The sequence below is a fragment of the Lemur catta genome, chromosome 3, assembly GCF_020740605.2.
Source record: "Lemur catta isolate mLemCat1 chromosome 3, mLemCat1.pri, whole genome shotgun sequence".
NCBI classification, from domain to species: Eukaryota; Metazoa; Chordata; class Mammalia; order Primates; family Lemuridae; genus Lemur; species Lemur catta.
The window spans coordinates 55,810,006-55,940,259 of record NC_059130.1 but is presented as its reverse complement, the minus strand read 5'-3'; the positions used below and the strand labels follow the sequence as shown (position 1 = coordinate 55,940,259).

The 130,254-nt window shown below is 39.1% G+C and overlaps 2 protein-coding genes and 1 long non-coding RNA gene across 3 annotated transcripts in view; 1 reads left to right on the top strand and 2 right to left on the bottom strand.

Moving 5' to 3' along the window:
• The window catches only part of LOC123635422 (gamma-adducin-like), a 2,825-nt gene extending 196 nt beyond the window's left edge, over positions 1 to 2,629 (bottom strand). Inside the window, exon 1 of the mRNA XM_045547569.1 lies at positions 1 to 2,629. This exon is cut by the window's left edge and continues 196 nt beyond it. Coding sequence (XP_045403525.1) covers positions 1,242 to 2,222 — 981 coding nt within the window. The 5' untranslated portion in view covers positions 2,223 to 2,629 and the 3' untranslated portion in view covers positions 1 to 1,241.
• Positions 2,630 to 8,610: 5,981 nt separating this feature from the next.
• On the bottom strand, positions 8,611 to 14,311 carry LOC123635421. Its single transcript, XR_006734122.1, has 5 exons — positions 14,000 to 14,311; positions 13,673 to 13,759; positions 13,350 to 13,545; positions 10,483 to 12,594; positions 8,611 to 10,362 (listed from the first exon to the last, which is right to left on the bottom strand). It is a non-coding gene; the product is annotated as an uncharacterized LOC123635421 (long non-coding RNA).
• A 112-nt stretch (positions 14,312 to 14,423) lies between these two features.
• LRRC8C (leucine rich repeat containing 8 VRAC subunit C) lies at positions 14,424 to 91,472 on the top strand. The gene is made up of 3 exons (XM_045547568.1): positions 14,424 to 14,645; positions 60,263 to 60,404; positions 89,008 to 91,472. The coding sequence occupies exons 2-3, from the start codon at positions 60,267 to 60,269 to the stop codon at positions 91,279 to 91,281; spliced, it is 2,412 nt and encodes an 803-aa protein (XP_045403524.1). The 5' UTR covers positions 14,424 to 14,645; positions 60,263 to 60,266; the 3' UTR covers positions 91,282 to 91,472.
• Positions 91,473 to 130,254: the final 38,782 nt, after the last annotated feature.

Below are 130,254 nucleotides of genomic sequence, written 5' to 3'. Positions count from 1 at the left end.
AGAAGTTGTGGAAAAGCATATTTCAAAGGTTACTGTTTCTATATACGTTGTAATACAACATAAATGATGTCAACCATTAAAAAAATCCTCAAATACAGAGTTAAGCAACAGAAAGTTTCCATTAAGAGATTAAAACACTGACTCTAGTAGTTAGTTTGAGATCTAGAACGACATTTCCAGGCTCTGTTTCAAATTTGCATCATCATACACATAGTCAAACAGAACCAGCCCCAGAACACACTGTAATCAATATAATTTTTTGCATGCCAACTCACCCTCTATAAACACTTTGGATTATTTTTACCCATGGGTCATTTTGGATGATTGATTTTACATTGATTTAGGACATCACTTGGGTGAAGGGGGAAAAGCCTATATTATGCCTAGGTTTGAATTTGTATTTACATTAGAAAGAAAATTAACTAAAAAGATTTTTTGAAAATCTATAAAAATGAAGAAGTGGTAGTTTTCCCATTGGTACATACTAATTTCTTCTATTGCTGCCCTCTAAAGATATATAAGTTGGAAGGAAATGACCCTTTTAAAATTCAAATATCAACCAAAAAAGTGATGATTCGGGCAGAGAAACAGAATTTTAGAAATCTGGGACATGTTTCGAATAAACCACACTTTATATCCTATTATGAATATGAGTTATTATCAAACTAGAATTCTTCTTTTCACATTCCACCTTTTGTTCTCTTTTCATTTTCTCTGTCATTCTTTTTCATTTGGTTACCTTATAATATTTTCTTTACTTATTAGCGATGCAAACAGAAAAATAAAGTATAAGATTTAAATATGAATCTAGATGTACCTTTATATGCTTTAATCCCCTTTTGATATCAAGTCCCTGGATTCTTGAATTATATTTAATTATACCCAGTACCAAGCAGCCTTAAATATGCTGTACTGTTAAGAGATTGGCTAACACGCTTAGGACACTTTTATACTCAATGGTATACAAACATCTTAACATACAAAAATTGTTTTTTACCAGAGTTAAACTAAATAACTCATGTTATATGTACAAAATCCCCTTTGTTTAATAATAAGGGGCTTTCTAAACCAATAAAAAAGGAAGTTTTCAAAAATTACAGTTTACTAAAACTCCTTTTTTGGCAAACAAGGTTATTTCAGGTGAGGAAATTTTATACTGTGAATAAAATTCCAAATGAATCTTTTCTTAAAACTTAAAAAAAAATATGCACCAGTGTATACTAATGCTATAGCTTCTTGTCTTAGAAGCTTTTGAAGCATTCGGTTAATGCCCATTGAAACAATGGGGACCCAAAAGTACAGTCAAAAATTATGATAAAAATTATGGGTGAAACAGGTGTCAGAGAAATAAAAATTCTCACTTGTTCACTGGCAATTTCTTTCCAACAGATATTACAGAGAACACCTGAGTGATGCAGACAGATATGTTTGTGGCGACATCTCCCAGGATAAGGGACTCTTGAGAAAGTGGAAGGATCCTGCACTTCATGGAGGACACAGCTGCTGTTGCAAGGGTATGGATGTGTACCACACTTAACATCAGCATGTGCTGAATAGATTGCAGCATGAGGACTGAATCCTGTGTGGTCAATTTCCAAGTTAGTAGTACTTCCTTGGTCAACCACATCTTCTATTGTATTGACTTTCACCAAATTGGAGGCTGTGGATTCAGAAAAAGACAGGCCTCCAGGAATTATAATAATGTGGTCTTGCTCCTTACTTATTCTTACTGAGATATGTGTATGTGCCAGGTGTGCCCACCCAAACAAGTCTGCAAGTCTGTAAAGGCTGGAAAGTTTACGGCTGGTAAGTGTTTCTCCCTTCATATATGAGGGTGTATCTGCACCAAGAAGGTCATTGATAGGTGTGATCATGCCAAGACTGAAGGGAGGTGAAGAAAAGCCTGAGAAACAATTGACCATGATGTAATCTGTAATCTGCCGTAATGCTAGTAATTGAGCTAGGCTGTGGCCTTGCTTCATCTGTTCTTGAATAAGGCATTTCAGGTCTTCCTGAAAGGCAGGACTTTGCAGGATCTGAGTAACTCGCTTCCTCTGCTCCATCATATTGAAGTCTTGTCGAAGATCAGGAAACATATTCCTCTCTCTAATGTGTTCTGGGTCATTTTTATTGATACAGTCAAAATATCTTTCTTTGTGAGGCATGCTGGGAGGAGGAGGAGGAGGAGTGGTAGTCACATCTTGGCTGGCATCTGAACTCATGTTTCCAGTCTGTGGATTACCCTCGTTATCTTGCAGTGTGCAGCTGGCTGTGTGTTTCCCTCCCTCCTTCTCTGCAGCCAACGATTGCCACTGCCACTGCCTCTTAAGTGCCTAGGTTTCAACATATGAATTTTGAGGGGACACAAACATTCAGACCGTAGGAAAGAGTGTACAGAAAAGAAAGGGCTAGAAAAACTTTATGGAGATACGATCTGAAGTAGACGTTTGATGGAATTTGGAGAGGAAAAGAGTGTACAGGAGAGGAAAAGGAGGAAAAGGAGAAATTAGAAGGTGGTATAAAGACATGTACAAAATCAAGGAGCTAGTAAAGAACTATAAACCCACCAAAGCCAGGTGCACATTTCTCAGAGTAAACAATTGGAAAGTTTAGGAAGGCAATTTTGCCAAAAAACATTGAGTCTATAGGAATTCAGGCATCATATATAAGTTATAAAAACATGCCAGTGCAGGTTAACACCCAGATAAACCCAAATATTTTCAGTTATGAAATTTCAATACTTCCTTTCAGCTTCTTGAGTTCTCACAAAGAGCAGAAGAGAGATTCATACTTACTTCTCTTAAGCCTCTCGGTTCACTCTAGATTAGAGAAACAGAAAGACAGACTATTCTACTCAGCTCTGTTTTTCAAGGTCTTAACAGAAAGAAAAAAAAAAATATCCCCCAATCTCCACAAAGGTTGTTCAGCAAAGACGATGATGACTCCTTCATTTTCTTGGGAAAATGGTGGCAGGGGAGGCTAGAAGTGCATCTTGCTTTTGGATCTGAAATTCGTACCGTACTATTTGTCTTCGGCAGCCAGAACACTGAATAGATCTAACATTTCAGAGAATTTTGCATGAAATCTTCCTATCACTAGTTTTTAGAAATCACTTTGGAGTTTCAGAGGCTGGGCAGCAATCTATAAATGCCATATATTAAATGATTTTTTTCACATCTTAAGAAATCGTCATCTAAGATTTTAAAAATTCCTTTCCCCTTAAAGCACTTAGAAGTCCCCCACTCTTCCCCACCTCACCCTCTTTGGGAAACTGGATGGGCTGAGCTGCCAGTCTGATCTGAGCAAAAGCATTGTGATGTGACTGCTAGTCTAGGCTGCGTCACAATGTGCCCATTTGGGGACTGTAGAAATTTGGGCAATTTGGGAGCTGGCAGCAACATCATTCCTAATCATGAAAAATGGAAACCTGCCCAGGTAAAGAATTAGTAACTTTAAAAACATTGTTGCTTATTCCTCTCTCTCCAGATGTAGACTAAAAGACACTGAACATCTATTGTACATTCATTGTAGGTTATTAAAAGATTTTTCAAATGCATCTTACGTTTCGAGTGTGGAATATATCAAAACCTCATGGAACACTTCAAGGTTGCTTAACTACAATGACAGCCCACTCAAAATGGGCTATGTAATACTTCTTTCTTCATCAACATGGACTGATGTTGGACACTAATTCACCTTTAATGGCCCTAAGATATATTTATTACAGAGAAATGAAGAGCAAAATGTTATATCTGGGAAGATAATAATCCAGGTCTAAGACTCCAGAAAAGCTAGATAATTTATATTTATTTCTCTTTAGCATTCTAGAAAAAAATGACATTTTCCAGCAGTTTAAAATATTCTGATGTTAAAAGGCAGAAGGGATGTGATAAGAGCTTGGGCTTTAGAGTCTGTCTGGGTTCCACTCCTGGCTCTGTCACTTACTGGCAGCATGACCTTGGGCAAGTGACACTACCTATCTGTGCCCCAGGCTCCCTATCTGTGAAATGGGGTTATTAATACTACCTCTGTCATTGTGTTGTTACATGGATGAAATTATATTTTACGTATAAAATTTTTAAGACCAGTCCTCAACAAATGTTAATTGGTCACCCTGTTTGTGTCATCCAAATCACCTCAGCAAGTTGTCAGTCTAACTCTTATAAATTTCCAGGCCCAGTTGCTCTCAAACCAATTATTGTTGTATCTTAAAGTTCCTGAAAATGTTTCAGTCAGAAAATATTTGTTTCAAAACAAGTGATCAAAAACATTATTATAGAAAGCACAATTTTGAGTTCTGGTTTAATGAAATTAACAGTTAATATGAAATGATATCAAATCAGATGTAAATAGCAATTGTTTGCAGCATTTCACAAGCTGAAAATATTGAAGACTGAAGACATTTTAAGAGATCAGGGATGTTTTCAGTCTCCTTAAGAGACTACAATCTGTTTCCATGCTGTGGTAAAATGCTCCTCCCTTTGGTCATAGGAAGCAGTTCATTTTATCTGAACTCTAGTCTTTTACTCTTTTTATATTTCTTTTGGAAGCAATCAGTGTAATTAACTCAGAAGCACACATATACACACAAACACACACACACATCCATTCTTAACATGGTTCTTCCTTTTCACTGAGGATTAATTTTTAAACCATTTTAAAAAACAAAATAGAATATAAAATATTTTATAATCATTTTAATGAAATGTTATCTTGCTGGACATAAATTCATGGTGCCTTTTCTTTGAAATCCCATAATCAGAGTGCATCACTTCTAGTAGCCCTCTATTGACTCTTCCTCAGAAACAAGGATGGAGAACTATAAATGCTATAACTATAAGGCCTAGAAGAACATTCATAGGAGAGAATATTCATAAGACCAAGAATGATTCAGGGAGGGAGAACACATAAGGATATCAAGTTATCTTACTGATGTTCAAGTAAAAGAAGGGAAAAAGCTATTTATTGTTAGAAATGTGAAGGGTCTAAGATATATTACTCTTAGAAACTAAACTATTAGGCCAGGCACAGTGGTTCATGCCTGTAATCCTAGCACTCTGGGAGGCCGAGGCGGGCGGATCGCTCGAGGTCAGGAGTTTGTGACCAGTGTGAGCAAAAGCGAGATCCCCATCTCTACTAAAAATAGAAAGAAATGATCTGGACAACTAAAAATATATATAGAAAAAGAAAATTAGCCAGGCATGGTGGCGCATGCCTGTAGTCCCAGCTACTCGGGAAGCTGAGGCAGAAGGATTGCTTGGACCCAGGAGTTTGAGGTTGCTGTGAGCTAGGCTGTCGCCACGGCACTCTAGTCCAGGCAACAGAGTGAGACTCTGTCTCAAAAAAAAAAAAAAAAAAAAAGAAAAGAAAAAAGAAAGAAAGAATAGCCTACCACACACTTGGATGCTGGTAGAAGGCATGAGCCTCCTGGATCAGAGACAAAATACAGTTTACCACTCACATCACTAGCTATATCCAAAGTATCAGCATTTTTTGTATCAGTTCCTAGAGTCCAGATTCCCACATGGAGATGCAAAGAGGGCCAGAAAGCATATTCACACAGAGTGGGCTCTGTTATAGGAGAAAAACCCTGACCTTAGGGAATGTGAACCTTTTATAATGAATAGTAAGTATGCCCCTTCTTTGCTCTGGAGAGAAACATTATCTTTACTGCACTGGACAGTAAACGTGCCTGACTTTTGCTGCAGAGAGAGTCATTATCTCTATCTTTCAAGGCTATACACTATAGAAACATCCTGTCTGGAAGAAAGAGTTGTGACTGCCGGGCTCCCAAGATGTACAGAAGCACTACAGACCCATGGAGAATTGTCTGCTAACAGTCATCAATAAATAAGCTATTCTATGCTATCCCTTTTTGTGCTCAGAATATGTGTTTGCCCTATACCAGTTTCAACTAGGTCTAAAAGGATGCCAGAGAAACAAGAGACTAACAAGAATATGTAAAAGCCAAGGAACTATTCCTCAGTGCAGAGAAACCAGGCTACACTATTATCAATGAGAATGGGTGCTTTTGTCCTATTAAAAATTACAGAAACTCTATTATAGCTGATGTTTGTAAGGAAAATAGTTGAAGAAAACATCTACCAAGAGGGCTTATCTTAATAGAGATTCATTATATGAGTTATAGAGCCTATAATTCCCCTCTCTTTCCAAAAATAAAAGTCTTATGAAGGCTCTGCAGTCTTTAACTCTAAAATAACAACATATTCTATCTGGAGCAATTTTGTTCTTCTAGGAATGTTGATAGGTGTGATAAAGGAAATAGTTCCATGGCCAAATGAAGTTAAAGAAATGCTAGGTTCAGCAAAGTTAAATATGAATTTTAATGCAGGACTTCTCAGAAACCTAAGCATATTAATATGCATTATGAATCTCCAAGAAGGATATAGTATTTCCCAAATGAATTTGACCACAGGCCCCTATTTCTCAGGATATCTCAAGGGGTAGAGTTCTACAGACAGCTGCTTAGAAATGCCTCACTAGAGGAATGGCTCTTTCTCTCTCTCTCTCTGGCAATGGGTGGTAGAGAACAAAGGTGCTATGGGAAGATATTGGCTGACTGGTGTGGCCTACCTCTAGACAGATTTCCCATATATAAGCAGCTAGCAGCTGCTTCTTTGACTAAATGCTGGTGATGATATCAACTACTGACTGAAATCTAAGGAGGATTAATACATATAATTTAAAGATCTATGTGTAAAACTTTAGCATAGAATAAGCCCTAAGAAATCATCTATCCCAGCCCCTACTTTTTCGGATGGGGACTGAGGATACAAAAATATAGAGATTTGTCCTAAGTCACAAAGTTAGTCAATGAAAGAGCCATGACTAGAATCCAGACCTTATTAATCCCAGTTTATGCCCTTTTCACTAACAGTAATAAAACTGATCATTAATAATCACCATCACTGATACTGAGCAGGCAAACCAGGCTTTCTTATTGTTGTTGTTGTTGGTGGTGGTGTTTTTTCCTAAAGAGACAATAAACATGAGTGAATTCAGGAAATTAAGAAATAAATTCCAAAAAGGCTCACAAAACGCACTGTATGTCAGTGTGGGCTTTAATGGAGAGAACATCTGGGAACGGCTACAGTATTTTCTAAACATACAAAGCACCATCCACGATAATGTTGCAAACAAAGAATCATGTTTATGTGAGTCACAAGAGCATCTTCAATTTCACTACTTGGATAAGGTTTCTTTGGCCATTGCTCTTCATGCCTCAGAGAGAGAGAGAGCAGCTTCCTGGTCAAAAGAAAGAAAGAATTTTTTGGTCTTAAAATTAGGTGCTTTGTCAGGGCTGATGCCACTGAAATTTGAAGCAATTCAGTGTTAAGCTGTAATTTGAGAAGTTCTGTCATACGTTGTATGTGCATAATAAGATACGGCATTAGGAAACAACTGAAAATTTTCAGTCCTGGGAAAAATGAATTACCTTCTTTAGGAGGTATTTATAATGTTTTTTTTTTTTTTTTTTTTTTTTTGATACAGAGTCTCGCTCTGTTGCCCGGGCTAGAGTGAGTGCCGTGGCGTCCTCCTAGCTCACAGCAACCTCAGACTCCTGGGCTTAAGCGATCCTTCTGCCTCAGCCTCCCGAGTAGCTGGGACTACAGGCATGTGCCACTATGCCCGGTGAATTTTTTCTATATATTTTTAGTTGTTCATATAATTTCTTTCTATTTTTAGTAGAGACAGGGTCTCGCTCTTGCTCAGGCTGGTCTCAAACTCCTGAGCTGAAAGGATCCGCCAGCCTCGGCCTCCCAAGTGCTAGGATTACAGGCGTGAGCCACCGCGCCCGGCCCTATAATGTACTTTTTTAATAAATAAGAAAGTTCTAAACCCTTTAAGACTACTTCATTGTTTTTCAAATAATTCATTTCATGGATAGAACCAATCATTTGTGGATTTAATTAATGAGTTAATACATGCAAAGTTCTTAGAACAGTGGCCGTAGGTGCTTAATAAATAACAGCAAGCAACTATTACTTAGTAATGTAGTTATATCGGTGATATTTAGGTGAAAAAAAGTCACTCCTGAGAATGTCAAACTGATTTTTTACTTTAAACTTATACTACATATGTACATACGAAAAAACAACTGTTTTCTCTCTACTAGTCACACCAACACTTCTAGCTAGTGGGTTTATGCTTATAATTATTCAATTTTCCAGCAGACATCAACTGGGTGTCCTATAATTTAACTCAATTCTGACACTATCTACCCGAAGATAGCATTAGACCCCTTAGGTTAAGGGCCCAATCCCATAGGACTACTCCCACCCCTCAACTTCAGACACCAATCACAGGTGGTGGGCCTTAGGTTACCTAGTATTTCTGTCTGACTTGGCTATAAATTAGAGGTTCCCATGATCCCACCCCACCAAGTCCAATCATTTGCTAGAAAAGCTCAAGAAAACAGTTTATTTTCTAGATCACTGTTTTATTACAAAGGACATATTAAAGAATACAAATGAAGAGCCAGATGAAGAGATGCATAGGGCGAGATCCAGAAGGGTCCTGAGTACAGAAACTTCTGTCCTCGTGGAGTTTTGGGGTACACCACCCTCACAGCGAGTGGCTGTATTCTTGTTCACCAACCTGTAAACTCTCTGAACTCCATCCTTTTAGGTTTCTATGGAGGAACCATTACACAGGCATGATGGATTGAATCATTAGCACTGGTAATTAAGTCAGTCTCCAGTCCCTCACTCCTTTCTCCCCTCCCCTAAGGTCAGGGATAGGGCTGAAAGTTAAAACTCTCTAATCACATGATCAGTTTCTGTGGCAACCAGCCCCCATCCTGTGGTTGGCTAGGAGCTTTCCAAACATTATGTCATTGACATAAACCCAGGTGTGGTTGAAAGAGGTGTCTTAGGAGTAATTAAAGCCACTTCTTTCACCTTTATAGCTCTGGAACTGATGTCAAAATCCAAATATTATAACAAAAGATGCTCCTATAGCTCTAATCACTTAGAAAATTACAAGAGTTTTAGGAGCTGTGAGCCAAGAACCATAGGCAAAAACCAAAAAATGCATATTTTTATCATATCACAGTGTAACAATATTCCTCATGTGAAAGTTACTTGTCTATCATTGGCCCATCTGAACAATGATTCTAAATATAAGACCTCTGCCTGGTATATATCATATTGCCTTAACTCAGAGCCACAGACACTTTATGATCTTTCATTAAGACATTTAGTTTCAGTCATAAAGTGCCTTTCAATTAAAGAGCAAATTGTAAAACCACCTCATGAAGGCACACTTGGGATGTAAATATGCTATTAGAAAAAGCACAAATGAATGCAATTTCAAAAACTACTGAAAAAGTACATCATTAACCTTACTTAATATACTTGATGATCAACTTAAAAATAAATTTCCTTTCCCACAGGATTAAGTAGTGGTTAAGCATGAGAACTCTGAAATTAGAATTGCCTAGGTCCAAATCCCAACTCTTCCACTCATTGGTCATGTGACCTTTGGCTAGCTGCTTGATTATAATGGGCCTCAGTTTTCTCCTCTGTCAGTAAGAGGAAATATACTGCCCATATAATGCATAGATATGGTGATTAAATGAGACAATGCATACAAAACTACTACAAGATGAACATCCCAAATCCAAAATGCTTCAAAATCTGAAACTTTTTGAGCAGTGACATGACACTTACAGGAAATTCTCATTGGAGCATTCTAGATTTTGGATTTTTGGATTTGGGATGCTCAGCTGGCAAAGTATAGTGCAAATATTCCAAAATCCAAATACTTCTGGTTCCAAGCATTTTGGATTACAGATATTCAACCTGTACTTAGTACACAGTATGTACCTCATAAATGCTTATCCATTATTTCCAAAGAAAATTCCACAAGTTAATGGGAACAAAAAATTCTGTCTTAGGGGAGTAAAATATACAAAACTGATTTTTAGAAGAATTTTATCTAAGGTTTTATAGTAAACTATTTTTAGGTCCTTGGAACTGTGGGGGCAGAAAGGGGATGATCCCTTTCCTCCCTATCCCAAGGGTCATGGCTGACTGATACCCCATAAAAAAGCAGATTAGCAAGAGAAAAGCATAACAAATTCATTTGATCATAGTTTTAGGTGACATAGGAACCTTCCAGGGAAAACTGTCCATTTTGATACTTAGGTTTAGTGAAGTATGGACAGCCATGTAGAAATACGATTGGACAAAAAGGGTGTGATTTAATGCTAATTGAGTGGGGAAACTAGGCAAGACGTGTCTGCTCAGATTTTTCTTGGGCTCTCAGTGCAACATTCCTTCCTCCTGGGTATGGGGTAGGACCTCTCTGGAACGAAGGTCTTAATTTCCTTATGGCCAGCTGTTGCACAGAAAGGCGGAGAGAGGGGCGGTGGAGGGGGGGGAAGGAGAAGATTAGAGTAACATATTTAGGCTTTATGGCTGGCTTTGGGAAAAACGGGTTCTGGTTTCTATGACTCACCTTGGGGAAGAGGAGATTCTAGTTTCTGCGGCTTGCCTTCGGTGAGAATAAGGGATGAGAGAAAGGAGACCAGGAGGCCAGAAAGAGACTTTGTTTGTGAGGCTGCTTCTTAGGCCTTTACTTGGGGGTATCATTTCCTGGGCCCCAACAGCACCGCCATCTCCTCTGGGACAAATTTAACTTCCATTTTAGGGTCAACATCACATTTGACCACATTACTTCTCAGGCAACTTCCTGCTCAAAGGACATTTTCTGGGGAAGGTTTTATTCTTCCTGTCTTAGCATTTTTAATGTCATAGAGTCAAGGATTTCAAAACTGTTGTTAAAGGTGCATTTATCTTGCAGATGTTAATTCAGAAAGTGCTAATGGTTGCAACAGTGTAATCAGCTGAAACTTAAAACAACAATGTTTTTTGTTAGTTCAATTCCTTCCCACAAAGCTCACAAATGGTCTGGGGAGCAGATGTGCACAGGGTGGATAGAGAATGCAGGGTAAAATCCTGCTGGTGGTTTGGGTTTAGAATTTAGATTTTACTTTCACTATTACCAGGCAGCATCAACTGATATCAAATATCAAACAAAACAAGAATAGCAGGTTACTCTTAAAGAACAATCCCAGCATTGAAAAATCAAGCAGATATATACATAATGCATAATTTTAGAATAAATTCTTTATGAGCTAAAGGGTTCAGGTTTTAGAGCCTGTAGTATAATATGAGTTACACTGAAAGTCAGAATGAGTACAAGAAATTGAAAGATTTTAAAACTCATTCTTTCAACATTTAATACCAGGTCCTGTGCTAGGTGCTGATGATGGACGTAGAGATGAGTAAAGATATAGTCCCTGCCCTGGAGAGGTTCCCAGACTCAGTAGCAAAGCAGGCATGTAAAGAGATAAATGGAAGAATACCATGCCTAAGTGCTGAATAGATAGATGTTCAATCTAAGTACTGTGGGAGCACAAGAAAGGGAAAATTACGTTTGCCTGGAACCTGCAACAGCTTCACAGAGGTGACTTCTGAATTATGCCTTTAAAGAATGATATAGCCCAGCCTGAGTTTTCTTGTGGCTAACAACAAAACAGCAATGTAACATAATTACCGTTTCCATACAACCTACTAGATGGGTTACAGAATTCTAAGTCTTACCACAACCTTAAAAAGTAGCTATGTTTCGACATGTAACAAAAGTGAAGTTCAAAGACTAAGAAGCTAAGAGTCACATAGCTAGCTAGTGAAGAAGGATGCGAATTTAGACCTGTATTGTTCCAAATCCCTTAACAGCCCTGCACTGCTCAGAAATATCTATTTCGGCTCCCTACTGCCAACCTGTACATGGTTAGCTTGTAACTATGTGGAGTCCCAGTATGGGGACACACTCTGGAAGCTCATATAGAATGTCAAACTTTGGCCTAAAGAATTAGGTATAAAGTGCAAGGTCAAGATGGAGACCGTATACATATACCAGTTCACCTAGCTCACAGTGCCCTCGCCTTTCTCTGAACTTCAACCACATTTAGTTCAAAGTGGTTTATTCTGGTTCATGTGTACACCAGATCCCCATTGCCATGAACTGTGAGCATTCACCTTGAAGTCAGGGAATAAGCATTACACGTCTTTGAGACCCTCAGGGCCCAGCATTCACACAAGGTGCCCTTGATTGCTAATTCACCCAGTGCTTTACAGAGTATGGATGTTGATTTGCGTTAGGTTGACTGAGGTGAGATCACTTAGAATTAAGGTTTAAATACTACATAAAATAAGAAAAAAGTGAACTAAGCAGTATAGCATAGTGGCTTTTAGACTAGTAACTCTCAAACTTTAGTGTGCATATGAGTCGCTTGCCTACACGTGTAAAACTGCCCAGTTCACCCTATTAGAAGGCAGGCACGGCACTGCAATAAAGCAACTCAGGGGGAGACTCGACTTGCAGGGGATACATGTACCATATTTCCAAACCTTGTTGCTGTTCCTGGCTCTTCTGCTTTCAGGGCAATGAAAAGCAGTAAGGACAATAGTAGCTATCATTTATCGAGCATTCATAAAGTGCTTAGCATGGCTCTGGTGCTTCAAGCATGTTTTCTGACTCTCACAGCATCTCATAGTACTATACCTGTACGTATTGATGATGGGAGGAGAATAAAACGGAGCAGTAACTTCCCTAAGTTTAAACAGGATAAGCAAAGATTTAATCACGGTTCACCTGAGTCCAAAGCCTAGGGTTCAATGGTTCCTTGACAGAAATGCCTAAACTTGTGGTCAGGATGCCAATGGTACAAGGAGAATGGAAAGCAGAAGTGCACTCAGAAAGCTCTTGGAGAATAAGGCCCTCCACAGGAGGTTTGTGCTTTTAGTACTTGCCTCACTGAGTGTTGAAATCCAGGTAAGGTATTTAAAGAGCTGAAGCTACCTCAGAGTATTTCAATATCTACCTGGTGGCTTACAAGGGATTTGAATTTTTCAGCACATTGCTAAAATCAGCCTTTGCCTTTTTCCCAGAGACCCTCTAGGAATTTTTCCACCTGCTGTCTAGGAGGAAAGCCCCAACATAAATTTTTTCTTGATCTAAGTTCATTAAGGCTGGTGTCAGGGTCATCTCCTAAGGTCTAAGAAGGTTTAAGGTTGTCTTCTGGGAAAGACGCCCACCACCACCACTGGAATTAGAAAAAGTGTAGTATTTTGCTGGATGAGCAGGGGGAAAGCAGTTAAAAGCCAAAGAGGACAACTTTTGGACAAATTTTCTTTTCATTTCGGCTTAGGAGTGGAAACACGGTGAAGGGAGGTGACGGCTTTCTGAAGGCTTGCTGTGTAAGAACAGACCCACTGGCAAATGACTACTAACTAGTCATCTACCAATAATTCACATACATCTATCTGTCTTGTCCAGACTCCCAACACGGAGCAATGGTTTAACTCTTGATGCTCTTAGAATGGCCAGTACTGATTAGGCATTCCCAGAAGATACCATGTGACTGAGTAATCTTGTCTGTACATTTTTTCACTGGGCTGATATTCCATACAGAGAGCTGCCAGCATTCAAGAATTCAGAGTTTGCTTTTTCATCCTGAAATTGGGTGGAGGAATAGGGAGAAGAAAAGCACGGTTCAGATCAACCAATGAGGGAAAACCCTTGCCCCATACTCTTTAAACAACAGGTGGTTTTGCCGTGCACTGTCAACTCCTTTACACACTTCAGGAAATTGCAGGCGGAGGCTTCAAACCGAGTCTCTCTGGAACCTGGCTTAGCACGTCTGGCAGTGTCGGGCAGTTGGGGATTCCTGCCAGAGAGGAGACGTGGTTGTCAAGGGGTGCAAGGTCTTCACGACCCAGGGATATTGGGTTTCATCGTTTTCCATCTCCGATCCCTCCGTCAACGCATCCCACAATGCCCTTCCCACCCTTCTGTTCTTATGAGGCCCTTGGGTTCCCCTGTGGAGGGGTTATCTCATTCTGACCCCGGCCTTTGGAGGACTTCCCCAAACGGCTATCTTAAGCGTGGCTGCCGCCTTCGAACTTACCCGGGGGAGGAGCCGCGGTAGCCGAGCAGGCGCTGGGCGCACGGAAGCCTCGGGTTTTCCGCGCTTTGTTAGGGATGAGGGTGGAGGCGGTATTAGACGCAGCCGATTCCCCGCGCACAGCCCTCCAGGTGGGCGTCTTAGAGGCGACAGGGAGTGGCCCTGTCGCCAAGCGGAGGGGGGACTTCTTTCCTCGTCCCGCAGCAAGCCTTCAGCGGCCGGCCGCGGCCCTCGCTGGCGGGTCCCGGGCGCGCGGTCGTCTCCGCAGGGGAGGAAGTTCCCGGACACCGCGGCCTGCGTCACAGCGGGGTGGCACCGCTGAGTCGGCTCGGCGGGCGGCGGCGGCGACCCCGGGGCCGGGCGCTGGGCGGCGCTGGCTGCCGCTGGCCCGGGGCGCGCGGGGCGGCGCTGGAGGCGGAGGGGAGGAGGGCTGCGGGGCTGGGGCGTTAGCTGCGTCCCGGCTCGGAGCCCGCGAAGAGGACAAGGAGGAAGGCGCCTCTGTGGCCGCGGCCGCAGTGCTCCGGGCGCGACGAGCGATGAGCAGCCGCCCCGCGGGCGACCCCGCCGTCGCTGGCCGCCGCTGAGCGCGACCCGGAGACAGCCCGCCGCTCCCCAGCACCCTCTCCGGCCGGCACCCTCGCGCCCAGAGGTAAGGGCGCGGGATCCGCGCGGGGATGGAGACGGGCAGCCCGCAGAGGGCCACCCGGCTCGGTCCGCTAGGCTCGCTGGAGCCAGGACTCGCCCCGCCTCGCTCGCGTCCCTGCCTCTTCCCCGCTCTCCGACAGGCAGAATGTGGTCGCCTGCCCAGCGTGGGGTGCCTCGAACCATCCGCTTCTACGGCGCGGGGACCCGCCAAACCCTACCCCACCCATCCCACGCCAGCCCGGGCGACCGCGCGAGGGAACCAGCCTGGCGCCGAGCGCCGCGCTCCCTGCAGGTTCTGGGGTGGGCGGGGGCGGGAGGGCACGCGGGGAGAAAGGGCGGGCGCGGCCGGCGACGATCGTCGTTCTTTCCTGCCTTGAGAATCCCCGAGACCCCGGGGCCTGCCCTTTCTAGTCTGTTCCCCCCGTGCCACCTCCGAAACCCTGAAGTTGGCGCTTGGGGGAGGGAAAGGAATTTGGAGGTCTCTGAAAGAAACGAGAGCGCACGGTCTGCTCACCTGCTGGACCAGAGGGGAAAGGAGGGTTTGGCCGATCGGGCGGGCCGCGGAGAGCCGGGTGTCTAGGCCGGCGGCCGAGGCCAGGACCGCTGCCTTCATCCCAAACCCGAAGCTCGCTCATCTTTTCCTTTCCCGCTGGTTCTCAGCAACCAGGTGGTTAGGGATGGAGTTAGGCGCTCAGGAACCTCAGGATGTGCCCTGTAGACGCTAATGCCTTTCTTTTCTCCCTCTGCCAGTTATTCCCTCTCCCCCCCGCCAACCCCCACGCTTGCCGGTGTACATCGGCTTCCAAACAGTTTCTCCAAATCCTCGCACTGCCCCCAGCTTTGCAACAGCCACCTAGCCCGCATTCTGATGCGGATGTTTCCGAGTGTTAGGGCCAAACTTCTCTTGGTGTCAAATTCCTTAAGCATTTTAAACTCCCAGCAAACCAACCAGCTAGGAAACACTTTTAGGAGTTTCCCATCCTCCTTAAAGTAAAAAATAAGAACGAATCAATCTTTGTGGGAGTGCCGGCGCTTGGCCGAGGGAGGCTTGAATTACCCTATTTAACACAGCCTTTGGAGAGACGAATAGGTAGAGGAAATCGCAGTCCTATTTTAGTCACATAATTCTTTCGAGACCGCGGTCGTGTGAAAAATGTAGCCTTAACTAACGGTCACATTTTCGGACAGGTATGTAGTGGTTTCCCAAAGCCTGGATGGGGCTTCAGCGTGGGCAGGTCATTACGATGCCGTCCAGATGAGGGAGGAGTAAAAGTGATGGTGATCCTCTCTGTTGGCACAACCCTGCAAAATCGCCAGAGCCAATCCATTGTATACATGTAGAAATCCTCCTTACTTTTTTAACAATTTGTGGAAAACTTGTGAACCCAAAACGTAATCTGAACTTCACAAAACTGGCTCAGGTTCATAAACAATGTGTTGGATGTGTGGACAAAGAAAACAGATTAGATTTATACAACTGTATTCTATTTTGAATTTCTTCTGACTTGCTTGTGAAGGCAGGGGTGTAACCCTGATTTGCTATACTTTGGAGTGATTAACTTAAATTCCATTTTGGAGTTTGTTTATTTCCTTTGAGAGAGATGTAGGGACAGTTTTGCAAAGGTAGATATTGTCCATGATTCATGTAATAGACTGATCACAGATAGGGCCCACCAACCCAATGACTGTATTAGCAAGCATATTTAACAATTTTCTTGTTAAAAAATTATCAAATCCTTTGTTAAAAATACTAATCTCTTTTTTCTCAGATTGACTAAGCACTTAATGAAATGCATTTTAAAAAGGAATGCTTTTTGTGAAAAATATGCATTAGGAGCTATAAGAGAAATGAATGAAAATTTTTCACTTATATGAAGTTTATCTTTTAAAAACATTACAAAATTAGAAATACTTTTAACTCCTAAGGTGTCCAAATCTTACCAAATTGTTGTTATGATCTTTTAATAGTCTGTAATAATTTTGTTATAATCATAATAGAGTCCAAGTTTAAAAAGAAATGAAGTGGAAACTATACTTATTTGCAAATAATTGTGTTAATGATTTAATGTGGTTCATTACTATAATATAGTCTAGCTGTGATAGGTAGTTAATACACATTATCTCAGATTCTTACAAAGTATCCCTAAGGTAGATGGTACCATCCACGTTTACAGAAGAAAGAAGCTCAGAGTTTGTGCCTTGCCAAAGACCATATAGCTAAGTTAATGACTGAATAAGGCCAAGCCTCTTTAGTCTTACTGATATACTTTTTTCTGTTATCCAAAACTGCTATGCTTTTTTTCTACATAAATTTATCGTTAACTTACTGTAATGACTGTATGGGAATACAGAGGTTGTAAAATCACCGGTCCAAGGTTTTTCATGTAGCTAGTATATAGAATTTGAATTTTGAGCCATATGTTTCCAAAACCTATATTCTTGCCATTGATTATATTAATTGACTGATTCAGAGCTCAATCTTATGGACAATTCACTCCTGCCCACCAATTTTTCTCATCTACATGTAGCTGATGGTTGTCAAGGGCTGCAACATACTGTGAAGATTTTATATTCCATTCCTGGATCACTCATGAAAGCATATTACATCTAATGAGCATTACATTGGTATGGAGGTATCCTTGAATCCACTTAATTTCTTTTGAAATATAAATCATTCTAGTTTGGCATGGAGTAAAGAGCATGGCCTCAAGATAGGAAAAGCTAATATCAAATTCAGACTCAACTGCACAGCAGGAGTGCAAATGAGCTCACATTATTCAACTTCTCTGAACTCTAGTTTCCTCGTATGTGATGAGGTTAATAAAGCCTATCTAGCTGGATCATTGTGCAGATTAAATGTAACAATGCATGTAAAGGACAGCTCCTGTCACCTAGTGGGTGCTCAGTAAGGATAAACACCAGTGTACCTAGCACTAATTGAAATTTCTGCTGTATTTCTTTATGTACATTTTGCATGCATGTAATAATTAGTCACTGCTATCAATGATTCACTCTTCACACAGCTATACAGAGGTCTAATCTGGTTTTTAGTACCTTTAACTTTTGAATTGCATCATTTTTTTGTAGTCTTGAGTTAGAAACATGCACTCGCCTTTTGTAGTTTTTCGTTTACTCTGCATTTTTGAGAACTTTATTAGCGATATTTCAACGGATTGGAATTTGTATTTTTTGGCAAGCACATTTTCCTGTTTTCTGCCTCTCCTGATCTCTTAGCCTTGCTTATCATACAGGGTATCATGACAATGCTAGTACCTCCCTACCACATACCTCACTCTTGACCAAGCCTCTACCAGCTGAAATTCTGCATCTCCTTCCAGGCCCAGCATAAAAGCCACCTCCTTCCTGAGCCTGTATGCCTCCCTCTGAATCTGTTGTCAGCTCAGTTATATAATAATTCAGACAACATGTACCCTAATGCTTTTTAAAATTTTTAAAAAACTTTTAGTTATTTTCCCAGGTAATATACTATGAAAGACTGTAAACTCTTTGAGGTCAGGGATAATTTTTTAAGTTTATTTATATTCTTTGCTTGGGATAACACATAGATGGTTTCTATTTCCTGAATGAAAGACACATCAGATATTCTAAGAACCTTACAATAATTAGGAAGGACACCCAAGTTATTTGTCTCTATTACATGATTGTTGGTGGCAACACCTTCCTTGTTATCTTGAGACTTGTTCATCCCAGTCTTCTCCACTAATATAACTAGTGATTACCTTTACCGGAAGGCCATTGTTCTTAAATAAAGCCTTGGCCATTAGGTACTATGTTAGATAGCTATGTTTGACTGATAAATTGCTCCCGTGTTGATATAATAACCTCATTAGGTTGCAAATATATTGAGCACATTGGTAGTTGAGATAGGGTAATGGCCCAGATGGATTTCTTTAATTAAGAATAGGATTTACCTGAGAGAAAGGAACACCTGCCTCAGAGAGAAGGTTGAGAGATAGTGAGCAAGGAGGATTTCAAACCACTTGGAAATAGGACTAATCATGGCTCAGTGCAAAGGTTACAACCAAAAGTGACCTTCATGAGAAAATTAACACAGGCAAAAGACCCAGACAGTCTCACCACAAATATAAAGGGTAGAAAAACAAAAAGGAAGAGGTAAAAGAAATTAAGTATGCCTACAATGCTGTGTGACTGGGGCCTGCTAGACATTGGTCATTCCTGGACTATAAAAATAGGAAAGAGACTGCGGGGTCAAGAGGGGCAAGAGAGGAGAGAAACCAGTGTAGCCTTGCATCTAGCACATCAATATACTCCCACTTGCCGTGGGGCCAGCACAGAGGTAAGAGAGTAATTTTACAGCTTTGTTTAAAGCAGAAAATTTGGCAGGAATATATTGAAAATTTCCCAGTCATTACAAAGTTGAGAATGATTAAGCTGTTTTTCAATATCAGGCATTAAACAACAACACAGAACCTGGAATATCTACTTACAAGTGTAACACTGTTGCAAGTTTTGGTAGTGAATTTAGGATCATTTTCTGGTGTTTGATGGGTGTCCTTGTAGAATATGATTCTATAGTCTATGGTATATCTAACCAAATGGCAGTTGATGGAGGAATGGTAATATGGGCTTAGAAAGTAAATACGGTTCAGAAAAGAAAATGAAGAATTGGCAAAATTAAAAAATCAATTTTAAGAAATGTTTTAAAGCTTAGGGAAGTAACTGAAAATGTTCCAGATAACCAAAGTATTTTGAGTCAAGGGAGTCCAGAGGAGCTATATGTTCTTTAAGCAGCGGTCCCCAACCTTTTTGGCACCAGGGACTGGTTTCACGGAAGACAGTTTTTCCATGGATGGGGGCTGGTGGTGGGGGTGGGGGGGATGGTTTTGGACAAGTTCTCATAAGGAGTGTGCCACCTATATCCCTCGGATGCGGTTTACAGTAGGGTTCACGCTCCTAGGAGAATCTAACGCTGCTGATGACCTGACAGGAGGCGGAGCTCAGGCAGTGATGCAAGGGATGGGAATGGCTATAAATACAGATCAAGATTCCCTTGCTCACCTGCCGCTCACCTCCTGCTGTGTGGCCCAGTTCCCAACAGGCCACAGACCAGTACCAGTCTGAGGCCCAGGCATTGGGGACCGCAGCTTTAAAGAACCTTTCAAAGGACTCAGAAATGTAAAAGTTACTCCCATACCAGAAAAGGTTGTAAAGGTAGAGCAAGAAGGAAAGTTGGTTTGTCTAAACCAGAAAACTACCCAACGGCTCAAAAAATACCAGGGAGAACATAATGGAACTCATAGAGAAATGCTTTTCAACCTTTTTTGCATTATCACTCTCAGCCTGCGAGATTTTTAAAAATAAATCATAATACCACAGATTCACTGTTTATCTGTTTATGAACTGTGACCCTTTGGTGGATCACAAACCATTATTTAAGATTTTTTTACCTCACCTTCCCTCCCCAACCCATTTTTGCCAGGGGCAAGATTGTCCTCATTGAGAACACATGGTGTAACATGATTCTATATTATATTTGAAAATCACAAAAGAGCTATATGAAATTTAAAGACATGAAGAATAATCAATACATCAATATAGTTTGTATGACTGTAGATGATACCTTAATTTATAAATCCTCTGGAATTAAATTGCTTTTATTTTGCCTCTATTTTTAAAAAGCACAATTTTTTGGCTTCTAAATAGAAATTTATATGTAAAAAATGTAAGACTCCTAGTCCCAATTTTAATTGGCAAAATTATTAAATTCATAAAGTTACTTCCCAAAGTCCCCTTTACCTGCAAACTTCCCCCACAACCCCACCAACTTCAAACATTAAACATCCTTTATTTCTGTTATGCTGAAAATGCTCTGATAATAGCCATTCATTCTTGTGACTAGTCAGTTATGTTTGGGTATAAATTAGTTTGTCTCTACTAGAGATTTTGTATTTTAAACTATTTATTTATAATTATGAAACCCTCTGCTCTATATCTGAGAAATTCAGTTGGCAACAAGTAGATTTTGGGGGAAGGGAGAACCCCTGAAGTCATTTTGGCTTTTTCATGTTCAGTTCCTTGCTCAGGTTCTGTAAGGAGTGTGAGCATGGGCTTCTGATGTCTTGAACTCCTGGCCTCAAGTGATCCTCCTATCTCGGCCTCCCAAAGTGCTGGGATTATAGGCATGAGCCACCATGCCCGGCCCTGATGTCTAGTCTCAGGAGCTGCTAGGACTAGAGGAGCTTGTCTTCTTTATGTATTGGCTGCTTTCAGCATCTGGAGCCTGTCATGCCCTGACATGCTCCCTTCCCCCAGAACAACTCATCCTTCATGTCCTCCAACTTTTATTTTAACCATATTTTTCTTTTCCCTTTCCTTTTCCCTCAAATCTCAAGAAATATATTTGCTTTTCAACATCTTTTTTCTCTGTTTTATTTGTGGAGCTACACTGAAACCTCCACGGGTGTGGAGGTCATATCTGTCTTGTTCACTGCTGTATCCACAGCATTTGCAAAGTGCCTGGGACATAGCTGCTCAAGCAATAGTCATGTTGTAGGTATTTGATGATATATTTTACAGTAACAGTTCTTACCTACTATTTGGAGTATATCCGTTTCCTTTTCTATTATTTTAGATCCTGGTAACAAAATTTGATGGTACCATTAATTAAAAGTCATCCCTTCCTCATAGGAACATTAAGAGATATGTGATTGAAAAATAAGGGGAAAGCATATAAATAATTATAAATTTGGAGCAAGCATATAAAAACATAAGGTTAGGACATAAAAGTAAATCCTAGGTAAAAATCACTTAATAAGCTAAAAATATGAAAACTCATAGGTAAGAACCTGTCAAAATCAATAAAAATTACTATCTAGTCTTTCTCAAATATCTTCCAAATTTCTCTCTCTCTTTTTTTTTTTTTTTGTAAATAGGAAAGATATAACCTATAAATCTAACTTCTGGGAAAATACCATAGAAAATTATTTAGTTAATAACACCTCAAATTTTTAAATAACTATAAGAATGAGTTCTTTAGAAAACATTGTCAGGCTAATTTATATTATCTCCCTTGACATTAGCAAAGTCCAGGCAATGTGTTTATCAGTAAAGTTAGGAAATACCATGCAGCAGACAAAACTTTCTAGCTAAGGCACAGTTATGTGGATCATTGTAACCAGAAAGTGATTATCAACTGAAGAGATAGCAGCTGGAAGTGTGTCCTGGATTTGGATCTGAGTTGGGTGTTTCAGCAATTTAAGGATCCGGATGGCATAATAGAAAATTTATACCTGATATTTATGTAAGTGACCCCATGGTGGACAGAGTGTTTTAGTGTTGAAGCAAGGATTTGAAATGAGTTTGGCAAACTAAAATAAAATAAATAAAAGTGAAAGGAAATAGTCAAAACCAAGCAATTAAATTTATTTAAGGAAAGTACAGGTTGGTACCTTGAAGAAAAATAAACAAACAAACCATACAGATGTACTAAAGTTTTGGTTTTTTTGGTTACATTTGTTGCTGTATCACAAGTATTTAGAAGAGTATACAACATGAAGCAAGGGATTAATAAATATTTGCTGATTGAATAAATGAATGAAATGCAAGATGAAGAAAGACTGTGTGCCATTAGGGCAAACGTAAAATTATTCCTAAGGGAATGGTGACAAGTAACTAGTAAACTGTTAGAAAAAAACTTTTTAGACAAATAATTTATGAGTTTTATCTCAGTTTTATATATAAAAGGTTTCTGGTAGGTTGTTTCAGAAATTCATTCTTAGGGACATTTGATTTAAAAAAGGGAATAGTTAGCTATTGTTAGACTAGATAAAAAAATGTGGATTCAAGGTCAATAGAATCTTGACTGACAGCTGACAATTAACTGGATGGCTAGGTAGCTGGTTTCCAAGAACAAGTCTTTCCCCATTAAAGTTAATCAGAAAATTCCTTAAGCATTTTATCAGGAATATTAATTTCTTCACAAAAGGAGATTGTGAATTCTACTTTGCAAGTAGGTTCTGTTCCAAATCAAGTTTGAAACATTTACAAAAAATAGTTGCTCAATTTAGACGATCTTTGCATATCCATCTTCATCAAGGAAAGGTCTATCCATCTCATTACATTTTTGTATTAAAGTCATTGCTCATTCACTATACGTCCACAGTCAAGATTACCAGCAATATTTGTACAAACACTGATAATACTTTGATTGTTTTCTACATCAGAGAAGTTTTTCAAAGCGTAACTAACACTATTTCAGTCTTATCTATTTTATATAGTTTATGGACTGAGCTTCCATATTTTGTATGTTCTGTTTAGCATGTTTTGTTTAAAAAGGTATAGCAAGAGGTATTTTTTTCTTTCTTTCTTTTTATTTATTTATTTTTTTTTTGAGACAAAGTCTTGCTCCGTTGCCTTGACTAGAGTGCCGTGGCATCAGCCTAGCTCACAGCAACCTGAAACTCCAGGGTTCAAGTGATCCTCCTGCCTCAGCCTCCCAAGTAGCTGGGACTACAGGCGCGCATCACCACACTCAGCTAATTTTTTCTATTTTTAGTAGAGACAGGGTCTCGCCTTTGCTCAGGCTGATCTTGAACTGCTGACCTCAAGTGATCCTCTTGCCTCGACCTCCCAAAGTGCTAGGATTACAGGCGTGAGCCACCATGCCTGGCCTAGCAAGTGGTATTTATTAACCCATTTAAACTATCCTGTTATGTGATCAGAAAGTTCATTGCCATATGATATTGGACAACCACTAAGGCTAAGAAGTTAACTTCTTTGTGGAGGCTTGGCAAAATCCTTAAAGTTATATTTTTTATTGCTTTGTTCACACTAGAGACACTTTTTACAGTACTGCCCTCTCAGCCTATTCCAAGGCTAGAATTCAAGAAGTATCTATCTTCATCCACTTTTGCCTGTAGGAATTATAACTGTGATCCTTATTTTCTTGAGGACTCTCTTTTCCCTCCTAAGATTCTTGTCCTGCTAGAAAGTTATATTCTTTATTGTTTGAAAAGTTGAAATTCTGTAGGCCATGGAGTAGGTACCAGACTAGAATCCAGGGAGAACATTGTAGGCATTGCTACCATTTATAAAGTGTATCATTAGTACCTTAGTAGTGGGATTGTCATAGCAAGCTAAATCTGTCTCTAAATGTGATACTTTGGGCAAGCATCTTACAAATTAGACTTATTTACTTATATACCAGTAGGAAGAAGGACACATTCTTAACCTATGCAAATAGCTACATTACCAGGAGAAGCAAAGTTCTCAGTGTGTACAGTAATGACTGCCATTTTGCATAGTTTTGTGGACTAGGCAAATTTATCTTTACCTGTGTCACATTTTCTAGAGCATCGTAGATTCCATAATAGTGGAGTTATCCACAAATAAATTTTTTATTGCTTTTAGGTGTGGTTAGAATAAAGTTAATTTAATTGATCTTTAATAAAAACTAGTGTTTTCCTAAGTTTACCTCTTTAAAGTCTAATTATTAAAAGGATTTTTATGTTCTCCTGGGTATTTACTAGTTTATAGTCACAGCTTTTCCTATTATCATTTCATACAGTATGTTTTCCTTTATGGTGAGAGAATACTGGAGATTTTACAAGTTCCAGAATTCTGAAGAGTATCCTTGTGTAGTTTTCTGAGGAATGTAGTCCCTCACCCCCTAAAACTTGGTTTCTGACGTATACAGTATTATTTGATAATATACCAGTCAAACAGGTTTGAATTTTGATATAGCTGCAAGCATAACCAATAATCAGACATGTTTAAGTTAGAAGTCTTTTGATTTTAGAGTTTTTTAAGAAGATACCCTACAAATGCTCTGAAATAACCTGTTAAACAAAGGGTTAGAGATAATCTAAGAGGAAAAATAGGGGCTTTACCAAATACCTTTCAAAAAATAAAACATCAGTGTCAGTATAGCTTTGTATCAATTTACTATTGAGCACATAACAATTATAAACTCTGAACAAAATATAAAACCCAACTATTTGAAGGCATGGGAGAGCAACCAAGAACAAGCAGGAACTGGAGGGCAGCTAATCATTGAGACAAGCAGCACTGGGTGAGATTTAAATTATGGATTTTCTCCTGCAACTATTACCCAGTCCATGTGGTGCACATCTTAGAACTCTCAAACCCAACATTGTAGTCACACTGACTTGAAAAGTCAGAAGGTTGAATTTGAGCCTTCGACAGTAGCTGGGAAGTGAAGGGGAAGTCCTAGGAAAAAAGATGTCCCATAAAAGGGAGAGCCCCAAAATCTGCATATAAACTCTTTCCAAATCTTTGCCTGACCCCAAGAATGCTCGTGGGAGGTGAGAGCCTAACTGAGGACAGCTGAAAGGCTACAGCACCTGAACTGATACTTTAGCTGCTGCCCACCTTAGGGAAGACAGAGTTTAGAGTTTGAGCATAACCAAGTTAATGGCCTGCTAAAACCAAAATCAGTACTTTTCAGAAGATAGCAGACTTCAGAGCTTCTTAACATATGAAATATCCAATATAGTGCTTGATGTGCTTATATTAGAAAAGAAACATTTAATATCAATGATCTTAGTTTCACCACAAGAAGTTATATTAAATTCCAAAAAATGTAGAAGGGAATACTAGATTTATCAGCAGAATAAATGAAATGGAAAACAGATGAATGATAGAAAAAAATTAAAGAAACCAAAACTCCATACTTTGAAAAGAGAAATGAATCTAGCAAAACCTATAAAGAGGTGGGGAGTTGGGGGAAGGGGAGAAAGAGAACCCAAATTACCAATGTCAGAAGTGAAAAAGGGGTGTCACTACAGACCCTACTGACATTAAAGGATAGCAAGGAAATACTGTGAAAACTATGAGCCAATACATTTAACAACTTAAATTAAATGGGAAGAAAATTCCTTGAAGAGCACAAATTTCAAAGCCTGACAAATTTATTTATAACCAAAAACTTTCCCATAAGGAAAACGTCAAAGGAGGTTTAATCACAAGAATGCAAGATTGGTTTAACATTCAAAAACCTATCACTATAATTCACCATGTTAAAAAATCATATGGTTTTCCTCTTTTACTAGCTCAATAAATGCATTCAACATTTTCAACATCTATTCATGCTAAAATTCTCAAAGATTATCTGTAAATCTCATAAAGATCTTTTACTTTAAAATAACCTATAGCTAACATCATACTTAATGGTGAAGTTTTGAATGCTTTCCCCCTAAAATAAAGAATTAAGCAATGACATCTGCTCTCATCAATTCCATTCAACATTATCCAAGAGGCTAGCCAGTGCAATAAGGATGAAAAAATATTAAAGATTGGAAAGAAAGAAGTAAAACTATGTCTCCTTACACACTTTGTGGTTAGAAATTAGGATTGTATATCCTAAGGAATATACAAAGCAATAACTAAAAATAAGTGCCACACTAATTTTTAATTGACATGCAGATATTTAAAATTTACAAAAGGAATACAAGTAGAACTGTTGACAATCACTGTGTCAGTCAGCCCTTGGATGTGACTATGACAGCCCTTGGATGTGAATATGATTTTACTTATCCTGAAAGGGTATCTAATAACAAAATCACATTACTAGTATTTTGCCTATTATTTTTTTTTTTAACTTAACAGCTTTCCACATAATGTGAGTGCAATAAAAAGTGCTGCCTACTGTTGACCAAATTAAGGAGCAAATCAATTAAAACTAATTATTTCCAGCATCCCTTTAACTTGTGAGTGCCACATCCTGGATTATAGGAGAGGGAACAAACCTTTGGTGCTACCTAGGTGTTTTCTAGTGTGTATCAAGCATGTTTTGGGTATAAAAGCATCAGCTCCTTTTTTTATTGCTCCAAATTTAGAACATGAGCTTAAAGTAAAGCAACATTTTAAAATGTTGTCAGATAAGAGTACAGATACCAAGGATAATTGAAATCCATAGTGTTGGCTAGCTTATTAACTAGTAACAACTACATCAAAAAGTATATAAGATATGTTAGAATTTTAATTTCTCTAGAGGCCAGAAATGGTTAGTATTCTGCTTGTTTAGGTGATTGGTATTTTGAAATATCAAAAAGCAGCACAAAAGCATGAAAGCTAATTGTCCCTTTGTAAGAAAACATTTGGGTCGGGTGAGGAAAAATATCACTTTTGCTATCTGGGTACAGTATACAGTAAGTAAATAAATTTACAGACACATATTGAGAAAAGAACATCTCAAAAATAATTTTTCTTTTTGAGTGACCAGTTATCTATTCTACTTAGCTACTTGAAAACATAATTTTATCTCATATTTATCTTAAAAATGTTATTTTTCATATCCTATAGGCCAAAAAATGGTGGATGACAGTTTTTAAAGTGTTCAACTTTAGTTTTTAAAATGAAATTAATTTTATAAAGCATAAGACAATTAATATAATCTTACTTGAATGTTGTAAAGAAGAAAATATGTTCCTGTATAAATATGATACATAGGTTGAAACTATTGTATAAGTTTATTGCTAAAGATTATTCATTACCTAATTTGAATATTATCCCCCAGTCTTAAAATGAATTATTTTGAATTACAGTTTACACTACCATTTAAAAATAACACAATCACTGTTCATATTAAGAACTTATCAGAGAAATGTGAATTTTCATGATTTCACATTATTGCACATTATTGCCTAAAGTTTACAACCATTAAAGAAACAGACATTAGTTATAATTCAATGTTGTTGAGCACATATAGCCTTAAATTTTTATTGTAATTAATGATTAGATGTCTGACCAATGAGACAAATATAAGGAAGTCAGTACCTAACAGTTAAATAGGCATCCTGTCAGAAAACGGATAGGATGAACCAAAATACATGAACCAACTGCATGAACTAAAGTACATTTTTAACAGCTGTGTTGAGATATAATTTATATACTGTGCATTTGTTTACAGTATACAATTCAGTAGTTTTTAATATAATTACAGAATTGTGTAACCATCATCATAATTTAATTTTAAAACATTTTCATCACCCCCAAAAGAAACCTCTACCCATTGGCTGTCACTCTCCACTCCCGACCACATCCACCACTTTTCCCAAGCTCTAACCAGCCACTAATCTATTTCTCTCTCAGTGGATTTGTGCCTGTTCTGGACATTTCATGTAAATGGTATCATACAATATGTGGTTTTCTTGTGACTAGCTTCTTTCACTTAGCATGCATTTGAGGTTCATCTATGTTGTAGCATGTATCAGTACTCCATTTCTTTTTATCGTCAAATAATATTCCATAGTATGGGGACATACCACATTTTGTTTATCTAGTCATCAGTTAATGGGCATTTGGGTTATTTTTACCTTTTAGCTACAGTAGATAGTCCTTATATGAACATAGGTATTTGAGTATTTTTTTTCAATTCTTTTTGGATATGTACCTAGGAGTAGAATTTCTGTGTAATATGGTAATTCTATGTTTGACATTTTGATATATAGTAAATGAGGTACAATTTTTACATCATATCCCAAACTAGACTAAAATCAGCGCTAAGGCATTTAACTGTCTTTTTAATGAAGTTTAATAAAATAGTTTAATTTATACACGTGGTCATCATTATCAGGAATATCAACTGAATTTCAAATTTTATATAATTCACTCACAGTTGTTAGCAAAGTATAGCTCTTTACATTTTGGGTTAAAAGTTCTGATTAAGAAATACAAAAAGGGCTGCTGAAAGCTGGCCGGATATCTATTTGTGTATTTTTTGTTCCTCATCCTTAGTGACCTGTACACCATCATATAACCCCAAACTTCCCTTTTGTGCATTTTTTTTCTTTTTTTGTTGTACGTCTGGGGAGAGGGAATTTTCCAGATTCCCTTTTTTATTTATTTATTTATTTATTTATTTATTTATTTATTTATTTATTTATTTATTTTGAGAAAAGATCTCCCTCTGTCACCCAGGCTAGAGTGCAGTGGGATGATTATAGCTCACTGCAGTCTCAAACTCCTGGTCTCAAGCAATCCTCCTGCCTTAGGCTCCCAGGTGGCTAGAACTATAGGCCCACACCACCATACCTGGCTCAGATTCCCTTATTCTAGATTTATAAAAGTGCTTTTAGCATCTGTCTAGAAAATGTGAACTGCATTTATTTGAATGACTTTACCGTCTTGTCAATTTCTCTCTGGAAGGTGGTAAAGGAGCTTTTGAAAAGTAAAGCAGCTTTCCTTGAAACAGTTTTTCAGGCCCTACTCTTTTACCTGGGATGATGGTGAAGGAAGTGTCTTCATAGGTTGTAGATTGTATCTGTTTGGGTCTATTTAGAGCTATTCTTTTAATTCACTGTTAGCCACAGACCTGGCAGAAATTTCCTTTAACCCTTTCTCTTCACACCCTTGTAAAGATACTCAGGAAGATTTCCTCTTTTCTCTTCATTCAAAGGCAATCCACTAGTTTAATGAGTTTTTCTCCTACAGCACAGGACTAATTCCTGTGACTACTAAACCTTCATTCCTAGAGGTGTTCTATACAAGTGAGAAGTTATAGGTTCTAGTACACAACTCAATGACTCACTGACCGAAATGACAGAACACTATAAATAACCACTTACCGACACAGGAAAATGTACAGAAAACCTCTAAACCAATTTTTATAGTATAGTTAGTTTTAACTTAGACAAGTGCAAATACAGACACAGGTGTATACACAAATAAACCCACTGCAGGCAAAACACAAAAGAACATGAGACTTCTGTGAATGTTGTCAAAGGATAATTTTTTAAAAGTTAAACATGACTCTTAAACAAATATAGAATGTACATGCCAAAGATTTATTTAACTCATAAATGAAGGAGCCAGCAGGACTGGTTCTAAGAGTATTCAAGGAATTATTTTTAAAAAGAATATTAGAATAATATAGCTAGGTTAGATATAAAACTAGGTAATATCCTTCAGGGAAATAAAAACCATAATGTTTTGAGTTTTCTTTTCTACAGGGCAAAAATGTACAAGTCTGGAATTTAATCAGTAGGAATTAGCAAGTCAAAAAAAGGTATATTCTAAATAATCCTTGGGTGAGGCAGTTAAAAAATTCCTGAATATTACATTGAAAGGATATACTGCTCTCTTTTTGCCTCGTTTGCAAGTTTTGTATACTTTTTTAAACAATGCATGCTTATTCGTCCTAAGCTTTCTTTTTAAGGGCTTTGTTGTTCCTTAGTAATAGAATAGATGTTTAACCATAGGATGTGTCAAATATGAAACACTGGCCATGGAAGTCCTCAAACTTAAAACATAGGACAGAAACTTTGGGTTCTACACTTCTGCATTTGCATCCCTCAGATATCAAAATACTGCTATAATTTCATCCTGGGAGAGGAGTCCTGTTTTAACTCCAACCCCAAGTTCAACCCATTCTTAGGGTCCAAATAGCTCTCCAAGCTTTCGACTTAGATGCCAAATCATCTTAAGCCCAGTAAACTGGTGTCCTTTCAAATATCCATTAGACTTTGACATTCAAGTGCTCAAATTGCCACATTGCAGCAATCAGGAAGAGACGCACAACGGATCTCAATAGCATACTTGCCATGAAGTGCTTTGATCCAGAAGCTGCCAACGGTTCTGCTTCTCTTGAGGTGAACAAGTCTCCTTGGGACTTCCAGGAACTATTACAATGGGACAAGCCGTGGCCCATGTAGTTGGGTCTGCAACCCATTTTTTGTATGGCCCACTTGCTGAGACTGGTTTTTACATTTCTAAAAGGTTGTTTCAATTTTTTTAAAGAATATGCAAAATAGAATTTATATGACCCATAAAGCCTAAGTATTTACAATCTCTCCCTTTGTAGGAAAGGTTAACTGATCCTGCATTAAAAAACAAATTGACAAACAACTTGTTAGTATGTACAAAAATTTTATAACAAATTTGCTGTAAGGAAAAAGCTCTCTAGTAGACAAATTCAAGGATTTGCTGTTGGTAGGGACATTTTATAGCAAAAGAGAATGGATAGAAAATCATTAGATTTGACATCAAAAGAAAATATTTGGTTAAAGGACACTAAACTCTTGATTGACAGCTGGTCACCTGAGTGGGGGTAACTCATTTCCGAGAAAAAGTCTTAGTGTCATTACAGTTCACAAGAATCAATGACTTAAGCATTTTATCAGGAACAGTAATTTCTTTCTGGGAAGAGGTTATAAGTAACATCACACAAACAGGTTTGGGGCAGTTTTCTTTTTCAAGGAATGTAGTAGTATATTTTAAAAGCATATATTGGGATGTAGTAAAAGAGGAGAAGACAGTAGGAATGTTTTGATGCCACCCTAACTTATAACTTGTTAAAGTTTGAGCTGCACAACTAAACAGGAAAATAAAACACTTGGAAAAGAATCAGACGACTGTCACAAAGTGGATTAAAACATTGAAAAATAGAATCTATGTGGAAAAGATGAATTCACATGTTTCAGCTAAGATGAGGAGGTCAAAGAAAAAGTTAATTACTTCCAGGGGTATGGAGGGATCTCTAACTGAATATGAAGGGCAGTTGTACATCTCTTCTGAAAAGACAGAAACATGCAGCAAGGATTTGGGTGGTTAAAAAGAACTTTCAGACATCAAGTAATCAGCCTTTTCACAAATTTTCACAGAGGCTGGGTCTTTGGGATATCCTACAAACAGAACAGAGTTGGGGCTTTCTGCCATGGGTCTTGCCTGAAGCTTTAGCCAAATAACCCCTTAAGATCAGCCTTGTGTTAATAATTTTAAGACCACGCCAGGTGCAAACCACCAGATCTGCTAGCCTTGAGGGGCTTAAAAACAGCCACTGTCTCTGAGAATTTAGTCTGTGACAGAGAGGGTAGGGTGAATAAATATACAAATAGGAAATATAGGGGGTAGCATTATTATGGGAGAACAGGGAAATATTTGCAAGTATTAAATAGCTGGAAAGGGACACAATTAAAAATATAGCTCATAAGGCAAAGACCCAGGGTCGGAGAGCAATTTATCAGGAACAGTAATTTCTTTCTGGAAGGAGGTTATAAGTAACATCACACAAACAGGTTTGGGGCAGTTTTCTGGCATGATGGAGGAACAGCAAGAAGGCCACTGTGGGTGGAGGGCACTGAGTGATGGGGAGAGTAGTAGTTAAGAGAGCGTGTCATAGGCTCTTGAAGTGTCTAACTCTGAGTGAGATAAGGAGCCATTAGAAATTTCTGAGCAAATGAGAGTCTTCTTGTGACTTGAGTTTTAAAAGGATCACCCTGGCTGAAGTATACAGCAAATGGCTTGGCTGACTTTTTGGTCTCAGGGCCTTTGTACTCTTAAGAAATTATTGAAGACCACAAAGAGCTTTATGTGGTCTGTATCTATAGATATTTACCATGTTCAAAATTTTAAACCGATAAATATAATTTATTTTAAAATAGCGAAAATAATGTTGCTACACATTAACACAAATAACATATTTTAATGAAAATGTATTTTCCAAAGCAAATAAAAAGAATGAAAAGATAGCAGTGTTTTAAGTTTTAGCAAATGTCTTTAATGTCTGGCATTTAGTCTATTCGTTATCCTATGTCATGTAGTCTCCAGAAAACTTCATTGTGCACTCACCAGAAAAATGAGTTTAAAATACAAATGTTTAGTATTCTTATGAAAATAGTTTCGGCCTCACTGATTCCCTAAAAAGGCACACTTTGAGACACAATGGCAGAGAAGAGAGTAGACTGTAAGAGATAAGGATAGAACTAAATGAGACATGCAGTGCCTTGGATTATAGCAGTAGAGGAGGGAGAACTGGTTAGATTCTGGGTATATTTTAAATGTTGACCCATCAGGATTTGTGGACAGAGTAGACATAGATGTGAGAGAAAGAAGTCGAAATGGACTATACGATTTTGAACTAAAGGAACTGCAAGGATGGATTTCCTATTTACTGAAATGTGGAAGATTGTGAGGATACCAGATTTGGGGGCAAAACAAAGAATTATTTAGGACTTGTTAATCTTGAAATGTCTATTAAACATCCATTGGGAAATGTCAAGTCAGCAGCTGGATATTTAAGCCTGAAATTCAGGGGAGGGACTTTTTATTGGTTTTACATCTCTCAGTACTTTTTAAGGAAAGAATGCATAAAAGTAAATTTTCTATATCCCTTTTTAATGTCTTAACTACATTATTTATTCTACTCTCAAATTTGAAAGTTAGTTTGGTTGGGTATTGAACTCTAAATTGATAACTACTGTCACTAGGATCTTAGGGCTTTTTACCACTATCTCCTAGCATGTAGTGTTGTTGTTGAAAAGTCTAATGCTGATCTCATTTTTGTTTCTTTTTATGTTCCCTTTTACTCTCTCTATTCACTGACACCCCCACCCCACCAATAAGCTCTTGGGATCTTCTCTTTATTCCTCATGTTCTGAAACTTCATAATAAAGATATGGGTCTTTATTCATTCATTGTGCTGAACACTTTAGCCAGCCTTTTTTAAATATTGAGTACAGTTTTCTTGCACTCTTTTCTTGATAATTTTTCTACCCATCTTCCCCTTTATGAAATTTCTATTTTTCAGATACTGGATCTGGAGTCTATATATTAATTTTTCCCCATTTGCCTTTTTGTTCTACTTTAAGATGAATTTTATCCACATTATAATCTAACCTTATGTTAATCTTTCTTGTTAATCTTTTTAATTTATAAGTTTTTCCTCATGTGTTTATTTTATAAACATAATATCTTCTACTAGCTCTCTGAGAATATTAATTATAGTTTGGAGATTTTAAAATGTGAACTCCTGCTCTCTGCTTTGTAGGTTTCCCCTGCCTTCAGTTCTTCTGTGTGTTCCTTTGTTCCTTTGCTTGTGTATTTGTCTTATTTGTAAGTGTTTCAGGTTGGAGACATTCCCCAGATGGATGGCGATCTACAACTGTGCCTTCATGTCTTAGTCCATTTTGTGCTGCTATAACAGAATACCACAGACTGGGCAAATTATAATGAACAGAAATGTTTTGGCTCAGAGTTCTGGAGGCTGGGAAGTCCAACATCAAGGTGCTGGCATCTGCTGAGGGCCTTCTGACTGTCGTCACATGGCAGAAAGCATTGCACCGTGGAAGGACAAAGAGAGGGCTAGAGAAAGTGAGAGCAAGAGGGGGGTGAACCCACTTCTGAGATAATGACGTTAATCTATGCATGAGATCAGAGCCTTCATGACCTAAATACCTCCTAAAGATCTCACCCCTTAATACTATCACAATGACAATTAAATTTCAACATGCATTTTGGAGGGGACAAACACTCAAACCATAGCATCATGTTTAGTAATGAAGCATAGAAATCTGTTTGGAGTTCTATGTGAACTGTGGAACTTGTGACTGAAGAGTTAGGTGATGAGTTCAAATGCCATTAGAGAGACATTCTACCTCCTCTCTACACATGCTCCCTCATACAATAGTGACTTAAACAAGAAAGGACATTATTTCTTTCGCTCACATAATAGTCTTTACATAATCATGTGGGGCTATGATGTCGAGGACTTGGCCTCCTTATGTCTTGATGTCCTACCACTGCTAATATGTATTGCCTGCTTGTCTGACTGAAGATGATTAGTACTAAGCCTACCTCCCATCTCAGAAATGGGGACCAGGTTATGTGGATAGCAAGCTCCTTTTCTTTAAGGGCATGACTCAGAGTGGAATACGTATTTTCTATTTGTATCCATTGGCTAGGATTAAGTCCCATGGCCACAGCTGCCTGCAAGGGGGCTGGAACATGTACTTATCTATTGTTATGCAAAAAGGAGAGGCTGGATATTGGGAAACAACAAGCTGTCTCTCTCACTGAGATGCTGCCCTCTTACAGCTAGGGCACAAAGAGCCCAGGGGCATCGTAGCAGCTAACAACAAAGATTCAACATGAGGGCCCTTTCAGTAACTACTCCTGAAGGTGGCTGACTGAGCTTACAGAAAATCTCCCTTAAGGGGCCATGTTGGTCCCACACATTGCTGCTGGTTTCCTCAGCCACAGCTGCTGACCGTCCTGGGGACCCCAGAAGGGCAGCTATGTTTCTGGATGGCAGTGGTCAGAGGAACAGTGTTTCCATAAGCCGGTGATTGTCCCTTCAGCAGCTGTAACCACGTGTAAGGTGTGGGGTAGGGATGAGCCCTTGCTCTTAAGGACCTGTTCATTGACTATCGTTATTGGTCTTAGCTATTGAGGCTTCCTTAAAACTTTGGGTCATGTTCCAGAAATACTAGGTGCTGAATAAGCTCCAAGAGTCACATAGTCTGTGAGGAATTTAGTAGAACTGCACATCTGGGATCTCTGGATTTCCAGGTATCTAAGTCAAGAATTGGGTTTGGTATTTCATGGAATTTTATTTCCATATATCCATGCAACAAGGGTAGGTAGCACGTGGAGTTAGAGATGGTTGATTTGGAGAAACTGGGCTATCTTGAGCCAATGGGAAAATGACCAAATGAAATGTTTTAAAGAGGACACCACGATTTGGGGGTACGTTAGGCACTTTCTATGAATAGCAGATATAGAGGAACATACAATAAATTGGATTTTGCAGAACCCAGAAGATTCCCAAGAGAGAAGCCTAGCTATTATTTTCTTAGTTAAATAATGAGGTTGATAGTCATCACATTTACTGCCAAGAACTTTTCCAAGTGTGCCTAATTTAAAGACCTTAAATAGCCTGCCCAAGGTCACCAGCTAGTAGCTACAGGGCTAGTTTCAAACCTAGGTTTTTCTGACTAAAAACTTGCATTGTAATCACTTTGTAATATTATACAAAATGGTGAGGAAAGATGACTTGCTTTTATTTTTACTTTTTAGATTAATGTGGCTGCTATGACTAAGAGTTCTGGGAATGCAGATGTTCAGTGATGTTTATATATATGTGTGTGTGTGGTAATAAGAGGAGTTTTTTATTAGTTTTACTGTTGACATATATTATTTTGGACTAAAGACTTCATATCACCCAAATGGACAAAATAACTGTAATCAGTTCATAGAAAAAAGAATTTGCACAAATTACCTTTAAATTTTGTATTAAAATGCTATTAATGTTGGTATCCTAAGTAGGAACGTATCCTGTCTTTATGACTGGTTTGCCTAACTGTGGTAGTCTGCCCTCCTCGTAAGTCATGGCCATTGTGGTTTAGAAGATGCTTGATATGCTGATAGTCTGTTTCTGCAACATTTTCAGAAGACCTATTCTTCATAGAAGGGAAAAAATTTTAGACCCAAACTGGGGCCATGCACAAAGGACCATACCATATTAGAATATTTTATAAGCAAAAAGAAAAATATTTTAGGTGAGGTAATAAGGTATGTTATTAACGTAAAGCAGCATATATATTTTCAGAGAATCTCAGGAGTGTAAGTGTATGACTATCTTTACATTTACTCAGCTGCACTGAGATTCTTTTTAATGGAAATATACCATGCTTGCAAAAAGCCCCCTTGTACCGCATCCAAATAAGAACAGAATAGATCCCTTATATGAGGAAACCACAAAATCTTGCAAACAGTGGTTTTCCTTGATGTTCTTTGGCCATAATACTGTTTGGTTTAATGAGCATTTCTGGCAATGGAGTTGCTTCAGTCTCAGAATTAGTTTGCTTAGAATTTTTATATTTCTGCCAGACCTCTTCCTGTTGACATATTCAGACTGAATCAAAATTATTTGTGTGACATCATAAGCAGTGTTAAGTATAGCACTTGAAAACAGTAAGGCTTTGATATATCAATTAATCTGTTTGCATGTGTTTGCTTGGGAGCCTAGATTGAAGCCTATTTTAAAATATAGTTTTTAGAATATAATCTGAAAAAGGCTTAGAAAAATTTTAACCTCAATAAGATTTTAAAATAGGCATTTCCCATATCTCAACATCTCATACTCCAAGAAATTTTATTTAGGGAAAGTGGGGACAGTGGTGGAATCACTACATTTTAAAACTAAGTGGCTATGTCCTCGTTTTTAGAAAGATTATACCTAAGCACCATCTCTGTTTTTATATCACCATCTCTGTTTTAGGATCACTTATGGACAGGATTAAGGAAATCCTTATCTTTCCAATATTACACAGTTGATATAAAAATTGAACTGTGTATAATTATCTTTCATATTGAGTGATAAACTGTAAAATATTTATTAAAAATGTATATGTACAGTATGCTGAAAATGGACACTTTTCTGACAGGAAAATGGACTACCTGTACTCTCATTTAGCTATTGGGTAAAATAGATTCAACTCTTTAAGTTCTTTAAAGTTATTAAGCACTTGACCAAGAGGCTGTAGAGCTAAAAACTTTAAAGCCAAAGAGTTAGGAGCCACTGCCAATGAAAAAACAAACAAATTTAAAAGAAAACTTCTCTGAGTATATGTACTAATATATTATACTCTGAGTAGACTATCAATTTAAAGGAAAGCATTATTATATGTTAGTTACTAGGCAATTTTAGGTAGTGGCTCCCCCACTTTTCAAGAAATACATCTGTGAAGGAAAACACCATTTCTGTTAAGTACTTCCTAAATTCAATAAAGGAATTCAGTTCAGTTTTCAATTCTGTTGTTCCTATAGTCTATGGAATGTTAGGTTTGGTGACTTAGAATAACGGGCCTTAAAAGCAGATTACCTGGGTTGTATTTAGGCCCCTCTGCTTACCGCTGTGTCACCCCAGGCAGGATGTTTAACCTCCCTATCTCACTTTCTTCAGTAAGAGTAGGCCTACAGTACCTAGAGCCTAGGGATATTTCGGGGTTAAATAATATGACACATATGAAATGCCTCCCATTTTCTAGGTACACAATAAATCTTAGTTCATGTTGTGATGGAGATGAGGTTTTGCTTTGTACATGTAGAGAGCTTTGTTAAATAAAATCAATACTCACTGTTACTCTAAAACGCTTACCAAATAAAAATGGACCCCGGTAGAACTACAATTCTAATGTTGAAAGCACCATCTACATTCTGAAAATGTTCTGGAGGGATAAATCATTGCTGCACATGTGGAGCTCTGTGTCACGTAAAAGCGTTACTGCCCAGACAACTAGGTCAGGGGCTAGGAGTGCCAAAATGAGCAACCTAGTCTCTGCCTGTGCAGAATTTACAGTGTGGGAGGGGAGATAGATGAGAATATAAATAACCCAAGAGAGTGAGGAAGTGAATGGAGCAAGTAGGAAAGCGTTGACCTTGGGCTGCGTATGAAAATAGCCACAGGCTTCCAAAATAGGACACTGCAGTTATGGCCTAAGACCCCTGCCAGTATTATGCAAGCAGCATGCTTTTCCCGAGGGAGGGTGGCCCGTGTGCAGAGCCTGTCAGTCTTGATGTGGTGATCTGGGGAGGGGTGGTGTCCAGGTAAATAGTAACTAAAGATATGATATTGAAATATAAATTCATAGAGTACTGAAATCATTTTAAGTGAGCAAACTCTGCCTTTGGTAGTCCCGGATAAAGTTCTGGTTTTTCCCTAAGGCATCATTTGGTGGGTGGCTTTACTTTTTATCGAAATAAGAGGAAACAGGTATTTCTAGGAGAATAAGTCTCAACTTCAGCTGCATGTTGGAATCACCAGAGGCCCTTAAAAAAAAAAAAAAAAAAAAAGCCTAGGCCCCAGCCCAGTGATTCCGATTTAACTGCAGCCAGGCCTCGGTTTTTTTAAAGCTCTCCAGGTGGTCCCAATAGGTTTTACTTCCCCCCAGGTGTTCTCCATTAAATTTCAGGAGCCTAGCTCAGCCCAGATTCTCCCAATCAGCAATTCCTCATTTAATATCAGTTCATGGGTTTGCCCTTTGGAAACACGTGGCACTTTCTGTGTTTGAGTAAGTAATGTTGGCTTCTGGGGAAATACTCACCTTGGACTCCTGGCAGAGCAGCAGGGGCTTTCTCACCTAGCACCCTGCCTTTAGAGAGCAAGGCCCACCATCAAAACATGAGTCACTGTCCTATTTTTTACATCTCTTGGGCATGACCAACCCTCAGGTTTTGTTCTAGAACCTTTTATGCCATCATTTAACAACAGGTTCTATGGCCGGGCACGGTGGCTCACACCTGTAATCCTAGCACTCTGGAAGGCCGAGGCAGGTGGATCGTTTGAGCTCAGGAGTTCGAGACCAGCCTGAGCAAGAGCGAGACCCCATCTCTACTAAAAAAAAAATACAAAGAAATTAGCTGGACAACTAAAAATATATAGGAAAAATTAGCCGGGCTTGGTGGTGCTCTCTGGTAGTCCCAGCTACTCAGAAGCCTGAGGCAGGAGGATTGCTTGAGCCCAGGAGTTTGAGGTTGCTGTGAGCTAGGCTGATGCCACCGTACTCTAGCCTGGGCAACAGTGAGACTCTGTCTTAAAAAAAAATAGGTTCTTCCTAAATCTCTCATGCAGCAGCTTGAATCCTGTTATTATGCTCAAAGTTGAAGCATTTTGTCCTTGACACTGCAGTCTGTCTGTGGATATCCAGGCTCTTGACTCCTCTGTTGGCCTTATATATTCCTTTGCTCATCTCAATTTATGTACCTTTTTGTACAGGTTCTGTTTCTACTACTGTACTCTTTCATTCAACAAACATCTATTGAATGACAGGTATGGGCCAGGTACTCACTCTCCTGGACAAAACAGTTTCCAAATTGGGCAAAAATTCCTGCCTTCATGGGACTTGCATTTCAAGTGGGGGGAGACAGTAAAGGAAATGCTAAGTAACTAAAATATATATAGTATTTCCAAAGGTGTTAATTGCTTTGGAAGAAAATAAGGCAGGGCAGGAGTAAAGGGAGTGCTGTGGGTGGATGGGAGTGTAATTCTAAATTGGCTTTGCAGTATTTCACAAAGAGGTGGTGAAGGCTTGGACCAGAGGAGTAGTGACTTAGATGGTGAAAAGTGAATGAAATCTGGATGAGTTTCAGCGAGGCCTAAAGAAGTCAAGGGATTGTGCCATGCAGATACCAGGAAGATGAGAATTCCAGGCAGAGGTGCTGCAAATGCTAAGAGCCTGAGGCAGGAGTGAATCTGGGATGTTAAGAAACAGCTAGAAGGACAAAGTGGCTGGGGCAAGGCAAATGTGCAGGAGAGGGCTATGAGACTGGTATGGGGTGGGAGTGAGATTGTGCAGAACCCTGTAGGATTTTTGTAAAGACTTTGGCTCTTTTACGGAGTGAAGAGGAGAGTTACTAGAGGATTTTGAGCAGAGGAGAAACCCACTATCTTAATAGGATCATTCTGGCTGTTCTGTTGAGACTTCTCTACAGGGGTCGGTGGTAGAAGTGAGTGGAGAGACCAGTTAGGAGGCTATTGCAGTGATCTAATTGAGAGACCATGGTGGTGTGGTAATAGCAGAGATGGATCAGAAACAGTTGGAATCTGGATGTCTTTTTTAAGGTAGAATTTGTTGCCTTTACATAAATGTCTATCTAATATTTTTCTACATTCCTCTTAAAATAAGAGTCCTAGGCTGGGCTCCTGCCTATAATCTCAGTACTTTGGGAGACCCAGGCAAGAGGATCACTCAAGGTCAGAAGTTCAAGAGGAGCCTGGCCAACACAGTGACACTCCATCTCTAAAAATAATAATAATAATAATAATAATTAGCTGGGCATGTGGCATGCGCCTATAGTCCCAGCTACTCAGGAGACTGAGGCAGGAGGACCACTTAAGCCCAGGAATTTGAGGTTGTAGTGAGCTTGATGACATCACTGCACCCTAGCCCAGATGACAGAGCAAGATCCTGTCTCAAAAAAAAAAAAAAAGATCCATAAATTCCAGTAAGGGACCTGAATAATGCTAGTTATAGCAAAAGGTTAACTTTCTTCGGGTTCTTGAATATCACAAATTCAGTATCATGTTGTCTTTTTAAAAAATAACATTACTGCTGATTTATTCCACCTCTTATGTGTCCTAACTTCTGACAGTTCTCACTCTCCCATTTTACTGTGCTTGTGCATTGCTCGTCATTTGCCAATGAATATAAATAGTCATGCAGGCATCACAACGTTTGGGTCAGCGACAGACCACAAATACAACAGTGGTCTCTTAAGATGGTAATGGAGCTGAAAATGTCCTGTCAACTCGTGGCGACATGCCACTGTAATGTGGCACAGCACATTCCTCACGTGTTTGTGGTGATGCTGGGGCAAATAAACCTACTGCACTGCCAGTTGTATAGCACTTACAATTACGTACAGTACATAAACTTGACAATGATTGTATTATAAACAGCTGTTACTGGTTTATGTATTTGCTATACTTTTTATCATTATTTTACACTGGATTCCTTCTACTTCTCAAAAAGAAAAAGTTAACTGTAAAACAGCCTCAAACAGTTCCTTCAGGAGGAATTCCAGAAGACATTGTTCTCATAGGAGAGGATAGGGGTGTTACTGTGCCTAAAGACCTTCCAGTGGGTTAATATGAAGACAGTGATATTTATGATATCACTGTGTAGGCCTAGGCTAATGTGTGTGTGTGTGTGTGTGTGTGTGTGTGTGTGTGTCTTCATTTTTAGCAAAAAAAAAAAAAGTTTAAAATGCAAAAATAAAAATAAATAGAAAAAAGTTTATAGACTAAGGATATAAAGAAAGAAAAATTTTTTATAGCTACATGATGTGTTTGTGTTTTAAGCTAAGTATTACTATTAAAGAGTCAAAAAGTTAAAAAAAGAACTTAAATGTTTATAAAGTAAAAAAGTTACAATAAGCTAAGGTTAATTTCTTATTGAAGAAAGCAATTTGAGAAATAAATGTAATGTAGCCTAAGTGTACAGTGTTGATGAAGCCTACAGTGGTGCACAGTAGTATCCTAGGCCTTCACCTTCACTCACCACTCACTCACTGACTCACCCAAAACAATTTCCAGGCCCGCAAGCTCTATTCGTGGTCAGTGCTCTATACAGGTGTACCATATTTTAATCCTTTATATGGTATTTTCACTGTACCTTTACTATGTTTGCATATGTTTATATATACAGATATTAATACTTGCCATTGTGTTACAGTTGCCTGTAGTATTCAGTAGAGTAATCTGCTGTACAGGTTTGTAGCCTGGGAGCAATAGGCTATCCACATATCCTAGGTGTGTAGTAGGCTGTGCCATCTAGGTTTGTGTAAGTACACACTATAATGTTCACACAACGATAAAATCACCTAATGACACATTTCTCAGAACGTATCCCCATCGTTAAGCGACATATGACTATATTTTGACCCAGACTATCAATGATCACTACTGCACTGCTCTTGCATAGTGAACACTTACATTTCCCTTCTTGCAGTCTTTACCTTATTCCATGGTGGTTCCCTGGCAGGTGACTGAGGGAGGCAATGAAAGTAGAGGAAAAAGCATGATGCTGCTAATAATGTTACAAAGGAGCCCATGGTTCACAACAAATCAAGCCCACAACACCTTTTGTTCCAGTCTTCTCCTTTCTTCCTTCTCCCAACTCCATGCATAAAATAGAGAGGATTTTTCTTTTCCACCTCCATGCAAATCTCTCAAGTGACCTCATGACTTTTTGCTCCCCCTTTGCCCCTAGGCAAAGTACAGGTATCATGAGAAAATGCACAGTGGTACAAAAGTGGTACTGGTGGTTCTCCTCCCCCAAACTAAGTACACCTTACTCTAAATTCTGGTTTTCATATAAATATTTCTGTTATACATTTTTAACGACTGGGAGAATTTCAGAATATGTATATGTTCATTTTTCATTGAGTCATTCAGCAGTTATTTATTGAGTATTTTTATTTGCCAGGCACTGTTCTAGGCTCTGGGAGATAGGTGTGAACAAAACAAAGTCCCTATTTCTTATGGAGCTTACCTTATGATGCAAGAGACAGACAAAAATACAAATAAATAAGGAAATATATATAGTACATTCAGTAAAGATAATGCTATCGAGGAAAGTAACAGGAGAATGAAAAAGGGAATGCTGGGATTGTGCACAGCTGGTGAGTTGGTATTACACTATTTTCAGTAGGGTGACCACAGAAGGCATCTCTGATAATGACATTTTCACAGAGATGGGAAGGAAGTGAGAAAGCAATATTCATGCCCATATCTGGTAGCTAAATGTTCCAAGCTGTAGGAAGTCCTTAGTTTTCCCCTCTCTATACCTTCCCTAAGTGGTTTCATCCTACCACTTGCTATACCATAACTCCCAAATTTATTTCTCTAGCCCAGATCTTTCCTGACTCTAGTTTAGTATATCCAATTGTTTGTGGAGTCCCCTCCACTTGGATGTCTAATAGACATCTCAGATCTAATGTGTCTCTAAGCAAACTCCTCGTTCCTCCCCTCTCCAAACCTGTTCTTTCTGTAACCTCGCACTCACTACCTTTAGTAAATGGCAGCTCCATCCTTTCAGCTTCTCAACTCAAAAATCTGGGCATTATCTTAACTCCTCTCTCTCTCTCTCTCTCTCTCAAACCGCATATCCAGTCCATCGTATAGAGCATGAGTTACTTACATTGGAAAAAACTAACAGAAGTAAAAACTTAAAGCAGTGGGATGAAGAAATTGAGGTAAAATACAAAGCAGAACAGTAATGGAATTACCTGTAAGGCAGTATTTGATGGGATGAAGAAAACTGAAGCTAACGGCATTTGAGCCCTGGTACTCAGGTTGATGTGAAATCACATCACAGGTCATATTCCCCTAAAAGAGCTAAAACTTCAGGGTGGTTCACTATGTTTTGATATGCCTTAACATCAAGTATGAGTTGGTAGAACTAAGGTTGTAGACCACAGATTGGAAAGAGACTCTAGGTACCCATGGGAATGTTTTCCGCAAAGTTCACCCAAAGGATTTTCTGTTTCCTGCCTCGGGAAACACTGTGGGACCTGGATGGGGAAGCCAGAAATGCAAAGTCATAATATTAAACAAAAAAAATGAACATTTGAACCAGGCATAGAAAAACAGATCCTCTTTGTTGACATATCTATAATAAAGCAAAACAATAAAACAATTTGTAAAATGTCAGACGGAGAAGGGATATCCTGATAACTTTCTTGGGGCAAGTGATGGTTAATAGTTAAGTATCTTGACCAAATTAATTTGAATAAGGACAATGAAAAGGAAGTAAGTAGTCACTGTCCTTCTATTTTAATTTGGTATCAGTTTCCCAGTATTCAAATTCTCAGTACAGAAGGTTCTTGCTGTTTTGCTGCACTGAGTTCCTGGAAACCACAAACAGATTCCCCTAAACGAGACTGGAACAGTGCAACATTTGGGGACTGTATTCTCCACTCAGGGATTTAGCATCAAACAACAATCAGGTATAACCAAGAGTATAACTTAAAAGAGCTTTTGTGGCTCTAGTAAAATTCCATTTTTCTAGCTATTTATGATAGAAGGGTAAGTTCCATACTAGTGACTCTTTCACTGACAGAAGCTGCTTTATAACTGCCAAAAAAATCTTTCCTCAGACTGGATTTCTCTTGCAGTGTCAGATTTTAGCCTAGAGTGTTCAAACCACAAATATGATTACGCTGAATATAGTCCTCAGAGAGGTAAATTCCAAAATAGATGTTTTTGCCAATGATGTCAAGTCTGAATTTCCCATAAAAGAGGTTGTGGAATTTTTGCTATGCCATTCATGGGCTTTGTTGCCTTGGGGAAATTATTTAATCTCTCTTTGCATATTTTCTCTCTTCTAGAGCAAAGATAATGCCAATATCACGGATTTAATATGAAGGTTCAACAGATAACATTTGTATTGCCTGGCAATTAGTGGGCACAGTAACATTAAATGTCAGTTATATACCGTTTCTATCCCATTGAACAAAAACAATTTTTCAAAGTCTGTTTCTTCTGTTTTTATAAAGAATTCTATTATAGTGTGTTATCTCAAGTTAGGACAGAAGGCTCCAAACACCAAGAAATTCTTATTCTTAATAGTAAACTTCCTTATTCGCAATAGCCAAGATTTGGAAGCAACCTAAGTAAATGTTCATTGACAGATGAATAGGTAAAGAAAATCTGATATATACCTACAATGGAATACTATTCAGTCTTTTAAAATAAAAAAGGAAATCCTGTGATAATGTGACAACATGGATGAACCTTGAGGACATTATGCTAAATGAAATAAGCCAGTCACAGAAAGATAAATATTGCATGATTCCACATATGAAGTGTCTAAAATAGTCAAATTCATAAAATCAAAGAGTGAAATGGTGGTTGCCAGAGGCTGGGGGAGGGGTAAATGGGGAGTTACTACTCAGTGGGCATAATATTTCTGTTAGCAAGATGAATAAACTCTGGAGATCTGCTTTAGAACTTTGTACCTATAGTTAACAAAATTGAATACTCAAAAATTTGTTAAAAGAGTAGATCTTTTATTTAAGTGTGTCTTAGCAAAATAAAATTTCAAAAATTTCAGACTTATGAAATTTGATTGTCAGCTGTATTGATAATATTAGTAGCTGTCAAATATTGAGTGTGAAGTGCTAGCACTGCTTAGCACTGCAGTTAGTGCTTGCCACAATTATCTCTTACACACTTCCCAGTAACCCTGTAAAGGAAGATACCACTCTTTTCCCCATTCTAAAGATGAGGAAACAGAAGGATTAAGCAACCTGCTTATGGTCATCTAGCTTACAAATCGCAGAGCCAGGATTCAGACTCAGACGCCGAGACTCCGGTGCCGTGCTCCCAGCCCCTATGATTCTAAAGTACTGCTTGAATACTCTAGTATGATTGACTGTTCTGGAGAGGAACCACTTACTGCCTTAATGACCAGTGACAGATCTCCTCCAAAAAAGTGGAGATTGGGCATGGACAATGTAACCAAGGAGTATGTTTCTATTTCTTATGTTTGTTTGTTTTTTTCTTTTGCCTTTTCCTATAGTAAAACAAGAGCTTTAGAATGAGTGGTGATTCTATGCCATTTGTGGAAAAGTGAGTGGGTGGAAATAATCTATAATGCTTAACTTTTAAAATTATTTAAGATTATATATCACTGAAGGAAATCTCATTTGATCCCCTCAAACCCTTTGCCATCCCCCCATTTAATTCTGTGAGTCAAAGAAAAGAAAAATACAGAATATTTATTAGATCAGCTTAGTTCTTATTACCGTGCTTCCACTCCCTTGGATATTTTCTGTATTTAATCCGTTTACATGTTATTTGCATGTTGCCATGGTAAATCTCATACCATGATGTGAGGGACCTTAGTGCTGAAGGGTTTTCTTAATGTTAAACCCCGCCTTTTCATCTCCACATTTTATCTTGGTGTTACTAGGGCAACCCAAATAATTTCTTTTCTCTTTGAAGTTGATTCCCTTAGGCTGTTATACCCTCATGCTGACTTGTTCATGTTCTTACAATTTTTTTTCTAGTTTCATTCCTGCAGCTACTTTCCTTGTTTTCTGCTTTTCCTTCTGTAATCATAAGAGATGAAGCATGATCGGTGTAGTGGTTAAGTATTTGAAGGGACTGCAAATCCCATTGATGATTAGAAAAAAGTTATGGACCTTCTTCTCATCAGAAAAAATGTCAGTTTAAGAAATAATAGATGAAAATATTGAATATATAGAAGCTATTTAAGTATCTCTTATCCAAATCTATTTGGTTCTTTGGTTTTGAATTGCAAGTTGCAAGAATTTGTGTAGCAAGGGATTTATATTCTACTTCTACATTCAAATTGTGAAAGTTAAGATACCTGTTTATTTTTGTTCTCATTTCTTCATCCCAGGGTAATCTCATGCTTGGTTTTATAGCCTGTCCTTTTCTGACAGGTCTCTTGGAAAACTACATGAAGGAGTTATAATAATTGGCTAGCTGGCACCCATGTTTCCCAGTGTTGGTCTGGCTCACACAAGCCCTTTGTATTTGAATCAGTGTAAGGAACTGAGGAGCAAAGAAAGGGGATAATAGATAACACATTGTTTAGTTTTGTTTGTAGATCTGTTGCCCACATATTCTCTTTATTTTCTTTTGAATATGTGGTCTTGCTCTGTTGCCCAGGCTAGAGTGCAGTGGCACAATCACAGCTCACTATAGCCTCTAACTCCTGGTCTCAAGCATTCCTCCTGCCTCAGCCTCCCAAGTAGTCACCTATTCTATTAATATTACAGCTTCTTATTTATCTTTTATCCCCAGTGCTTGGCACTTAGGTCAGGTAAAAAATATTGAAAGAGTGAGGGAAGGAGGAAGGAAGGTTAGAGAGGAAGAAGGAAGAAAAGGAAGAACAAAAGGCATGTCAAAGGAAGGGAAGAAGAGAAAGAGAAAAGTATAAAAACAGACCAAAGGAGACTATCCCCTGGCCTAAGATTGAATTTCCTGTGTGTAGTTCAAAAGTCAGTTCCTAAAGAGGAATTCTAGATGGATTTTGAGTGAGGTGACTACATGGCAGGCTGGCATGTGCTTGGACAGATGCAGGGGGAGAAAAGCAGTCTTTGGCCCTCACTGTTGCCGCTTGTATTCAGTCTCCCGAAATTGTTGAGCAGCCCCCTCGTGGTGAGGATTTTGTGAACTCAGTACTAAACATGGACTACTGAGCCAGAGCTTTGGGGCATTTTTACACGGAATTAATTTTTACACTGAATTAATGTTGAGGCATCACCTGGAAGACGACCCAGTAGGGGTTGAGGTCGGCTCACATGTTTTGGAAGGCAGTTTGCCTCGTATGACAGCCAGGTACCATGTGAAGCTGCCCAGTTCTACATGCTTCTACAGAGAGGTTGTGTTGGATAGATGTTCATACATACCTTAGAAAGAGACTTTGGGTGAGTCTTGGTGACATTTTGCCAATTCCATCTAAGAACATGTGACTTGTTACCCTCTTTGTCTCAGAACATCTGGACCAGCTCGGGCCACCCTAGCATTGCATCTCTAGAGATAGAACCTTATGCAAAATAAATAGAAATAGAACATTTATAATAAGTAATGGAGGCCGGGCGTGGTGGCTCACGCCTGTAATCCTAGCACTCTGGGAGGCCGAGGCGGGTGGATCATTTGAGCTCAGGAGTTCGAGACCAGCCTGAGCAAGAGTGAGACCCCATCTCTACTAAAAAAAATAGAAAGAAATTAGCCAAACAACTAAAAATATATAGGAAAAATTAGCCGGGCATGGTGGCACATGCCTGTAGTCCCAGCTACTCGGGAGGCTGAGGCAGTAGGATCGCTTGAGCCCAGGAGTTTGAGGTTGCTGTGAGCTAGGCTGACGCCACGGCACTCTAGCCCGGGCAACAGAGTGAGACTCTGTCTCAAAAAAATAAAATAAAATAAAATAAGTAATGGAGGGCAAAAATGAAACGTCTTAAGAGGGGTAAAAAAGCTACCACATTGCAGACTTTGCATTCTGGAAAATTCTCCTGCCCCTGGGCTCCAACTTTACCTAGCTAGCTATTAACATTACTACTTATATTTTGTATTTCTGTGCATGTATCACTTCCTAAAACCCCAGTAGCGCAGGTACGTCTGTATACTATCAGAGTATCCTGAACTTCTATTTCATCATGCTTGTCACAATTGAGACTAAATGGTTGTGTGTAATTGTTTACCATCTGTCTTTCCACCATAATGCAAGGTTCATAAAGACAGGGGATATGTCTGTCTTACTCATTGCTTTGTCCACACTAGTGAGCTCAATACCTTGCAGATAAAAGCTATTCTGTTCCTGGTAGAAAGAATGAATAAAGCTACCAGGCAGTGTGGTAGGTGCTAGGGTTATAAAGCTTTCAAAGACCCCACATCTGTCCTTGAGAAACTTTGTACTCCACAAGTAGCTGTCTCCATTGATAATGTGTCCCTCCCTCAGCTTCCAGAAAGGGAAAGACCAAGCAGGAATCAAGATCCTAGAGCATTCGCCACCTCCACTGCCCCAAAACCTACTTTTTTCCCACAAGAATCTCAAGACTGACTGACCCTGCTTGTATCCAAGGACATTGAATAGAAATGAACCAACTTATCTTTCTACCAATTTCCATTTGTCTGTTCAGGGGACATTTATTTACCTACTTATTTATTTTTGCAGAAACAATTTTAATTTATGTCTATGTAACCATATTTTTAGATCCCTAAAACATTGGTCTGTGTTAAGTTTTTAAGATGGGTCATCTGAAAAGAGGATCAAACGTGATGGAACAAATAAAAACAAACATCTCCCCAGTTGTCCCATAAGCCCTGTCTTTTTCCTTGGCCCTAAGCCTGTTTTCCCCTACCCAAAACATCATCTACTTCACTCCTGAATCCCTCTTCAGAACTTCCAGAGATCTCTCATCTTTGAAGTGTTGTACTCTTAAAAGTAAGGTTTTTCTTGTTTCTTCCTTGCTTTCTTCTACTAAGTCTAAGCATTGAATTCCTGTGGACTTTCTATACAATTTTTTATGTTTTAGTATTTGTTATTAATATATTTAGACCTCCCAATTTAACAACTCTGGAGCTAGTTTTGCTCCTTCAAAGCACCTCAATATACCTTTCATCCTGCTAATGAAGTTGCTGAGCAAAACCAGTCCTGAAATCAACTTTAGAGGTCACCCTGCAAGTTGGTATACTACTAGATCTCTATATCTTGTTTTCTAGGTCTTTCAACCATTTTTAAAAATACATTTGGCAAGGCTCTAGATATCTTTGAGATGATTTTCTCAGGAAGACCTCATATGGCCCCCAGCCAGCTTTCTTACTAATAATAGCAACTGCAAGTAAACCATTTCAAAATACTATACAGCTTGTCTATAAAGATGGCACTGGTAAAAATCAGCCGGGCTTGGTTGCACGCTCTTACAGTCCCAGCTACTTGGGAGTCGGAGGCAGGAGGATCTCTTGAGCCCAGGAGTTTGAGGTTGTGCCACTGACCACTCCAGCCTGGGCAACAGAGGAAAAAAAAAAACAAGGCACTGCTTTTTTTCTTCTTCCAAGTTAGCTAATGGGCTTTAATTTCTTTTTTTTTAATCTACTTTCTTTTTACTGAGAAAGGATTCAAATTAATAAATCCAAGATCTTACATTTAGACCATTCTTGTAATTTTGTTTTTAATTATTCATTTATTTACTCAATGAATAGATATTCAACAACTATTATGTACCAAATACTGTGAGGTGTTGGGAGAACAATGATGAACAGAATGGAAATTATCCCTGCTTTCCTGGAGCTTGTAGTCTAGGGGTGACCAACGTTAATCCAAGAACACAAGGGAGTGGAAAATGCTGTCTGTGATAGGGCCATCAAGGGACATCCACAGGCCACGAGAGCCTGAAATGCTAGGTTTCCCCTAGGCAGGGAGATTGTAGATGGAATACTAGTCTCAGTCTGCGATATGCATAGGAGTTTGCAAAGCAAGGGGGGATTGAAAGAACATTCTAGTTGTAGGATTAGCACCACAAGGACCTGCCACTATTATATCTTTTTTGTAATGACTTTTCAGGATCCACATAGATCATTGGCCTTTGCTATCACATAATGTATTCCACCTAGTTTTATTATTTCTTTTTGAGGGGGCTAGTTGTTTTATCTTTTTAAATTAAAGAATGTATTCATCTTCAGAAACATATTTTAATGATTCATATTTTACAATAATTTTTTTCATATAGATTTTTGGCACAATCTAGATTTGAGAGGCCAGTAGCCTTTGACCATATCCCCCTAGAGCTTTCATATAAAGAAACCTTTTATGCCCTCCCTCAGCTTCTAGAATGTGTGACTCTAGGAGTATCGAATGTCTTCACATTCGGTTTTATTTATCTTTGCTGTGAGAAAAGAAAACTTGGAAGAGGGAACTCATAAAATGTCTAACTTGGAAAAAATGGCCATTAAATCAATATGTTAAACTTAGAGCCAAACCCAATAATTATTTTTCCTTTAGACACAAAGCCTTGCATTAAATATGTATTGGCTGGATGGACAAAACCCCAATATTCTAATTTTTAGGTGCATTCATGTCAGTTTTAATACTCTTATGATGGAAGTTTCATAGTTGTTGATTTCCTCCTGCAGAGTTGTTTTTTCCTGGAGGCTGGAGGATCTGAACTTTTTCCTTCCATCATGGATTTACTGAGCACATCCAACGGGAAAGACAAATAAAGAGCTGGCATGAGATGGACAACAGCCTTCTTGAAAGCCCCAAAGACAATTATTCAGCAGTTAGTGTTTTTCTGCTATTATCAAACTTTTCATAGTCCCTGATCCTTTCTAGAAGTGAAATTTTAAATGGTAGATTCCTATAAAGATTAGTTTAATAAGAAAGGAAGACAAAAACGATCATGCTCTAAATTCATTGGTCTTTCAATCTGTCACTTGAAACACCAGTCTCTTGTCTCCTGAGTAGTATTGCTTGGTTTCCTAGTTGTTGTATTTAACATAGCTGAAAAATTTTAAATTTACCTCTACTCAAAAAAAAAAAAAAAAAAAAAAAGAACCAAGTGGGAAAGTTTTTGGCAAAAAGTTGCTTTAGTAGGCCAGGCACGGTGGTTCATGGCTGTAATCCTAGCACTCTGGGAGGCCGAGGTGGAAGGATGGCTTGAGGTCAGGAGTTTGAGACCAGCCTGAGCAAGAGCGAGACCCCTTCTCTACCAAAAATAGAAAAAATTAGCTGGTCATGGTGGCACATGCCTGTAGTCCCAGCTACATGGGAGGCTGAAGCAGAAGGATCCCTTGAGCTCAGGAATTTGAGGTTGCTGTGAGCTATGATGAGACCACTGTACTCTATACGTGGTGACAGAGCAAGATTCTGTCTCAAAAAAAAAGTTACTTTAGTCTCCCTGTCACACTTTTGTTTGGGTGTTTGTATAGGTACTAGTAGTCTACCATCTACGTTTGTAAAAAGATATTTGGAAAACATGCTAAACTCCCTGTCAGAACAGAAAAGACAGCTTTCCCACTATGCAATCTTAAGAATTCACTTCAGCTCCACAATTTTTGAGCCCCAAAGCGAGAAATATGAAATAAAAGGTGACTCCTGCCTTTTCAAATTACTCTAAACTGCAGAAGTTAAAAAATAAACAAGAAACTTAGTTTTAATGTTTTGGAGGGCAGGAGTCTTTCTGCCTTCTCCACCTTCCTGTCCTCGCTATCCCTTTGTCAGAAGGAAAGCAGCATTCCAGGTAGATGGGTTCGCTGGCACTTGTGTTGCCTGGATTCTCTGTCATACACTGAACTGGATGTTCATGGTGTGTCTGCCTTCTTGGCTCAAGGGGTAAAACTTTTGGAGATAAACTTCAGTCTCCTTTTGTCCACTGAAGGAAGGAATCAATATTCTTCAAAACAATCATTACAGAGTAACTCAATTGAATCCTAGTCTTAGTTACTGGATGTTGAGACTGATAAGGTGATGGGATAAACCTTGTCTGAACCATGATATTGAGAAGTTGAGGGGAAACACACAGCCTTTTCAAGAGTTTAGGATCCTACTGGGAGATATGTATACACTATCACTTCTGGAAGACTGTTCTGTTTTCAAGGAGATAGTCAAGAAGGCCAGTAGGATGCAGAGAGCTGAGCCATTTCTCAGAGAGACTGTGGGTGCACTCAAAGTAACCAAGGTAGGGAAAAGAGTGACCAACAATTGATGATTATCTTTTATGTTCAGTTTTTAAAAGACTATTAGATAATAGCTTAGCCTCATTTCAGAAAGGATTTCTGAATTTAAATGTACTTGAAATGTGTACAATAAACATTACATAATTATTAATATCATATAGAAGTAGCTGAAGCTTTTTGACAAAAAGCTCAAAGAAATTAAAGCCTTCTTTCAAGATCTCAGCAAGATTTAGAAGTACAGTATTCCAAATCATTATATTGTTAACGAGACTTCGTTATGCTTAGATCTGTTTTCTATCACTTGTTTCTTCATAGGGTAATGTTCTGACAAGGGGATCACAACATGTGGCCATTTCCTTGGGTGCAAGCTAAGACCTAACAAGACATTATTGATCAAGACATCCTCTTTAGCACTGATGACAGAACATTGTGCATTAAAATTTCAATGATCCTTAACTTTGAAATTATAAATTATTCCTGACTTCTTTCCTCATCTCAAACACTTTCTTCAGTAGTGGATGTTCTTTGAGTAATCATTATTTATAATATGGAGCTATATGATAATAGTCTCCCTTTTATTTATTTCAATAGCAAGCTTTATATTAATATAAGGAGATAATAACAAAATACAAGAGTTTGGTCCTCACTACAAAATGCTCAATTGGGTACGTGTATGTGTATGAGTGTGAAAGTCTATTTCAATTTAATAAATATGCATTGAGGGCCTCTTCTGAGACATTGTGCTTTTTCTAGAAGATACAGAGATAAACAAGATATGAACAGTATCCTCAGTGAAACAAAAATACTGTAACAATCTATTTAAATGCACCAGTGACACAGGAAATAATAGTCAGTCCTATTTATAAAGAAGAGCAATTTCAATTCATGCTTTTATAGGAATTTCTTTAATGAATATTCTTCCATGAGTGTACATGTGGGCAAGGGTGTGTACTTTGTCTATTTTGTTTATTGCCATTCCCTCAGCACCTAGCACAGTGCCTGACATATAATTCACTCTCATATTTAATTTACAGCAAGCACATAAGTGAGTGAAAGTGAATCATGCTTGTTGGAGAGAAAAAGCAGCTACTGATCATAATATATAAGAAACTTTTAGTGGATTCAAAGGCCTATGAATGTGATAAAGATAACTGTGGAAATGAGCGTGTACAACAGAGGCATTAAGATGTACAGCCACAAGTACACAGGATTAAAAGGATGGTTTTTAAAAAGAATATAATCATAAAAGGGATAATATCCTCATTGGTTAAGAGAGAACTGGAATGTCTAGGTAGGAGTAATTTTTGTTCCCTACACCACCACCTTTAGAAAAACAGGTTAAGCTTAATTTGAATACTTTCCAAATATGTAATTGGACCATTAACTGAACATATGACATCATAGAAAAATCTAAGGAGAAGATAACACAGAAGTATCCATTTTGTTGCAAGTTCGACTTGCCTCCTGAGATTCCTTTGAGTCAAGAGTTCTCTCATTTTATGATGCTTCCAGGGCAATATAGCTTAAGAATAATTTAAATGTATTAATATTCATTTACTATTTTTTATTTTATATTGTCAAATAAGGGGCATGAAAAGAGAAATTTGAATATTGGAAAAATTCTATTTAAATGATTTGTTGGCCAGGTGTGGTGGGTCATGCCTGTAATGCCAGCACTTTGGGAGGCCAAGGCAGGAGGAGCACTTAAGGCCAGCAACATAGTGAACTGCTGGCCTCAAGTGCTCCTGGCAACATAGTGAGACCCCATCTCTACAAAATATAAATAAACAAATGAATAAACTATTTGTTTCTGAGCATATTATATTAATAGATTATTTAAGTCTAGTCAGCATCGTGTGGCATTAGCAAAGAGCTCTAGAGGAAGGAAAAGATTTGGTCAGAAGTCTTGGTTTACCGCTAGCTGTGTTGCTTGGACAAGTCAACTAATCTCTCTTGGATCAAGTTTTTCACTCCACTAAACGAGGGGTATGGACTGAATGATCTCTTTTGTCCCTTTCAGGTTCTAAAATTTTATAACCCATTTATGATTTTCTCTTTTAGTGAAATACATGTCTATAGAAACATATAATTATTTTCTTCTTCAGTGGATCTTTCTAGAAATATTTTGTCATGAGCACCACAACTATATAATAAAACACAATCTAGAGTCATGCTCTCCCAAGAGAGAAAGATATAATTTTTATGGAATTGGGAAAATTTGGCTTTATTCTCTTGCTTTTTATTTCCACCCTTGCACTGCCAGAAGAAAAGCAGTTTGTTTTGTAACTGATGCTTTGAGCATATCCTGATGACTTTATTTTGATTTGTGGAGCCTTTGAGTACAACTGAGAAGAACCTATAAATTTAAAAGCATGGCACTTCTGTGCTCTTCCTTTTTTGCACTTCTCCATACTGGCTTCGGCTGTGCTAATGTCCTGGCCCTGCACTGTGGGACCTTCCTACCATGACGTTCCTCAGACATACACTTTGCTTTTGTAATTATTATTTCTAAAGTTGAAGGCAACTGCACCTCCTTTCTTCATTAAAATTACTACATATTCACTAATTTATTCATTGAATATCGAGTGTCTAATATGTGCCAAGCATTATTTTCTAGGTACTTGCAATACATCAGTGAACAAAACAGAATTGAGAAATGAAGTTCTGCTTTCATGAAACTTACATTCTTCTGGAAGGAGAGAGGCGATACCTTAAAAAATATAATAAGCAGATTGAATGTGGATATAAGAGACAGAAAGGAGTCAAGGATGACTCCAAGATTTTTGGCCTAAGCAACTAGAAAGAGTTGCCATTTACTGAGCTAGGAAAGCTGCAATTGGAGTAGGGCTTTGCTGTGGGGACGGGGAGTAAGGGACTGGGACAGGAGTAGACTGGGGACATACTGAGTCTGATGTGTCTGGTGGATATCTGAGAGGAGATGTCAAGTAGATAGTTGGATCTGTGAGTCTGGGTGGAGAGGTGAATTTGTGAAGTGTTCAGTTTAGATAGTACTGAAAGCATTGAGATCAGATGCCGTCACCAGGGGACTGAATGAGTTAGGGAAGGGAAGAGGACCAAAAGCTAAGCACTGGGGCTCCAAAGTAAGAAGTCACGGAGAAGAGGAGGAAACAACAAAGGAGTAGAAAAAGAAATCACCAGGAAAGTAGGAGGAAAACCATAAGGCTGTGGTGTCCTAAAAGCCAAGTGAGAATGGTCAAATCATGTCAAATGCTGCTGACAAATAAAATAAGATGAGGAATGAGAACTGTCCATTGGATTTAGCAACACAGATGAACAATACGTAAGTTTCTTTTCTGTTGAATTCATATTTCATGTGCTCACAAATTATTAAATTATTTGTATTCATCAAATAAAAGGGGCTACTCACTTGGGTATTGATATGATACTTGTCATCATTTGGAATTGACCCTGATTTCCTTGAATGATATATGATTGTGCTGTCTAAAGGTGATGCCATTTATCCACTCTCAGAAAAATATGAAACAAAATAAATGTTAGCAATACCTACCTGATAGCCATAGAACAGTGTTAGCAATCAGGTTGGAATCAAAGGAAAGTAAGTTTGATGTTCTTTAGGTCATGTGTTGATAAACAGAGTAGAATACATTCTGTGTGATTAATTCTAGACAAGAAAGCACTAAAATTACCCTGGGGAGGGATAAGGATATATTGCTTTAAGAAGAGCCACATAAATGAAAGAAATAAGAAACTCTGTTGGCACCTAACTTTACCAACATACGTCACCAAAGAATTATATGATATCTTTGAGGAGTAAAGTTGTATAGAATATACAGCCATTAAATTGGGGTTTTTGTAGTAAGTATTTTAAATAAGAAAATGCATATGGGTTTCTACCAAAGGCTATAGAAGCAGAGAAAAAATGTAAAATTTTACATTTAAAAAATCAGGATACCAGAATCTGTTTATTTAATTTGAAATGCCATATTTCCAAAGACATTACTAATAAGATAAACTAAAATCTTTTATAGTAAGTTGAAAATTGGGGTTGGAGGAGGTATAAGGATAATCATTTATATTTCTAAAATAGAAAAAATGTTTAAATAGAAGTAAAATTATGCTGATTAATTTTTAGCTCCCTAACTATTTAAAGCCAGCAGATTATTCAGAATGGCTCCCTAGGCTGGAAATGATAACTCTTGAAATTGTCACAGATCACTTGGAAAATGACAGGGGTAGTAATAAAAGAAAAATCAATCAAGTGTGGCTATCACTGAAATGCATGAATTTTCAGAAGTGCTGGAAATTGTGAAAGAAAAATACAAAAAAAAAAAAATTCAGTTAAGCAGCCAAAGGACCATCTACCCTCTCTTTAGTTTTGGAGTTTTTATTCAACTTCCCCCTTATTCCCCTTTTGGCATCAAAAATATTAAGGATTAATGCTGTTTTGGATGTTGACTTGGGGCCTTGTAATATGTTAAATCGATAAAGTCTCTGTGTATTACATCTGTATATGTACACTTGTATGTGGTATATATACATGTTTGTGGACATGTACATATGCATGTACATACATACGCACTAACTCAAGGGTTTAAGCGTGGTAAGAGTTGTGCTATGACACTAAAAGGCTTCGCCATCTTTACCAGCTGTTACTCTAACAAAATCTCATAATCCCTCTTAACTAGGCTGTGCGAATATTAAGAAGCAGAAGATAATGCTTAAGTTTCTTAGATTCCTTAGTTTGACTTTATTTAACATGTTTAAATCATGACCCCTGTGAGGCAACTCGGCCAAGGACTCAGAAAACCTCACCTGTTGTGAGTACCCAGGCCTTTGCTTTCTCAAGTAAAACTATAGATAAAGAAACAGTGTCCCTCTGCCTCAGTGGTTCTCAAAGTGTGTTCCATGGAAGTCTGGTAACCTAAACCTGTTTAAAGGGCCCCACAAGGTCAAAACTATTTTATAATTATAATGCTAAAATGTTTTGTTCCTTTTCCATTGATGGTACTAAAGCAATGGTGGGTTAGGTGCCTTGACATTACTCAAGATAGAGGCACCAGATTGTACTGAAGGGATTGTATTCTTTACTGGTACACACTTGCAATTGATAAAAAACCAAGTTTCACATAAATTCCTTGTTGAAGCAGTGAAATTATTATTTTAACTCTCAACCCTGGATTGCATGTTTTGTTAATACACTACATGATGAAATGGGAAGAATACACAAAGCACTTCTGCTGCACTCCAAAGTACAATGGTGAGCTCAAGGCAAAGCCCTGGTGTGACTGTTGGAGTTGAAATTTGAGTTAGCCACTTTATCATATCACACCACTTTTACTTGAATAAAACAAATGATTATTCAAATTTGAGTATGTGACATATGTGTCCTCAAAAATGAATGAAGTGAGCCTGACACTTCAAAGAGAATAATAATATTTGTTGACAGTGATAAAATTCAAAATTTCAAGTGACAGAATTCTGGAAAACTAGCATTCACCACCATGAGCTTGACAGCTTCCAAATACTTAAACATTTTTCTGATGATAGCAGTGATGATATTAATGATTGTGATTTTTTAATATTTTATTATGAAATGTGTCAACATTTAGAAGATCTTAATAACTTAGTGATCCAATATTTTCTAAATTACCAATGCATGATGTTACATGGGTAAAAATATCCATTCAAAGTACAAAGTAGACTAATGAGTTTTAATATAACGGAGTTTAAAAGTTCTGTAATATAGTATCCAGATTCCATATTGTAATTAACCTAGTCAAGGTTTGGTATAGTATCAAAAATGAATATCGACAATGATACAAAGAGCCTATTAAGATACTTCTCCCTTTTCCAACCATATGTCTTTGTGAGGCTGCATTTGATTTATAAACTTCAGCCAAAACAATGTATATCACAATAGATTGATGTAGAAACAGATTTGAGAATCTAGTTGTTTTGTATATTATTCCAGATTACTAAAGAGATGTGTAGAAATGTAAAACGATGCCATCATTCTCTCTAATTTTTTTGGCGGGGGGGAAATATAGTCATTTTTCATAATATATGTTAATGTAATGTTTATTTTTAATGAATTGTGTATTTTAAAATGTTTTTTGTTTTAATTTCTAATATGGTAAGTATTTGTAGGTATAACTTACAAACACTTTGGGATTCTTGTCATTACATTTTAGAGCATGAAAGGGTCCTGAGACCAAAATGTTTGAGGTTCACTGCTCTACATTGGAGCACTTTATTCCTGAAATTGTCACTCGTTTAGATAATTTAACAAGCTCAGTTTCCTTCAAGATGTAAAGGAACTTATTATGGAATAGAAAACAACCAAGACTATAGCACAGATAGTTTGCTGATTATCACTGTCACTGCAACTAATTAGGGTCACCCTAAATCTGAGTTGGATGAGCTTTGTTCCACGAATAAGCATCTGAATTTATTCATTCATTTATATAATAGACAGTTGTTCAGAGCCTCTTGTTTTTCAGGCACTGTGGTAAGTAATGGGGATGCAAAACAGAATGAGACAGTACCTTTTGAAGCAGAACTTTTGGAAGTCAAGATGTGTAAGTGCCATTTGGGACTGCTGCTGAAACAACTGTGACTAGCAAACATTTGGGGCAATGAGACTGTAATGATTCATTGAGAAGAAAAGAGGCCGTAAAGTGTCAGGAAAATCAAAATTTGACTAGTCTGAAATTTTAATGACACTAGGAACATGCAAAGTAATTTACTAAGCTTGTTGAGTTTGTCTGCATTATGTGTTTTGAGGACACACATATGCATACTACATAGAAGCTTGCATCCTAGTGGAGTTAAGTTGTGTTTTGGTAAAATGAAGAAATCGTATCAAATGCTGCACAGGTGTTGAGTAGGTAAGTCATAGGGGAGAAGATCATCATCACACAGTTGAAATTTTCAACATTGTGTTAAAGAACAAATCCAAAAGGAAGACAAACTATTGTTTAAGAAAAAGTCATAAAGCAGCAAGACAATGGATGACATTATGATAGTTTTGAAACTATAACCACCAATGAATTCAAAGAAGAGGCTTTGCTTTTATCTGGGGTGTTTATTGTACAGTTCTTAATTCAGTATCAGAGAAGAGAGGTTCATGAAACCAACAAGACTTGGGAGACTAAGCAGCAAATGGAGCCTTTCCCCTGCCTCTTTAATTAGGACTAAATAACAAGGACATACGTAGAGAACTACACTATTGGATCTAAAGAAGGTAGAAGGGAGAGAAATTTTCCTTTTGGCCCTCATTGGCCACCCTTATTCCTCGCCATAAGATAAAGAATATTTCTTCTCACACTAGCAGGTTCATTAACCTGAAGTCCTGGATCCCAGTAAAGGCAGTGGGAATGAGGAGTGAGGAAGGAGAATGCAAACCAAGAAAAGGATGCACCTCTTTTCCCGTTTTCCCAGAGCCTCAGGTGTGCCGGATTCATTTCTCTTCTGTCATTTATAGAGAGAAAGGAGTTGCCAGGGCAAAATTATTTCTCAGAGAAAATCAGGATAAGTTTGAAGTTCAGAGTGAAACATGAGAAGTACAGGAAATAGAGAAAAGAAATCAAGACACGAGCATGGAGACAAAAAAAGGCAAGAGAAATTGGGTCCTCCCCACGCCCCCCACCACCATCAATAAGATCTTTCCTCTTAAAAGACAAGGAGCGCATGGCAACGTTGTTTTCCTTCCCCATGGAGCAAGCCAAATGCTTTATAAATAGGGCTCAGTAAAGAATTAACACACATGAATGCTGAAAGGACACTTAAAAAATGGTTTAAAGCAATAACCCAAGACGGTAAGATAAATAGCAAAAGTATTTGAAAAGATAAGCTCTATTCTTTCTAGCATCTTTGTGTTCTGTTTAGAGGAAGTAAGGGTCCAGGAAATAACTGGGACTTGGCAACTGTTCTGGCCCGGGTCTCTTTGTCCCACATGGGGCACACAGGGAACCCAATTACTGGACAACAAATCAGTAAAGGTACTTGGCCTTTTCCATGTGTTTCCAAGTATTTCCTCAACTAGTGGTTTTATTCAATGGCTCCTTGAAACACTGACGTGCCTTGACAGCTCCTGCACTAATTCAGACCTCTGCTGCTGATGGGTTGAAGCCTCATTTCAAATGCTGGTAACGATGCAGTACATTGTACTTGATGATAAATTAATTCACCAGTAATCTCTCTTTTCCCAGAAACATGATTCCTGTGACAGAATTCCGGCAGTTCTCTGAGCAGCAGCCTGCCTTCCGGGTGCTGAAGCCGTGGTGGGATGTGTTTACTGATTACCTCTCGGTGGCCATGCTCATGATCGGCGTGTTTGGATGCACTTTACAGGTAGGTGCCTAGACCCATGGCAGACTGTGGGCCAGAGCAAGACACCAAGTCAATGAGACCTCTTCTGTGTGATTTTTAATTGTGTAAATATTAGTTTCTCTTCTCTATTTATATATCATATTTGTGATCATGGCAGGGAGCCTGAAACACTTACTCACTGAACTTTCTTAATAAAGATGATACTTATAAGATTTCAATGAGCCCAAAGAGCAGTTAACTGTAGTCAAGTACTGTTTGATGTTAGTAACATCAAAGGGGAGCCCTTATCTTTCAAAGTTGGCTTTAGAGTGAAATATAGTTATGTGTACCCAGTGCCATATATATTGCCAAATGGAACTTTTTGTTTTTCTTCCCTTTTTACCCCTACCCTTGATAAGATTTTCTGGAAGAACTAGCATTTTGACAAGATACTGATTTTACCCAATGTTTAGTTCTTAAATAGTAACCCAACCAAAATTTATTTTATAGAGATGCTATGTATTCATATATTGAATCCAGATACATTCTGCATACCTGCTATGTGCCAGGCACTATACTTTAAGAACACAGATATCTCTAAACAGTTCATTCTAGAGTTCATTCTGAATAAACAAGCAATCAGAAGAAGTTGTGTTATGCTACGATAGAGGTGTCCTCAAGGCACTGAGGGAGTGCTGAGGAGGGACACTTAGCTTGGGAACAACAGAAAAGGTGATGGTTCATTTAAAACTTCAGAGCCAGCTGAAGTTAGGGAGAGGAAGCGGGGGTGTGGGAAAAGGTGCCAGAAGAGAAAAGAAGACTGTAAGTCATGATGTGAGAAAGAATGTGACTCTTTGGGAAACCGTCAATAGGACTGCCACAGATCGGGCATCAGCGTGGGTTGGCACCATGCCTGTGAATGGAATCACCCAGGGAGAATGTGCCCAGTGAGACCATGGCAGAATCATGTTAAAGAGTGAATGGAGGAGCAAGGGGAGCGGCTAGGTCAGGTGGCAACCAGGAGAGGGGAGGGTGTCAGTAGTCAAAGGAAGCTATGGTCAGTGATGGCCGGCAGCACTCAACTAACTCACGGACTAAGGAGAGAGGCAGCAACTAGGTCATTAGAAATCTTACTTTCAGTGGTTGGAATAGTGAATGGAAGTTAAAGTAGAGGCTCTTGGGTAGATGTGACTTCAGGTCGATCAGCTGGAAGAGGAGGTAGGAAGAGAGAGAAAGAGCTGAAGTGGTACAGAGTGAAAGTAAAGTCCTTTTAACACATTGACTGCCGTGTGAGTTGTATTTAACTCACGCTAGTTTTGATCCCAGGGCCTCGTGAATGAAGTAAACCCTGTAGTTGGTTCTTGAAAATCTTACTTGTTAATGTTCTTATTGTTACAATTAATATTGACAATTTAATTCTAAAAACGTGGATTGCATTGCATATAACTCACACACAGAAAACAATGAAAAATAACAAATTAGAAAGGATTGTCTTGTTTTAATAAAACACCGTGGCCCCAGGGAAAACAATTATTTTTTCCAGTGTGGCAGTCAATGTGTTAAAGTTGATCTTAATAATAGTTAACACAGAGTGCTTCCTATGTGTCAGGCACTCTTCTGAATACTGTACACATTTTTAACTCATTTCATCTTTATGGCAACTCTAAGTTGTCTGTGCTGGTCTTACCACATTTACAAATGAGACACTTGAGGCACAGAGAAGTTAAGGAAACCTCCTAAGGTAGGTGGCAAAGCCCTTATTCAAACCCAAGCAATTTGGTTCCAAAGTCCCTGTTCTTAGTCCCTAACACCGTGCTGCCTCTTACTTGGTCACTGAAAACATATTGCGCCCTCAGCCACCCACCCAAAAAAGGATGCCAATGAGATGCTAGAGTCTAAAAGAAAGAGCATAAATTCATTCATAAATAGAACAAATGGTTGTTGAAGAACTTACTGTGTGTCAGGTACTGTTCTACCAAGAGTTACCAGTGAAGGAGGAAAAAATAAAAGACAAAAATCTCAGCTTTATGGAGCTTAAATTCTGTAGGGGAGAAAATGAGTAAAATACACAAAATCAATTAGTACATTATATATATTAGAAGATGATAAGGGCAATGGGGAAAAAAATAAAGCATGCAAGGATGATAGAAGGTCCCAGCAGGTGAGGTAAGAGTTGCAATTCTCAAACAGGATGGCCTGGGAAGGCCCCATTGGGAAGGTGGCTTTTGGCCAAGGAATTGAAGGAGGAACAGGAGCAGGCCATGCAGATGTCCTGGAAGGAGCCATCCAGAGCCAGGGGGAACAGCAAGAGCAAAGGGCACATAGTCAAAGGGTCAACAGGACCCTTCCCCTTCTGCAGAGGAATTGACTGCACTTTCTCAGCTTTCTAGTTCTGTTTCCCTGGAGACCCAAAAGAAGTGAATGTTAACTGTGTTACTAGGCAGCATTGCTTATGGCATAAATGACCACTGATTGCTGATTGGCCAACTGCGTCTGGGCTGGGAGAGATCACTCTAGACAGATAGGAAGCCATATCATTGGACTTCTGTGATTGTGGTGACGCTTGTAACTAAATGGTGCTTCTTGACACATTTGAAGATGTATGTGTTGAGTTATAGGAGATACTGGCTCCTTTGGAGCACAAGGCTTTTAAGCCAGGGTATGTCCTGAACCTGCCTAAGTTGGATCTCGTCCTTGCACCTGAAATGATATGGGAGGAGAGACTCAGGGAGGGACTAGCTTCTGGGTGGCAGTGTGGACACCACGTGGACAGTTGTGAAGATTTTCCCAAAGGGGAAAACCCTGTGCTGCCTTGCCGGCAAGTTATGACTCTAATCCTGTATCTTTCTAAGTGATTCTGGGGCCAAATGAAGTTTATGGTGATGTGAATAAGTCTGAATGTTAAGGTGAACCTAGAAAGCCAGCTGGTGATATTATAGGCCTGAAGCAGGGGTATCTCCAGCCTGTTGAGGGCAAAGCCAGGAGGCCAGTGTGAAGAGCAGTGTGAGTGAGAAGAGCAGTAGGAGCTGAGGCCCGAGACATGATGGGAGCCCGATCACGTAGTGCCTTGTAGGCCACTGAAAGGTTGGGCTTTGCTCTAGTGCAATGGGACATGTTTGGAGGATTTTGAGCAGAGGATTGTCATGGTTTGACTTATGTTTTAACAAGACCACACTAGCCATTGAGATTATGTTGCAGGGGGTGAGGATGGATGCCAGGGATTATGCGGAAGGCTAATCCAGTCAACAGATAAATCAGATGGTTTGGACCAGGGTGGAAGCAGTGCTTCTGGATATGTTTTGAGGGAAAAACCACCAAGATTTGCTGAAAGATTGAATGTAAGATATGAGAGAAAAGGAGAAATCAAGGATGACTCTAAGATTTTTAGTCCTGAGCAACTTGAAAAGTTTGGTTTTGAGCATGTTGAGTTTGAGATATATGTTAAGCTTCAAAGTGGAGATATTAAGCCATCAGTTGGATAGAAGACTGGGAGTTTAGGGTTAGTGATGAATGGTCATTTTCAGGAGGAAGGAGGTGATGGATCCAGGATCCTGGGGGAAGGATTACCCTTGATTTGGGTGGAGGGGCATCTTCCAGCAGAACGGGAATGATGGCCACAAATGCATTATATTTGGGAGGAGGGCAGAAAGGTGGGAATTCAGGCCTTCTGGCTTCTGGTTTCTCGGTGATGTAGAAAGCAGCACATCTGCTGAGAGATTGTTAGGATGAGGGAGCCGGTGGAGCAAGGACCTCAAAGAGGAAGGCAAAGATTTGGGAAGGCCAATCTGGGAAATATTAATAGTAGAGGGAGGTGACACAGATCAACAGGAGGACCATAAATCTGCCTTTTTTTACTGTGCCACAGCTCACGGCACTGCTGCAGGATCTGCCTAACAAGCACAAGGAATTGCTTCTCTTGTTTACACATTCCATGGCAGGATGAAAGTGCAGAAAAGAGAAAGGACACAGAACATCTATAAGAACTGGTAGTTAACTTGGAACAAAATGAATAAAAACGAGAGTGTACCTATGAAAAAGTCTGTGATGGACAGCCTTTAGGAGATGTGCCTGCGGTGAGTTCAGGGGAGGATTCAAGCACAACTCAAACCTCTTTTCCTGTGCAATGGCCAGAATGGTCTCCCTGGAGCACAGCCCTTCCGTGTCTCTCCATTGTCCAGAAGCCTCTGGAGCCCCTACCCTGCTCTGCGCCTCCACCATTACCTCCGGTGGTCACTGCCTCTCCCCAGATAGCTTACCCAACCTGGGCCCTTCGCCCATAGGCCTGTTTCCTCTCTATAGCCTTTAAAAAGAAATCTGATGCCAGTTGACTGGGAACAGGACGAGTAGACTGAGATGCCAGGGTTCTGAGAAAAAGTGAGATGCCCCGAAGGAATATTGCATCAGCACAGTATTGAAGGCTGCAGGGCTCAGAATTCATACTGTTCAATTCAGCAAACACCCCTGAGCCCAGCAATATATCAGGCACCGTGCGGGGTGCTCAACATTGAAAGAGAAATGCAGCACAGCCTATGCCCTCAGATTGCTGACAGTCTAAAGACGGTAAAAATATTTAAAAATGCCTTCTAACATATAAGCGCCTTGATGGTACCTCAGGAGCATTAAATACAATGTCATCTCAACCACTTGAGAAGGAAAAAATAGAGCAAAGTCTCAAATAGTGAGTATACAAAACCAAAATATATATATATATATTTAAAACAGGAATGGAAGGGAAAAATATCAGCATTAACAGAAGATTTAGTATGTGTCATTTCACAAAGACTACATTGATCAGCACAGTGACCAGAGGGCACAGATGGCATTTTAGAGGGCAGGGTCAGGGGTATTAAACATCCTGAAATGGGTGAGACGTTCCTGCACAATAGAAGAATTGTTTTATCGAGAATGATAATGGACTTCCATCAAGAAACACTGGTAAGGGAACCTGTACTAGAATGTGTATGTTACTTTATTCAGTTCCCAGAACGGAGCTGTGGAAATATATTAGCCCCATTTTTCAGATGAGAATTCTGAAGTATAGAAGGTTAGGTAGCTTGCCCCAAAGCCAAGAGGGATTCAGCCAGGATTCAAGTCTCGGGCTGGTTCTCCAGGGTATGCCTATCACTCCTGTGCACAGTGCTATCTAATATTATGGAACCATCACCACTGCACAAATAGTGTGGCCAAAGTTCAGTTTGTAACACAGGACTTTCAGTATAAAAACAAGTGCAAAATGACCAAAAGGGAAATGGAAAGTTACAGAGAGTATCAATTTTCTGAATTACTGATTAGATTTTTTAAAGGTTATTCACTATATACTTGCTACAAAAAAGAAGAACTTCTGACCTATAGTAAGGATTACAGCAATATGAAATAATGTATGGTATAAATTATTAAAGTAAAACCATCCAGGATTCATATTACTAATGAAAGTAATGTTCCTTAGGGGAGGAATTTAAGTTCTTATTTTAGCTCTTCTATGATAATCCACTAAAATTGGCTTAATGACTGACAACTTTATAAACAAAGGGTTCTTTGTGAAGCTCAAATTCCTTTCCCATTTCCAAGGTGATACTAAAATAGTTAAAATATGTTTTTATGCCTTGATTTTCCCTTTGTAAAATGAAAGTACATTGTTTCTGATCTTATTTTACAAAGCAAGTTTTCAAACTATGACAAAGCAAAATCTAAGGTAGAGTGAGAAGGGCAGTTATGGATGATAAAATAGTAATCCATCAGCTTTTTGAGTAACTATTTTGTAAGTTGCTTTTCTTCTGTGCCAACTGTTACTTCTGTGCCAAGTAACAGTTGATTATGTGTTTATTCTTAAAAGGTCGGGTTCATATAGGTTTAGGACTATACAGCTTTGAAAACACTGGAGAAGGAAGGAGGTTATTATCTATCAAAGGGGTGTTGATTCTTTCTTGCCCTGATGCAAAAGGATTAAAATTAGCACTCTTGTCTTACTTGTCTGACAAATATTTATTCATTTCTGAGCAAGTAGCTGTTTTCAAGGCTGCCATGGAATAAGAGCATGTATAAAGAGCATTCCTTAGATTACATCAGGCCACATAGGAAACAAATATAAACTCACTATAAACCAGGATAATGTAGGAGCCTACATATCCCATTCCTGTACAGTCATACACCCTCAAGGACCAGTAGTGTAAACACCCAACTTCGTGCTATAAACAACATGATTCAAAAACTCAACATACTTGGCCGGGCGCAGTGGCTCACGCCTGTACTAGCACTCTGGGAGGCTGAGGTGGGTGGATTGTTTGAGCTCAGGAGTTTGAGACCAGCCTGAGCAAGAGCGAGACCCCGTCTCTACTAAAATAAAAAAAAAAAAAAAGCAGAAAGAAAGAAAGAAATTAGCTGGGCAACTAAAAATATATACAGAAAAATTTAGCCGGGCATGGTGGTACATGCCTGTCGTCCCAGCTACTCAGGAGGCTAAGGCAGGAGGATTGCTTGAGCCCAGGAGTTTGAGGTTGCTATGAGCTAGGGTGATGCCATGGCACTCTAGTCTGGGCAACAGGTGAGACTCTGTCACACACACACACACACACACACACACACACACACACACACACACACACACACAAAAAAAAAAAAACTCAACATACTCAATAAAATAGTCCAAATCCTGAAAGGTCAACACGTTGCTTCCTGGAAAAATAAGATTGCTTTAGGTCTCTGCTCAGTGACTCCAGGTTATCATATTATGACCAAATCCAGAACAGCCCACAGACAATCTGTTACCAAATATAGAGTTAGCAGTTAGAAACCAGAAACAGGAACTGGGAGATGCAAGCCCCCTGGAAGTCCCAGGGGACCTGCCTTGTGATTGTTACATAGGAAAGACATTTCCTGCTTTCTGTGTTTGGTGTGGGGGGTTGGGAGGGAACAAGCAAGTGATTTCAATGACTTGAGACCACCTATAAAAACTCCCTGAGTACTTAGCCCAGTTGCCGTGAGCAAAGTGGCAAGTAGGGTCACACTGTTAAAGAGCTTGGGACGTCTGAGCTTGGTGGTCAGAGCTGATCTCCACTTTGATTTGTGGTGCAGACTAAAGTTAATTTTCACTTCTCTGATTTATACCCATCAACATCAGCTCCACTGCAAATGGTCTTCAGGTGAAATGCTCACAGGTAGTTCACTGGAGGGTACAGGCAATAAAAATTACAGATTCCAGAGTGCTTTCAAAGGAGTTCATTTTGATAATGTGCCCTGAGTTCTTCCTTCTAGTCCCCTCCCACAGTCATCTGTCCCATAACATCTGGGATTTCTAGATCTTTTTCTTTTGCCAATTTGAATTATAGATGGAGGCCCAGAAATTCTGACTTAGATTAGCCCATTGTTTAACGTGAAATCCAGAATGCTGATGAAGTAACATACAACACTAATGGGTAGGCTTAAAATGAAGACCTCACCTAAGATATGTTTTATAAAGTTTCTGTGTATCTACTACATGTCACCATTCCACTACAATCTGTGGGGAATATGAAACAAAAATTATTTGGATGGTGAAAATAATTTTAAAGAACAGCCTTTCTCATCTTTGTAGGGATGGTGGTGAAGGCTGAGAGAAACACTATCTCAAAACCCCTGTAAAATCTAGTGCTAAAAATATGCCTTAGTTAGGACCTACTTTTTATGGTGGTTTATTCAAGCTGATACTTTTGATCTTCCCTAGAACTTTACTTCTTGTCATCTATCACCTTGACAATTTAATGTGCAGTGAATTCCTGGCCACAAGAATAATATATGAGTGCCTTTCTCCTCACCCTCTTGGGTTCAACACAGGACATGAATCTGAATGCTCTTCTTAGGTCATCTCATACTATCCGATGCCGGTCAATGAATGGGGAACATTTCCTTTTATCTCACTCTTATGCATTGTTATGATCTTGTTGCCTATTGATTGTTTAATAATACATTTTTTCCCTCAAATAACAAAGTACTGACAGAGTATCAGGCTTTTTTCTATGTGAAGCAAATGAGATTGACTATATAGTTAGTGTCTGTTGTTGATTCGATGTGTGACTCATTCAAAACTTCTGTTTAAAGATCTGCATATTAAATAACCATACTACGACATGGAGGGAGGTGACCTTGTATTTCCAGTCAGGGCCCTTGACCTGGAGATCCTCCCCAATGTTCTAATCCTATCAGGCAAACAGACCCCCTCTACCACTTACTGCCCTCACTTTCTTCCTCTCGAAATATCCTCTCTTTCCCGTTCCTTTGACAGCACTTGGTGACATTTGAATCCTCTCAGCCACATAGGGGCCCTGCGCTGAGGATTAGGCTAACATTGCGACATGTTTTCATCGTAGGCTAGTAAGTTTCTGGGCTGTATATGGAGTCTTCTGTTTAATATAAATAATGAGTGCTGCTCCTTCTTCCCTTATGCTACTGTTTTCCTTTATAAAACTCTGCATTTTTGTTATGTTTATTTTATGAATCCTATTGTTTTGGAACATCTAGTTTCACGTAGTAAAAAAAATTAATCCAGTAATATTGTTTTGTATGCACTTTTTAAAATGTGAAATAAAATACTCCCAACTAGAAAGACACATACCAACTAAAAGATTTAAGAAAAAATAATCCAGCTGAGATGGCGAATCCCTCCCCAAAGTGGAAGCTCATGATGTCTGAGAACAGAGCCCCTCTACCAGCCCTGCCCCCTTCTTACTCTTCTCAGCCCTAAGAATGAGGTTTAAGAAACAGCTTTCAAATGCTCATAGGGCAAGACTACAGTAAATATCCTGGGATCTGCTTTTCTTTTCTCAAGGAATAAAAAGAAAGAAAAGCTTATAAAATACAAAAGGAGCACAACTCTTCTTTCCAGTGCTCAGCTTTATGGAACAGTCATTATTCTCGTATAATCTTTGCTATGTATAGACTTAGAACTCTTCTCCTGAAATAAAGTAGCAGCCTGACATCTTAAAATAAGAAAAAAGATTTAACAAAAAATAAGATACCATTTAAAATAGCCACAAAAACTCTAAAATGTCTAGGAACTAAGCTAAGAATATAGAAGACCTTCGTAAAAAACTTTTACATGTCTAAGACATAAATGACATAAAAGACATTTTGAATAAATGGAAAGACATTTCCTGTCCTTGGGTGGCACAGAATTGATATTACAAAGATGTGTAGTCCTCGCAAATTATTTTATAAATTCAAAGTAGTATTTATAAAATTCTAATTCGATTTTTTGAGAAACTCTTCCCAAAATTTATATGAAGAATGCTTGCTTATGATGGTAGAGAGGACTAGAATGGCATATGGGGTGAAAGGGAAGAGGGGCTGGGGGATTAGAAGGAAAGGCAAGGCTTTGCATACACTGGTGGCTGATGGTACACTACACATTGAGGAGGATGGATAGTTCAATCTTCTGCTCCTGAGGTTTCCCTCTCCCAAACCCCCCCCCAACACACACAGTTACTCCCACACTACGAACTGATTTCTTCTAATTTCCTTTATAGAGTGCAAGTCAGATGCCCTATCCAAAACTCATCCTTTTTTCCAACTGGAAACTTTTAAGTCTCTTTGCAAATATTTCAATTGTATTTTACAAGTAGGAAACTTGTTAACTCTAAATTTCACAAGTGAGAAAATTGTTAGTTCTAAGATTTATCTCCCTTTGTTTAAAAAACAAAAATCTAGTTGGAAGAATTTCCTATAACGTATAAGAACATAAACTCCATAAGGCCAGACCTCATCTGTCAGCTTCATCCCTGTATCCCTAGAATGGAAATCAGCAGCAGACACATGTCAGTAAATGCTCAAAAGAATGCATGTGTGGAATGGAGCGATGAGTGAATGGAGAAGTGTAAATGCACGTTTTGGCCATGTGCTGATGTACATGAGCATCTGACGTGCTTGGAAAGGGCCTGAGACCTTTGAATTACATTCATTTCTGGGCATTTTTGACCATAATTTAAAAGATTGTGACCAGTAGAGGAGAGGGACCAAAAAAACGTTGTATTAGGCCTGGCTGAAGGTATGCTTACCCTCAAGTTGAGAAGACTCAAGGGGACATGAGAACAGATGGCAGAACTTGAAGGGCTGCCTTGTGAAAAGTTTAAATGACTTCAACTTATCCCATATATACTAGAGGGACAAATAAAACCGATAGCAGAAGTTTTAGGAAGGAATATATTAGCTCATGCAAACCCAAACTTTCAAAAAGTCAAAAACTTTCTGAGAATGTCATGTTGGTGAGTTTCTATTATTGAAGATACCCTTCCAGAAATTGAATGGCCTGGTAGAGGGGAGACTACAAGGAGAATCCACATGTCATGAGACCCATTTGTTCTTTACATATTAATAGTTCTAGGCAGTGATAAAAAATGAAACAATTCCTGCCAAGAAACAAGCAAATGCATTTAAAATGCAATGTCAGATATAAGTGCTTTGAAAAAAACAAAGCAGTGTAAGGAGAGTGTGGGAGGTCCTGCTTCAAAATAGAGTGGTCTAGGAAGTGCTCTCTGAAAAGGTGACATTTGAGCAGAACAAAAGGAACTGAGAGAGGGAGGCATGTGGCTACTGCAGGAGGAGCAGTCCACGTGAGGGAGCAGAGGAGGACAGCATGGCATGTACAAAAAACACAAGGGGAGTGGCCCCTTTCAGTTTTTTCTTGCTTGGGTCCACTTTTAAGGCTTGAGATAAACATTGACCCAAATCAAGTGTGTATCATCTAGTGTCCTAGAGCATTTGTGCTCCCACAAATGTTAGGTGTCTTAGATTTAAGTGTTCAGTTTCACACTTCTCAGGGTTAGGACCAAGAATTTAACCCTACAATGCCTTGGGACCTGGGACCACATGAATCACTAAAGCAGTTGTTATTTCTTTGGTGGCACTTAACGAGCCACAGCGTGTGGCGGATGTCAAGTTGCTTATAGGCGAGAGTCATGTGATTCATCTTTGTACCCACATGGGTGCCTTAGACCCAACAGATGCTTGAGAAATGTTTATTAAGTGAATGTGTTCATGTTTCTGCAATTCTGAGGATTCATTAAACTATCTTATTAATAAAAACAATGATACAAAAATGCAGACTAGGACTGCATCATAAACTGGCAGAGGAAAGCTTTGTGTGGGAGTAATTAATGAGGAGGAAAGAAAAATCAGATCTCTCCCAAAAAGTATAAAAAAGCAGCCAGTAACAAATGATTTTTCTTTGGTAGAGATTTACCACAGCCCTTGCAGAGCTGGAAGGGAGGGCCAGGGCTTCATCCTTAGAATAATTAGCATAAACCCAATGCCAAAGTGACAGGGCCTAATGTTTGAGTAACAATTTGAAACCAAAATCCTTTGAGAATATACTGCAATAACATGCTAATAAGAGGTCAGCAAATCTAGACTTATATGACTGACTGCAGCCAAAATTTGTGCAGGAAAAAAAATCATGCTGTTATGACAAAGAAACTTAAGAAGCTGTAGAAACTAAGCTCATTAGAGCAAGTTACAGTTATTTCAGTGATGTTAGTGGAATATATTTTACAGCAATGAAAATTTATTTTGTTTGGGCCATATACAGTTATTTTATAATAAAATTTTAGTTAATTGTCATGGTGAAAACCAGGGTTTTTTTTTTTAATCCAGATGATTATCCGCTCATATTAATGTTGTATGGAGAAGTATATTGCCAGTATCCCAAAGCAGACCTTCTTGTTAGCAGTGACTAAGTTCCGTAACTATATTAGTACTTGACCTTGTACCTGTGGATTGGATTTTATGAGCTACCCTGACAGTGTAACATCCTGCGTGTTCTCATGTGGAAAAATGTTTTTTTTTTTCATTGTAAACAACCAATTTTCAGATTAACTTTGCTTACGTTCATTAACTATTTAGGATACTTTAGTCTTTCAGGGATTTTTAAAAAGTCGTTTAAAATTTAGTGCCTCTTGAATAATGATATTTTCATGATACTGGTTTATAAAATGAGCAGGATAGGCATCACATCCATTTATTATAAAAAGGAAATGATGGTAAAATAAAAATTTATTATATTTAGTCTCTTTAATTATAAACTTCAAAATGCCACCTCTTCATTTGGGACATCTACTTATAATCATAAGAGTGGTTAGTTGTGTCTTTTGCAAACAGAGATTGGGAGAGGTCTAGGATCCAGAACCAAATGCCCAAATTCCTATAGCTACATGCCTCCTTTTCCCAGAAGACTTCACAGGCACTATGTAGGCATAGACACAGGACAAGAACAGGCAGAAGAACATTTAACTAAAGCTAAGGCTCTGGCCCCAAACCTCACTGTTAGTGTCCTGGTGAGTTAGGCCAGACCTCAGATAAGTCACAAGGACTTCCTTTGCCTAACCTCTGAAAATCTGCATACCTGGACCAGAGAAGGGAAGAGGGAATGAAAGAAACTTCCTTAGCTTATTTTTCTACTCCTTAATCTCTGCCATGCTCAGGTCAAGAAAAAGGGGAATCTGGGTAAAGGAGGCAAAAGGGAGAGAGGAGAGGGAAGAGAAAAGAGGGAAAAGAGAAATTAATTTCTTATTGATTCTCCATAAAGCTTGTCTGAGCTATCCTCCTCCTAGGCCCTCCCAGGCACCAACAACTTCCAAGAGAGAGGCAGCTTTAGACCTATCAGATCACACCAGTTTTAAGGAAGAAGAGAGACTTCAAAATGATGACTTCCAACAGAAACTCTGCAGAGAGAGTTTCTGACCCCAAGGGAGAATCCCTGTCACTTGAACTCGGAGGCTCAACCATTTGTGACACCAAGGTTTAATACTTTCCCTTAAAGTTACCATCTCTACTAGCCCTCTTTCTCCTAGGAAAAAAATGAGGAACAAAGAAGAGTCATGACTTCTCCCCAAACATCAGCCATTATCTGGAAGTTTCAGAAAAAAGGAAAAATGCCAAAATGAAATTCATCCTGTATGTTAAAAGATCAATTTGCCTGGAATGTATGTAGAACCTGTCTTATCCAAATTAATGGTATTTCTGGAGTTCAAATAATCTTAACTTCTAAAAAGCATAGTAACTGAAAAAAATTCACTTACCATCCAACATACAAAAATGATTACCAATTGCCATGACCTCTGCCTTAACTGTAAGCCATATATGGTGCCACAACAAATTACAGCTATTCTCTTACGAATTGATATCATCTATTCCTTCACATAGGTTAAACCACAGTGTGGCAGTTGACACCATCTCACTTAGTGAGTACTATAGCAAATTATTCTTCAATTATTACAGTAAATTTCTAAAGTAATCATTTGTGGAAAAATCCTTTCATAACAGTTTTTTGTTTGTTTATTTGGATGCTTCTAGTATTTAAAAATCTGTATCTTTGTGCTGTTTATACATTGAAGATAGTCCAGAGATTTATGTTTCTCTTTGAACTCTCCCAATTTCTTTTATCCTACTCCTGCTCACAGATTTATCAGTACACTGTAGGGTGTCTAGAGATAAGTCATCTGAGTACAGAACTAAGATTTCAGTTCCTGGGCGTTGCTTCAAAAAGAGCTTTTCCTATATTATTTTAAGAGCATAATTATAGATAAATATTTCAAATTCTTCAAACAACTGAAACAAATTTTCTCTGTTATAAATCAAAATATATGTTCATGTTCCTAATGTTTATCCATAGCTTTTATATATCCATGAATTTTCTCACATACTTTTACTTTGAAAAGGATGTTTTCCACTTAATTCATATGTCCTTATGGCTTATAGAAAAATGCTATGAAGCAGAATGAGAGGAGACTGCTTCTAATCTCACCCACCCTCTTCATTTTTTGAAACTTTTTTTCCTAATTCCTTATTTGTTCTGGAGCAGCTTTCTTCAAAAGAAGGTGGGGGGAAATATGCAATGTAGATACAACTAAAATACAGGAAATAAAAGCATCCTTGATGACTGGAAAGTCTGTTTGAGGCTAACTAGGGGTTAAATAAATTAGCATTGATAGTATATATTGTTACCTCACTCTCAGAAAAGATAGTGTGTCAGTATTTACAGTGATAGTAGCATTTATTAAGCAAAATATCAAAATGTAGACATGATCCTAATGTAGATGTGATGATTTCTTTTTTTTACATAGGAATAAAGGGATGGTGCCTCCCAGATCTGGCATTCTCTTTGTGTATCTCAAATGAATTAGCATTTAACTCTGGCTTTAGTAAGAATCACAAGGCTGATATCACTCAGCAATTTGGAGGATGTGCAAAATGAATTGTTTCATCTCAGAGGAAGGTAGTTTGAAGCCAAATATTTCCAGACAGACGTTCACTGGCATCTGATTATATGAATGTGTGCGCTTGCCATGGCTGTGGTGCTGTGGTTTGTTCTCCTTGCCGGGGTAGGGATGGGGAGGGTTTATTTTTTTTATTTACCTGATATTTATTGCATACCCACTTGGTGCCAAGCTGTGAAATCAAAGCATGGTGCCTGTCTTTAAGGAGCTTATTGGTCCTTATACTATTATTTGTTCTATATAATAATGACATAGGAAATTATGCTTTAGCTTTTTCAGTGTTTAATCCTTCTACCGGAATAATGGCATTTAGTGTTCCTCAAGCATAGAAATTTTTGATTTTGCAGAACTCAAGAAGATTTGCTTGATGTTTGGTTTTTAATTATTTATCAATGGAACATATAGAAAATGTACTGTTAAACTTTACCACTGAGAATATTCATAAATTCAAAATTCCAAGTTTTTTTTCAGAATATTACAGGGTACAAACATTTTGGCTTCATGAATTGCTTTTGTGCAGTTTCAGTCAAAGTTACAAGTGTGTCCATCACCCAGATAGTGTGCATTGTACCCTTTAGGTGTGAATTTACCCAGCCTCTCCTCCCCCTTTCCCACCTGCTTGATTTCTGTTGAATTTTACTACCATACGTGCACATGAGTGTTGATCAATTAGTTCAATTTTAATATTGAATACATGTGGTGTTTTTTTTTTTTCTATTCTTGCTATACTTCACTTAGAAGAATGGTCTCCAGTTCCATCCAGGTTGTTACAAAAGGTATTCATCATTTTTTATGGCTGAGTAGTACTCCATGGTATACATATACCACATTTTATTAATTCGTTCATGTATTGATGGGCATTTGGGTTGTTTTCACATCTTTGCAGTTGTGAATTGTGATGCTATAACCATGCCAGTGCAAGTGTCTTCTTGATAAAATATCTTTTTTTCCTTTGGGTAAATACCCAGTAGTGGGACTGCTTAATCAAATGGTAGGTCTACTTTTAGTTCTTTGAGCTATCTCCATACTAATTTCCATAGAGGTTGTACTAGTTTGCAGTCCCACCAACAATGTATAAGTGTTCCTTTTTCTCTGCATCTAGAACAGCATCTGTTGTTTTGGGACTTTTTCATAAAAGCCATTCTCACTGGAGTTAGGTGATAATCTCATTGAGGTTTTGATTTGCATTTCCCTGATGATTAGAGATGTTGAGCATTTTTTCATATGTTTATTGGCCATTAGTCTATCTTCTTTTGAAAAACTTCTGTTCATGTCTTTTGCCTACTTTTTTATGGGGTTGTTTGATGTTCTCTTGCTAATTTGCTTGAGTTCTTTGTGGATTCTGTTTATTACCCCTTTATCGAATGTTTGGCGTGCAGATATTTTCTCCCATTCTGTTGCTTGTCTATTTGCTTTATTGATTGTTTCCTTGGCTATGTAGAAGCCTTTTAATCAGGTCTCATTTATTTATTTTTGCTGTTGCTGTGATTGCCTTTGGAGTCTTCTTCGTAAATTCTTTTCCTAGGCCCATATCTAGAAGAGTTTTTCCAACCTCTTCTTCTAGAATTCTTATAGTTTCATGCCTTAGGTTTAAGTCTGTTATCTATCGTGAATTAATTTTTGTGAATGGTGTGAAGAGTGGATCCTGTTTCAGTCTTCTGTGTGTGGCTATCCAATTTGCCTAGCACCATTTATCGAATACAGATTCTTTTCCCCAGTTTATGGTTTTGTCTGCTTTGTCAAAGATCAGATGGCAATATGAAGATGGTTTTATATCTGAGTTGTCTGTTCTGATCCATTGGTCTATGTCTCAGCTCTTGTGCCAGTACCATGCTGTTTTGGTTACTATAGCCTTGCAGTGTAGCTTGAAGTCTGGTAAAGTGATGTCTCCCAACTTGTTCTTTTTGCTTAAGGTTGCTTTGGCTATTCGGGGTCTTTTATGATTCTATACAAAGCGTAAAATGTCTATACTACCCAAGGTGATTTACAGATTCAATGTAATCCACATTAAAATACCAACATCATTTTTTGAAGATCTACAAAATTTTAAGTTTTAATGGACTCATCTCTCCAATCCTTTGGATTTTTTTTCCCAAGGACTTCATGACTCAGAAGTACCAGAGTATTTTTTTTTTCTTTCCCTATTGTTGTTGGGGAAATGAGCAACCAATAAATACAGACTTTTTAACTCAGCGCTTGTGTTTATTAATAAACACCTTAAAATTTGACAATTTGCTTTAGACTTTTTTTCTCACTTTGCTATCTGGGTCTAAACTTCCTCCATACATAATGTGTTATTTCCTGGCCATCACATAAGTTTTAAACATCATCACCATTAAAAGGAAGAGATGATCCAGACAGTGGAATATTATCCGGTCTGAAAAAAGTGAGCTTTTCAAGCCATGAAAAGACATGGAGGAACTTTGAATGCATATTGCTAAGTGAAAGAAGCTAATCTTAAAAGGATAATTCCAACTATGTTACATTCTGGAAAAGGCAAAATTACAGACAGTAAAAATATCAGTGGTTGTTTGGAGGGGACAGAGGCAGGAGGGACGAATAGGCAGAGCACAGAGGACTTTCAGGGCAGTGGAACTACCTGTTATGATACTGTAATGGGAGATACATGTCATTATACATTTGTCTAAACCCATGTACAACACCAAGAGTGAACCCTAATGTAAACTGAGGGCTTTGAGTGATTATGATGTGTCAATGTAGGTTCATCAGTTGTAACAAATGTACCCCTGTGGTGGAAGATGGTGATAATGGGGGAGGCTATGCATGTGTAGGGGCAGAGAGTGTATGGGAAATCTTTGTACCTTCCTCTCAATTTTGCTGTGAACATAAAACTTCTCAGAAAAATTTAAGTCTTAAAAAAAGAAGAGAAGATAGCATGTGCACAGCAGACAGGAAATGATGCCACACACTTGCAGTTTTACATTTCCATTTCCCCTGGAGACAAGGACCTTGTTTGTCCTGGTGATAGTGATGCAGCATGTATGGTTCCCATGCATGTCTATTTTTGTGCTCTAGTGGTGATTGCCCCCAAACATGCATGTAGAGGACTTGAAGAATAAAAAGATTTGTGAGTAATACATTTGCTAAGAATGAAAGCATTCAGATGTTTACCCCTTTAGAAACATCTACCCTGCCTTTTCAGGTCCTTTTCTTTCTCACTGGCCCTCTTTTGTACTTGGAATATTTTCAGTAGTTAGCCTTGAAACAAAATCTGCATTTTCAGAGTTATCATATCATTGATGAGGGTAAATCTCATGCCTTTGGAGGATGGGTGCCTTGTTTGTCCTCTAGCATCTTATTTCTTGGAGAAAGTGCTTAATCAAGTTTGTGTATTAACTGATAACTTAGTGACATGAAAGTTGATGCCCTTCCCTTCTATTTCCATACCTTTACGTAGGAGAAATGGGTCTATCTCAGAAAGGAAGAGCGACAATCCATTTTTTCAGTCTTTTTTCCCTTCTCCCCAAATGCAATCTTTTGCTTCTATCTCTGGAACCCACAAGGTTCTGACCTAGTAGCTTCAAGTCCCAAATGAAGTTACTCCTATTCCATGAAGCCTTCCCTGCTTACTCCAAGCCTAAGCTCTTACTGTACTTACGCCACCATTCACTTGGTGTACATATTGCCTTATTTGCACTCTTGTTTGACTTTTCATATGGCTATTAGTGTCTTCCCAACAAGATTGCAAGTCCTTTTAGAGTAGCAAATGCTGGTCATGCCTCTTTGATTTTCTTATGATGCTTAGCATATCTATTCAATAAGTTTTAGTTTAAAGCATAGTCTGCCCTTAGTATCTCTGAATAAGCCCTGAGGAATAAGGTTTTGGGATATATTTCTTGCTACATCATTCTTAGCTCAAAAAAGAAAATGTGGTTTGTCGTGACAGGTGGCAAGTCTGAAAGATCAGCTTGAGGGTAGAACCCTTTGCTATCAGCTATATTTGAATCTATGGGGCAGAGGGAAGGTGAAGGATAAAGTTAATAGCCTTTATATTGGTCCAACTGCCTTTTTGTGGCTCCACTGTACCTGTTCGGATCAAACATGCTAAGTTAGAGCACTCTCTTTTTAAAGAATAATCCACAAGCTAAATCTGGAACCCACAAGAATCTAGATCACAAGTTAACATGTTGGAATGATGTTATCTGTTTTATCATCCATTGAAAATTTTCTCATTTACTTCCTTTTTCTATGATAATATAGTCATAACTATGATTTAAGTCCAAACTGGGAAAATAATTTTTGGGTTCTAGTTCATAGAAAAAGAATAATGGACTTTATAGATGAGGAGGTAGGAAAATAAGTATTCTCATATTCTTAATAAATATTCTCACCTTCCCTCTCTTGGTGGGAGGTGTGTAAAGAAATTCTGCCTTTTTTAGTAGAGAGGGAATTTGATGTTGTAAGTTTGAGCACTACCCAAGCAACCCAATTCTTCATAATGTTAGTTTGTCTAAACTAATTTTTGTATTAAAATACACACATATACACTTCTGGAAAAGATGGTAAAGCACTTTAAAACACTCTTCTGTTTAATGTATATCATCACGATAGATAAAATATAAAAAGAGATAACAAAAATGCATGCGTGGACTCAAAAACAAGATGAACATTTCTGTGGAGCACAAATGGAATACTGAGTGAGGCTGCATCAATTAGCTGGGCTGTCGTCCAAAACTAGGCAATAGCAGCCAGGAGCTTGGCTCCTGCCAGTTAAGGAACTATAAATGCACCAAGCACGATAAGAGACTGAGCCTGGTCAAGCCTGGTCACTGTTTGAAGCCAAAGTCTCCCAGTGCCAAAAGGAAGCTGAAAAGAATGGTGATTAGCTAGATGGTGGAGCTGCTGCTTCAGAGGAAACTGTACATCCAGGGTGACTCCCAAGCAGGAACTGAGTCAGTCTGCCCACCATCTCCCTGACTGGATCTGTGAGACCCTGACATCACAGTGGAACATCAAAACACCATGATAAGGCCTAATGGTGGACTGGGTGGCTGGGGGTTGGGTGCAGGAAACCACAAAAGTGCAATTGACAGAAACAGTGGATAGCAACCTCCTACTCAGACTTCATCTACCACCCAGAACACATGAAGAAAACTATGTTAAGAAAGGCTTTAACAAAATTTATATATCTTAGAAGTTTGTTCATGTCTTTTGCCCACTTTTCAATGGGGTCATTTATTTTTTTCTTGCTGATTTGAGTTCTTTATAGATTCTGGATATTAGCCGTTTGTCAGATGTATAGTCTGCAAATATTTTCTCACATTCTGTAGGTTGTTTATGTACTCTCTTGATTATTTCCTTTGCTCTGCAGAAACTTTTTAGTTTAATTAAGTCCCATTTACATATTTTTGTTGTTGCTTTATTTGCTTTGGGGATCCTAGTCATAAATTCTTTGCCTAGGCATTGGTCCAGACATTGGTCCAGAAGAGTTTTTCCTATGTTTTCTTCTAGGATTCTTTTATGGTTTCAGGTCTTACATTTAAGTCTTGAATCCATCTTAATTTAATTTTTGTATATGGTAAGAAAAAGGGATCCAGTTTCATTCTTCTGCATGTGACTATCCAATTTTCCCAGAACCACTTATTGAATAGGGATCTCTTTCCTCAGTGTATGTTTTGTCTGCTTTATCAAAAATCAGTTGGTTGTAGCTACATGGTTTTATTTCTGGGTTCTGTATTCTGTTCCATTGATTTATGTGTCCGCCTTTATACCAGTAGCATGCTGTTTTGATTACTATAACCTTGTATTACAATTTGAAGTCAGGTAATATGATGCCTCCAGATTTGTTCTTTTTGCTTAGGATTGCTTTGGCTATTCAAGCTCTTTTGGATTCTGTATGAAATTTAGGATTTTTTTTCTAATTCTGTGAAAAATGACATTGGTATTTTGATGGGAATTGTACTGAATCTATAAATTACTTCGGGCAGTATGGACATTTTAACAATATTGATTCTTCTGATCCTTGAGCATGCGGTGTGTTTCCATTCGTCTGTGTCATCTATGATTTCTTACAAATTCCTAACAAACATGAAAAAATGCTCAACATCACTAATCATCAGAGAAATGCAAATTAAAACCACAATGAGATACCACATTACCCCTATCAGAATGGCTATTATATTATTAATAAGCCAAAAAACAATAGATGTTCACACAGATGTGGTAAAAAGGGAACACTTATACACTGTTGGTGAGACTGCAAATTAGTACAGCCTCTGTGGAAAACAGTATGGAGATTCCTCAAAAAACCAAAAGTACACCTACCATTCGATCCAGCAATCCCACTACTGAGTATCTACCCAAAGGAAAATAAGTCATTATATAAAAAATATACCTACACCCAAATGTTTATTGCAGCACAATTTATAAGTGCAAAGATATACAATCAACCTAAGTGTCCATCAACTGATAAGTGGATAAAGAAAATGTGGTTTATATATATATATATATACTACTCAGCCATAAAGAGGAATTAAATAATGTCTTTTGCAGCAACTTGGACGGAACTAGAGACCATTATCTTGCATGAAGTATCTTAGGAATTGAAAGACAAATACCACATATTCTCACTTATAAATAGGAGCTAAATGGTGGGTATATATGCTCATAAAGTGGTGCAATGGATATTGGAATCTAAGAAGGGAGAAGGGGGGGATGGATACAAAATTACCTATCAGGTACAATGTACACTATTCTGGTGATGGGTACAGTAAAAGCCCTGACTTCAGCATTATACAATTCATCCATGTAACAAAAAACACTTCTATGCCCGAAATCTATTGAAATAAAAAAAAATTGATGCATAAAATAAAAGGCAGAAGATTACAAAGAAAAAACCAAAATTAGCAATTGAATACTGATTCACTCAAGATGAAATTAAGTTTTGAAACAGCTGACAATGAATTTAAAATAAATATATTTAGAGTGGTCAAAAAGATCAAGACATAGCCTAAAAAAGTAGGTAGATATAACTTAAAAGCAGATATATATAAAAATTTAGAAATCCTGCAAATAAAGTCAATGAATTTTAAGATATCAACAGATTACCTAGACTGTATTTAGTAACAGAAAGAAGTAATGAATTAGACAAGAGTTCTGAGCTTGCCCCAGATCTCAGCACAGAGAGACAGGAATCAAAGCACACACACACTCATGGAAGACAGACTGAGAGACTCCAACATATGTCCAATGGGAATTGTAGAAGAAAATGGAAGAAATGGTGGAGCAATTTTTGAAGCAATATTTGAAGAAATATTTGCTAAAATTTTCCAAAATTGAAGAAAGTCAATTCCTTAGTTCCAGGTATGAAGCAAGATTAATCCACATACCTTCAAAATTAAAGTAAAACTGTAAAAAATCTGGGACTAACGGTAAAATCTTAAAGCTACCCCAGAGAAAGACAGATTGCCCACTAAAGAACAAAATCAAACTGACAGGAGGCTTCTCATCAGGAAAAAATATAGGCCAGGGAAAATAGAATAGTATTTTTCAATACTGGGGGGAAATTACTGTCAACACAGAATTTCATAATTTACCAAATTATTATTCAAGAATGAAAGCAATACAGACATTTTTAGATATACAAGGTATATGGATTTCACACTCACAGATCCTTATTAAGAGAGATTAAGGAAAATCAAAAGGAAAATGAACCCAGGGGAACATACAGGATCTAAGAAAACTGGTAATATATAATTTAATAAATATATAAAAAATCACAATTAACCACAGATTATAAAAATGTGTGTCTCAAAATAAAGCTAAAGCAAACTCTGGGAACAACAAAATGGGATGGTTTAGTGGGTAGTTGAAACATTTTTGGGAGGGGCATAGAGATACTAAAAAACTTCTAATTGTACATTTTAAGAAATGGGATAGATAACCTGTAGAAAAAAAAAATACAATCTACATCTTCCTAACTAGTTGGGAGAGGGGGGAAATAGGAGATATGAAAAAAGTTATTAACATGGGAGAAGGCAGGAAGGAGGAGGAAAGAATATAAATAAAACTCTAAAATCTAGAAAAAAGTCCAAATATCCAAATATGAGTGAGCTAAATAATGTAATGTATTAAGTTCACTTGTAAAAAGAAAAAGGTGATTAATTTGGATTTGTAAAAATTCATAAGGCAGACACCTAAAAAACCCTAAAATGACAAAGGTGAAAAATAGAGATCAAAAGATAATATAACATGAAAATACCAGAAAAAAAGCCGGTGGAGCAATGTTAATATTAGACAGCATTTAGCCCTCCCATCTTCAAGAGTGCACTCTTTGTCTAAACAAGGTATATATTTAAATTTTAAAACATGCATAGATTCTTGTAACCACCACCACAAACAGGATACAGAACAATCTCAGCACCCCAAGGGTTAAATACTGGGGGGAAATTACTGTCTCGTGCTGATTTTGCAGGGAACACCCCAACCGTTACCCTCTGATCTGTTCTATCAATATGGGCCTATCTGTTCTCTGTCCTGTTTTTCAGAATGCCATGTAGAATCAGATAGTATGTCATCTTTTGAGACTGACATGTTTTTTAATAGCAAAATTGCCTGCATGCACATCATCATGGGAATGTCTTTAGTAAATTATAGCACATCTATAGTGTGTAATTCTGTGGCACTTAGAATGAAGTAGATCTCTAGGTGCCAGTGTGTTAACATCTCCAAGACATACTATAAAAGTGAAAAACTCAAAGTGCAAGGAACAATACATATAGTAAGATCCCATTTGTTTACATATATGTATGTAAATGCACAGATATACATCTGGAACAGTAGGCACAAACTTATTGGGGCCCTAAGAAATGGCAGTGGAATAGGGAAAGGGAGGACTCTACCTTCTTTGTTAAAAAGAAAAGATAGGGCCAGGCTCAGTGGCTCAAGCCTGTAATCCCAGCACTTTGGGAGGCCTAGGAGAGAGGATCAATTGATCTCAGGAGTTGGAAAACAACCTGAGCAACATAAAGAAATCCCATCTCTACAAAAAATAAAAAAAATTGGCCAGGGGTGGTGGCAGTCACCTGTAGTCCCAGCTACTGGGGAGGCTGAGGCCGGAGGATCACTTGAGCCTAGGAGTTAAGACTTTTTCACTCCCACCTGGGTGACAGAGTGAGGCCCTGTCTCTAAGGGGGGAAAAAAAGCATCTCTCTGATGGTATAAATTTGATAATTACAATTTTAAGTATATTGGATTTCTCTTCCTAGGTTTGAGCAGTATTTCAGGGTAGATTTGGTTGTGTTGTTTACTTTTTTAAGGAAATTTGAATTTTTACTTTACATTTCCCCTGAAAACACGCTCCCCCACACCCTATAGAAAGCAAAAGCTAGAAATTCAGTTTATTTCATTGACCTTAGAATGGAGGATCTTCAAGATCCTTTTTTTTCTTTTCAAAAACAGCTATTATGATTTCTCAGCATGATTATATGCAGATGAGGATTCAAGAATCTAAATTTTAGTGAGCCCATTTCTCCAATGCCTGCATCTCTTGGGTTTCTTCTCCTGAAGTAGCTCATAGATATTATCACTGTCATGGAACAATTTTACATGAATATTTTTTTTCTCCAGGGACTTGTAACTGGTAAGCTTTGGGGAGCATTTTATACACTTTTGTACCCTAGATGTCATTCCTAAAGATCTAGAGGCTGTCAGGTCAAATCCCAGTCCAGTGCCCTCTCCCAGTTTTGTCAGATTCCTGGAAGGGTTAGGGTCTCGTGGTCCCAGTCTCTGTTTCCATGGAAAATGTGTAGATTATAGATTTTTACTTGTTCCAAGCAATCTCTCCCTGTTTGTACAACTTTGATCCAAGCATGAAATTTGCTGTGATTTCTACAAAATTCATACATAAAAGGGATAGTGTGTTGGGGTGTGTGTGTGTGTGTAGCAGGTTTTACTAAAAGTCTGAGAAAGATTGAAAAGTATTTGCATCTCAAAATAGAAATAATGAGCATATACTCCAGCCGCCTGTTGCGTTGCTTGACCTACTTTTCTTCTTCCATTCTAGCCCCTCTTTGCTCTCCTGATTCATCTCCTACTATTTCCAAGCCTATTCGTCTCAGCACCAGTAGGACTGAATCATCTCTTCGTATCTTGGCTTCACCGACCAGTGCTCTCAGTGAATCACCTTCCTCTGTGTCCCTCCCCTCCTCCTTTCCACACCTTCTTAGATGTTTTCCTTACCATAAATAATTTCACTGTAAGAAGAATTCTCAGATCAGCTTTTAGGATATTAACTTTTCTCACATTGATGTGTTTTGAATCAGGTTCTCGTTCATTTTAATTAAAATTTTTTTTTCTCTTTTCCTCCCTCCCGCAATTTGTTTGCCCTCCTTCTCTCCCTACACAAACACACCGTGTGCTCTGTTCTGAAGGCTTTTTCCTCCAAAGGTAGTCTGAGGGTTGCCTCTAGGAGAAAATGGTAGAATTTCCCTATGTTGGGACGTGTGTGTGTGTGTGTGTGTGTGTGTGTGTGTGTGAGAGAGAGAGACAGAGACAGAGACAGAGACAGAGACAGTGAGAGACAGCATGCCAGCGCTGTTGGGGATGACCTGAGCTGCAGGGCTCTGGAGCTGGATGGGGTTGGGGATGCCCATATCTCAAGACTCTTTCTTAGCCTTGTAGCAGCAGCCTGGAACCCTACAATTATTCTGCTGAAATTTGTTTTGCAGCCTTTCTTTAAGGCTTGTTTTGCACCCTGAACTTTAAATTACTGGATAAAGGTAAAGAGAAGTGAAGTGTAGGTTTAAATAGACAAACTTCTCAAAAGGGCAGAAGAGATGAAACAAAAACTTCCAAGTTCTTACTGGCTGCTGTTATTTACAAAGTAGGGCAAAAACACTCTTTACCTTTTTTTAAAAAAAAAAAAAGAAGAAGAAGAAGAAGAAGCCTGTTAGCTTTATTTTTTTCTTTTTCTTTCTGAGTATACCTTTGAAAATACTTGATCCTTCTCCCAGTTCTTCCCAATGTAATGTTGCAGTGTTCAGAAACACTGTTTCTATTTTTTTTTTTCTGTCTCTCTAGGATGTGAAGAAACACTGTTTCTATTAAACATGGAGGATAACTTACTTCCTGTCTCCCGTAGCTATTTTACTGTTTCAATCTTCAAACTGTTTACTATTAGACTCCTTAACCTGGCAGTTTCTTTTTGTAATCGTGTATTAGACAACCTGGTCTCACATTCTTTTGGAATTCTACTTGGAGCTGCCTCTCTGTGGGAGGCTTTTTATCATATGTTCCCTCAGCAACATCAGCTACTGTTCTAATAACTAAATTCCAGTATTTTTTTTTCTACTCAGTCTTATTTCTGAGTGATGAACAGCTTTTGGAAAATGGATAACTGTCTTTATCCTCCTGGGATTTGAGTAGGCACATTTCAGAAACCTTATCTTCATGAAGACTGAAAGAGAAACATAAAATCTGAAGACTGAAAGGAACTTCTGGGGACTGTGTTCTACCCTCCTACACCGGGAGGAGTAGTACAGCCATCCTGCAGAATCTGGGTGCAATGAGAAGAATGGGGGGAGGAGGAATGCAAGAACACTAAGCTGAAAACAAAGGGCAGGTTTCAGTTCCTGTTCTGCCATTTCCTAGCTATGTGAACTTGTGCAGGTCACTTAAATTTTCTGAACTCTCGTCACTTTCTTCTGTAGAATGGAGAGAATGTGACCTACCTCCCCAGCACAAGAGACCTCACACAATCAGATGTTTTTGTGTAAAATATAAAAAGGTACACCTAACCGTGTGTTCGCACACAGCTGAGTGGGTGGGGCACAAGCTACATTTCAGCTTCCAGCTTGCACCTGGGCACCCTGGCACAGTGCATAACCTGAAATCCTGTACAGCAGCCAGGCTCCCACAGTCCACCATCCTCTGCCACTAGGAGCAAGCCTGGGGAGGGGCTGGGCGAGGGGACAGTACTAGGGCCCGCCTGGTTGTTTGGCAGGGACTTAGCACTTTAAGAAGGTGCCTGCCTTTTTACCTCCTAATTAATCTTGCTTTTACACTTATTCTTCTGTATTTTCATCACATCATTAACAACGTCATAGTAACATATTAGTTCAAGGGTATCATCTTGGGGAATGTGCTCACGGAAGCACATTCCTTTTTCCTGTTGGTCTCTGGCCCCCACCCTGTGCCGACTTCACAGGTTGTTGGAGCATTAAATAAAACCATTAATGGGAAAGCACCTGGAACATGATTCCAAACACTGAAGTTCTTAGTTGCTTCTCTTTTATATTCTTTCAAGATATTCTGGCATTTGTCTAGGCTTTCTCTTACTGTTTTCTATTCCAGAGGTTTTCAAAGTAGAGTGCTTGACACGCAAGAAATATGACAGATGCTCCATTGAAATGTGAGATAAAAATGAAAATTTTAATTATTTTAAACTTAAAAAGGAAAAAGCTTTTCTAATAGTTGACATATTGATTGGTAAGGATATACGGTAATTATAAGTAGACATACATATACTTAGGTGGGCATAGTCAACCTTTTTTCTCCAATATAGATAAATAATAAAAATGTTTGAAGACCACAGCTTAGTTCTCACATCTTGGTACCCTCTAAATAGAATGGCATTTGTTGTTCTTCCCTGCATTGTTTTTATTTAAATAGTAAGTAGTTTCCCCTGCTTTATCTTCCAGGACAGAGCTTTATAAATCTTAGAGTGAAACATTCTCTCTTCACCTAACCTCATTTCTTGTCATCTGCATAGGACATGCGAAACAGCACACTTTTTCACTAAGATATGATTTATTTGTGTAAGATAACTTATTAGGTAGGATAAAGTCAAATTGGTATCCTTTTGGTTTAATCCTAGACATTCAGTAAAATAAAATAAGAGTGTGGGTTCTGGGTCCTGGTGGTCCTGGGATGGATGACATTAGGTAAGTGACTTAACCTGAGTCCATGCCTCAGTCTCCTCATCTGTAAAAGGGGAATAATAAGAATATGAATATTAATTATTAATAAGAATTAAGACAGCAATTAAAAGAATCAATACCCATGACATTATGAGAATAGGGTCAGTTGCATATTAAGCACGACAGAAGTTTACCGTTATCATCACTGTAACTACCGTCTTCATCCCTAGGAGAGGTGTTTTTCACCTCCAGACCAATGCAACCGAACTGGAAGGAGTACTGGCAGTTGTGAATTCATTCACTTTCTCAACAAGTATATACTGGTGGTCTCACATGCACGAGGCACTTTACAAAGTGTTGGGTGCTTCATTCCATTGTCAACCTTGTGCTTCTGTGTGGTGGGTTGCTGGTTTCCTTGTTATCTGCTTATACTCACATTACCATGCCATAGCAGTCTACTTTGTGGTGAGTTCCATTTCTACTTCTACAATCAATGTAAAGGGCTTTGATATTGCAAAATCATTAAGCAATTTGCTGTTACAGAAACACCAAACACTATGGATTTCCAGCCATTTGATATTTTAAAGTACAAATGGGCTTTCTCTGCATTATTAATTCCACATGTCATTGCTGTATATTCCCTGGTTATTATCCTTCCATTGAACTGTTTATTGTTCATATAGTTTCACTTACATGGGCCTCTTCCTGGGCGTCATTCCTCCACATTGATTCAAGGTATATTCTGCCTCATTCTACCTCATCTTCAGAGAGGTACATTTTCTCCTTCCCAAATTGCAATCTTGTGAGTCTGCTGCACATCATTATGGCTTAATATTCTTTTCAACAAATCGAAGCATTGGTAGAAGGATGGTGGTTCTCAATGTAATATATTGTGTGTAAATCTAGCAAATTTAGAAATAATTAGTTTACTATTAAACATTTCTATATTCTCTCTCTCTCTGAAGAAATGTTTTTTTCTGAAAGCTTATAAAATTCCCATTATATTAAAGCCATTCATATTGATTTATGCATATATTCTGGATATTGGTAGAAAGAAAAGGGAAAACAATAAAGACAGGATTTTCTTTCAGATTTCTTCCTTCCAATCCTTTTACTTCTCACACACGAAGTGCTATAATCTTGGGGGATATCCAATTCAAGTTTGAGTCTAAGGTGATATACTTCCCAGACCAATAACTGATTCTTCCAGGCTCCAGTGAGGGAAGAAATGCTATTTTAAAAAAACACATAAATGTTCTCTAAATATTTACTTTGTTGTGAATTGTTCTATGACCTGACAAAACTGCTGTTTTATGTTATAACTTTAGACATGATGAAGAAAGTCAGATATTTCATTTTTCCAGCATGGGGGCTGAGAATAAAATCTTGCTGCTGGAATTGAACATTGTATTTTCCAGGCAAAGGAAATGGACATTTATTGGATGTTATTGCTGCTTTCTTTGCACTAATGACATTATGAAAGCTCTTTGAGTAATATAATTTGAAAATATTATTTCTGTGTTTCAGGTCATGCAAGACAAGATAATCTGCCTTCCGAAAAGAGTGCAGCCTGCTCAGAACCACTCTTCCATTTCGAATGTGTCTCAAGCAGTTGCCAGTACCACCCCACTGCCTCCACCTAAACCATCTCCAACTAACCCTGTCACTGTGGAAATGAAAGGACTGAAGACAGATTTGGACCTTCAGCAGTACAGTTTTATAAACCAGATGTGTTATGAGCGAGCCCTCCACTGGTATGCCAAGTACTTCCCTTACCTTGTTCTCATCCACACCTTGGTCTTCATGCTCTGCAGTAACTTTTGGTTTAAATTCCCTGGTTCCAGCTCCAAAATAGAACACTTCATCTCCATCCTGGGGAAGTGTTTTGACTCTCCTTGGACCACACGGGCTTTATCTGAAGTGTCTGGGGAGGACTCAGAAGAAAAGGACAATAGGAAAAACAACATGGGCAAGTCCAACACCATCCAGTCTGGTCCCGAAGGCAGCCTAGTCAATTCTCAGTCTCTAAAGTCAATTCCTGAGAAGTTTGTGGTTGACAAATCCACTGCAGGGGCTCTGGATAAAAAGGAAGGTGAGCAAGCAAAGGCCTTATTTGAGAAGGTGAAGAAGTTCAGGCTGCATGTAGAAGAAGGTGATATTCTATATGCCATGTATGTTCGCCAGACTGTACTTAAGGTTATCAAATTCCTAATCATCATTGCATATAATAGCGCTCTGGTTCCTGAAGTCCAGTTTACAGTGGACTGTAATGTTGACATTCAGGACATGACTGGATATAAAAACTTTTCCTGCAATCATACCATGGCACACTTGTTCTCAAAACTCTCATTTTGCTACCTGTGCTTTGTAAGTATCTATGGATTGACGTGCCTTTATACCTTATACTGGCTGTTCTACCGTTCTCTAAGGGAATACTCTTTTGAGTATGTCCGGCAGGAGACTGGGATTGATGATATTCCAGATGTGAAAAATGACTTTGCTTTTATGCTTCATATGATAGATCAATATGACCCTCTCTATTCCAAGAGATTTGCAGTGTTCCTGTCTGAAGTCAGTGAAAATAAATTAAAGCAGCTGAACTTAAATAATGAGTGGACTCCTGATAAACTGAGGCAGAAGCTACAGACAAATGCCCATAATCGACTGGAATTGCCTCTTATCATGCTCTCTGGCCTTCCAGACACTGTTTTTGAAATCACAGAGTTGCAGTCTCTAAAACTTGAAATCATTAAGAACGTAATGATACCAGCCACCATTGCACAACTCGACAATCTGCAAGAGCTCTCCCTACACCAGTGCTCTGTGAAAATCCACAGTGCAGCTCTCTCTTTCCTGAAGGAAAACCTCAAAGTCTTGAGCGTCAAGTTTGATGACATGAGGGAGCTGCCCCCCTGGATGTATGGACTGCGGAATCTGGAAGAGCTCTACTTGGTTGGCTCTCTGAGTCATGATATTTCCAGAAACATCACCCTTGAGTCTCTGCGGGATCTCAAAAGCCTTAAAATTCTCTCTATCAAAAGCAACGTTTCCAAAATCCCTCAGGCAGTGGTGGATGTTTCCAGCCATCTCCAGAAGATGTGCATACATAATGATGGCACCAAGCTGGTTATGCTCAACAACTTAAAGAAAATGACTAATCTGACAGAGCTGGAACTGGTCCACTGTGACCTGGAGCGCATTCCTCACGCTGTTTTCAGCCTGCTCAGCCTCCAGGAATTGGACCTAAAGGAAAATAATCTGAAATCTATAGAAGAAATCGTTAGCTTTCAGCACTTGAGGAAGCTGACAGTGCTAAAACTGTGGCATAACAGCATCACCTATATCCCGGAGCATATAAAGAAACTCACCAGCCTGGAACGTCTGTCCTTTAGTCATAATAAAATAGAGGTGCTGCCTTCCCACCTCTTCCTATGCAACAAGATCCGATACTTGGACTTATCCTACAATGACATTCGATTTATCCCACCTGAAATCGGAGTTCTACAAAGTTTACAGTATTTTTCCATCACTTGTAACAAAGTGGAAAGCCTTCCTGATGAACTCTACTTCTGCAAGAAACTTAAAACTCTGAAGATTGGGAAAAACAGCCTATCTGTACTTTCACCGAAAATTGGAAATTTACTATCTCTTTCCTACTTAGATGTAAAAGGCAATCACTTTGAAATCCTCCCTCCTGAACTGGGCGACTGTCGGGCTCTGAAGAGGGCGGGTTTAGTTGTGGAAGACGCTCTCTTTGAAACTCTGCCTTCTGATGTCCGGGAGCAAATGAAAACAGAATAACTTATTTTTCGTGAAAGTTTGACTGAAACACGCTTCTACCAAATACAGTATGAAAAATTAGGTAGTCTTAATGCCTTTCCTATTTTATTTTTATTTTTTTTTCTTTTTCACACAAAACAAAATGTACACAAAGGTTGAGTAAGGAGTATGTATTTTTTAATAAAAATTTAATTGTATTTTTTCAATATTAATATTTTAAAGTTTTATTTGTCTTGGAACCTAATGTATCTATTATTGTTTTCTACTCATAGAAACAGATGGTTCCATCTGTTTTTTGTTTTCATTTTTGTTTTTCAGTTCATTCTTGTGAAAAGGAAGGAATTATAAGTTGCATGCTTTTGGCATTTTAAATAGAGGGAGATATTTTGCCAGGGTCATTTTTAGCTTGTTTACACCTGTATAGGGTCCTCATTTTTGTGTTCTCATTGTGTGTATACCAAGGAATCTGTGCTAGTTGTTTTAATACCAGCTGCCTTCTTTACTGGCCAAGTCCTTCATTCTACAGAAAACACTTCTCTGGAGTATAACTTCACATAACTGCACTGTCACAGAGTATTATTTTTGAATTCTCCCCCTGCCTCCAACAGAACCATAAATTGTGTTATTTCATATACCTGACATCTATAGTTATCCTTTAGGCAAGGCTTTTGTAATTGAGTGAAGAAAATGATCTTTAGTGGTTGGCATGCTTGAATTCGTCATTTACAATTTAACTGATTTGCATTTTTACCAATATTTTTTAAATATTTCAAAACTAAATACAGAGGCCCTCCCCTACCTTTAATCTCAATACTGCTATGTAGTACTGGTGAATGACCTTAGAGAACCTAGATTTATTTTAATATTCCAGCAGGTAATTAAATTTAAAAATCATAGAATTAGAAGCCTGTTTTTGAGTAATTTAATCATCTTTGATATCTTGATATGTGGATGCATCAGATGGAAGAAATTTCACTACTAAAGTGCCCTGTGAAAGAGCTGGTGTGCTCCAGTCAGGCCCTCTCCCTTGCTCAGGGCACTAGGGCAGTCGTAATCTATTCAAATTCTGCCTGTTGCACAAAATAATCCACTTATGTATACAGTCAGCCCCTCATATCCATGGGTTCCACATCTGGGGAGTCCACTAACTATGGATTGAGAATATTCTAAGAGAAAATTACATCTGTACTGAACGTGTGCAGACTTTTTAAAATCTTTTTATTCCCTAAATACTGCAGTGTAACAATTATTTACATAGCATTTACATTGTATTAGGTATTATACATAATCTAGAGATGATCTGAAGTATACAAGAGGATGTGCATAGGTTATATGCAAGTACTACACCATTTTGTATCAGGGACTTGAGCATCCTCAGATTTTGGTGTCCGAGAAGGTCCTGGAACAAATCCCCCATGGATACTGAGGAACAACTGTATATTAATTGGTTTCCATCAAGCCTGCCCTTGCTGTAAATGCTAGTGATGCAAGCACAGGTACTCTATCTGCTATTTGGCTTAACATATGTATCTCATCTAAAATGGCTCTGTTAACTATTTTTTAAAAGTGTGAATAAATTGCTAAGTCATGTTACTTAGCAATAATTTTTGCCTGATTGTCAGCAGAGCTTTTACTTACCTTTGTACTTAAAATCCAACACAGTATGGCCTCGTGGGGCAAAATATTTCACTAACTATTAGATAGAACAGGAAAAATGAAATACACTATTTGTGCCGTCTATCCAGGACCAGTGCTACTGATTATATTAACTTTGTTTTGTGTACCAAATTCACATTGACCATTTTCTGAGCCCTAGACTGATCTAAGAAAGTTCTGTGACTTAAAAATTAAAGAAAGTAGGGAGATGATTTGGGATTTCAAAGTGCTGCTTTTAAAACTTGTTCTTTAAACCTGGTAAATTTGCCCAATGCTACTTTGAGTCATATACAGAAATCAACGATGGGAACTGTTCCACAGATATGTGTACCTCAATTTTGTTTTAAGTTTTAAGATACATCATGGGGTGAAGGATTATGGAAAGAGATGCTTTTCATTTGTTTAATAATCTAATCTAATCATATAGACCAAAGTGCTTCACAGTTTCTGCACTATGTTAAAGTTTTAGAATGATGATTTTGTATAGCTGATTTATTTAGACCTGCAATTGAAATAATATGTTTGAAAGAGTATCATGGTTATAGTTCTTGTATGATAAAATATTTAATTCCAGAATATTGCTGGAATGAATATTCCAGAATATTGCTGAATATGAACAATGGGTTGTATTTAGAAACATAGCCCTATTTTAAGCAATTTGTTGGCAGATTGCCATGAGCATGACAAAAATATTTAATACCCTGTTGAAAGGTAAGCTTAGATAACTGCTGGCAAAACACTGGGTGCACTATTTTTCTGGATAAAATTTATAGTTATTTTCTATATCACCCTTCAAAAGGGATCTATTCAGGTTAAAAATCATATTTATGCTGAAGTCTTTATCTGGTGTTAACTAATAATCTCATATGGGCTCGTAACTGAAATAAGTCACTAATAATTCATTTTTATCATTTGTAACAATTTGCTCAAAAATCCAAAAGAATTTATGGTTTTTAATGATTTTGCAGGCTGACCCGCAACCTAAGTTTTGATAACATCCAGTAAATCAGTATAGTTCTATGACTTTATGTGTTAACTAAGAAGGAAAATTCATAGATGTTCTTAATTAGGTTTTATAAAAATTCCAAAGCCTCAAACTTAATTTTGAGTCTCCATTTTCTGACTCTGGCCCTTTTTAATATTGTAAGTTTTTGTTCACTTTCCTAAGTAAAAAGCATTCAATTACTATTTAGCCTTTAAATGGGAAACTCAGGTAAATGAACTTCTGACTTTTCTAAAGTTCTTTAACTGATCAATTCAGTGTAGAGGGGTAATTACCTAATCACTTTCTGTATTTTATAACCACTCTTGCTAAAAAGGAACAACTAGCTCTATTTCTCTAATCTCTGTAGGATGCATAAGAAACTGCTTATGTAAATATAAAAGCACTGTATGTAATCTTAACTCCTATGGCTGCTTGGAGCTCATTATGGGTGAGCTTTTTGGTCAGCTTTAAAGGTTAAGCACAGAACAAACAATTGTTTGCTAATGGTCTGGTTCAGAGAAGCATATAAGTATATTCCAATGGAACTCGCCTAAGAAGACCACACTTCAGAAAGCTATTGCATTTTCTTATTATGTGCTGGGTTTTGTTTTACTTTGTTTTGACACAGCACCTATAATACAAAGATTCTTGGTATTAATACAATGAAATCTATCATTTACAATCATAAATTTTTCTTATTGTTCACCCACCTCTTTCCCTGACATTGTCTTTCCCAGCTATTTTAGTGGATTCTAACAATTTACGTGGCATCTTATGTGGCAGGCACTGTTTTTTCAGAAAGGCTTAGAAAATATGCCTGCTAGGAGTATTTTGTTCATTTAGAGGTGCCTGTTTATGGCTCTCAGGCCATCTTTGTGGGAAGAGGCTTGAACAACCTGGAATATTCCTTGGGTGACTTGAGGTAAGGGAAGTCCCAAGTTCTTTCAATATGCTATTTCACAGCTACTCGGGAGGCTGAGGCAGTAGGATTGCTTAAGCCCAGGAGTTTGAGGTTGCTGTGAGCTAGGCTGACGCCACAGCACTCACTCTAGCCGGGGCAACACAGCGAGACTCTGTCTCAAAAAAAAAAAAAAAATATGCTATTTCATGATTTCTGATATTAAGAAAAACAAAACAAAACCTTTATATTTCTTTTTAACATTTCCACCAAGAGGGGTTTCTATTGCTTATTTTTGACTATAAGTCCATTCTTTAAGTAGAGAGTATTTTACTCTCTAATCTAATTTCGTATAAAATACCTGATCAATAGTAATGATATATTTATTTAAACAGTGAACATTCATGATCCATCATTATGAAAATTGTTAGCATACTTAGTGAACAAATAAGATAAATTCTATATAATTCCAATTGTTTGTGGAGATTAAATTAAGATGCAGTTAACATCCTCATCCTTCTGTGAATCCCGAACATGATAATGCTAGTCAAACAGTTCACATTTTTGGTAGGATCTTAATAACTCAGGATAGGGTTCTATACCTCAAGTTACCAAAACAAATTAGCAAAACAGCGTAGTTATTAGTGAGGAGACTGCCTAAAGGATCTAGAAGATTTTCTCATCTTTTCTTGTCTATTTAGAAACATTGTAAGGAAACTTGGATAGTCCTCACCAGACCTGCTGTCATTTTTCAGATTTGGGCCTCAATGACACGCTTCCGTTACAGTTTCTTGCCAGCCTTCCTAACTAGGTATCCACCGTTATTCCATCTTCCCAGAGTTATTCGCTGGTAAAGGTAGCATCCTTAAGTTTATTTGGGGGAGATAGAGGAGGGTTTCCCCCTGCCCCAAAGAATATTTTTTTTAATCAGAAGACCCTAAAAAGGGGTATAAAACTTTGGACAACTTAATTTCTTGGCCATGTTAATTAACAGTTCCTAGGCATGGTTTTTAATGTCGTGTGCATTTGCATCTTTCTTCTGAATGCCTTTCTCTCTCCTACCTTATTCTGCCTCTTTAATGGGATATTTTATTGGAGTTGGAACTCCATGCCTTATGTGCTCTCTCAGTTTTCCTTTTGCCACTTGTTTACTCTCACTGTTTGTATGTGTTCAGATTGTGTCAAATGCTGGCAAACCTCTAAGATTGTTAAGAAAATGCTTAAAAGTTGATTTGTCATAGTGCAAATTCATAATAAAATGTCTTAATGTTATTTGGCCATGTAGTATACAGGAACAGAAAAATAAAGTCATTTTTGTAACTTAAAATTGAGATTTGTGCCTTTCTTACTCATTTTTAGAAATCTTGTTTATCTTTTGCATTTCTTAAACTATCACTAAGTCCCCCTATCCTCTGAAGGAAATAGGCCGCGTGCATTCTTTCACTTTGTGTTGAATTAATTTCTGTAATTGTGACTAATTATTTCCTTCCTTAATTCACTGTACTGTATCTACCTAAGGTGCCCCTGGAGTTTCATTTGGGTAATTAGTGCTTTACTATGTAATCTGGAGTGCAGTTTCTGTGCATTTGCCAGATCAGTTTGTAAAATGGCTGTCCGGCTGAGCTTTCAGTAAATACTCTTATGTAATGACTGTGATTACTTAAAGGAATCAGAATGGTCCTGCACAGCTAGGCGGCCTCCCCTAATTAACCACATTCACTCCAGGCTTTGGAAGCCTCTACAAGAAAACTTCATGTACCACTTAAGCATAAGAAAATTGCAATGCATAATTTTCAAAGCTAAATTGTCACTTTTCATATTTTTCTAATAGTGGTTATTTTACTGATAAGTCAGTTCTCTGAAGAAGATGAGGAAGGATTGTGAGTGTGATGGGAGAAGTCGTGTGAATGTGTGTGTGAGAAATTTAGACAAGATTATGTTAGAGCTCTGGAGAGATTTTGGAGACAAGCTCTGGGGAATGCAGTAGATTAGGGCATCTGGTGCTGTCATATGAGGAAAAGACTGCCCACTGCCACCCTCCATTGTCTCATTGTCCAGTCCTTTCATTCATACAGAATATTGAGATAAACTCTGAAATTAAATAAATTGATTCCATTATTTGTTATTGTTGGTTAGCAAGATAAGCATTTTGTTTGAGTACAGAAGTAAATGCATAAGATGGAAGTCCTTAAAGTTAGTTTGCAGCTTAGTATGGTGATAGCACAAGACCTGCATGTTTCTTAATTTAAATTTGAATGTCATCCTAAATACCCAATTAGGAAAAAAATGAAAAGCTATTCATTAGCCACATTATTTTGTATGGAGCTGTGTGTAAATCTTTGAATATAGTTTATACTTTAGATTTCATATTTAAACACCTTTGAACACAGCAAGTTGCAAATAAACATGATCAGGAAAATTATAAGTGATAGAGTATTCTCGAAGTATGAATATTTTATATGTAAGATGGATAATGATATTATCAAGCATCTAAACCAAATTGGCCATTCAGATTATTTCGATTCAGGGATTTTTGTGTTATAATGTTTGTGAACAAGTAGAGGATGGACTTTTTTTTTTTTTTTTTTGAGACTCTGCCCAGGCTAGAGTGGCATGGCATCAGCCAGCCCACAGCAGCCTCAAACTCCTGGGCTCCAGTGATACTCCTGCCTCAGCCTACCCAGTAGCTAGGACTACAGATTCACACCGCCACACCCAGCTAATTTTTTCTATTTTTGGTAGAGATGAGACCTCACTCTTGCTCAGGCTGGTCTCGAACTCCTGACCTCAAGCAATCCTCCTGCCTCGGCCTCCCAGAGTGCTAGGATTACAGATATGAGCCACTGTGCCCAGCCAGAGGATAGACTTTCTCTTAGTTTTTTCATCCTTTAAGGAATTAATTTTATTTCAACTCAAGTTACATCTAGACATATACCATTTTAAAAAAGTGTTTGGTCCAATTCTCATTTCAAGTCTCAGGTCATATAGATATTGGGAAAAGTGACACAAAAGAGGCAACCTATAGGTTTTACATGTTTTGTCTCCTCCATAGTTCTGCTAATAAAAAAAAAATCAGTTTTCCAGAAGTGATTCTGATATGGCAAAAAACATTATAATATTTCTTCACTTTGGATTGGGAAGGTTCTTGAGAGTCCATTGTAATTTCACATAGACTATGTGTGATACCTATGTTAAAATCATACTCTAAGGAACATTTGGACAGCTTTGAACCTCTTTCTTAAGTTGATTTAGTCCAAGAATATTTAAAACCAATGCAAAGACATGGAGATGTACTCACTGTGTATTTGAGGAGTAAATATTTATGACATAGTTGAGTCTCATTTGTGCCTATTGAGTTGTATATATAAATTATATTTCTTAGTGATTTTAGTTTCTTTACAAAAAGTACTGTATGGAGTAACTAAGATCAACAAAAATCTGAAAGGCCATGTACAACAATGATCTCTAAATGGAAACCAAATTTTATTTCTTGGGGGCAGGGCTTTTCTGTGAGCCTTTCTATAAGGATGTCAATTTGTTAAAAATTAGAAAACTATTTTTTCTTGACTCTCCCCCTGTCCTAGCCTCTGGTGGCATGATTCATAAACTTGCCTGGTAGTCACACTCTGAACCTTAACAATTGGCATGCTAACAGATTTAATAGTTTATGCATCCAGAAACAAAGACAGGACGTTGACAGCCTTTATTTTAGTGAGGAAGTATTTAAAATGAATTCATACTTGTGAAATTAAAAACTAGAGTTTCAGTTTCAGTCAAACAACTCAATCTAAACATTTAGCTACATAGATATTTTAAGTCCAGGTAATCTCTCAGAGAAACTGAATTCATGTCAAATGAGAAAGACAAAAATGCCAAAGGGATTAAATACCTGATTTATATTAAATAAGGCTATTATTTGTTGTGGAGGTAGTAGGGGCATAGAGCTTAATAGGCAGCCTCCTGATAAAGGATGCATAATGCACTTTCTAAAATTCAGGATGGTGGAAAGTAATTTGGGGATATCTCAAAGAACTAAAAATAGAAATACCATTTGATCCGGCAATCCCACTGCTAGGCATCTACCCAAAAGAAAAAAAGACATTCTATAATAAAGACATCTGCACTCAAATGTTTATGGCAGCACAATTCACATTTGCAAAGATGTGGAAACAACCCAAGTGCCTGCCCATCAATACATGAGTGGATTAATAAAATGTGGTATATGTATACCATGAAGTTCTACTCCACCACAAAAAACAATGGTGACTTAGCACCTCTTATATTATCCTGGAATAGAGCTGGAGCCCATCCTTCAAAATGAAGTATGACAAGAATGGAAAACCAAGCACCACATGCATGTACTTGCCATCAAATTGGTACTAACTGATCAACACTTAGGTGCTTACATGGAAGTAATATTCATCACGTGCTAGGAGGGTGGGAGGGGGTGGTGGGAATGGGCAAACTCACAATCAAAGAGTGAGAAGTGCACTGTATGGGGGATGGGCATGCTTGTAGCTCTGGCTTGGGCAAGGCAAAGGCATTATATGTAACCAAAATGTTTGTGCCCCCATAATATTGTGAAATTAAAAATATATATATGCAAAACCAAAAGGAAAACTAAAAGAAAAAATTAAATTAAAAAAAATAAAATTCAGGATGATTTGTTGCCCTTCAAATTCTACCAACATTAAAATCATCAAATTTCAAGTACAGTAAACCAGCTAGATAAATTATTTTCCAGTAACTTTCCCTAACTCAGAAACTGCTAGTGATATTATAAATCTGATCAAGAAATTATATCAAAAGTACCAGAAAGTTGACTCCTAAATCTTATGGTAAATACTGATAATGACATTCTTAACAGCACTACACTACATACTATGCTATGGTAACAACTATAAGGTAAAAGTTGCCTTCTGGGTTGTTTTAAAACATTTAGAATCATATATTTTTTTCCTTATGTGTACAGGGAGGAAGAAAACATTATACAAAAATTTATCCAGAACTCTATAAATGCTTTAAATAGGCTCAACAATAAAAAAAAGTTATACTTACTCTATTTATATGTTTTGATCAGACAGGGGCACATAGTGTGTTAGCTATTTATAGAAATGCCCCTTCTACCTTAGTTCTGTTCATCCAAATTCAATTTAGGGCCCTGCTTGTATTTAAATTGCTAAGACTTTTTTAAAAAGTTTTAAGACTTACCCAGAATTTTTCTCTAACACTTTCTAACTGCCTCTTTAATTAGGGCACTTATCACTTGCATTATGGTTATTTTAAGACCTATCGTATGTCTCCTTTTTGGAGGCCCAATGAGTGCAGAAAACCAAGACTTATTTATCTTTGTGTTTACCTTCAGTGCTTACCATTGTGACTTGTAACAAGCGGGCTCTGAAAAAAAAAAATATATTGCTAAATCAATCAAGAGGCCTAACTCTATTAATTGAGAGCCTTGGAACGTGAAAGGCCATCACCCTGTTCAAATCCGCTCTTCGGTGTGTGAGTTTCTTAGGGCTGCCATGACAAAGTACCACAAACCGAGCGGCTTAAACAGAAATTCATTGTCTCAGTTCTAAGCCAAGATGTTTGTGGCAGGGTTGGTTCCTTCTGAGGACTGTGTGGAAGAGTTTATTCTATTCCTGTCTCCTATCTTCTGGTGGTTTGCTGGCAATCTTTGGTGAGCCTTGACTTGTAGATGAATTACCCCATCTCTGCCTCCATCTTCATATGGTGTGTATCTATATCCATGTTCAAATTCCCCATTTTATTAATATGAGGACACAGGCATGTTGGATGAGGAACCAGCCAAATGACTTCATCTTAACTTGATGATCTGCAAAGACCTTATTTCCAAATAAGGTCACACTCATGGGTACTGGGGGTCAAGACTTCAACATCTTTTGGGGGAACAAAATTCAATCCCTAATACTGGGCAAGATATTTCTGTTTCTTGATGAAGCTATTAAATGCTAGGTTTATTAGAAACAGAGAATTTAAAGGCCTTGAAGATTAGTTAGCCCAGATGTTTTCAAATAGTGTTCCAAGAAGCTCTAAGAAACTCTCCAACAAAGTATCTTGGGAGGAGTCAGGGAGTGGATAAGACTCCTGCTTTCACATCTGTCAATTACTATTTCCATGTAACAAACCAGCCCAAAACTTAGTGGTGTAAAGCAACTATTTTATGACACTCAGATTCTCTAGGTAAGGAATTTGGACAGGGCACAACAAAAATAGCTTACTTATCCTCCATGATGTCTGGGACTTTGGGTGGAAAGACCTAAAGGCTAGAAACTAGAATCATCTGGAGGCATCTTCACTCCATGTCTAGCATTTGATTCTAGCTGTTCGTTGGAAACTCAGCTGGGGCTCTCTTGCTGATAGCTTCCCCACACAGCCTGGGCTTCCTCCCAGCATGCCAGCTTCAGAGCAGTTAGACATCTTACATGGTAGCTTAGGGCTCCAAAGTGAGTATTCCAAGAGACAGAAAGAATGTTCCATCACCTTTTATGGCCCAGCCAGAAGTGATATGTGTGAAGTTTGAGGCTATTGGTAGAAACAGTCATAAATCTTGCCAAGTTTTAGGGCTGGGGTAGAGAAGACATAGACCTTTCAATGGGAGAAGTGCCAATGTCACATTATAAGAAGATTATGTGGAACAGGAGATATTGTTGTAGCAATCTGTGAAAAATACAATCTGTCACACTATCTCACACCAACCTCTCCAACCATGAAGCAGCAACTCTATATGTTTTCCATGTAAGGACCCCTAACTCTTTAATGTTTACTAACATTCATAGATAAGAAATATGGGATGAAAAAAAAAGAAAAGAAATATAGGATGCATGGAGACTAAGTAATACTCATGAATTTCATATAATCTTTCAGCATATCCAGTGATTATTGTAGAAAACCAGAAAATTGAGAAAGATAGTATTTTCTTCACTCCTTTTCTTTGGGCAAGCTGGGAGAACCTGGCAGAAAGTATACCGTGAAATAACTGCAAGAAAGCCATCATTTCATTTTATTAAATTGCATCTTTAAAATCATCATCTTTTTGACAGGATTTCAGCTTTCACAAATGTTAGTTAACTATCATATGCTTCTTCCAACTTAAGCCAAAATTTCCTAAATTGCTCAGAGACATGTATGAGCACACGCATGCACACACCCCTTGTCTGTGACTTACACAAATTAATAAGAGGAAATGTCTCATCAGTCTCTGCGGTGAAAGGTGGAGAGAACTGGGGTGGAGCCAAGCCCCTTAGCTTCCGTTCTTGTCCTGGCACAGGCGTCTGCTCAGTGCCCTCGCTTCCTGCGCCTCCCCAGCCTGTCTCTAGTGAAGGCTGCAAACCCTCCCAGAGACTCTGGGACAGGCAGCAAACGCAGGTATCTCAGTCTTCCAACTCCTTGCCTTGCAGCAGCCTTCTCAGTTGGGTCACATCCTTCTAGCTCAGGAGGAACATTTGGGGGTTGGAAGAAGTTTTCTAGGAAACAATTACTCATGAACACAGGAAGCAAAAACGTCCCAGGGATGTTCTCCAGCAGACAGCTTAAGCTAATGACTCGCAGCTGGGCAGCCTGCCCTATTATGGCTGATGTAAACTGTCTATGTAATGCCGTATTGAGATCTGTTCTCCCTCCAGCCTACTAAATCTTCAGACCAAATCATTGAGGGCTTCCCTCACTCGTGTTCACTCTTATAAAATCCACCAACATGCTTAGCTCGTTTGGAAAGAATAAATATTTGATAGATATGATTGTCCATGATAAAGTTGTTCCATAGATGTCAGATGGAGTCTGAATATCCCACAAGATTTAGAGGAAATTGCCTATACTCCATCCCATGCCCTTTGGAAGTCCACCGCCCTCCCCAGGGTTTCACAAATTTCTAGTGTGCTTATGTGTCCAGGCCCCCGACTCTGAGCCCCTGTTTCTAGGGAATGACGTGTTTCCCCATTCTAGGGTTTGACCCCCGTGCTGCCTCACCCTCCCCTCCCCCGGCAGTTTGCCTTGTTCTTGATTTCCTCCCAACACTCACACCAGGCTTTGGTGCATTATTTGAGACTTCAGTGAAGGTTTGGAGAGACAGCAGAGCATTCATGACAACCATGCAAGCCACTCTCAAACCCCGTGTTTGTAAAAGCCCTTCAGACACTCCTACGCCCCACTCCACAGCCCTCCCATCTTTTTCTCTGCTGCACAACCCCACTCTCGCGTTCCTCACTTCCGGCGCACTGCAGTCTCATGTTCTCTCTCATTTCCTGGTCTCCCACTCTCCACCTTCTCACTCTTCTCCCCGGGCCCCTTAGCAACTTATCCACATTTTTCTCGACACACTTCCGTCCCCTAAGAGGGCTTCTGGCAGCCACTGTTCAGTTATTTGATCAGCCTGTTAGAGGTTATTGCTCTGACCTATACTTCTCTCCCTATTCCTCCTGTCTTTTCACAATTCCCCTGCCTCTCCTGCCCTCTGAATATGCCACATCCCCAAGCTTATCCCTCAGCCTTTTGTCCTCAGTTGTCCTAACCTCGGCCCTTGGTGATTTCATTTACTTTCAGAGCTATGTCTGCAGCCCTTCCACAGCAACTCCCATTTTTCTACCTCTGGTTAGCACCTCTTTTCTACCTCCCACCGCCACTGTCTTCTGGACATTTCCTCTGGTCCTGTCATCTCAAGCTTTGTGTGTCTGAAAGCAAACTTTTATGCATAACTTTTGTAATTGCAACAGCCTCAGAAATGGTCTCCTCATGAGCCGCTGATCCTTCCATGCTATGCTCTCTCGTCTTCTCCACCACTAGGCTAGGGTTCCCAGGTGTAATTCTGATCCTATGGCTCCTCTGCTCAAAAACCTTCCCCTTCTCTTCTTAATGCAGTCTGTGGACCTCACCCTGACTTTCAAGGTCCACCACAAACCTAGGCCTGACCTGTGTTTGTGGCACAGGCCTTGGAATCCAAAAGGAATTCAAATTCTCACGATCCATTTACCTGGTATATGACCTTGGGCAAGTTAATTTAAACTCTCTAGCCTCTGTTTATATTAAGGGCATCCAGATTTTGGCTCTTCCCAGGAAATGCTAAAATGTTATACTTCCTAATGCTGGTACCATCCCCAATTCTGTCCTCACTAAGTTATCTGTTTCTTCTCATAATTTATCACCAGTACTGGTTCTCATCAGTATAAAGATCATTTGTGCTGTGGCCTTCTACCACTTCCTTAGCCACAAGTCATAGCTATTTTTAAGGTCTCTATCATGTAATACAAGGCTGGATAGCAAGAAAGTAAACTGAAGTGACAATATGATACTTATAGTATCAGCCAAGTGGATGGTTAGCCATATCATGGAGCTTTGGGGGGGCTGCACGGACTAAGTAGAGTTGGGGAAAGATGGCTTGTTCCCTTTTCTCTGAGGTTCAGATGCTGACAGGTAGCTGGCAGTGTAGCGGGTAGGGGCTAGAGCCAAAACTCTGGCTGCATCAGAGCTTCTGAGTGGGAGATCATGTGATATAACGTGTGGCCATCACACATTATGTCCAGAGTTTACATCCCGTCTCTGCCACCTTTTGGATGTGTGTACTGGAGCAAACCACTTAGCTCCCTGAGTCATAGTCTCCTCATGTATAAAATGGGGACCCATTTTATTAATAAAAGCTCTAATGCTGATTAGTGGTATGAGGTATCTGACGTGCTCAAGAAATTTACTGGTATGATGACTATGGACTGAGCTCTGGATAATAGAAAAATCATCTACAATATTGCACATTTTCCTAAAGTCAACACATATTTAAAACATAGAATGTGCTAGGCATTTTCTCAAGGGCAGTAAGTTTGCACCTTTGCCATCAAGGTGTTGGAGCATCATGGAGGAGTCACAAGCAAACAGGTACCCTTGAGCAACGTGTCTAGTGACATAGTGAGCATGAAATGAAGTACCCTGGGAGCACAAGTGCTTTCCCAACTACCCAGCATTTTCTGGGCATCTTCCAGGTGTGAGACACAGTTCTAGGTACTTAAGAGCCAAAAATTAATAATATGATCCTTGTTCTCAGAGTCCATGATCTAATAGGAAAAGACAGCCATTCATTCAGATAGCTACAACGTGTTGCAAGAGCTAATCTGGAAATCTATTCACACTAGGAGAATGAGGAAGGGTGGGGCCAGAGTCACCTGCCCATAGGACAGGTTTCAGGAGGTGAACCTGAGCTGAGTAGTGATGCAGGTGACCTCCAGGTAGAAATGATGACACAGGCCTGAAAGACTATGTGATATTCTTGGAGGGCTCAGGGCAAGTGAAGGGCCATGGCCATTGGAATGGATGGAGGCAAAGATGGAAAGACATGTGGGATCAGCTTGAGGGTTCCTGTATCTGCCACCTGCCCCAGAGAGCTCTTTATTTGATCCTTCGAGCAGTGGGAAACTGGGGAATGTATTTAACTCCATCCTCAATTACATTCAAATCCGGGATAATCTTACAGAATCTGTCTGAGACCTTTCTCTATACTTTGAAATCCTTGTAAAAAGAAAAAAGTACCATCTGGTCTTGCAGAAAACCAAAGGCTGCAGAGAGAAGCCAAGAGTCAGCAGATTAACAGTGCCCAGAGCAAATTTCACTGGGCACAATGAGACTCATAAACATTCATGTGTTGCTTCAGCTTGTCCTTGGCATTACTAGACCTCAGGGAAACCACCCAGCAGACTTGTTCTTTGTCCCTGCCTCCTCTTCTTCTTTCACATACCATTTGTTACTTTTCTTTGCTGCCGTTCTTTTAATAGTGCAGCCGATTGCAGGAAATTTGCCCTGTTTAGAGTCTGGAAAGTCATAAAGGAAGCGACTCAATTAACCTGAACTCTGTGACATTCTCGGGGCAACACTCTCCTTCTCCTTCTGCCTCTGCCGCTCATTGTACTAGTGTGCTTATTTCTGAGGTGCCATTGATCTCTGGGCACACGAGGACATACACAGGCTTGTGTCTGCCCATCCACTCAGAAGCCTGCTCCCCCGGGGAAGGCCAGGCTGCCTGCTCAGAGTCCCGAGGGCTGGATAGCCCAGAGCAAGAGATGTGGAGGAAGACGTGTTTGACTGACCCAAGTGTCCCTGTCTGACCTCTTACTCTTTTTCTGTCCCCAAAGGAAAGGTGGAGCTTTCCTGCCCACAGAACTTAATTTCCGTTTCCTTTTCTTTATAATGCTGCATTCCTCTCCTGGGTAGCGTGAGTCTTAGTGTTTCTCATAGACAGCACTCGGCAGAATCCCTTGCTCCTGGAAACCAAGGGCTTTCATAATGCTTTGATGCTTTGATACTACTGGGAAAAGTGCAGTTGAAAAGCTAGAGATCAGACCTCTCCTTTGATGGTGCCATTTCTTAGTTATTTTGCAGTCCCGGCCTCAGCCTTTGGCAGGAGCCCAGGGAGCCTCCCCCAGCGGGAACCACAGCATTTCTAGCACCCACGTCCGCCTGGCCACATCCAGGGAACCCCTGACTCTCCCCACAGGTTTCAGACAGAGGAAGCTCCGCACTTTGGAGTATGAGATCGGCCCCTACAGTGGCTCTCCAGAGGGACCAGATGACACAACCTGAAAGTTACAGGCAGTTTATGCCCCATGGGGTGAAATTAGACCAAATAGAGAAAGGAAGCCCAAAGGAGCTGCAAATAAATTCCACACCCTCCCTCTCTGTCATGGATTGTTCCTAGGCTTGGTGGTCTGGCAAATGTCTCATATCAAGCAAACTTCTGTGTGTTATCATGAAGCTGTGACCAACTTGCTAATGAGTATTTACTGTCTTCCTTCCCAGCCTGGATTTTCCTTTTCTCTCATTTTTGCAGCCCTGCCATAGCACTAACAGGTAAGCTTCACCTCAGACTGTGTTTTAGAGAATCCACTAACACTGGCCCACTGAACTCAAAATAACACTATGGACCCATTAATTTGGCTGTTTGTTTCTGAGTTGGGCTGGGCAGGTTTATAATCACCTCTCCTTAACATCCCTAAAGCCTCAGAAAAAGGCCATTCCTTGTTTCTGCCTTGGAAGAGAACAGATTCAGATCTACAGATCCCTGGAAAACATTTAGTCAGAGGGAGAACCATCATAGCACTATTAACGAAAAGGGGAGGGAAATGGAAACAATCTAAGGTTCCCAACAACGGAGAGTGATTTCTTTAAGTGATACATTTTTACAATAAAATACCAAGGAGACATTAAAAATAATGTTACAAACATATTTATTGACATATAAAATCATTCATGACGTGTTAGTTGAAAGAAGTAAATTAAAAACTAAGTACAGTCGGATCTTGTTTATGCAAGAAACAAAAATACATATATTAATATATCTATGTGTAGAAAAAAACAGAAGAGATACATCCAAGTGCAAACAGAGATTTTCATTGAGTGGCAGGATTATGAGTGAATTCTCCTTTATTCTTTATATGTATCAGTATTTTAAAATGTTTCCTCTAAGAAATATATATTAATAGTAATTTTTGTATTTTAAAAAGGAAAAACATATCCAGAGCTTGGCATTCACAAATGCAGTATGCTGTAACTTCAGAAGGAAAATGAGATGAAGACCTTAGAGAGACTCTGGAAGTCTAAGGATAACAGATAAGATTTTATATAGGCTTTTATTTTTGGTTAGAATAATTAGGATTTGGTTTATAAATGTTCCAAGAATATAAACTATACTAGTTCAAGCATAAAGGTAATATGTATATATTTCTAACAAAAGAAAGGTTATAGCATTGCTTTAGTAACTATCCTTTGTGAGGCAACTCATAAAGCATGCCCATGTGTTTCATTATTTTGTGATACTTAATAACTGTATTATTAATATTATATTAGGATATAAGTGTGTTGCTCCTTGAATACTTCTTTTGGTATGCTTTTTAGTTGTTGAGAATTTGGGGGGTAAACCATCGCCTTTGCATAAGATGGTGCAAATGATGGGCAGTCCATTTATTCAGCATACACCAAGCTCTCTCTTTTTTCAGGATCTAAGCTGGGAACTGAGGAATCAGAATGTAAAGACACATACTCTTCCCTCAGTGAGCTGGCAGGCAGCAAGGACCAGTGAACCAACATCCCCAGTGGACCACAATGGGCACTCTGTGCCCAGGGTTCACATGGGCCCAAGGAGGGTCTGTAATCCAGGAACATGAGTAGTCAGGAGAGGCTTCCCCAGAGTAGGCAATGTCTGAGCCGTATGTTGAAGGACAAGTGGGAATTAGCCAAAGAAAGGAAGACAGGTATCCTCAGAGGGGGCTGGGAGATATAGAAGGGAGCAGGTCCAGGGACTGGAAAAGTTAATTTGTTGGCCGGTGCTGTCCAGAACTCTGGATGAGATGAAACATTCTGATACCTGTGCTGTCCAGAATGGTAGCCACTAGCCATATGTGGCTATTGAACAAGCGAGGAGCTGAGATTTTAATTTGATTTCATTTTTCAAATTTAAATGTAAATAGCCACATGCTGCTCGGAGCTACTATATTGAGCAGTGCATCTCTAGATGAGGTCTGCTACCTGGTTTTTTCTGAATAAGTTTTGTTTTCATTCAAAAGGTGAAAGGGAGTCACTGCCAAATCTCAAAACAGAGTAATTATGTGAGGAGATTAAGAAGAAAGATTACTTACAAATTTAGAAGCAGAGTAATTTGGACAGTTTTAAGATTCATTCACTTTCCCTGACCCCATCTTAGAGAAGGTGACAAAAAGGAAGCCTATGAAACAAACATTGCTGCAAAATTCATCTTTGGAAATGATCTGACAGTAGAAACTACCAAACAATTAGCTCACCTATAACCAAAAAGGAAAGATAACCCTCACAGTAGGAAATCGAGTACATGGCATTAGTGGACCATTCCCTTGGGCCTGCATTCAAATGGCCAATTAAACATGTGAAACGGTATTTAACCTCACTAGGATTCCAGGAAATTTCAGTGATAATGAGATTCTCATTTTTAAACTATCAAATTAGTAAAATTTTTATTCTGAAGACAAAATATTGTGGAGGCTGTAGATAAACAGTCACTTTCTTAAATGTTGTTAGGAGAATAAATTGGCACATCCTTTCTGGAGGCCAATTTGGCAAGATTATAGCAAAAGACTTGAAAATGTTTAAGCTCTGTCAGCCAGCTCTTCCATTTCTGGCAATTTGCCATTAGGAAGTAATTAGGGATTCTTGCAAAGATTTATGCACAAGGCTGTTCATGTCTATGTTACATACAACAGTGAAAAAAATGACAACAACTTAATTGTGGTTCCCAACAGGAGATTTCTTAAATAAATTATGATGTAGCTACACAGCAGAACGCTATGCAGCCATTAAATATCATGTTGTGTATGAATACTTAACTAAATGGGGGAAAATATGTATCATACATTTTTTAGTGGAAAAAAATCAAAACCCTATCAAAATGTAAGATTTTAGTTGTGTACAAAAAGATTGTATGAATAGAATAATACTTGAGGGATATTCACCAAAATGTTAATGCTGTTCATCACCTAGCAGTGTGATTATGGCTGATCTTTATTTTCTTCTTTATGTGTCTCTGTATTTTATAATTTTCTACAATGAAAATCTATGCCATTTAAAATAGAAAGTCATTTCTTTAAATTAAGGTTGTCAATATGTCATAGTATTGAATTACTAATATAAAAGAAGTATATTAATAATTAGAAATATAATAATTAAAAGTATGCAACTTCAACTTCCACTTGCAGAAGTGCCATACTAGATAAAATAATTAAAGTAGCAGTAGGCATCTGCTAGTGGGCAGCAGAGCTGTTAAGGAGGCCAAGTGACTTTAGAGTCCTTTCCAGAAATTCTTCCCTGCTGTTAGTAGCAGCGGAAGTGCTTTGATTAATCAAGATACAATATTTTCATACAGAGATAATTATGTATATGAAGATGATCTTGCAGCCAGATATGTGGATGGTTTGTAAAAATAGAGGAAATTTTTCCTTTGTTAGGTTCTTGCTAATATTTTAACCCAGAAAAGTTTTCCATATCCTGGAAAAAGAGAGAGACGAGTGGCAAGTAAAGCTTTAACCAGAGACCAAATATCAGAAACTTCAGCTAATCTGAAATTCTTCTACCTTTAACTTTCAGGAAAAATGGGAAATCTCAAGAAAGCAACTCTAAATTTCCCATAACCAACTTTCAGGATATTTCTCAAGACTTCATCAACTCAGACTAGTCTCCAGATTTTCTTATTTTATTTTTTATTCAGTTAGTTAGTTAGTTATTTTGAGACACAGTCTCACTCTGTTGCCCAGGCTAGGGTGCTATGGTGTCAGCCTAGCTCACAGCAACCTCAAACTCAAGCTATCCTTCTGCCTCAGCCTCTCAAGTAACTGGGACTACAGGCACACACCACTGTGCCCAGCTAATTTTTTCCATTTTTGGTAGAGACAGGGTCTCACCCTTGCTCAGGCTGGTCTGGAACTCCTGACCTCAAGTGATCCTCTTGCCTCAGGCTCCCAGAGTACTAGGATGACAGGTGTGAGCCACCACACCCGGCCATCTCCAGACTTTCTATGTCAATATTTGTCGTTCTATCCAATGGAAATAATTCCTAATGGTGAATCTGAGATTCCAGAAGAATTTTTAGAATTAACTACAATAGAATAAATTATGTAATATTCTATATAGTCCACTTACTATGCAGATGGAAGGAAGAGAAGGAGAGAGAAAGGAGGGGAGAGGGAAGTGGAGCAAGGAAGGGGGAAGGAAGAAAGGAAGGAAGGAAAAGAAAGAAAGTAAAAAGAAAAGAGAGTGACTGTATTCACTGTGTAAAACTGGACCCCACCCAAAGCCTCACAGGACTGAGACAGAGGTCTGGCTTCCAAGGGTGTGGCACATCTCTGTGCAGTCTGGTCAAATGTCCAGCATCACACTCTGCCTGGTGTTGTCCTCAGAAAGTGAGAGCCCTGCTCTCTCAAAGCCTTTCTCCTCCTTCAGAGAAAAAGAACCTTTTCCTCCACAAACTGGTGTGGAGGCTCATGGACAGTCCACGGGACTCCCATTCCTCCTCCATTGTGGGCATCGCACCTACTTGCTATCACAGCAGACTTTGCTGCCGAACCTCCCTGGAAGCTCCTCTGAGAGTAGCTGGTGGACTATCTAGACAATTCTGCTCATGCATTTCACTTCCAGTTGGGTTTAGTTATAGGAATTATTTATGTTTTGAAAATTTTATTAACAACTTCCCCTTCTCTTCCTGGTTCTGATAGATAGTTCATGGAGAAGAAGTAGTCTTCTATTTCTGAAGTGACTTGGGTCAGTAATGGGGTTCAGGCTCAGAAGTTGAGATAGAGGATAGTTAATAAACATGTGATGGCAACTGTGGGTCTCAAGCAGATTATTCTGTCGGAGGTATAATTATGTAACCAAGCCTGTGAGGGACAGGATTGGATTGTAATGTGGGTCTCAGTATACAAGGAAAAACAAGGACAGTAGAAGAGAACTGTAAAGAACCAAATCTACTTACATTATTTTTAAGCAGATTTTTAAATATTTGAGGTTGACAGATGCTGTAGGCAGAAGCAGTGTAAAATGAATGTGCGATTCCACATGTCTGAGAAGTCAACACAGCAAGTCTCACCCTGCCCCAGGAGGCAGCAGGGTTTGTCCAGAGGCTGCTAGATTCCTGGCTTCTATAAATACCTGGAACCCAGCTCCCTTCCCCCCCCCCCCTGATGTGTGTGCACATGTTAGCATGCGTGTATATACACACACACACACACACACACACACTCCTAGCATGTGGCAAAAAACAAGCCAACAGCAAACAGCTCCTGATCCAGGACTGACATTCACCCTGCTGTGTGTGGATCTCCAGGGCAGTGGTTTCTGAGTCCTGGCTTCTGAACCCTGAGTGCCCAGATCCTTGGTGTCTGCCTGCAGGAGACTCAGCTGTCCCATACATCCCAGTATTTTGATTGCAATTGGGTTTGCTCTTTGAAGCTTGGCTTCTGTTTGCATTCCATGCTGTACTGGATACTGCACCCAGTTGTTGTCTGTACCTTGGCAAGACAATTATGCTTAATATTCAGCAGTCATGGTAACCACAGCTCACATCTTAACCAGATGGCATGAGCATTCCTTAATAGACATGTTACTTTGGTGTTTCACTCATTATAAGAAAAGTCACCTCTCCCCAAACCTAAGTAACCTTTCATCTCTATACCTGTGGTGGTCTTCCCCAGACATCAGAGACCCACCTACCCACTTTTGCACATTTAGTCCATAATTCAGATGGACTAAGAAAGTTCTGGCCTCCCTACATTCCTAACGTAGGTTCAGTTCCCAGTCTTTCTGAACTTAGCTTCTTTCTGAGATAATTTATTCTCACTTTTGCCAAAAAGGGGTATATTGAAAGTATAAATATACTTTGAGAAAGCTAGTAATAAACTAAATTTCTGTTTAACATAAATCATAACTAGCTGGGCAGAGTAGCCAGGTGGAACATCACAGACTTTGGAATGAGTGAAAACTGCTTTCTAGCCCACCTTGTAAACTGTGCGATTGACAACATGTTTCTTAACCTCTGAGAGCCTGTTCCCTCATCTATGAAGCAGAAGTAATAGTACATGTCTCATAGGATAGTGAGGAAGGTAAAGTGACATAATGCATGTCAGGATGCTGGCTGGTAATAGGTGACAAGGCTTCTAACAATTTAATTCTGTTTCTTTCTCTCCTTTTCCTGACTTACCTGTGGCCATAAATAAGCACCTTGGGAAATTCAAATGTACAGTGTATAAGTTCCAGGAGAGCCAGAATCTGTCTGTATCCCCAAGGCCTAGTGCTTAGCACATAGTTGAGGTTGAATAAATATTTGTTAATAAATTAATGAATGTGGATAATTGATACAATCAATTCCACCTTGTATTGTTTCCTCAATGAGGTTTGATCACTTTGGACACTGAATTTCCAAACTAGTACCCCCATTGATCTCTGCCATTGCCTGGGGAAATGACCATTATCTACTCTTTGATGGATTGCTTAGCCTAAGTGCACTTCACCTTAAGTAAGCCCTCTTTGGCAAGCCTGTTGTCAGATGGCCCATCCTGCCTCTGCACAGCACCCTCTTGGTACAGTCATGCTTCACTTAACAATGGGGATAGACTCGGAAGTGGACAGTCATCCTACCAGGTTTGGTCCTATGTTTCTGGTTTCAATTAAGAATAGGGCATCAAACAAATGGACCACAGGGACCAAGAGCTTTGGTGCAGTTCAGAATGACCAGGACTATGGATTCCCAGCACCCTGACCTGGGGGACACAGGGAATGCAAGATGATGGCAAACTGACATTCAGCCTTGACAATCTGCTTCTTTCCTCTCCTGACTGATCAGCCAGCATCCATGATCCTCTACATTTGCAATTGGCTTCTCCATGGAACTTGGTCTGTAACCACAGAGCAAATTGCAGGACCAGTGACGGAGAAGGTAGAGGAGAGTGGAAAGCATCTAATCTGTTTTCAAGGAGATGTAGAAGGCTGGACTCAGGATGAGTGGAGAACAGTTGTGTCTCAGATGTGGAGACAGCAGAGGTGTCCAGGGATCCCACCAAGAATGGCTACAAAGCTGAGAAGAGGAGGAGAGGGAAGAGAGGACAGTGGCGTGGACCGAATCCAGAGAGGCCCAGAGCCCCATGAAAGGGTAAGGGGGGCTCCCCTCCTCCACTTGGGTGGCTCCAGCAAGCAGTGAGACACAAAACTCTCACCCCCTGGGAAAGTGCCATGAGAGGCCAGAAACCCAGAATTTTTATGCCTAGACACCTCCTCCTTTGCACCTCCTCCATTCCTGGTACCACAGAAAGCAATTTTGTCTCAAGCCAGGTCATAGCTATGGCCCTTCCCCACCATGGCAACCACGAGAATGCTCTATGCTGAGAAATCTGTTTCTCTGCAGGGAGAGCACATTCTCAGCTGAACTGGCCACTAAGAGCAGAGCCATAGCAGTGGCATTTTGTGGGATCACCTGCTGGTGGCTTGGACAGGTGGTCATTACCCAGTGCCCCCAAGACATCAGAGCAGTGCAGGGAGGCCATGACTCTTGCCCCACCATAGCAACCATGGGAGTGCTCAGTGCTGAGAAGCCTGTTTCTTTGAGGAAGGGGTGCATTCTACCAGAGCCCACCATTGAGAGAGTAGCCACCTCAGTGATGTAACCAGAGAGGTTCATCAAACCTGCCAGAGCACCCCAAAGGCAACTCAGTACCAGCACTCCTCTCCCTGACATGGTCAGGGACCGATTTTCTGGGACTCAGAGACAGGTCCACAAGCCAGCTCTAGTACCCTCAGCTCTCGATTGAGAGGCCAGATGAGAAGGAACAAGTGAAAGAACTCCACAAATATGAAAAATTAAAGTGAAAGGATACCCCAAAAGGAAATATCAATGAATACCAACCTAAATGAAAAGATTAAAATGACAGATAAAGAATTTGGAATTTTTGGCGCATGCCTGTAGTCCCAGCTACTGGGGAGGCTGAGGCAGTAGGATCGCGTAAGCCCAGGAGTTTGAGGTTGCTGTGAGCTAGGCTGATGCCACGGCACTCACTCTAGCCTGGGCAACACAGCGAGACTCTGTCTAAAAAAAAAAAAAAAAAAAAAGAATTTGGAATTTGGATTGTAAGGAAGCTCAGTCAAATACAAGAGAAAATAGAAACCCAACAAGAAGTCACAAAAACTATGCAGAAAATGAATGAAAAATTCTCTAAAGAAATTGAATCATTAAAGAAAAAACAAACAACTTCTGGAAATGAAAAATTCATTCAAGGAATTACAAAGCACAGTGGAAAGCCTTAAGAATAGGCTATATCAGGCAGAAGAAAGAATCTCAGGGCTTGAAGATAACAACTTTGACCTAAACCAAGTTAGTCGAAGAGAAAGAAAAGAAAAACAAGAGGAGTGAACAAAGCCTACAAGAAATGTGGGATTATGTAAAGAGGCCAAACATAAGAATCATAGGCATCCCTGAGGATGAAGAAGAAAATACACAAGGGTTGGAAAATCTATTTGAAGGAATAATCAAGAAAAATTTTCCTGACTTTGCTAGAACTCTAGATATCTAGATACAAGAAGTTCAAAGGCCTCCTGGGAGATTCATCACAAAGAGGCAATCACCGCAAAACATAGTCATTAGCCTTGCCAAAGTAAACATAAAAGAGGCACTCCCATAGCAGTAAGGTGAAAAAAATCAGGTAACATACAAAGGAAAACCTATCAGACTAACTTCAGATTTCTCAACTGAGATTTTGTAAGCCAGAAGGGACTGGGGCCCCATTCTCGGTCTTCTCAAACAGAATAATGGCCAGCCTAGAATTTTGTATCCTGCAAAACTAGGTTTCTTGTACGAAGGAGAAATAAATACCTTCTCAGACAAACAAACACTAAGGGAATTTGTCAAGACCAGATCTGCCCCACAAGAAGTGCTCAGAACTGCATTATACATGGATCAATACAATAAACACCCACCAGTGTAAAACCACCCAAAAGATAAAGATCATAGCCCAGATGCCACAATGGCTCAATAGGTAAAACAAAGCAATAAAGTTCTACCCAACAGGAAGAACAGAAATCCACCCCACTTATCAATTGTCTCAATAAATGTGAGTGGCTTGAATTTCCCACTCAAGAGACATAGACTGGCTGAATACATTAAATATATATATATATATATATATATATATATATAAATATATATAAAAATATATATATATATATATATATATATATAAGCCAAGTATCTGCTGTCTCCAGGAAACACATCTAACCCACAAGGACTCATTCAGACTGTCTTCGAAGGGGTGGAAAACAATATTCCATGCAAATGGAAACCAAAAGAAAGCTGGTATAGCCATTCTCATATCAAATAACATAGACTTCAGATCAACAATAGTAAAGAAAAGCAAAAATGTAAAGGGAACCATTCAATAAGACAACATAACAATTCTAAATGTTTATGCACCTAACAGTGGAGCACCCAGATTCATAAAGCAAATCCTACTTGATCTAACCAAAATGATAATCAGCAGCACTGTAATAGCCAGGGACTTCAATAACTCTCTGACAGAATGGGACAGATCCTCCAAACAGAAAATAAACAAAGAAACAATGGACTTACACAGAATTCTAGAACAAATGGGCCTAACAGACATTTATAGAACATTCTACCCTAAAACCACTGAATATATGTTCTTCTCATCAGCTTATGGAACATTCTCTAAGACTGATCACATCTTAGCCACAAAACATGTCTCTACAAATTTAAAAACATAGAAATTATACCAAGTATCTTCTCAGACCACAGTGGAATAAAATTAGAAATCAACTCCAATAGAAACACTCATCTACACATAAGTCATGGAAACTAAATAACCTACTGCTAAATGATAGCTGGTCAAGGGGGAAATTAAGAGGGAAATCAAAAGATTCCTCGAACTAAATGATAAAGGGAACGTAAGTCATCAAAATCTGTGGGATACAGCTAAAGCAGTCCTGAGAGGAAAATTCACAGCCGTAAATGCCTATATCCAAAAGACAGAAAGATCACAAATCAACTATTTAATGAATCATCACAAGGAACTGGAAAAGGAAGGGCAAACCAATCCCGAACTCAGCAAAAGAAAAGAAATAACTAAGATCAGAGAAGAACTAAATGAAATTGATAACAAAAGAATTATACAGAAGATCAATGAAATAAAAAGCTGGTACTTTGAGAACATAAACAAAATTGACAGGCCTCTTGCAAGATTAACCAGAAGCAGAAAAGAAAGAACTCTAGTAAGCTCAATCAGATATGAAAAAGGAGAAATCACAACTGGTACCACAGAAACACATTACAGTAAAAATATGGTATAAGAGACAAAATATAGTATAACTGTGTAGGGCATTTACCATGAATGGAGCTTACAGAACTGGAAGGTGCTCTGGGTGAGTCAGTGAGTAGTGAATGAATGTGCAGGCCAGAATCCTCACCACACACTACTGTAAACTTTATAAACACTGTGCATTTAAGCTACAATAAATTTATTTAAAAAATTTTCTTTCTTCAATACTAAATTAACCTTGGTTTACTGTAGCGTTTTTACTTTATAAACTTTTTCATCTTTTTTAACTTTTTGACTCCTTTTGCAATAACACTGAGCTTAAAACATAAACACATCATAAAGCTGCACAAAAATATTTTCTTTCTTTATATGCTTATTCTATACGCTTCTATTTTTAAATTTTTCTATTTTTTTCACTTTTTAAACTTAGTTAAAGACTAAGACACAAACACACACATTAGCCTAGGTCTACATGGGGTTAGGATCATCAATATCACTGTCTTCCACCTCCACATTCTGTCCCACTGGAAGGTCTTCAGGGGAAATAACACACATGAAGCTGCCATCTTCCACGATAACGATACTTCTTCTGGAATGCCTCCTGAAGGACCTGCCTGAGGCTGTTCTATAGTTAACTTTTTTTATAAGTAGAAGGATTATACTCAAAGATAACAATAAAAAGTATAGTAATACATAAACCAGTAACAGTCATTTATTATCATTATGAAGTATTATGTACTATACATATTTATATGTGCTACACTTTTATAACTGGCAGTGCAGTAGGTTTGTTTACACACCAGCATCATCACACAAACATGTGAGCAATTCGTTGCACTAAGACATCAAGCTGAAGAGGGGATTGTGAGAATCCTGGATTTTTAGCCAAGTCAGACAGAAGTTATGGGTCACCTGGGGGCAGACTACTTGCAATTGGTATCTGAAGTGGAGGGCAGTCTCATGAGACAGGGCCCTTAATCTTTGAGGCCTGTGCTAGTTCTGGGTGGTGAGTGTCTGAATTGAATTAAAGTGTAGGGTAACCAGAGAGAATTGGAAAATTGCCTGGTGGAACAATGGCTTACGCCAGCTGGAACGTCACTAGGCAATAGGAATTTTTGCATATGCAGTCTGTCGTTGACCAAAACATCATTCATGTAGTGTGTGACTGTACAAGAAAGCAGGCTAGTTCTGTGCGGTTCTCTTAGCCAGGTCCCTGGCAGAGCATCTCAGAGAGGTAAGGTGAGGATAGGGAGCTGGTGCTGTTCTCTGTGCTCTGGCTCCAGCCCAGGACTCTCTTCTGACCTCTAGGAAAGCCCTGACTGCACCAGTGACCGCAGGGCCAATTCATCATTAGGCACAATGGGCACCAAGAGCCTAAGGCCCATGATGCCGTTAGAGGCCCACAGAAATGTTTTAATTTACATTCTTTTCCAATCAGAAGAAAAATGAGTTGCTTATATAATAATGAATCTAGCCTGGATTATATTCATCTTTATGCCAACACGGTTGTAAAATAAAACTTTTTTTAATGGAGAAAGAGGCTCATGAAAGTCATGGTGCAGCCCTGGGTGGCCCGAGAAGAACAGCAGAACCAAGGGAGGGGCAGATCCCCGGCTCTGCTGGGACAGGGCAACCCTGCAAACCTCCCCACCCTCTTAAAGAAGGCATATTCGAGCAAGATATACCCTCCCCCCTCATTTCTCAATCAAAAATAAAGGAAACTCAGCATGATCTCACTCTTTCTTCCCTGGAATAACACAAACCCAGGTGTGACCTCATGCCCTGACTCTTAAGCAGGGAAAGCTCATCGATGACCTCACCTCCTTTTCCCTCAAAAAACAAGCTCACCATGGCCTCCCCTCAAATCAGGCAGGATCAGGCCTGATGTCACTGCCCCTCCGGCTTGGCTCCCCACCCCCGCGACCTCCCCACACCCCTCCCTCCCGCCATCCTGGCAATGACACATTTCCACCTCACTGCTTCTCAGAAGTGGCTCCGCCTGAAGCTGTGGGTGTCTGGCTGGTGGCTGCTCCTCTCAGCCTAGGCGGGAGGGTCAGGCAGCTGGCTAAAGACAGTGTGGAGCTGTGCCTGGGAGTGCCATGAACTGTGACTCAGCCACTGCGGCAGATGACAATTTATTCAAGGCTCAACAACAAATAGGGAGTTTTTAGGCAAGTCTGGAGGGCAAGCTGAGCCAACTCAGGATGAGAAACTAAAAAGCAAAAGGGGAAATCCAGGGCTAAGAAATTCCTAGAAAATAATTCATAACCTTGGCTGGGAGGAAGGTTGTCTGCGTTGACAGGGTTAGGCAGGGAAGGCCCTCAGCCAGCGGCAGCTGCAGCCCTGAAAGCACCGTGGTGGAGCCGTGCCATCTGTCTGTGTGTCCCGCTTGTCACAGACCTCCTCTGTAGGCACTGGCCATGGGATCCAGACAGCAACACTAGTGGAACCTGTGGCCCAGATTTGATTTTTCAGAAAGGAGCAGTGTAGGGAAGAAGTTAACTTGTAAATAAAAGTCTGTTCTAGAGAGGTGTCTATAGTGGAGGAGACTGCATGTGTGAGGGCAGGGGCTTTATGGGAACTCTCTGCACTTTCTGCCCAATTTTGCTATGAACCTAAAACTGCTCTAAAAAATAAAGTTTATTTAAAATAAAAATTGGCTGAGATAACAACAATAAAAAAAAATCTGTTCTTTGGTCACAGAACCCTGCCTAGCATTGTGCAGAGGTTTGTTGTAGATCAAGAGAGGGACTTGGTAAGCAGGACCTGCCAACTAAGGCATCGTGATTGTAAGAGACCCAAGAGAGAAAAGCTCTCCCCTTCCCTCAGACCTTCAGCTCGTCCCTTGGTGTTAAAATTCCTTTACTATGTACAAATTGCTTTGGATTCTACTGCTAGGAAAAAAGTTACATTCAAACACTTGAGGAAGAGATAGACTAATATATGAGTAGCTGATAATAGAGCTACTCCTGAGAAAAAGGTTTCATATTCCAAGCCTCAGTTTCTTCATCTGTGAAGGGTAACAATGAGGATAACAATATTGGCTATCTTATGGGGATGTTGCCCAAATCAGTTTTCAGTGAAAGCCTGGCCAGATCACCCTATTTAAAAGAGCCACCCTCCCCTCCTCAACCGTCACCAGCACCTCCTCACACTTTTCCTCATTTATATTTCCACGTATCATTTATCATTTCCATACCATATTACTATATTCTATTTTTTAAATTGTCTTTATCTCCCTTTGGAATGTAAATTCCATGAGGGCAGGGATTTTTGTCTGTTTTATTCCATGTCCTCAGCACCTGGAACATTCTCTGGCATACAGTAGGTCCTCAGTAAATGTTTATTGGGTGAATAATTCATATAAAGTCCTCAGCACAAAGGCTGGTACATCCCAAGTATGTAAGAGATGTCAGCTATTATTTATTTTGTTTTCAAAGCCATGATGAAGGTATCATTGTCCTGATGCTTTGGGAGGACCAATGTGAAATTGTGCTTGGTTTTTCCATCTCAGCTCCTCCTTTCCTCACAGGGAGGTCCACTCAGGCTCCAGACAGGAAGGCCAGGAGCTGAGCTAGCCTGAGGGCAAACTGTGAAGTCCAGGCAAACTGTCCTGGCTTGGATTTCCCAAATGGGAAAAAGAAAAGAAAACAACTTCCTGTGAGACAGTAAAACTGTTTCTATTTTCACAACACTTCCGACACCAAACGTGTGGATTTTCCACACCAAAGAATTCTCCACCTCTCTCTGGTTGCCAACTGGATGTCCTATACTTTAATTCAATTCGGACACTAACCACCCAGAATTAGCACAGGCCTCACAGGTTAAGGGCTCTGTCCCACAAGACTGCCCTCCATTTCAGATACCAATTGCGAGTAGTGGGTCCCCAGGTGACCCAAAACTTCTGTGTGACTTGGCTAAAAATCTAGGATTCTCACAACGCCCTCCTCAGCTTGATAACTTGCCATAATGGCTCACAGAACTCATAAACACTTTTACTATTACTGGTTTATTATAAAGGATATTGTAAAGAATATAAATGAAATATAGTTGAAGAGGTGCATAGGGAGAGGTTCAGCAGGGTCCCTAGAGCAGGAACTTCCACCCCCAAGGAGTTGGGGTGCACCACCCTTCCAGGCACGTGGATGTGTTCACCAACCCAGGAGCTCTGAGCCCTGTTTTTCAGGGTTTTTGTGACAGCTTCATTATGCAGGCATGGTTGACTGTAGTAGATTATTAAGTATGAAATGTTCACTTTCCTTAAGCTTGAGAGTTGATAACTCTGACATTTCTCTTTGACACTTCTTATTTTATATTTATTGTGAAGGTACAGCCTCAGTCTTTAAAACACACATTTTGGCTTGTAATTATCTTTCGAAATTTTTTAGAGCAATTTTTATGAAACCATGGATAAGTCAAAAATAAATGTTATTTTTGAGTATGAGTTCTGTCATGGAACCAATGCAGTACAGACAGCTCACAATATCAACGAAGTGTTTGGGAAGGATGTGGCTAATGAACGGACAGTACACCCATGGTTTGAGTTCTGTTCTGGTGATTTTCAAATGAGCCAAGTGGGTGACCTGAGACCAAGGTGGAAAACGATGAGCTGAAAGATGTAGTGGAAGTGAATCCATCTCAACTTATGAGTGAATTAGCAGCAAGGTTTGGCGTTACTACTCCAACAATATTGGACCATTTGAAACAAATGGGCAAGGTAAAGAAGCTGGATAGCTGGATACCACATGAATTAAACAAGCGTCAGAAGAGAAATCGTCTTGAAGCTTGCCTTTCTTTGCTATCACAATATAAAGGCAAACCATTTCTACACTATATTATTACATGTGATGAAATGGATTCTTTTCAACAATTGCAAGCATTTGGCACAATGGTTGGATAAAGATGAAGTGCCAAAACACAGTCCAAAACCGAATATTCATCCAAAAAAGCTAATGGTGTCTGTTTGGTGGTCCAGCGCTGGTATTATCCACTACAGCTTCCTGAATCCTTGTCAATCAATTACAGCGGATGTCTACTACAACCAATTGGATGAAATAATGAGGATACTTGTAATTAAGCAGGCGAGATTGGTCAATAGAGACAGGCCAATCCTCTCACAAGACAATGCTCCACCACATGTCACACAAACAACGCTGCTCAAACTACAGCAGCTGGACTTGGAAACTCTCTGTCATCCGTCGTATTCACCAGACCTTGCACCAGCTGACTACCACTTCTTTTTCTTGCAAGGAAAAATATTCAATATTCAAAAAGCTGCAGAAAACACCTTCCACAATTTCACTGCCACTCACTCTCCAGGCTTCTTCACTGCTGGCATAAACAAGCTACCATTAAGATGGCAAAACTGTATCAATAGTTTGAGCAAATACTTTGATTAATTGTACTGCCACTTGTTTGAGATACAATAAACACACTTTTGATTTGAAATCAGAAATTTCGTATTTAATGACCTAGTATCATTGGCCATTGGTGATAGACTCAATCTCCAGCCTCTCTCCCTTCCTAGGAGGTTGAGGTGCGAGGTGTGGAGGATGTAGCCATTACAAACTTCTAATCAAGGCTTGGTATTTCTGATGACTCACCCCCATTCTGAAGCTAGCTAAGGACCCCAACTACCAGCCACCTCATTAGCATAAAAAAGACATGAGGCTGAGCAGGTGGCTCACACCTGTAATCCTAGCACTCTGGGAGGCCAAGGCAGGAGGATCCCTTGAGTTCAGGAGTTTGAGATTGTAGTAAGCTAAGATGATGCCACTGCACTCTACCCAGGGCAACAGAGCAAGACTCTGTCTAAAAAAAAAAAAAAAGACACTTATCACTCTGGAGATTCCAAGGGTCTTAAAACCTCTTACATCAGGAAATGGAACTAAGATCAAATATTATAACAAAAGATGCTTCTATGAGCCCTATCATTCAGGAAATTACAAGAATTTTAGGAAATCAGCCAGGAAATGGAGGCAAAGACCAAATATACATTTCTCATTATGTTACAGACAGCTATAGGCAGATGATTCAAGGGGCACAGCCATACCTCCAATGCCTTTGTGCAAACTATAAAAGGGTACTTCCTTCAGCCTCCATGGATTGGGAGAAAAGTTTTCATTCATCTGGGCCATACCTGGTGGCCAGCTGTGTGAGAAAGCAGTACTGGGGGGCTAGGGGTGCACGGAAAACAAAACTCCTTGCCCCCACTGTGCATACCCCCAGGATGAGACCTTTTTCCTTTGCAGCTGGCATTTAGTCTGTTGTGGGATCTCCTCAAGAAGATGCTCACTTCCTGGTCATTCTCCACCAAGCCACCTCCAGCCACTAGCCAGCCCTGCTCCAGGCCTGTGGTAGCAATACTTAAAGTAGACTGCACTAGAAAGATTGTCTTTCCTGGGGTTGAGGTTAAATAAGCAATGCAAAGGGCCATTTGGAGAGGGGCAATGTGGTGTCACGGAAAGGCCACAGGTCCTGGAATCAGTTGACCTGGTATGGTGGTTTGATTAGTGTCAACTTGATGAGGCTGAACTGCATTTCCCAGAATGCCCTTCACTGCATGTTTCCCGTTAGTGTGGGCCACAGGAGATATTCTTGTGGAAAAGCAGGAGAGCAGAAGGGAAATCACAGCCATTTCGGAGCTCACACATGTCCATGTTGGCATTAATCTGCTGGCTCACCTCACTGGTTCCTCCAAACACGTATCTTTTATGGCTGTTTTTGCCTTCCCAAAGCTCTCTACTGTGAAAGTACTTGCTGCTACAGACTGACCCCACCTCCTAATACCACCACCTTGGGGGTTACGATTTCAACACATGAATTTGGGGGTGGGGACATAAACATTCAGCCCACTGCAAATTTCTTGCATTCTTAGCCGACAGCTAAATAAACCAACTCCATCCCTGGCAACTGATCTTCTTCCTCTCCTAGTTGAAATACCAGCATTTTTTCAGGGTATTTGAGAGTTAGTACTTTTACTCAAAGAAAGGATTATAAGTAGAACTTGTAGGCACCAGACCAGGCTGGTGGGGGAGGTATTTTGAGATGGTTCTCTCCAAATCCCACCGTGAGCAGCCTCATATACTCTATTTGGACTCATAATAAAAGGGATTATTTGTGGTCATATTAGCAGAAAATATAAATGCCTCAAAGCAGGTTTCCACTGTTTAAAATGTTTTTCCAGTTTTATGAACTTGTTAGAGTATGGGGCAATTCAGACAAGGAGCCCTCTTACTACTCCCTGGCATCTTAACCTCAGCTCTATCTGCACTTTCCACTCTTAACATCCACATCAGCCACTTACTCCCTTTTATCTTGCTGTGTTATCACCCTGTCCCCCCTCTGTCTTGTCAAAAATGAGCAAAAGGGTATCAGCCACCCAGGACGGCTTGACACAGAAAAGATGTCTTTTAAAAATCCCAGAATGTCACGATGAACTAGTTGAAAAACAGTATGATGAACTGGATTGGCTTCTCCAAAGTCAGTCCCTATGGAAAAACATTGAACATTTGACTCAATCACTGACATTTGGGACAGTTAAATGGGCGATGGAAAAAAAGAGAAAGAAGAAAGGAATGAATAAATGGTTTCTTTTTTGTCTGTAGGTATCTGATTCAGGCGCCAAAGCTCATGAATCTTGGAATACAGTCAGCTATAATCACGGGTGATTCTCCAAATGAAGAGGCCAAACACTGGCAAAATAAAAGGCAAATTTGGCCCATCACATCCCTAACTATAATGGATGCTGAGAAATTGATATGCTATAACAATCGGCAAGTTTTCTGGTACTGCTCTGTCATTGCAAAATCCTGGCTTCTCAAAGTATCCATCTCTTGCCCCTGCCAGAAAAAGCCAGCTTTTAAAAGGAACTACATCCAAGGTCACATACTTCCACATCAAGGGAATATTCTGGCAGCTGCCAAAATTCATTTTTCTAATGTGCTCTTACCCAATAACTTAAGCCTGGTGTGCTGGGCAGAATCCAACTTGGGTAATTCCATTCTCACAACCAAATTCTCCCAAGGAGATTGAACTGGACATGACGTTATTCACTTCTTCAGCTATCCTTTTATTAATCAAAATAATGCTTTTCATCCCCAAAGCATGATGGGAATATAGGGATGGAAGTTCCAAAAACAATTTATTCTCAAGAATTTAGTGATGAGAGGTTCCATTATAAGAATTTAGTAAAGTTCTTTGGAAGTCAAGTCTGGTTTCATTTGTTTAACAAATAAGTATTGAGGTATATGCCAAGTGCTGTTCTCAACATTGCAGATGCAGCAGGACACAAGAAAAGCTTTCTGCCCTAAAGAAGGATCTATTAGAGTAAGTATACGAAATGAGGTTGGAGAGACAGGCAGGAATCAGACCACTGGGCCATGATACGGAGTTTGGCTATTATTTATAAGTATAGTTGGAAGGTATCAGTGGAATGATATGATCATATTTAGGGTTTTTAATAAGATCACTAAGAAGGGGAAGAACCATTGTATGGTAATACCTGTGGGCCACGGTCTTGGCCTTCTGCTGTCTTCCACTGGAATCCAATCATTATGGGTGTCAACATAGCTATGGCCAGGTTTGCCTCCCAGGCATCCTTCAAACAGCATTGAGATGTTGAATAGCTCAAGTAGCCCAAAGCCATGGTTTTCCCATGGGCCATCAGCATTGTACTACCCATGACTGACACTGCTTCCCTCCTCCTCTCCAGCCAGCTGTACTTCATAGGCTCCCTTCCCTCATGTGGGACAACAGACAAGAGACAAGTAAATTAAGGAGCATTAGCTTATCTATGTGAGCTGCTCCAAGAGCTGCTCATGCTCTGCTGAAGATAGTTCAGTGGCAAAATCCAAGCACAGAAGAATCTATACATACATATGACTTATTAAATGGTGGCAATCCGGGAAGAGAATTACCACTGATGAAGAATCATTGAAAACTTTCTATTTCTTGCCCATCCTGTGAACAGTGAAAAATATAAATGTCAGATAATTTGAGAGTGGTAGGGGATGCTAGTGGTCACTAAGTCCAATCTCCCACCCAATGTAGGATTCTTCCATGCAGCCCTGACAGGGAGCCCAGTGTCCTATATCCCTCCCAGGTCAAATGGAGATGTCACATGGCACCAGGTGAGTGGCAATTTAACTGCACATTGTTCTATTGGCTAGGGAAGGTCATTGACTGGAAACTATTGTCCAAAGTTGGGGTCTAAAGGGCCAAGGGTCAGATGGAGAAAGTCATGTCTTAAAGAGGATCTAAGGTCACAACCTAGAAACGGGGGAGCACCAAAAATATTTAAACCTAGATCTCTCAATCTCAAATCCAGTGTTTTCCTCATATCTTTCAACAACACTTACATCCCACTCAAATTCCTCTGGACTCATTCCAGCTTCCCAGACTTCTTTAAATGGAGCCCCTAATGCTGAACCCACCAGCAGATGAGGTCCAACCAGCTGAGAGAACAAGAGGGTTGTTATCTCTTTTATTCTAAACTCTATACAGCCATTAATGCTGCTATGATTACTTTATATTTCTTTGGCAGGTCCTGGTGATTCATACTGAGCACATGGTTAACTAAAACCATTTGTTTTGTATGGTTTTATTTTACTTGAAATATGCCAAGCAAGATGTTTTCCACCTTGTACTGGAATGATTCGTTTTTAATTTAACCAAGGTATAGGCCTTTATGTTTAATCCTCCTAAATATCTTTGTTAATTTAGTATATCTTTCCACCTGGTTGAGATATTTTTGAATTTTAGTTCTCCTATCAAACATATTAACCAACCATCCACTTTTCATGACATGTGTAGACTCAATAAACACACTGTGGCAAAGGCAATTCTTGCCAAATATGCCATGTGCTTCTTTACTTTTCCCAGACTCCGTTGCATTTGGGTTGAAGCCATGTGACTTCCTCTGGCCAATGGACAGTGAGTTAAGGTGATGTCACGTCTGGGCCAAAGCATTTAAGAGACAATCTGACTCTTCTTTTATTTCCCTAATACAGAGACCTCAGAGTCTACACAATCTAGATGATAACTGTAGGTTGAGGTTACAAGAGGCTGTGGCAATCCATTAAAGACAGTTAACAGCATTCCATTAGTTTAAAGTCTCTACATCCAGCTACAAATTCATTTTCACCCAACATCATTAAAGACTTAGTTAAATGTTGCATATGTTAATTAGCCTGATTTAGCCATTCTACAATATAAACATATATCAAAACATCACATTGTGCACCATAAATACATACAATTTTTGTCAATTAAAAAAAGACAGTTAAATGTCTTGTTAAAATCCAAATGTATTCAGTCCCAGGGACCATAGTAATCTACTGAGGGTTTTATAAGCATGGGCGTGTTATAAGCAGATTTGCATTTTAGAGATGCATCTGGGTGGGGAGTGAAATAGAGGAAACTAATACTAAAAGCAGGGAGAAGAGGCTGGTTCGTGAACATTTCAAAAGGGAATTACGATTAATGGAGCCAATGTGAGCTTACTAAAAATAAAGTTCTCTCAAAGTCACGTCATTTCCACTTTTGCCAGTGTTGCTAGACTGGAGTACCAGAGAAATGACAAAGCTGATAGTCCTCAACTGGGCTCTTGCCCGCCACTCAGTTTTGTCCTGTCCCACTTCCCTCCTCCTTCCGCAGCCAGACTGATTCCTTTCAGTTTGCTTCAGTGTCCTAAGGATTCTCTCTGATGCTGGGCTTTTGCACAGGCGCTATGTTTAGATTGCTTTTCTACTCTGTCCCTGTTTCCAGGCTAATTTCACACTTCAAATCTCAGTTTTTTCAGGGAGGCCTCTTTTGACCTCCAAAACTAAGTTAAAACCCCTTGCTTAAATCTCCATTGCCCCAGGCCGTTATGGAGCGGTTCAATTCCCTTGTCATCACTTTTTACAAAATCGCTTTATCTCTCTTTCCTTTGACACTAAAAATTCCTTGAGGGCAAAGGCCATGTCTGTTGGGTTTACCACTGAGGATTTGAAATAGTGCAAAGTAGGCATTCAAATAATATTTGTTTTAATAGCATTACCTAATAATTTGTTCCGGAAATGTGTCAGAAATCAGAGCTAAACTAAACGAACTACAGATACTAGAATCTTTTTGTTCTCTGCCCTCCTCCGGATTCTGGGTATTTCCTCTTTCTTGCAGCATTCTTCAGAGAGGACTGACAATGATTCTGTGTTTAACAGCAATTTCTTTCAGTTTTCTAGGTTGTTGTTGCTTTAGTGCAGGGATCAGCAAACTACATCCCAGCCCAAAACTGGCTGGCTGCCTGTTTTTGTAAATAAAGTTTTATTGGAACTCAGCCATGCCTATTCATTTCCAAATTGTTGATGGCTGCTTTCACGCTACAGCAACAGAGTTGACTAATTTCAACCAAGACCATATGGCCCACAAAGCCTAAAATATCACCTTTACAGAAAAAATTTGCCAACTCCTAGTCTAGTATGAATATTTGAACTCATTTAAGACAGCTAGCGATTTCTTTTTGTCCTCTCATCTATAGTTGGCTTCTTTTCCTCTTTACCCATCTTTGATCTAGATCTGCTTTTACAATTTGAAAATTATACTTTCTAACAAAGAACAAAATTGAAAGCTGCTGCCTATAGCCATCTGCTAACATATATCTTCTGTCCCATGCAGTGTCTGTTTCCCATTGTTCTCCTTGCTCTACACATGTCTAACAAAGCCCATTTTATTGTCCTTAGAATTTTTATAAGATGTATTTCACTCTCAGCTTCTTTTTGCAGGTTATATTCTGTCCTGATTATATACTCCTTTCACCGAAGAGCTCTCTTTGCAGCCGCCCTAATTCCTTCTTAACATAAGTGGATCAATTCCACTTATGTTATCAGAATTTTATTCTTGAAAGTCATCTATATCTCATGATTGGGTCTTTAGATTGGGTCTTTAGGTCATACCTGTGAGTTTTTCTTTTTCTGAAATTTTTAAATATTATCTTAAGAGTTTTCAGAGTATCTCAGCAGCCCAGAGGTACTTCCTTAGCAATTTTGGACTCTCAGATGACAATCCACTCCACTTCTACTCCTCCTCGACCAGTTCTTCCACTGTTCAGTGTTATTGTTAAATTGTGACACCCCCCCCCCACCAAAATGTATGTTGAAGCCCTAACTCCCAGTACCTCTGAATGTGACCTTAATAGGAAATAGGGTCTTGGCTGGGCGCGGTGGCTCACGCCTGTAATCCTAGCACTCTGGGAGGCTGAGGTGGGTGGATCGCTCGAGATTGGGAGTTCGAGACCAGCCTGAGCAAGAGCGAGACCCCGTCTCTACTAAAAAAATAGAAAGAAATTATCTGGCCAACTAAAATATATATAGAAAAAAAATTAGCCGGGCATGGTGGCTCATGCCTGTAGTCCCAGCTACTCGGGAGGCTGAGGCAGTAGGATCACTGAAGCCCAGGAGTTTGAGGTTGCTGTGAGCTAGGCTGATGCCACGGCACTCACTCTAGCCAGGGCAACAAAGTGACACTCTGTCTCAAAAAAAAAAAAAAAAAAAATAGGAAATAGGGTCTTGACAGAGGTAATCAAGTTAAACTGTGGTCATAAGGATGAGTATCTATGAGTACAGAGGTCTGGGGGGTGTGAAGACAGAGTACCTGACTCAGAGTCTGAAGGTGGGAAAGTAGGGAGAACGGCGGGGGGCTGGGGGGGGCCTTGTGGAGAAACTTCTGTTTAAACGAAGACCACAAACAATGAAGAGAGTTTAGCAGAGGCACCCCTAGGGGTGTGCTGGAGGAGCTGTAGCCTTCTCCCTAATTTCTATTATTCCCCCCACCCCATCCTAGACAACCTAATAGTAACAACCAAGATTTATTGAATATTCACCATGTACCAAGCACAGTTCTAAGCACTTAACAGTCATTCTCTCATTTAATCATCACAAGAATCATGTCATTATAACCCTAAGTCTGTATATGGGGGCTGGGGCACACAGAGGTGAAGAACCTTGCCTGGGATCACTAAGCCAAGTGGTGCAGCTGGGACTCACACTCCGCAGTCTGCCTCCAGGAGCCGCGCTTTCATCCCACCTTTCTCACAAAGGAAAGGAGTCTGCCTGCTCTGCCAGCTTCGCCAGCATCAGTCTACCCACCTGCTTCAAACAGATGGCCACCACTAAACCCTCCTTTAGAGAAATTCTAGAATGTTCTTGGAAATGAGTTAAACAAAGAATGGAAGTATGGGGGGTTGGGAGGAGGCAGAGATCTTCAGGCCCCAAAGCCAGAGAGAGTATGAAGGTTCCTGACAAGAGCAAGTAGATAGAAAGGTGGGCAGGGGTCAAGGGTTATCCAGCCCCCACCCTGTCCCACTAGGAAAGTGTTTCTCAGAATAAAGGAAATCCCCTTCTTAAACAAGACATCACTGGCATCAGTTACATTTAAGAACGTGGTGCCGGTCTGGTGAAACATATGAAGCCATGCACAAGGGCACAGTCTGGGTGGATGGGCCTCAACTGACCCTCCGCCCACAGCTCCCTCGTTAGTCCTTGACTCTGTCCTCACCTGCTCTCTCTTCATCTCCCCAGCGTGTCCTCGGCTCTACCCAACCTGCCTCACAAGCCACAAATATAACCTGCTATTGTTCTTGG

Coding starts and splice junctions, on each gene's coding strand:
- LRRC8C (XM_045547568.1), top strand. CDS start 60,267: ATGATTCCTGTGACAGAATTCCGGCAGTTCTCTGAGCAGCAGCCTGCC. Junction 60,405..89,007: donor TGTTTGGATGCACTTTACAG/GTAGGTGCCTAG, acceptor TCTGTGTTTCAG/GTCATGCAAGACAAGATAAT.